The sequence below is a fragment of the Sciurus carolinensis genome, chromosome 7, assembly GCF_902686445.1.
Source record: "Sciurus carolinensis chromosome 7, mSciCar1.2, whole genome shotgun sequence".
Lineage (NCBI taxonomy): Eukaryota > Metazoa > Chordata > Mammalia > Rodentia > Sciuridae > Sciurus > Sciurus carolinensis.
In genome coordinates this window covers 34,174,386-34,318,564 of record NC_062219.1, presented here as the reverse complement: position 1 = coordinate 34,318,564, position 144,179 = coordinate 34,174,386, and positions in this window count along the sequence as shown.

The window sequence follows — 144,179 nt, the reverse complement described above, 5'->3', positions numbered from 1 at the left end:
ACATACCTTAGAGAAAAGACAGTCTGTTTAACAAATGGTGCTAGAGAAACTGGTTATTCTTATGTAGAACAATACTAGACTCTTTCCTCTTACCCTGTACAAAAGTCAACTCAAAATGGATTTAAGACCTAGGAATTATACCAGAAACTATACAACTCCTAGAAGACAACATAGGGTTAACACTCCAACATATAGGCTCAGGCAATGCCTTTCCAATAGGACCCCAAAAGCTTAGAAAATAATACTGAGAGTAAATAAATGGTATGGCATCAAATTAAAAAGCTCTGCACAGCAAAGGAGAACTTGAAGATATAACCTATAGAATGGGAGAAAATCTTTGCCAGCTACTTTTCTAACACAGGATGAATATCCAGAATATATAAAGAATTCAAAAGAACTGTCACCAAAAAAAAAAAAAAAAAAAAAAAAAAGACCTATTAATAGATGGGCAAATGAATTAAATGGACACATCTCAAAAGAATAAATACAAATGGATAACAAAAGTACAGAAAAAGTGTTCAACACCCTTAGCAATTAGGGAAATGCAAGTCAAAACTGCATTGAGATTTCATCTCACTCCAGTTACAATGGTAACCATCAAGAATACAAATAATAATAAAGGCCAGAGAGGATGTGAAAAAGAACACTTTTACACTGTTGGTGGGATTGTAAATTAGTATGACCACTATGAAAATAAGTATGGAGTTTCCTCAAAACACTAGGAATGGAAACACCATATGACCCAGCTATACTACTCCTTGGTATTTAGCCTCAAGAATTTCAGTCATCATGCTACAGTGATACATGCATACCCATGTTTACAGGAGCACAATTTACAATAACCAAACTATGGAATGAGCCCAGGTGTCTGTCAATGGATGAATGGATAAAGAAAATGTGGCACATATACACAGTGGAGTTTTATTCAGTCATAAAGAAGAATGAAATTTGCAGGAAAACAAATGGAAATTGAGAATACTATGTCAAACTTATAAAATCAAGGGTTTTATGTTTTCTCTCATATGTGGAAGCTGGATAGGAGAAAGGAAAAGAAGGGGGAGGGATCTCATGAAAATCAAAGGGAGATTAGTAGAGAAGAGGAAAGGGACCAGAAGTAGGGAGGAAAGGAGAAAAATGTATTGTGTGCATGTACAAAATAAATTTATTTATAACAACAAATCCTCCCACTGTATACAAATATAATACACCAACAAAAATATGGGAAAAAAAGAAATATTTGTGAGTTAGGTTTGGGAATTGAACTGCTAGGATTCAGCCTTGTGGCCTTATACAAACTAAGTTAAGCAAAGTAATTTCCTCACTTGGAAAATAGGGAAAACAGAAAATACCTTATAGGGATGGCACTGAGATCTGAGTATATGCAAAGTGTTTAACCTGGGCCTATAGCAATGCTCAGTAAACATTAAGAGTAATTCTGATGAGTTGGTGTAATTTCATGCAAGTCATTTGAAGTTTTAAAGAACTTTATCGAAATGCCACCTTTACACATATTAGTTTGGATGATACTGGGGCCAGGAAGACCTTCCTTGGCCTGCCATATCAGTCAGTCAGTCTATAGCCATGTGCTAAGTGTCTTCCATGCACTCTGTGATGCAGTAAGCCATGGGGTTGGGAGAGAGTCAAGGGGACAAGTGGGAACAGATAAATAATTCCCTCTAGAATTTCATGGTGCACAGTCCCTCTGGGCTTCTTCCCTCAGGGTCAGCCTACCCAGAGAGACCATCCAGTGTCCCAGGTGGGGTTGTATATGTGCTAGAGTGGTGGTGGGAGGGTAATGACACCTTGGGCCACAGCATGGCTCTTAGGGAACATACCTTGCTGCATGTGGGGACCAGACAGTAGAAATGGAAATGACCTTTTTTGAGCAAGCCAACTTTATCATCTTCCTACTCTGGGATCACAAAAGGACACCTCAGATGCTCATAAGTAACTACTTCTTAGCAAAGGAGATGCTGTTCTGAAATCAGTGGTATAATTAACCATGTTCTTAGTCTATGGTGATTTTCCAAGACTAAATGTCTTAGAGTTCAGTCCAACCATTTTAAGTGGTCATAGGAGGTAGTTTGGGGGTGTAAGTCAAATGTAGGAACTTTTCCACTGTATCAAACAGCAGTGACAAACAGGTAATTAAGGCTCACATGTTTCTAATTAAAACTCTAATCCCGTCAAGCTTTTCTGACCCAAATAGCAAGTCACAATTCCTACTGCTTAATGAAAGCAAAATTCTTACCAATCGATGCTCCACTCTAATGCTCATTCATTTATATAAAGGTCAATTGCCACATAACATCCACTGCTGATTGCCACCCACAGAAAAAGTGGTGGGAGGAAAAATTCATGTGATGCTAGTTACTCTTGCCTCGTTTTCCAGCTTTTTTAAATGCCTGAGTCTGTGGGATGACTATGGCAGGAGGTCTTGATTGCAGCCTGTTTTTACGCCACGGATTAGAAAAGATGTTGCTTCTTAAGTGTGATGTTATAATATTGGCGTGTACCTACAGGACAGCAAGTCCTTTTGTTTGCTCTCATTATCATCACAGTCAGTCATCCAGAGAGAAGAAGGAAGCGCATCCAGCTCCATTTCTCAAAATGCCCCTATTACTCATTGGAAAAGCACTGTCAAACACGATTCATGTTCCCACCTGTCAAATATTCAATCCTATTTTCAAACACTTATGGAACAAGATAACATACCATACACCTAATCAGAAAAAGTAAGATCTCAGAGGAACTGGCCGTCAAATCATGAAGCAAAATGCTCTCTTCCAGCTGTTACCTGATTTTCATGCTAGAAATCTTACCTACTGTGGTTATTAGCTGACCATGAGCAGAAAAGCAACATCCCATGACCCAGGAGAGGACAGACAGGAAAATCATAAGGAACATGATGTAATGAGCCTTTATTTTTATTTTGTTTTGTTTAATAAGAGAAAATCAATGTCGTTGGTGGGACAAGTTTAGGAATGATATGGCATACTTGTGTTTTAAGGCAAGTTCCAAACATCAGAAGAAAATATATTTGAGAGTGCTCTTCTGAAAAGCAGAAGGGAAACTGCAAGTAGGCATATGTGTTCCTGCGAACAACTATGAAGCAATATTCTGGGATGGAGGAAGGTATCAGAGGTTTCTCTAAGACACTGTAAAGTCAGTCACTGACATGGTAGTCACATGGTAGTCACGTGGTATGTCAACCTGTAGATTCCCAGCTGGTGGACAGATTGCGTGTCATGCTTTTCATCCAGAATGAACCCCTTTGGCCTAAAGTATTCATGGTCCTCGATGACCTCACTGTGTTGTATGTGACACCCCAACCTCATCCCCATTACCACTAGGTGATAAATGTGAATTTAAAAAGGAACTTTTTCAAAATAGCATCTGTACCTGGGGTATAGATTGTCCTGTGAGCAAGCACTGTCCCTCCAGAGCTGGTGCCAGTCTCATGGGGCTGCTGGAATGCCTGCTAACCCACAGACAGCAGGAGGACTCTGTGGCTGGGGTGGTCACAGCCAACCTCTGTGGATATTGCTTGGCAGCAAATGGACTGAGGTTGGGGAACTGGACTGGGCCGGCACTCATGGTTGTGGGTGGACAAAGCTTTCAAATCCCTGCGTAGATGTCTCAGTCTCTTGTGGTGCGGATTTGCATGTGTATAAGTAAGTTTAATTTTCTTTTATATTCTTTTAGATATTGTAAAGAACTTTTAAGATGGCCTTGTTGCTCTGTTAAAAGCCAGAAGGATCTTTCAAAAATGCAAATCCCATCTTGTCATGTCGCTGTGTGGCTTAAAACTCTTCAATGCCTTTCCATTCTCTTTTAACAGAACCAAACTCTTTCATGTGGCCTAGGAGCCCCTGTCTGATCTGGCCCCATCTGCCTCTGCCAACTTCTGTTCCCTCTGCTTCCTCCTCCTGCACTGTCCTACTCCCTGCTCTGGTTAAAACTGTAAAGGCTTCATTCAGGACTTTTGCAATAGATGTCAAGACTATCACTCTAGGATTGAGAGGTTGAGCTTAGCCTTGAATACAATAAAGACAAGCAGAGCGAGTGATGGTCAGTGATGGAAAATCACTAAGAGGAAGCACCAAGGGTAAGGGGATTCTTGCTGAAGGCAGGACAGGCAGTTCAGATACCAAGGATGAGAGATTCTTTCAAGAGACTTAGCGGGACCCTTGCTAAAGCTTGGCTAGGCCAGCAGAAGAGAGGAGGAGCCTAAGTTGAGGCCTAGTCAGGAAGAGGCTCAGAACCTGACCCCGCCCCTTAAAAGCCTTCCCCGATGCTGCAGACCCAATACCAGGTTTTCTAAGATCACCAGGAACCATCAAGGCGTCCATATTCGCAGAGCAGAACGGAAGCTCTCTATCACACACTCAGCCCGTTTTCACAAGAGGCTAAGGGGCAGAGCACAAAAAGAAAACCCATGGAGAGGTGCCTGGCAGCCCGCTTGGTTGTTTGTTAAAAAGTCATAATTTCTTAATAAAAATATTTACTATATTATTTTGCAATTTAAATACTTAGGAGTAAAAAATTGATGTAGAGGAGTAAAAAAAAATGATGTAGAGAATGACTCAAATTTTTGATAAAATTCAACACCAAGTTAATGTGTAGCATTGAACTCCTAGTTCTTTACCTGGCTCCTAACTATACCAACTCTGCATAAATTAAATAATTTTTACAGGTTTTCCTCATTTGATGTGGAAAACACGGTTTTATCTTTTAAAAAAGAATAAATAATGAAATTGATTTTTAAGGACATTGTAATGTTTTCTGGGATGTTTGACAGTATTTCATCAGCATTGAATAATATATTCTAATGTCATCATGCTTTTCTGGATTATGTTTTTCTAAACAGTCTGACAAGAAAACACTCTTCGTTTTTCTTAAACAGAGGTGATTCAGTTTCATTCCCAAATTAATTTTTTTGATGTTGACTCAATTTCTGAACCTTTTAGATTTAAATTATAACTAAATACTTCAGGGGGAAAAAAACCTATTTGAGGTGATTTTAGAATGATAAATATTTTACCATAGGAGATTTTGTATTAAGTTAAAGAGGGTATTCGATCTCATTAATTTGTCCTTTTGTTATAGAGCACTCATTTAAAATCATTGCTTTGGGAACCTTATTATTTTCTCTTGTATGGGTTCAAAAGGTTGTTTGAGTCATATGACATTTCCCATCCAAACCCTGAGATGAGACATTTGTAATTATGCTCAAACAATTTAAAGTTCTGAAATGGTTATTTGTCTGATTTGTTGAACTATGATTAAAGGATCTTACATATCTTTTTCATTGTGAAAAGTACTCTGAACCCACAGTGATACCTAGGAAAGTTGAGTCAGCTTAACCAGGCTTTTGGTCTCAGAAAACAATACCCTAAAGTGTTTTTTTTGTTTTGTTTTGTTTTGTTTTTAACATACCGTAAGTCTTTGTATTAAAGTCAATTGGAAGTCCTTAGCAGTTGTTTCATAACTAAGAACTTTTTAACCTTCTGTTGCCCATCCCCCAAGTACAAAGACGGTGTTCTGGTTTGGGTTGAGATGTCTCCCAAAAGCTCTGTGTTAATGTAGGAATGTTAGGAGGTGGTAAAATGATTGGATTGTCAAAGTGTAACCTAATCAGTTCAACCTAGGTGGTAATGTAGGCAGGTGGGCATGGCTGGAGGAGGTGGGTCACTGGGGATGTGCCGGGTAAGGGTTCATCTTCCCTATGGCCCCTCCCTTTCATTTTTCTCACTGCTTCCCAGTCACCATGAGGTGAGCCACTTTCCTCCACGTGCCCTTTCCCCATGATGTTCTGCCTCACCTTGGGCACAGAGCAATGGAGTTGGCCAAGTATGAACTGAACCTCTGAAACCATGAGCCAAAATAAACTTTTCTTCCTCTAAGTTGTTTTCGTCAAGTATTTTGGTCACAGTGACAAAAAACTGACTAACAGAGAGGAAATCACTTATTTGACTGAGGAAGCTTTCATGCCCTCTCCTAGGAATCTCTTTAAATTACCAGGAAAGATTAATGGCCAGAGAAGAAACATGTTACCCATACCCAGACTGATGTGGCATTCATTTTCCCATGGACAGTTCCAGAGCTTACCTGAGAAACTATGTGTAGTCACTGTGAGACCACTTGTTACCCTCCCACAACTTGTCCATATGCTATTGACATTTTTGCCCTATTCAGTTTTAAAGAGAATCCTTTACGGACTATTGCTTGTACATTAGGCCTGTTGGATTCCTCTACTATCCCTCAAGATTGACTGCATTTCTTCATCTCCTTCTCTATTTCCCTATGAAGAAGGGTATGTGAGCATTAGAACCTCACAGGGTGTTGGTTATCACCTTTCTGTGATAACCTGGTGTTCATGTGCCTTTTCTCCTGTTAGTCTGCCTATTGTCAGTTCATGTTGATGAACCTTCTTTAGTGAAGGGAAAACCCCCTTGCTTCTACACCACACAGCATTAACTTACATTATTCTCTCTCAGTCATTATTTTATTTTATTCTTCAAGTCTATAAGATATGTTATTAAAAAAGTAGAGCACATGATTACTATTGATTATCATTATTGAGAAGACATGATCTTAAATTTACCATGAAGTAAAAATTATATCATTTAATGGAGCAATCAGTTGTGAATATTGCAACAAGCAGTTGACAGTCCTACTCTCAGGGAACTAATTATAATCATAAAAATAACTAACATTTATTAAGAACTAACCATGTGACAGGTTCTGTACTAAGCATTTATATATGCATTTCAGTGTAGTCTACTAGGGTAATGATCACATGGTGGGGAGATTCTCAGTAGGGCCATTGTAATTTTTAAAAGCATAATTAATACAGTAATTATTTTGATTTCTTTATTAGTCAGGATAATTTACTTTTCTTGGAATCTCATAAAGACATGAAGATGAGAGTATTGGATTTTTTTTCCCCAAAAAAGGAAAGGGAATCAAATAAATATACAAATAGCCATAATGTAAGCCAAATCGGAGAACTGCCACAAATGGTGTCTGAAGAGAAGGTCTCAGTTGACTTCAGAAGAGCAGAATGGTGGTCAGAAAAATGTTAATGAGGGAGGTCACAGTTGGAAGAAACTGTGTGGTGGGTGGCTCTCTTTTTTTACGGGCAAACACTGGCACGAGTCAAGATGGGAGCAAGATTGACAGCACGGCTATGGAGGCAAGAAAAGAACGGGAGACAGTGAACAGGAGGAAGACAGACCGGTGATATAGAGAAAAGATAAAGGAGAGAAAGAGCACACTCTGGGCGGGTAGGATGGGTGGACCCCCACAGCAGCTGATTGAGGAGCTGGGGCTTTGTTTGATAAGCACTGGGGACACCTTAAAGCTTTTGAGTGGAGACGTCGTAGGATCAGCATGGCTCTTAAGGAAAATGAGCAATGCAGTGAGATTTCGAAGTCCCAGGTTCCAAAGGACTGATTTGAAGGAAACCTGTTAGAAGGCTATTAGGATGGTCTAGGTGAGAGATAATGAGTGCCAGAGCAAGGGTGCTGGCAGTATAATGAGAAGTCCAGGTAGAATAAGCTGCCCACGGCTGAAGACCCTGATCTCTGCAGCATATTCTCAGCCCTTCAATTAATGAGTAACAACATGGAATGCTCCCCCAAGCTATGAAAACTCCCCATGATTTTATGTTTAATTCAGCAGACCACTTCCCATTTTCAGTCTAGGGTAAAGCTCTTGTTGTGCCTTATTTTTCATGGAAGTAATGGGAATTCTTCCAAGAGCAATAATAGTAATAATAATAATAAAGGAATTTGACTTTGAAGAGACACAAAGGAATTTTTAGTTTATTTTTCCGAGGATTTATAGAATGGGCCAAGTGTGTGAAGTCTGAGTTTAAATGAATGCTGGGGGCACAAAGGACTTTTGTATGGTCCACGCTTATGACTTTGTGTGGCATGTACAACAGAGAGCTGTGCTATATTTAACCCTCTGAGAAAAATACATTTAAGAAGAGACAATTCTAACAAGATTGCCCCTTTGTTGAAATATTACAATTGACTCTGGGTTATCAAAATGCACAAAAGAAGAAAATTGAAGTTTCTGACCATGTCTATAACAGCAAGAAAGTCTGGTACCTGTGACACGATTAACTCATATTGTAATTATGTTTTTAATTAAGTTACACTCATTTTCTATTTTAATTCCCGAAAGTACATTAAACACTTCATGCTTTATAGGACCAATTATCAACAGTGATAACCTTCTGGTTGAAAAAAGTTGAATTTGACCACAGCCATTCATTCTTTACTTCAAAGAAACCTCCAATGGGTAATGGCAGCAGGATTTTATAGTTGATTTTTGTTTTTCTAATTCTCCTTTGAGTGTTTCATGCTGTGTAGCATGAGTCTCAATCTTACTGCCCACTTTCTCTTTTTCTTTATAAGTATTATCTCAGATGCCAAAAGAGAAAAAAATAAGATGCGGAGTATAGGAAGGAGGCATGGCCCCAATTTCCTATCTGCTCAATAACTCACTTTCCTCTTTTCCCCTGGCCTCCACTATGTACATTTTTAAGTTGTGAGCACACAAACCTGCTCTGAGTGTCAGAAGGCTAAAGACAGCAGGATATTAAGACCTGATGGAATTCATATCAAAAATCTCTAAAATTTACCAACCAAGTAACAAAGTCCCTAAGGACCAGTTACTAATCTGTGGGAGATTTATACCTATAAGTTTCAGGGAGTATTATTTTTCTGTTTGTTTATTTCCAAGTAACTCTAGTTTATAAATGGTATAATGAATATCATCCCTTGACTTTCTAAACTGTTATCCCACCACCAGGAAAAAAAAAAAAACACAATGAAACAACCCTCCCCCCACCACCTCATGCACACACAGATCTACATTTCCTCTCACAAATCTTAAGTACATTAGTAGGCCCTTTGTCCAAAATGGAAGCCCTCCTTCCACCTGCCCTCTCCAAGACCTGCTCACTTGCGTCTGTCTCCTGTCTCCCTACCACCACCGTGCTCCTAGCTACCTTCCTTCAGCAAGAAACTTAGAAAATAACTCCAAAACTTCCTTTCTTTCTCCTCAACCCTCAGCAGCCGAGTCCTCGTTACTTTGCTGTTTTGGTATTTCTGGAACACATAACTTTTTGTCAATTTCTACCACCACTCTCAGAGTTTGGGCTCATCTTATCCTTGACCTAGCACGAGTACCTTTTTGTTTCCAGTCAGAAGTCCCAACTAAATCAGAATAATAATCTGGGTACTGCTGTGCAGGGACTCTGCAGATGTAATTAAGGTATGAATCAGATGACTTGATGATAAAGGGACTATTGTAAATGAGTCAGAAGTGCCCACTGTAATCCTGTGAGTCCCTCCAGCTGGAGGCGAGGCGGATGAAACAGACACTTGAAGCCTCAGAAGGATTTGACACATCGTTTTTGGCTTTGAAGATAAAGGGAACCATGAAGCAGGGAACAGAGGCTGAGAACTACCCCAGCCAATAACCAGGAAGGAACCAGGGACCACAGGCTGAACTGAAATTTGCCAACAACTCAGAGGAGAACTAGATCTTCTCCCAAGTCTTCAGATGAGAACCAAACTGCCCTACTTCCTGATTTCAGCCTTGTGAGGACTGGAGCAGAGAAATCAGCCAAACCCATCAGACTTCTGAATTCTAGGACTGTGGGATAGTAAACTTATATTGTTTCAAATTGTTCAGAACATTCATGCAGACCATCTTTTTGGCTTATTCAGTTTCTTGTCTGTGTGTGTTAGTTGTCACTGTGACAAAATACCTGAAAAAAAAAACAAACAGAGGAAATATTTATTTTGGTTCATGGTGTCAGGGATTTCACACCATGGTCATCTGCCTGCGATGTTTCTGGGCCTGTGATGAGGCAGGTGAACATCAGGCAGGGAGGGATGGTAGAGCAGAACTGCTCATCTCATGTCAGCCAGGAAGCAGAGGGAGCGGGAGCACACACAAAGGGTCAGGGTCAAATATATACCCGCAAAGGAACAACCCCATGAGCTGCCTCCTCCAATGAGGCCCCACCCCCTCAAGTTTACACCACCTTCTCACAGACCACCAGCTAGGGTGGTCAACACATGAGCCTTGGGAGATATTCAAGGCCCAAACTCATAGTGTTTGTTACAGAATGTCAAGGGTGAGTGTAACTTGGCTAGAAGACAAATGCACATCATCTAAAAATGGACAAATGAATTCTATCTTCTTTGAAGTAGAGGGTCACTCTGCTTTTAGTTATGTGGCATCTTAGTGCATTATGTTAAAAGTACATCTTATTTTTATTTGTAAGTTAAACATGGTCAAAGGAGGTGGACGTAGATGGAAGCTTGACAATTGGTGGAATGTAGAGGATTAATATATGACAATCTAGCTAAGCTGAAACTGCATCTCCCAGAATTCCTTTTCTAGCACAGTTCCCTATTAGCATGGGTCACAAGAGCTATTCTGAGCAAGATCTGGAAGGCAGAGAGGCAATGATATTTCTCTAATGCTCAGAAAGTAGGTGCAGAGACACCATGTGCTGCCACGACTCACACACAGTGATGTTTCTCACCTCCAGCCAGCAGGAGGCCAGCACTGGGCATGTGGCTACTCCAGCTTCCACTGGATCCCCTTCAGCTTCTCTGACTCCTAGGCCAAGTGTGTGTTCAGCTTTGTCGTAAATGAATTGCTAAATGAGCCAGGCATGCTGGCGCATGCCTAGAAACCCAGCAGCTTAGGAGGCTGAGGCAGGAGGATTGAGAGTTCAAAACCAGCCTCAGCAAAAGGGAGGTGCTAAGCAATTCAGTGAGACCCTGTATCTAAAGAAAATACAAAATAGGGCTGTGGATGGGGCTTGGTGGTCAAGTGCCCCTGAGTTCAATCACCAGTACCCAAAAAAAAAAAAAAAAAATTGCTAAATGAGAGAGTTGAGCAGGGTAAGTAGGCACTATGGGCTCCAGTCTATTGCGAACTCTAATTTATGCTTCTAGATTCATTTGTCTCCTCTCTTCCCTTCAAGTGGTCTATTCTTTTTCACTTTCTGTTTGCCCTAACGACTTCAAGCTTCAGTACAGATGAGGTAAAAGAATTTTGCTTAGACTATTTATCCATAATTATGTAAAGTCAAATATATGTATGATGCACACACACACACACACACACACACACACACACACACACCATCTAGCATAACACTTAGCAAGTAATAGGAACTCACAACATTTATGTCGAACTCAGTATTACAGTCTAGATCTGTGATGTTCCCTGAAGACTCACATGAAGACTGAGTCCCCAACTGGCAGTGCTAAAGGAAAGTGGTGTAAACTTTAGGAGGTGGGCCTACTTGGAAGAGTGGGTCATTTGCATTGTACCTTTGAAAGTATATTTTGTCCCTGGTTCCTTGTGGGCGCTCCCTCTCTCTCTAATTCCTAGCTGCCATGATGTGAGGGGCATCATGTTCTGCTTCATCAAGGGACCAAAAACAATGAGCCAACTGACCATGGATTGAAACTTCTGGAACTATGAATACAAATCTTTCCTCCTTTAAGTTGTTTTAATCAGATATGTTGTCACAGCCATGGAAAGCTGACTAACACAAATGCTGAGATACAAAGTTAGCCACTAATAACATATGTTATATGGCAGAAGAATGAAACATGAAGAGAAATGCATATTTTATATCAAAATAAGAAAGAAGTGCTTAACTTGTATCTTATCATGTGATACTAATTGGTAAACAAATCTACCATCTTCCACTAATCACTCCCTGTTCCCTTTGTCCTTAGCAAGTACTTCAGATGGTGCTGTGGCTTGGATAAGTGTACCATAAAGGACCATCTGGTAAAGGCGTGGTCTCCAGACAGTGGCTCTATTGGGAGGTGGTGTAACCTCTAAGAAGTGGGGACTATTTAAAATCTCCCAGTCAGATGGAGGCATGTCCTTCAAGGAGATCTTGTGACTCTGGCTCTTTCTCTCTTTGCTTCCCAGGTGCTGTGAGATGAGTACTTTCAGCTACCAAGATATATTATGATGCAACATGCCCAAAAGCAATGCAGCCAATTGACCATGAATTGAAACCTCCAAAACAATGAAGCAAAAATAAACCTTTTCTCTTTTTAAGTTGATTATCTCAGGTATTTAATATAGTAAAGTAACTAATAGAGATGGTTATGGTTCCTTATGTGAATCACTTAAACCTGCATTTCTTTTGTTGTTGTTGTTGTTCTTTTTAGATATACATGACAATAGAGTGTATTTTGACATATTGTACATACATGAAGTGTAACTTTCCATTCTTGTGGTTGTACATGATGTGAAGTTACACTGGTCATGTATTCATAATGAACATAGGAAAGTTATGTCTGATTCATTCTACTGGCTTTCCTATTCCCACCCCCTTTCCTTCATTCCCCTGTGTCTAATTCAATGAACTTCTATTATTCCCTTTCCCTTCCCTTATTGTGTGATAGCACCTGCGTATGAAAGAGAACATTCGACCTTTGATTTTGGGGGATTGACTTTTTTCCACTTAGTCTCAGGTTCCATCCATTTACTAGCAAATGCCATAATTTGATTCTTCTTCATGACTGAATAATAGTCCATTGTGTATATATGACATATTTTCCTTATCTATTCATCTATTGAATGGCACCTAGGTTGGTTCCATAGCTTAGCTATTGTGCATTGAGCTGCATTAATGTGACTGTGTCACTAATATGCTGATTTTAAGTCCTTTGGGTATATACTGAGGAGTGGGAAAACTGTGTCAAATGAAACATTTCAAGTTAAACCTGTATTTCTGCAGACTTTGGGCCATTAGCAGTTCTCCCTGAATTGGTTTGATGTAGTTTTCCACTGATGTAGTCACAGAACACGGGGGAAACTAAGAAGTACTTTAGGGATCCCCTACATCACAGATGTATTCCTCCTTACTCCCATTGTTTAGTAGCTGTCCCATTTCACCTTGATAATCAGGAGCAATCATCTCAGACAATGTAGCAGCTCCTTCTTTACCTGATGATTTGTAATCGTGAGTTAACTCAAGAGCTCCACTTTAGGTGTTGTGGAACCACTGCTGAGTCTTCCACGGAAACTTTCTTCAGTTGGTAACTAAAATGCCCAAGGTCACCAGAGGCATAAGTGAGTGCAGGGAGTAAAAATTTCACTATCTGATCTTTAAGGAGAATAAATTCCCTTTATCTAACCCTTTGGTTCCTAGATCTGTAAATTCTAGCAATCATACATAGCACTACTGATTGATCACTGATTTAGAAAATATACTTTGAAGGGTATTACTCCATTCTAGTGTTAGCATCCACAACTGAGTCTTCAGAAAACCTTTCTACCATTTGTTTCAGATCAGCTGCTTTAGGATGGTGAAAAGTATAATCATACCAGTGACTTCCATGAGCTTGAGGTTACTATTGCATGTCATTAACTGTTATCACTGTGAACTGTATCATTAATGACTCTCAACGTAATCACATCAAAGAATAAATTCCAGATAACATAAAACTAACTCAGTAAGATTTATTGTCCTATGTATCCACTTCCAACCCTAAAATCTGTATCATTCAGGGATTGAACAGAGAAACAAAACTATTGGTATTTATTAAAAGAATTTGACCTTACAGATTTGTGGAAACTTGCTAAACAGTCCATGTTATATTACAGTTGTAATATTCATATCTGGTACTAAAATTTGAGGTCACTGAGAAGAGAAAATGAACATGAAGAGGGAAGAGAGAAGAAAATCTCCAGAAAATCTGGAGAGAAGAAAATCCTAGTGCAGGATGAACTAGAAACTGTGTTGGTTTCTTCTTGCTCCAAGCCTCCAGTTCTGATGACTTGAGTGTCCTACAAGAGTGGAACATACACCTGGCCCAGAAATTCCAGAAGCTGAAGGAGCTGGCATGCCAGGAATTTTCTGCTTCACACCAAGACAAGTCAGCAAATATCAAGAGCTGTAGCAATGTTTGCTTCACTAACTGCCAAGTGTAAAAGAGTACTACTCTGGCTATTCTTCTGCCATCCAAATCTCATGCAAAATCTCTCTTATGGCCCATGCTAACATGGAACTATCAGCAAAGGGATTGTGGGAACCGCTGTTGCGTCTTAGCTAAGCTGGAATAATGGCAAACCCACCAGCACATACAAACTTTATAGCTGAACTGAAACAGGCCCCTCTAATGAGACAGCAGGCTTTCTGATTAGTTTGAGATAGCAGTGGTATGCTGGTTTCAATCTTTTATGTAGTGTTTTAAACACTTTTTCTGTCCTATAGATATTCAGTTAGGTACACCAGTTATCCTGATTATTTTTAGAATTGTTGCTAGCAGGCAAAACCCACATTAAATAACCCAACATCTACTGCTCATGTTATATTATGTTGAACAGAGAGAGTATGCTCTGTTCTAAACAGAACCTGGAGGTGTCATTGAATTGTAGCCAGATGGTTTTCTATGTAAATATAGTTCAATACAGATAGGATCTGTTTCTCATTCAAAGGTTTTACATCCGTCCTTTTAGAGACTTTTTCCTCTCATTTCATTTTCAAACGGAATGTGGTGGTAAATTTGCCTTTCTGAGTTCATTTTTCCATTTTGAAGAGTTAACATCAGCAAAAGGATAGAAGAGATAACTGTTTGAGAATTGGGCTGATCCCATGTTGTAGGTACTGTTACAAGTTGAGGGGTGTAGTCGGGGGTGAGACATCCCTGTTTCTTTCCAGATTCTAACAAAGTAGAGAATAGGCTCACAAATGTTCACCTTCATTAGTTGCTAATTACCCCTAGACCTCAAGGGTTCTGTGAACCACAGTGGTCATGCAGTGTAGAATAATGGCTCCTTCTTCCCCTGGAGTCTTGAAGGCTGATTGTGAAGCCAGCTGAACTTGTAGGGCAGATATCAAATACACTTGTCTATTCTAACTTGATGCAAGAGTAGCAAGCTGGCCTCATGTACCCAGTCACAGGACAGAGAGAATGACCACAACAAGCCTGTCCATGCAGGCCGAACAGATGAGCATATGGTAGATAACAGGGCAGGAAAAGGTAAGGGGAGGGTGAATGAATGAATGTGCACCTTGTGTGGTTTCATGGAGGTTCAGGATGACGAAAGGACCTTTCCTGCATAAGCCATGTGTCCCCACTCACCAAAAAACAGGGCCATTCTGCTTCCTCTGAGGAGAAAGAATAATAGGCCAGAAAAGAACTCCCTCCCCTTCCCCCTGTGGGGAGGGGAGCTGAGGTCCCTAGTTACTCCAATGTGATATGGAAAAGACAAGGGCTGTACCCAATAGATACCCATCTGTATAACCCTACAGTTAGAGCTTCCTTCATTTAAATACCCAGCCAGTCCTTGCAATTGTCTTGTGAAGAGCATTGTTTCTAACAGAAGTAAGTGCGTTTTATTCACATTTACTAAAACAAAAGCCAACATTTGAGGAGGTTACACGGCTCTCCAAGGTCTCACAGATACCACTGTTAAAACTGGGTCATAAAACTAAGTCTTCTGACTGCAAGTTCACTGTCTTTACACCAAAATGTGATTTTTTTTTTTAAAGTGTCAAGGAATCTTAGAGATCATACTGCACAACCCCCAGAAAGCAAGCCTCAAGCCAGGGAGCATCTTATATGACTTTATCAGGGACTGCAATCCCAGGAAAGCAAGAGAGAAGGAGTGAGGGCCAAAAGCCGGCACTTCGGAGCACACAAACATGTATTGAGTGTATATTCCTTGTCAGGCACTAGTCTGGGATTTAACGTGTAATAACCCCCTTACCCTAAGATGTGCACTATCGTTATCATCATTTTATACAAAAAGAGAAACTGCGTAAGAGGCTAGTGCCTGCTCATGATGCCTCCGCGAGGCAGTGCCGTGCTGGATTTAAAGCAGGCAGTCTGGGTGCACATAGTGCCTGCTCCCAGACTCTGCTTCCCTGGGGTCTAGTAATGGTGATGTCACACGGATGCTTGGTGGAAGAGGCAGGATTTGGCCTGTCCTCCCAAGCGGTCTGAAGCATTGATTAGTATGTGTATAAATTATGTGCCACTGCGCTTTGAATGAAAACTGCTTTAGGGCAGAAACTGTTGGATTTAAGTCCACTGTATGAAATCTACCTAAAAACTACTAGAAATAGGGGACTTCTCTTGTATTGAAGATTTTTTAAATTTTTTTTATTTTTAGATGTTGATAGACCTTTATTTTATTCATTTATTTACACATAGTGCTGAGGATCGAACCCAGTGTCTCACACATGCCAGGCAAGCACTCCACCCCTGGACCATGACCCCAGCCCTGAAGATTGGTTTTTTATTTATTTATTTATTTATTTATTTATTTATTTATTTATTTATTTATTTATTTTAAGATTGGTTTTTAAATGTTATTTTGGCAGGGATTGGGATCAGAGGGCAAGGGCTGGCATTATGTTTAGGATAAATTGTTTTATAAGCGGCATTTTGATCACAATTCTCAGATAATCATGAGAGTTTCAATTTTCACCCTTCAGTCCACTTATTTCTCTGCTTATTTTATGCAAGAAAGTCTTAGAATAAAAAGTGAGCAATACAGAACCAGGATCCTGGAGTCCTCTTAGTGGCAGGACAGAGCCACAGAAGTCCTCAGCACTGGTATGAATTCATGGAAGTGCTTTTGAAGTCATTCTGTGGAGTAGGTATATTTTCACTGACATTAACCACTGTGAAGTCATTGCTTCAGAAAGGTATAATCATAAAAGTTTGTTGAGAAACCAATTTAGAGTCTTCTAGGAATAGATAGCACTCAAAATGAATGGCATTTGTTGTGAAGTACAATAAATGCAGCCATGATTTCTTGCTTACAGGACTCCTTCAGAGATTTAGTAAATCGTTAAAGAATCCAGCAGCCTCTGCTTTTAAGAGGAGTTGCAGAGACTCAGGGATGTCACAAGATCAACAGTCCTTGAACATTATTGGCTCTTACAGGCATTCTTAGTTTTTCAAACACTGATTTACCTTACATACATGACACATGGGGATGACAGCAAGCTATCCCCAGATTTTAGAAATATGGTGATTTAAAGAGAATAGTACAATATAAAATATATTAATAATATGAACTCAATTTATAAAAACAACTCTATTTGCATATCTAAAGTTGTAGCTAAGTCAGTGTTTTAATTTCCTTGGTTCTGATAGTTTTTAAAAAAATACTTCCTCTATCAAAAACAGGGGAATTATTTTTATTTGCTATTATATTCTCAGTACCTAGAATAGTCCAACTAGTAGAAAATATACTGGTTATTAAATATATTATATTAAATATACATATAATATTAAATATATTCAACATAAGTGATTCTGAAAGAGAAGCATTTCCATGTGATGCAGACATGTAATATGGCAGCAGTAGTATACACTTGGTATTGTCCATTTGAAAGCAAGCCCTGACCAAGGGGCATCAGCAATAGCAGCCCATCCACAAGTATGGAAGACAACCTCAATCTTTCTCTCTCTTTTTTTTCCCCTTGATCTTTCATGGTTTTTTTTTTTTTTAATTTGTTCTAATTAGTTGTGCATGACATTAGAATGCATTTATACATTTTGATAGATCTTACATAAATGGAGTGTAATTTCTCATTTTTCTGATTGTACATATTGTAGGATCACATCAGTCACACAGTCATATATGTACATGAGGTAATAATGTCTGTTTCACTGTACTATCCTTCCTACCCCATACCCCTTCCACTCCCTTCACTCCCCTCTACCTAATCTAAAGTAACTCTATTCTTACCTAATCACCTCACCCCACTGCCTTATTGTGAATTAGCATCAGTATATCAGAGAAAACATTTGGTCTTTGGTGTTTTGGGTTTGGCTTATTTCACTTAGCATGATATTCTCCAACTCCATCCATTTACCAACAAATGCTATAATTTCATTCTTCTTTAAAGCTGAGAATATATATATATATATATATATAATGTCACATTTTTTTATCCATTCATCTGTTGAAGGGCAACTACATTGGTTCCATAGTTTAACTATTGTGAGTTGAGCTGCTGTAAACATTAATGTGGCTGTGTCACTGTAGTATGATGATTTTAAGTCCTTTGGGTATAGACTGAGGAATGGGATAACTGGGTCAAATGGCGGTTTTATTCCAAGTTTTCTGAGGAATCTTCATACTGCTTTCCATAATGGTTGCACCATTTTGCATTCCCACCAGCAATGTATATGTGTACCTTTTTCCCCACATCCTTGCTAACATTTATTATTGTTTATATTCTTGATAATTGAGATAATTGCAATTCTGATTGTAGTGAGATGAAATCTTAGAGTAGTTTTTATTTGTGTTTCTCTAATTGCTAGAGATGTTGAACATTTTTTCACATATTTGTTGATCAATTGTACATCTTCTGTGTGTTCAGTTCGTCAATCTCTCTTCATAGAGGCACAATATACTAAAGATCACACTAGTCTGTTTCTGATTTATCAACCAACCTGATTTATAATTGAACTTTCCAGGTAACTCTTGGATTTAGTGACAGAATGCACTAAATTGTTGACTCAATTCATCTAGTTTTTCTTGTCAGTTTTATTTCTCATTGTATATTTATAAATTAGAACTCTTAATGATTCAGTCTCCTGTGAATTGATTAGAATGAATCCACCTGGAAAGGTCTATCAATTTTTTTTTGATGTATTGACAAAAATTACCTTCTAACCTTGCAAAGATGAAGAAATAACTGAATTTATGGAGAGAGATCTGACGTTCACTCTTAACTCTAATAACTTAAAGTGTGAGCTCAAGCAGATAATTTTTCTGAGCTTCAGTTTCAAGGTTTCCAATTATGAAAATATGGACAATATGTGGGGAGAAGATGGGATATCACAAACAAAGAGGCTCATAGTAAATGCAGAAAATGTTCACTTCACTTCCTCTTTCTCAATAAAGGAGAAAGACAAGACAGATGAGTACTTGCTCCCCCCAAAGAGATGCTGCCTGTCAGTATGCTCCCAGAGAAATCTGCAAGTGTTCTCTGCTCTTCTATGCCTTCCAAACTGGAATGGTGTAGATGTCACAGCAGAGCTTGTATGACTTCAGGTGTCAACCCATTTACTCTTTCAGAAACCAAAACTTCCTGTTCAACCTACAGTCAGTCCTTTCTTGCTTCTGTCAACCAGTTCTATTCCTAGAAGCAGGTGGATCTGTAAATAGTTTCTTTGCCCTAAAACTATTGTGGACCTTAGGGTGCTGCATGAACATCAAGCTACAACATCCGAGATTACCACTGTAGTGCGGGTGAGCTCTACAGTGCAGGCATCTAATATTAACCCAACCATAACCCCACTCATTCCTCACTTATTACCCTTTCTCTAACTTGAAGTCTCAGATTACCCAAAAGTTGATGCCATAAAAGTTATATTACTATTTGAACAAATATATTTCACTTTACTCTTTGGTGAATCTGATAGCACAAAAAGTCTTTTATTTTCATGATATAGCAACTTTGGTTCTTCAGATTTATTTGAGTAGGAGAGAAAACAGATGGTTTGTATACACTGAGAGATACAAACATAGAGGAGAGTAACTTTAAAAACTCTGAAGTCATAATGCTGAATATTTGTCAAATGCAAAATTATAAAGGATTTAGGAGTCTAAATTCAGTCTGAGTCCTATAATTTGTATAATTCACCTACCATAAGGAAAAAAGGTGTATATCATTGATTATGGTTCCAGTCAACACAAACTTCTTATTTGTTGTACTGATCTTAACGATAATTACATGCAATCTCTAAACCCTGTGCCCAACTTATGCAATACTAATATGGACAAATATTAGATAAAAATCTATGCCAAACACATATGCACATGGAAGATGAATTCTTTTTAGTCATATGTGATCAAAAGGTAGGTGCGTTTCTGATTGGAACTATATCGCCAACCAATTCACAAGGCATTCTAGCAGTTATCAAAACTGAACTTTCAAAAATCAAGTTAATTAAGATACAATTTACATGAAATAAAATTTACCTATTTTAATCATATAGCACTATGAGATTTGCAAATTTATATAGCTCTGAAGCCAATACCACATCACAATATTAAGACTTTCTGCCTCCCACCCAATTTTCTCCCTTGCCCTCAGGTTGTAAAGTAGTCCCACCTTCCACAATTTTTGCCCCAAGTAACCACTTCTTTCTGTTACTATAAATTAGGTTTGTCTTTTCTAGATGTTCATACTAATAATGTGTATACAGTGCGTCCCTATTGCTGATGCTTGGCTTTTGTTGCTCAGAATAACATTTTGGGAACTCATTCATGTCACTATAGATGCCAGGAATTAAATCTTTTTATTGTTAAATAATATTCCATTGTATGGATTTAGCATGTTTGTTCCTCCATTCACCATGTTAAATAGACATTTAGGTTGTTAAGAGTTTGGGCCTATTATGTATAAAACTGTTATTCATGCACGTTCTTTTTGTACACATAAATTTCACTCTTTTTTGCGTAAATACCTAGGAGTGCAATTGCTGGGTCATGCAGTGAGTGTACATTTAATTTTATAAGAAATGTTAAGCAGTATTTCAAAGTGTTTATATTCTTTTACATTCCATCACATGTATGTATAAGAGTTCTAGTTGTACTATATCCTTGACACAATTTGATTTTAGATATTCTGCTGACTATATAGAGGTACCTCATTGTGGTTTTACTTTGTGTTTTTCAATGTTGTTGCGCCTCTTTTCCTGAGCTTAGGGTCATTCGCCTCTCTTCTTCTGAGAAGTGTCTGTTTATGGTTTTTATGTCCACTGTTTGCTATTTTTGCTTTTCTTTTTTTTTGTCAGAAATAGGAATTGCAACTATTTTCCCCCAGTTCATGGGTTATCTTTTTATTTTCTTAGTGCTGCCTTTCATAGAGCAGTAGTTTTTAATTTTGGTAAAGTCTAATTTATCAATTTTGTTATGTTTTGTGACTTTGGGGTCCTGTTTAAGAAATATTTGTTAAACCCAAGGTTGTAAATATTTTCTCCTGTTTTCCTCTAGAGGTTTTATAGTTTTATTTGTTTAGGTCTATGGTTCATTAGAAGTAATTTTGTATATGATGTGTAATTTGCCACCATGTAGATATCCAGTTAAAGCAACACCATTTGTTGAAACAACCATCTTTTCCCCATTGAGCTATCTTGGCACTTCTGTTGAAAAGTAATTGACTACATATATGTGAATCTATTTCTTGTGGCAGTTTTCCTTTCTACTGGTCTGAATTTTTATCCTTCTAACAATACCACACTGTCTTGATTATGGTACTTTACAGTAAATCTTGAAATCAGTGAGGTTTGGAATTTTGTTCTTCATTTTCAAAGTTGTTTTGGCTATTTAATGCCTTTTGTTTTTCCAACTGAATTTTGAATCTTTTTCCAGTTTCCACAGAGAGAGAGAGAGAGAACTGCAAATTCTGATGATTGAGGTTATTTTGAATAAATAGATCAATTAGGAGAGCATTGACATCTAGTTCTACAGAGTCTTTTACCCATAGACATGATATCCATATCACAATTTAGGTCTTATCTAATCTTCTCAGCAATATTCATAGTTTTTATTTTACATATTACATGTATTACTTAAAATTATTTCCAATGACTTCATGTTTTAACAATATATTTTTATATATTGTTAAATATATTTAACAGGATATTTTTAACAATTTTTGTTAGTACATAGAAATGCAGATTTTTGCATATTTACCATATGTTCTGTACTCTTGCTGAACACCCTCTCCATTTCTGATTTTGTCTCATAGATTTATTAGGATTTTCTTCCATAAGACAATCTCATCTGTGTAACAGTGGGCGTACTTGCCTTATTCCCAGTCTAATGGGGAAAACTCAGTTTTTCATCATCTTGTAAATTTTCCATATGTTATTTGTCAAACTGAAGTTTATCTTCTATTCCTAGTTTGATAAAAGAGGTTTTTATCTAGAATGAGTCTTGAATTTTGTCAATGCTTTTTCTATATCTATTAAGATAACATGAGTTTTCTCCTTTATTTTGTTGGTAAGTTGACAGTGATTGATTTAAATGTTAAACTAACCTTACGTCTGAGGAAAAACTCACTTCATCCTGCTGTTTATCATTCTTGTATATTTCTGAATTCTATTTGCTAATGTTTCGCTAGAGATTTTTGAATGATGTTAATAACTATTTTGGGATTGTCATTTTCTTTTGTTGTAATGCCTTTATTCTTTATTTTCTGAAAAGAAGTTGTGTCGCATTTGTATTATTTCTTCCTTAAGTACTTGGTAGAATTCACCTCAGAAATCATCTGACCTTGGAGTTTTCTTTGTGGGTAGCTTCTAAATCATGAATTCAATTTCGTATCTCTTGAATAGGTGTTGGTAATTTGGGTCTGTGGAGGAATTTATCCAATTTTTTTAATTTTTGAAAGTATTGGCATAAATTTCTTTATACCATCCCCTACTAACCTTTTAAAGTGTGTAAGATTGATATCTTTTCTTTCTTTCCTACAATTGCTAATTTATGTCTCATATTTACCTATGGATTTGTCAGTTTTATTAGTTTCATTTATATTTTTCTGTTGTCTATGTTTTCTACCATTGATAGTTGCTTTTATTTCTATTATTTCTTTACTTCTACATATCTCAGTATAATTGGTTTTTCTCCATTTTTATTTTTATTTTGGTACTGGGGATTGAACCCAGGGGTGCTTAACCACTGAGCAAAATCCCCAGCCCGTTTTTATATTATTTTGTATTTTGTATTTTGAGACAGGATCTCACTAAGTTGTTTAGAGCCTCGCTAAAGTGCTGAGGTTGACTTTGAACTTGTGATCCTCCTGGCTAATCTTCCTGAATTACTGGGAGTACAAGTGCACCACCATGTCTGGAAGTGTAATGTTTTTAGGGTTGTTTTCTCCAGCTTTTCAGTGGAAGTTTAGTTCAGGGATCATCAAACTATAGATCATGAGGCAAATTCAATCCATGCCCCATTCCTGCATGATAAGAATAACTTTTACTTTCTTAAAGTGTAAAAAAGGAGGAGGAGGAAGAGGAAGAGATTGAGAGTTCAACATGCATATCTTTAATTAAGCATGGTTTACCTTCAAATATTATACTTCTTTGTGTTAGTTGTCCTCCGTCCTTTGTCGAGGATTATCCATATACATATGTTACTATACATATGTGTTGTAAGTCACAAATGCTATACACCTGCTGTAAACCACACAATAAATTGTTATTAATTTTTTTAATGCTCATTTATCTTTTGAGATAACTTTTTAAATGAAAAAATCTGTCTATGATATATATCCAAATATTTACCATTTATGGAACTCTTCCTTCCTTTGTATAAAACTAAGCATCCATCTACATCAGTTTCTTTTTCCCTGAAGAATTTCCTTTAATATTTCTTGAAGTGCAAGTCTGCTGTCAGAGAGAGGTACCTGAGCCCCTGGCTTCACACAAGCCTCTTTCCAGCCCCTCATTTATATATTTCAGTTATATAAACATAATTGATATTTAAATATAGCTATTTATACAAATACAAATTTATTTTTTCCATATTTATAAGAAATTCTGGTTCCTTTTACCTGGCAGAAATGGAACCCCAGTCTCTGCTGCTTCCTTCTGGAACTAGATCCCAGAAATCCAATGACTTCAACCCCATTCATTTGTTCATTTCTGTGCAATTTCTGATCCATAAAGATGCTTGTATAGTTTTTTGAGTCTGGACTTTTATTTTTACTTTTCTATCTTATCAATCATTGCTATCAGTTTGGTACAAAAGTTAAATTTATAAGCTTAACTATGTTTTCTTGACCTAAAACACAACTGTATGCATTTACTTTTCACATGAATTAATACTAATATTGAAGCTGAAGTTTGAGACCAAACTCAATTCTCTGCTTCTGTTGACAGGTGTGGCCTGTAACTCTGCAACCAAGAAAGCCTGTTTAGTGTTAGCAGCTAATCACAGCAGAGAATGCCCACCTGCTCAGCTCCCATGGTGGCAGCTGGCAAAGTCTGATTCCTCTCCACTACCTTTGTGTGGCTGTTGTAGCTCTCAGTGTTGTGTTGCAACTCTAAATTGCATGTTGTGCCCCCTAGTATTGCAACAGATCCCAGCAGCCCATGGCCAACATCTTTCAAGGTTCTTGTCTCACAAATCCCAAGAATGAAATTCACAGGACAATGGAAGTCAAGAGAGAAGGAGTAGGATTTATTCAAGTGTGAAGAACAGAAACAGAATTCTAGCAGTGGGGAGAGGGGACTCCACCTGATAGGAGTTGCCATCTGAGGGTGCTAGTCTAGGGGTTTACATAGCAATTGAGTCAAGGCAATTGGTCCAAATTTATGCTACTCAAGGTTTGGAAAATTACCAACCTTATTTGTGAGCCCTGCATCCCATTCAGGTCTGCTCCACTTTCGTTTTCCCACTGCTCATGGGGAAGTGGAAGGTTAAGGTCCTTGGATGGTGGATGCTTGGGCATTTAGGCTACAGTGCTATCAGGTAGCCTCAGGCCCACAGTGGCATGATAGGATCCACCGGGTGTCCCCACTCACCTGCACTGCAGCCTGCCTGGCTCCAGTTTGACAGCTCTGGGACAAATACTTGACTTCAGTGAGTTCATGAATGGATGCTACTGAATGAAAGAAAAATAGCTGTCAGTAAGGAGACAATGCACATCAAATCCTAACGATATAGATACTATGTCAAATTTTTAAATTTAATTTTAATCAAGTAATTATATATCCTTATAAGTATAAATTATTTTTAAATTAATTTTAATACTTACTAGAACTGCCTGTCTAACTAGGTTTTCTAACACTTAAGTGTATAGGGGTATTCATTTTTAACATGTTAAATAAGTTATAAATTGTAAAATATCCATAAGTAATGTATTTTACCAAAAGTATTTGCAGCTATCTGCCTGGTTTACAAAATATTTCGTTTTCCTACTACTGTCAACTCATAAATTAACACTAACCTATGTCAATAAATACACAAATAAATGAAAGCATCAATGAAAAGAAACGCATCCTTGACCATGTAAACAGGGTCCCAAAGATCATCAGGCAGCAGTAGCAAAGGAATGTTGTACTTAAATTTTCCACACGTCTCTAATCCCTGTTCCACATTTTTAAAGGAATTGTGCTGAAACTGTGCAGGAGGAAATTAATTGCCAGTTTTGCAGGATATCTTGTGTAAGCACACAAAAATGATAAATGGAGCATTCTCTCATCTTTCCCTCCTCATCTGTATAGGCCTTATTTGAAGTTTTAGTCTTAGCTAGGAATAATAACCGTCTCTAGTTAATTATCTCTCCTGCTTACTCCCTGATACATGGCATTACCCAATTCATGTCTGCGTTGCATAGAGAGATTGGGCTCCCTTTCAGTTCCCTTAATAAAAGTGGACAGTCAACCCAGATAATTCAGGACAAATGTTCCACTGGGGCCCTGAAGCATCTGCTTGTTATTCATATTAATCACATTAACTACATAATGGCCAAATTCTATTTTGTCCTGTGTGGAATTGAGGCAATCCTAATGGTTTATAATTATTGTTTGTAAACTCAATTTTAACTAGCTAGTTTGCCACAGAAGAAGGTAAGCACCATCCACTTAAAGTATTGGCAGGTCAGTCACTGAGCATTTTTTTTTTTTAGGTTATGGGTTCTACATTTTAGGGATTAGTAAACATGTAAAACAAATGTGATAAGCAGCAATCACATTTTCCTATTGGTTTTATCCCTCTGACCAAATCAATGAAAGCAAGAGGACTGAGACAAATTGTACATCTTCCCAGTTTTAAAAAATACTTCCTCAGCTCAGAGTTTCTTAATCTCAGTACTCTTGACATATCAAGCTACATAATTCTTAGTTTGGGGGCACTTTAAGATTCTCAGCAGTATTCCTGGTCTCTGCCCATTAGATACCCAGATGTTACCAAATTCCTCTTGGGGAGAGAGGTTAAATAACTCCCTCCTAAGAAGCATTATTTGAGTTTTATGTTTTTGATGATATTGGTATGTCTTTTACCTTCCAATCCTTTCAATTCACTGTTAAAGATACTACTAACAATTTGTCCATGCAAACCCAGCCTTTATCACTACTCTTTCTATTCTATGCATAAATAGTAAATGTAATGAATTAATCATCTAAGATATGAACCAGCTTCTCTAGTCCATTTTCTTACCTCACCAACTACTATCCTCAATAATGTGACAGCTACCATGTGCCCAGAAATTGTGAGGGGAATTTTCAACATCATCAAAGATACCAAATTCCATGCTTCTTAGATTTTAAATCTATCTGTGCAGACCCCAAAATCACTTTTTGACTGGTGCCTAAATCTCCTTAATGATAGCTCTTCATTGATAATGTATTTGAAATGAGCAATATGAATCTTACAACCAAGTTACTTAAGACATTTATTTTTCAAGAACCTCTTGATAAATACAAAATTTCAATGTTTTTAACAATTTGATGTACAAGTGATTCATATAGAATTCTATGCTAATTCTTTATAAATCAAACATTACATAGATGCTTTAGATCTGAAATGAATAATTCAAATACACAGTGTTTTTCTTGACCCTTTAATAGAAATTGAATTAGTTTCCAAAAGCAAGTTGATTGCTGTCGTTTTCACATAAATCCAAATGCTGCTCTTCTGTATCTATTTTTTTAAACTTCTTTCACAAAATCCTGATATATGATTTAATTTAATATAATTTTAGATTGGCTCTGTAACTCTTGACTCCATGCTTTGACATAATTTTCTGCTGTGTGTAGGGATAATCTATTAGCACAGTCTGTAAGCACTGACTCTGTGAGGGCTGTCTCTCAGCACTGTGTGTTATCCACAGAGCAAGACAGAAACACTAGCAGGAAGAGTTAAAAATAAGTCCAAAGGAATATAGACCTGTGTAATGGTGTTCCTACCAAAAATACGTCAAGAGAATTTTATAAGGCTCACTAAGGAAGAAGATCTGTGAGAGAAGAATAAAGGAACTTAGATTATATAGAAGGAAATGAGAGGGAGCGGGGTATGAAAAATGGTGGAATGAGACAGACATCATTACTCTATGTACATGTATGATTACACGAATGGTGTGAATTTACATCATGCACAACCATAGAAACAAAATGATGCACCCCATTTGAGTACAATGAATCAAAATGCAGTCTGTAAAAAATATAAAAATAAATAATTTTTTAAAAAGAATCAATACTTAGAACTGTATGTGAAAAAGATAGTCACATCCTTTTATAAGTGTAGACACATATAAGCATGAGGATAGAAATGGAATAATTATAACAAATACATGAATAGCTATTCTTATTTATTAATTGTCTTCTTAATTATTTTCCCAGGATTTGAAGGAAGATAAGTAGGTTAAGGAGAGAAAAAATGTATTTATAAATTAAGAAATGCAATTAATTAACAAATTGTAAAAGACACATGCATGTGAATATTAAACCAAGGTGCCATTTTTTGTTCTCTATGTATTAAATTAGAAAGAATATTTTCAACTTGTAATATTAAAATAATGATGATGGTTTCTCACCAACCTGCATATATTGTTAAGGCTTTATTAATTCTTTGGGAAAACAGATGGGGAATTGTTTAGAGAGCAATACATAATATCCATTCTGTTTTCAAATGTACACATAATCTGCCAGTTTTGTAATACTAAAATTTATCTTAGAGAATACATTCCTAAAACTAGGATTTCTGAGTCAGAGGTATATTTTAATTTTTAAAATAGATTATAGCAGTTTATTTATTAAGAATCACACCCAACCACGGGGAAGCAGAGAGAGGACAGAAGCATGAATGAACATGATCACTGCCTGATGTATGCAAGCATGGAGATATCACAGTGAATGCTCTCACATTTTACAATTAGCATGTTAACAAGTATAATAATTTAAAAAACTATACCTAGAAATCTATATTAAGTAAATAAAATCTAAAATACCAGAAAACTATATGCATGGCCATGGAAAACACTATTGTTTATTTTAAAAAATCTAAATAAAACCATATTTCCTACAATAGTGAAATGTTTATGTAAATCGTGGAACACCCACTTAATGGAATATAATAGAGCCATAAAATATGTTTTTAAAATATATATCAAGTGCATATGATATATGAAATATGAAATTTTAATTAAAGAATAAAGAAGAATATTTAGGAGAAATAAATAGAAGTCCTATCACAGCAAAGATACATGTTTTCCGGCACAGATGTGGACACAAATGGAGCACAGGGAGAGATTTTAACTATTTACCATCTGAAAGAACCATTCTGCTTACAGCTTAGCTGAGGATTTCAAGAGTAAGGAAGAAACAAGAGTGACTCATTCCCAAGTAGCATATAACAATACAGTAAGTGCCTTACATTTTACAGTGCAGGCTCCTTCATGTTCAATGTTTCATATCAATTTGACCAATCTCAGTAGTGAAGAAATGTTTAGGATTTGCAAGTGATAATCATCTTGGGAGTAAATAACAATATCAATGTAGGAGATAAGTTAGTCAAGAAGCAAAAGTCTGGGTATAAAACCATGTTTTGCTAGACTTTATAAAAATGGATTTCTAAAAGCTCAGTGTGAACCAGCAGGTGAGAGAACATGGTTAGAGGGGGAAATAAGATGGCTCAGCAAATGTGGGGGGGTTCCACCAAGCTACTTTCGACAATGCAACTCTCAGACGTTCATTTAAAACACCAGCATGACTGCTCGCTGTGGCCGACGCTTCCAGAATTTTTAAGCATGCTGACAAGTGGCAAAGGCAAGGATGAGAAGCAAAGGAGGAACCACTGAAAATTAAGTTAGTAAAAGTTAATCCTAAAATGATCTGAGGTCTGCTATAATACTAAAGATTAAAAAATACTTAGGAATAAGGAGAGGATCACTTTTTGAGTCATACAGTTTAACTTTAATATATGGTGGCCATAAAGCAGCATTTCTCACTCGGAATGGAACCACCATTTGACCCAGCTATCCCACTCCTTGGCCTATACCCAAAGGACTTAAAATCAGCATATTACAGAGATACAGCCACATCAATGTTCATAGTTGCTCAGTTCACAATAGCCAGATTGTGGAACCAACCTAGATGTCCTTCAATTGATGAATGGATAAAGAAACTGTGGTATATATATATATATATATATATATATATATATATATATATATATATATATATATATGTGTGTGTGTGTGTGTATATATATATACATATGTGTATATATATATATATATATATATATATATATATACACAATGGAATATTACTCATCCATAAAGAATGATAAAATTATGGCATTTGCAGGCAAATGGATGAAATTGGAGAATATCATGCTAAGTGAGATAAGCCAATCTCAAAAAACCAAAGGACGAATGATATCGTTAATAAGTGGATGATGACACATAATGGGGGGTGGGAGGGGTTAGTGTTAGGGTTAGAGTTAGGGTTAGGGAAGGGAACAAGAATGGGGGAAGGAAGGACTGTATAGAGGGAAAAGAGGGGTGGGAGGGGTGGGGGGAAGGGAAAAAATAAGAGTATGAATCAAACAGCATTACCCTATGTAAATTTATGATTACACAAATGGTATGCCTTTACGCCATGTACAAACAGAGAAACAACATGTATCCCATTTGTTTACAATAAAAAAAAAAAAAGCAGCATTTCTCAATTCTTTCTGTTTTGTTTTTGTGCTTGGATCTTCTCCAGCAAAAAGCAAAAGGTAAGGTAAGCCTGACAGTTGATAAGAAAGTGACAGGGCATCCGAATATTTTTTTGAGAACCACATCAGGAACTCCTGAATTAGGCTCTGCAGTGTAGCAAGTTCACCAGGTACTCACGTTTTTAGATGCAGTGGGTTAAATAAACTATTGAGGTCTTCAGACTGATAAAACAAAACAACTTACAGCTATGATGGCTTAAATGTTGCAGAATATGTTAAGAACACAGCAGAGAAGCCTAGATATGGGTAAATATTCCTAATTACCAGGAAATACACATTCTAAAAAATGCAGATCATGATATTTTATGAACCTCTATAAAGGAAAACATGGTCATAAAAATGATATGATCTGTCTGGAAATCAATTTGGCAATACATGTATTTTATTTAGAATAATACCAGGGGTTCATTTCTAGGAATCACACTGTGAATATGAATTGAAAATAAACTAACAAAACTCCTCTATATTCAAAGATATTCATTGCACATTAATCAAAATCATGAAAATTTAAAAGAACCTAGATGTTTAGCAGTACCTTATCAAATTATTAAGTAAAATACAGCACATGTCAGTGTGATGTTTATGAAGAGTTTCTTCTTAATGTAGAAAAATAGAATTTCAAATTAATAAATAAAAACAGGAATAAAATTATGTACACTGAGAAATTTAGAATGATTTTTCTTTATACTTCATAGTATTTTCTACAAAGAAAATGTCTTACTGTCATAATCAGAGAAAAATAATATTATTTTTAAAAGTTTATAACATGTATGTAAGTCTAAAAATATACCAAAATATTATCAGAAGTTCTTTCATCCTCTGTGTAGCAAAATTGTGGTTTTAATTTTTTCACATTTATATATATTTCACATATACTTATAAACTATCTGTTTTAGTCAGCTTTTTCGCTGTTGTGACTGAAAGATCTGACCAGAACAATTGAAGAGGAGGAACAGTTTATTTGGGGGTTCACAGGTTTGGAGATCTCAGTCCATAGGCAGCTGGCTCCATTCCTTAGGGCTCAAGAAAAGGCAGAACATCATGGTGGAAGACTGTGGTGGAGGGAAGTGGCTCACATGATGATCAGGAAGCAGACAGACTCCACTCTCCATTTACCAAATATATACCTCAAAGGCACGCTCCCAGGGACCCACCTCCTCCAGCCGTACCCTACCTGCCTTCAGTTACCACTCAGTTAATCCTGTCAGGGGATTAATTCGATGATTGGGTTAAGGCTCTTACAACCCAATCATTTCCCCTCTGAAATTTCTTGCATTGTCTCACACATGAGCTTTTAGACGACACTTCACATCCAAACCATAACACTAATAAATATTAAAAATTAATGTTCATTTTATAGACAAAATATTTACTTTAAATGGAGTCATAATATAGCATACAAATTATCTCAAATACCTAAAAGTCATGTAAAATTTTCAGTGTGTTATTTGAGGGATATTTGAGTCTGTTTTGAACTGCAACAAAATATCAAGGTTGGATACTTATAAAGAAAAGAGGTTTATTTAGCTCACAGCTTTGGAGGCAGGGAACAGCATGGCAGTAGCTCTGCTCATCTCTCATTAAGGCCTTATGGTGGGTAGCATCGTGATGGGAGCATGCAGGAGAGAGAGACCAAGTGGACAGAGGAAGCCAGAATGAGGAGAGGAGCCAATAAAGATCTCACACTAGGCTCCACCTCTTAAAGTTTCCAATACCTCTTAGCATTGCCACACTAGGGACCAAACTTACAATACATGAACCCTTGGCTGACAAACCATTTCAGACCATTGCAAGGGGAACTCATGACTTACAGAGTGCTTTTATTTTGGCACAGTCTCTGTCTCAGTAAATACTTGTACAGAAATGGATGTTTAATCAAAACAGTTATAATCAGAGAAGCATGCAAAGCAAAGGAATTTTTAGATTAAAGGAACTTATCCAAAAAGAATTGATAAGTGGATTCATGTCAAACCGAGAGGAGGTTTCTACTGTTGTGCCACAAGGCTATGTCCTGTTAGAAGTTTTACTTGGATCATGACAGAAGGCTCATTGAGCTATTACAGCTGTGAAGCAGCACCAGGAGAGCCAGTAGCAGACAGAATCAAGATACAAAAGACTTCAGGTTCTCGGAACGGAACTGGCCCGCTAGTGAGAGCCTGTCTGAACAGAGCACGCTCCGAGTCCCGGAGCCCCTGCAGTGCAGTGTACTCCTGCAAAGAACCTGCGGAGAGCCTCGATCTGCAGTCAGCCTCAGGGATAAGGGCAGGGCAGCCGGAGACCTCTTCAGGCGGCTCTGCCCACTCCGGCTGCGGGCTCTCTTCACGGGGCGATCCAAGATGGCGGCCTAGAGGGAGACTGCACCCCCGGTCGCTCCAGAACCCAGGAGTTAAGAAGGGGAGGCATTGAGAGACTCGGACTGAAGTGGAGCCACGGGTGAGTCTGCCCACTGGGTAAAGCTCGGCCCGGGTGGCAGGCCCAGATAGAGGTGGCTTAGCGGAGCCGGGCAGGGCAGCTTGAGTCTTCCCAAGGTAGTCTTCCACACTCCGGCAGTGGGCTCTTCCCACACGGCCAGCTGCACGGTGCAGGCCCACAGTGAGAGCATTTCCGCACAGAGCCAGTTCCAAAACGTGGAACCAGTAGGGGGCTAGGGGCAGTATTCTTCGAATGAGCTGCTTTATCAGATTCCTCCAAGACATCAGGCTACTGAAGGCTGGGAGGTGATACACTGGAAATCTACTGGGACACTATAAGCCAATAGTGGAAAACTGCAATATCTCAGGGTCCCACTGACAACTGACCATTATGAGAAAACAAGGGAAGAAAATGTCCCAAACAAACCTAGATACTACATCAATAAAACCCAATGACAGCACAGCAGAAGAAATGTCAGAAAGGGAGTTCAGAATGTACGTAATTAAAATGATCAGGGAAGCAAATGAGGAGATGAAAGAGCAAATGCAGGCATTGAAGGAGGAGATGAAAGAGCAAATGCAGGCATTAAATGATCGCACCAATCAACAGTTAAAAGACCAAATACGGGAAGCAAGAGATCATTTCAATAAAGAGTTAGAGATACTGAAAAAAAACCAAACTGAAATCCTTGAAATGAAGGAAACAATAAACCAAGTTAAAAACTCCATAGAAAGCATAACCAATAGGATAGAACACCTGGAAGACAGAACCTCAGACATTGAAGACAAAATATTTAACCTTGAAAACAAAGTGGAACAAACAGAGAAGATGGTAAGAAATCATGAACAGAATCTCCAAGAACTATGGGATATCATGAAAAGGCCAAATTTGAGAATTATTGGGATTGAGGAAGGCTTAGAGAAACAAACCAAAGGAATGAACAATCTATTCAATGAAATAATAACAGAAAATTTCCCAAATCTGAAGAACGAAATGGAAAACCAAGTACAAGAGGCTTATAGAACTCCAAACATACAAAATTACAACAGACCCACACCAAGGCACATTATTATGAAAATACCTAACATACAAAATAAAGACAGAATTTTAAAGGCCGCGAGAGAAAAGAATCAAATTACATTCAGAGGGAAACCAATAAGAATATCAGCAGATTTTTCAATCCAGACCCTAAAAGCTAGAAGGGCCTGGAACAACATATACCAAGCCCTGAAAGAAAATGGATGCCAACCAAGAATCTTATACCCAGCAAAACTTACCTTCAAATTTGACGATGAAATAAGATCCTTCCATGATAAACAAAAGCTAAAGGAATTTACAAAAAGAAAGCCAGCATTACAGAACATTCTCAGCAAAATATTCCATGAGGAAGAGATGAAAAACAACGATGCAAATCAGCAACAGGAGGCGCTAGCCTAAAGGAATAGCCAAATAAAGGAGAAACCAAATCATGTCAAAAACAAATATGAGTCAATTGACTGGGAATACAAATCATATCACAATAATAACCCTGAATGTTAATGGCCTGAATTCATCAATCAAAAGACACAGACTGGCAGATTGGATTAAAAAGAAAAATCCAACAATATGCTGCCTGCAAGAGACACATCTCATAGAAAGAGACACCCATAAACTAAAGGTGAAAGGATGGGGAAAAACATACCATGCACACGGACACAGCAAAAAAGCTGGAGTATCCATCCTCATCTCAGATAATGTGGACTTCAAACCAAAACTAGTCAGAAGGGATAAAGAAGGACATTACATGCTGCTTAAGGGAAGCATAAATCAGCAAGACATAACAATCATAAATATCTATGCCCCGAACATTGGCTCATCCACGTACGTCAAACAAATCCTTCTCAATTCCAGAAATCAAATAGACCACAACACAATAATACTAGGCGATTTTAACACACCTCTCTCACCACTGGATAGATCGTCCAAACAAAAATTGAATAAAGAAACTATAGATCTCAACAACACAATCAGCAATTTAGACTTAACGGACATATATAGAATATACCATCCAACAAAGAATGAATACACTTTCTTCTCAGCAGCACATGGATCCTTCTCTAAAATAGACCATATTTTATGCCACAAAGCTACTGTTAGTAAATACAAGAAGATAGAGATACTACCTTGTACTCTATCAGATCATAATGGATTGAAATTAGAAATAAATGACAGAATAAAAAACAGAAACTTCTCCAATACCTGGAGACTAAATAATACACTATTACATGATGAATGGATAACAGAAGACATCAGGAGGGAAATAAAAAAATTCTTAGAAGTAAACGAGAACAAAGACACATCATATCAAAATCTCTGGGACACTATGAAAGCAGTACTTAGAGGAAGATTTATTTCATGGGGTGCATTCCAAAAAAGAAGTAGAAATCAACAAATAAACGAGTTAACACTACAGCTCAAAGCACTAGAAAAAGAAGAGCAGACCAATACCAAAAGTAGTAGAAGACAGGAAATAGTTAAAATCAGAGCCGAAATCAACGAAATCGAAACAAAAGAAACAATCGGAAAAATTAATAAAATAAATAGTTGGTTCTTTGAAAAAATAAATAAAATTGATAAACCCTTAGCCACACTAACAAAGAGAAAGAGGGAGAAAACTCAAATTACTAAAATTCGGAATGAACAAGGAAACATCACAACAGACACGAGTGAAATACAAAACATAATTAGAAGCTATTTCGAAAATCTATACTCCAACAAAACAGAAAACCTTGAAGACATCAACAAATTTCTAGAGACATATGAACTACCTAAACTGAACGAGGAGGACATACACAACTTAAATAAACCAATTTCAAGCAATGAAATAGAAGAGGTCATCAAAAGCCTACCAACAAAGAAAAGTCCAGGACCAGATGGGTTCTCAGCCGAGTTCTATAAAACCTTTAAAGAAGAGCTCATTCCAATACTCCTCAAACTATTCCATGAAATAGAAGAGGAGGGAACCCTACCAAACTCGTTCTATGAAGCCAATATTACCCTGATTCCTAAACCAGACAGAGACACATCAAGGAAAGAAAATTTCAGACCAATATCCTTAATGAACATCGATGCAAAAATTCTCAACAAAATTTTAGCAAATCGCATACAAATATATATTAAAAAGATAGTGCACCACGATCAAGTGGGTTTTATCCCAGGGATGCAAGGTTGGTTCAACATTCGGAAATCAATAAATGTCATTCACCATATCAACAGACTTAAAGTTAAGAATCACATGATTATTTCAATAGATGCAGAAAAAGCATTTGATAAAATACAGCATCCCTTCATGCTCAAAACACTAGAAAAAATTGGGGTAATGGGAACATTCCTAAACATTATAAAGGCCATCTACGCTAAGCCCATGGCTAATATCATTCTAAATGGTGAAAAACTGAAAGCGTTCCCCCTAAAAACTGGAACAAGGCAGGGATGCCCTCTTTCACCGCTTCTATTCAACATAGTCCTTGAGACTCTAGCCAGAGCAATCAGACAAACCAAAGAAATTAAAGGGATACGAATAGGAAAAGAAGAACTCAAACTATCCCTGTTCGCTGATGACATGATTATATATTTAGAGGAACCTGGAAATTCCACCAGAAAACTTTTAGAACTCATAAGTGAATTCAGTAAAGTAGCAGGTTACAAGATCAATGCTCATAAATCCAATGCATTTTTATACATAAGTGATGAATCTTCAGAAAGAGAAATTAGGAAAACTACTCCATTCACAATAGCATCGAAAAAAATAAAATACTTGGGAATCAATCTCACAAAAGAGGTGAAAGACCTCTACAATGAGAACTACAGAACACTAAAGAAAGAAATTCAAGAAAACCTTAGAAGATGGAAAGATCTCCCATGTTCCTGGATAGGCAGAATTAATATCGTCAAAATGGCTATACTACCTAAAGTTCTATACAGATTCAATGCAATTCCAATTAAAATCCCAATGATGTACCTCGCAGAAATAGAGCAAGCAATTATGAAATTCATCTGGAAGAATAAAAAACCTAGAATAGCTAAAGCAATCCTCAGTAGCAAGAGCGAAGCAGGGGGTATTGCAATACCAGATCTTCAACTCTACTACAAAGCAATAGTAACAAAAACGGCATGGTATTGGTACCAAAATAGACAGGTAGATCAATGGTACAGAATAGAGGACATGGACACAAACCCAAATAAATACAATTTTCTCATACTAGACAAAGGTTCCAACAATATGCAATGGAGAAAAGATAGCCTCTTCAACAAATGGTGCTGGGAAAACTGGAAAACTATATGCAATAGAATGAAACTAAACCCCTATCTCTCACCCTACACAAAACTCAACTCAAAATGGATCAAGGACCTCGGAATCAGACCAGAGACCCTGCATCTTATAGAAGAAAAAGTAGGTCCAAATCTTCAACTTGTTGGCTCAGGATCAGAATTCCTTAACAGGACTCCCATAGCACAAGAAATAAAAGCAAGAATAAACAACTGGGATAGATTCAAACTAAAAAGCTTTCTCTCAGCAAAGGAAACTATCAGTAATGTGAAGAGAGAGCCTACAGAGTGGGAGAATATCTTTGCCAACCATACCTCAGATAGAGCGCTAATTTCCAGAATCTATAAAGAACTCAAAAAACTCTACACGAAGAATACAAATAATCCAATCAACAAATGGGCTAAGGAAATGAACAGACACTTCACAGAAGAAGATGTACAAGTAATCACCAGATATATGAAAAAATGTTCAACATCCCTAGTAATAAGGGAAATGCAAATCAAAACCACCCTAAGATTTCATCTCACCCCAATTAGAATGGCGATTATCAAGAATACAAGCAACAATAGGTGTTGGCGAGGATGTGGTGAAAAAGGAACACTCATACATTGCTGGTGGGGTTGCAAATTAGTGCAACCACTCTGGAAAGCAGTGTGGAGATTCCTCAGAAAGCTTGGAATGGAAACACCATTTGACCCAGCTATCCCACTCCTTGGCCTATACCCAAAGGACTTAAAATCAGCATACTACAGAGATACAGCCACATCAATGTTCATTGCTGCTCAATTCACCATAGCCAGATTGTGGAACCAACCTAGATGCCCTTCAGTTGATGAATGGATAAAGAAACTGTGGCATATTTATACAATGGAATATTACTCCGCAATGAAGAATGATAAAATTATGGCATTTGTAGGCAAATGGTCGAAATTGGAGAATATCATGCTAAGTGAGATAAGCCAATCTCAAAAAACTAAAGGACAAATGATCTCGCTGATAAGCGGATGAGGACATATAATGGGGGGTGGGAGGGGCTAGCATTAGGTTTAGGGTTAGGTTTAGAGTTAGGCTAAGGAGAGCAGTAAGAATGAAGGAAAGAAGGACTGTGTAGAGGGAAAAGAGGGGTGGGAGGGGTGGGAGGGGTGGGAGGGGTGGGGGGGAGGGGAAAAATATAATAAACATCATTACCCTATGTAAACGTAAAAAAAATAAATAAATTACAAAAAAAAAAAAAAGACTTCAAATCAAGAAGTACAATAAACAAAATGGAAAATTAATAAAACAATAAAATAAATGCTTCAAAATGTTTTAAACACAAAGAGAACGTCTATAGATTTATCTTCTTAGAAGTTAAAAACCTTGATGTCAAAAATCTATCAGACACTTACAAGACAAAAAAGTGGGGGGAAAGGGGAAATATGGCCCCCAATACAACATGGGCTAACATTCTTATTGTACAAAGAATTCTAAGGTAAACACTAAGCTCCTGAGTAGCAAATTAGCCACAGATACAAACATGAAATTTATATAAGTAAGCATGACTAAAAAAAAAAAAAAAAAAACTCAAACTCACTAAAAAATAAAATAAAAGTTTAAAAATGCAAATTAAAATGAGTTGCTATGATTTTTTCATACTTGAAAAAAAGGAAGAGTAAAAATATGGTTAATTCTTCATTCTGGGAAAGGTAGGGTCAGATAAAGTACAAATGACAGCATAGATCTCTCATGAAATTTGGCTGTAAAAATTGACAGTGGTTCAAACTTTCTATAAACAATGAATCATCTTTAAAAATAGTGACTATCTGTGGTCCAGCAATTCCACTTGGAGCAACTTTACCCAAGGAAATAAGTGGAGATCCAAGCAATACACAGAAATGCTCTCACTTAAAGAAATGATGATGAAAAAGTAAAAATCGTACCATAATTTCTACCGATAGAGTAACAAAATAGATTATGATACATAATATCATTATATTTTATAAATTTTTTAATAAATACATGAATATGCTTATTATATGTTCAATATATAAGAATGAAAACATGGTCAGAAAATGACCATGTTTAATGTATTTTGTTATATGTTATATATGTGTGTGTGTGTGTGTGTGTGTACATATATATATAAAACTATATGATATAACTCTATGCAATAATGTTATGTGCCCCCTCAACCCCCAAATTCATGTGTTGAAACCCCAATCCCCAATGTGAGGGTTTCTAGAAGTAAGGCCTTTGGGAGGTATTTAGGGTTAGATGAGGCTATGACAGTGAAACCCATGATAGCATCCTTACAAGAAGAAGAAGGGACCAGAGTCTCTTTCCTCCATGTGAAGACCCAGTGAGAGGGTGGCTGTTTACAAACCAGGAAGTTTCCTCGCCAGGAACTGAATGGCTGCCAATACTTTGATCTTCTACTTTCAGTTTCCAGAATGATGAGCAATAAATGCCTGTTTTTAAAGCCACCTAATCAACGGTATTTTGTTACAGTAGCTCAGGCTGAGACAAATATACTTATATGTACAAAAGAAAGAGAGAAAGAACATCCCTGAATTGTAGGGCTTTATTTTCTTCTTTAAATATTTTTTTCAGTGGAAATTTCTTTTATAATCAGAAGAAAAAATACCAGACTAGTAAAACACAAATTATAGTAAACATAGCAACCAATATTTATTTAGCATCTACTGTATTCCAGGGGCTGTGATGCTTTCAATGAATTTCATTTTACCCCTTCAACAACTATTTTAAGTAGTTAGTATTATAATTCCCATTTTATAGACTCCTAACCACTCTGCTACTAAAAGTTCAGAAAACAAAACTCATATAATAAAATACATATTTTATTGCTAATACCTAGACTAGTGCTCAATAAAAGTGTGCTGAATTAATATATTTAAATTGACTATGTGGAATTCAGTAGAGTCACACATCAAATTTCATAGGCACAAAAAAATTAAAGAAGAAAGTCAGGAGAAGGGAGACCTAACTCCGTACTGCTTATGTTCTCAATTAGCCTCAGATTCCTGGGAAGGAGTGAGGTTCCCAACATTTGGACATGTTCTTTGATCACCTGACAGAAAAGCTGAGAAGATGAATTTTCCTTGGAGTGGAAAATATGATTAGTTTTCCTCTGTGGTTCCTTCTATCTTTGAAACGACTTTAAAAACTATTTAAAAACTGAAATAGAGAGCTCATTTATTATCTGTAGTTTCACATTACAAAATCACGGTCAACTTCAGAGCCAAATGTGCTTTTTTCCCTCTTTGAATTTTCCATTAAAGGAAGGTTTTCTTAGATGCAGACTGAGAACTCTAATTCTTTTCCAGGGACAGGAGAGACAAAAGACACTCCCTGGCGGAATTTCACATCCAGTCCTGCAGCTTTATCTGTCGAAAGAAGGGGGGATACTTTTCTTTGAATATCAAAAAAAGGAAGGAAATTCTCTTGAGCATTCCCTTCCACCTAGAGAGGAGACATAATAAGTATGGTGCTATAAATTGCAAGCGTAGGTATGTGAAACATATCACTTTACTTTCTCCATTTTCCATAAATCAATTCATATGTGACTCTGAGGCCCCATATATCTGGCAGGACACAGTATTCTTTGTGAGGCATTTTTGTAGTTTTCATTTCACTTCTTCCCCAATCCTGAGTGTGTGTGTGTGAAGTTCCAGACTCTTGTCATGCAGAGGAGTACCAAGGAGTGGGGGTTTTGCATCCTGTCCACATGCCCTCTCTAGGGAACATGTGCTATGCTTCTCATGAGGTCATCTTGTTGGGGGTGCTGATAACCCGGATGCTAGACCTTAAAGTCCCTGAAGATCTGCTCATGCCAGATGGGCCATGCAGCTGCCCACCTGTGCCGGCCTCTGTTACTCAGGCTCTTCCCTCTGCTGGGTGAACTTAATTCTCTGCTTTGAGGTGGGCTTTAAGGGAAATCCTTTCCTCCCTCCTGTTCCAAGCCACTTGGCTCATGCAGACCCTCTCTCTTCAAAGGATTTCCACACAAGTCCAGGAGTTTTACAGACCACATTTCTTTCCTGCCCTGTTACAAAGTTTCACACAAGAAAAATTCAGGGGCCCAACTGTGTCGATCAGAAGGAAGAAGTCAAAACTGAAAATGCAGGAGGAAATATTATCCAGCCACTTGGGTGACCAGCACAGATATTTAGGACTTGGAAATCTGGGTGAAAGATTCTAAGTCCCATCTGTGTATGGCATGGTTGGCAGGATGTTAACTTTGCAAAACTCCCTGGGCTGGAGGGTTAGCAAGATGGTATGGAGGCCCCAGCAAGCTAGAGTACAGTAGAGGTTACACCTAAAGATGTGGCATGCATCCACATTTTAAAATAACAGTTAAAAACATAAAGGTAATACAGTTTCATGTTTGTCATAACAGTTTAACTACGTAATGGTTTCTACTTATTCCTGTCCCAGGTTACAAAGTAAGCTGGTAACTTAAGCTACAAGGTAACTTACTCTAACATATCTTCCAGTGCTCAGTTTTAGATTTACTTCATTTTTTAAATTGCAGCAGTGTTACAGAATATAAATGCCTTGATTGATTTACTTATGACCTATAGATGGGTATTCAGTTTGTTTCTAATTTTTGCTATAGCAAGCAATGAATCAATATTCTTATATGTATATTATTTCATATTTATGTTTTATTTTCCATCATAATATTCCTAGAATGGATTAGAAATTATTAACATTTCAATTTTAATAAAATCTGTAAGAAACGCTTTCTAATATGCTATGCATAAATTGACAGTTTCCCTAAGAGTTCATGAGAGTATTTATTTTCCCAACATCTTTGCCAGTATTAGATGTCATCAATCTTTTAAATTTTTTGTCAGTCTGATGGATCAAAAATGATATCGCAGTTTTAAACATGTTTCCCAATTTTTAGTGTAACCAACACCTTTTAATATATTTATTTTCCATTTACAATTACTTTCCTATGAATTGTTTTGTTTATATTCTTTACCTAGTTTTATTTTTGCTATCTTTTCATTAATTTCTAGGAATTCTTTAAAGAGGGATTTAAAAAATATGCATTTTCTAAGTCTACCTGAATTGAATTTTTAATAAATTTTTACCACATGGAAATTTTAAATTTCTATGAAAATTTCATTGTGATGTGTAAATTCCTATGTAGACAAATCTATCAATTTGTTTCCCTTTTGCTCAGTAGGTTTACTATCTCACTTAGGAAAGTCATGCCTGATCTGGGGTGGTTAGGTATTTTCTTCTATATTTTTTAATACTGTAAAGAGGTATTTTAATTTAGTCTTTAGTTCACTTGGAAATTCCTTTATATATGGCATGAGGTAGGGGGCTCTCACCTTATGTTCTTCCTGATTATTTCAACAGTATTTATTGAGAATACCACTGAACTCTCTTTTGGCTTGTTTTTATTTTCCACTTGATTCTATTAGCACAGGTATCATAAACTGACCAACCACAAATATATTTTGTTTAATTCATGTTTACTTTTCTCTTCTCTTGCTCTCCCTTCCCCCTTCCTTGCTCTCTTTCTTTCCTCTTATTGTTTTTCTTTTTACTATTCTCTAGGAATTTATAACAATACATTTCATATCTTTATCTTTCTGCTTGGTCCTTAAAGGCATTTGAGTTTTTCACTTTGACACTTTATTTTTTTTGTAAAAACATTTTATCCTTTTAGTTGCTATTGTTATTTTGGTCTTTGTTTCTTCCTTTTTCTTCTGGAAGTTAATAATAAAAATATATTTTTTAAATTTTCATGTTTTTACTTTTCTTATATTTTATCAGAGAATATTCTTATGAAATTTCCAATTTAAGGGACTCATTAAGGTTTTCTGTTTGGGTTAGCATGTAACAGATTTTTGTGAGTGCTTCATGAACATAAGAGTACAATGCATATTTTTGTTCATAGGATATAAAATTTTATAAATATATTTATAATGGATTACATTTATTTTAGCATATATATTCAAATTCTTTATAACCGTACATATTTTTTGCTACATGATTCTTGTAGATTCTGCAAGAGATTACAAAGTTCTGTGCTATTATTTCAATTGTATAAGAATTTTGAATTTCAGAGAGTTTACACCATGTGTTTCATAGCTTTATTGTTTGACATATGAAGTTTCAAAATGGTTGTAGCTTCTTTGTGCATTGTATGTTTTTTCATTATGTAGAATACTATGACTTATTTAAGTTTGTGTTCTTACATTATAATTGACATAAAAATCACCCTTTCTCTTGGTTTTGCTTGTTCTCATGTATCTAATTTTGCTGCAAAACCTCTTTATTTTATAATATTATTTGTTATTTCATTTTAGATTATAGTCATTGATTTTTTAAATTAATATGAAGGCTTTCTTCATGCTGTTGAAATATTTTGATGAGATACAATAGAAGGCAGAAGTGCTTCTCATTGTGCAAAGGAAATCAATGTTCAGTGAATGATAATTTCCTTATTCTTCATTTCTGTTTTCAGAGGTTCAAGGGAATAATGTATTTTCGAGAAAACCAGATTGGACTGAAATTTTGCAATGAAACTATATCATTAAATTATGTTGCAATTGGCCTACTTGGGGTGATATGTTAATAGACGTTTCTGTGAAGTACTGGAAATCTAAAAGAAGAAGAGTTACTGAGTAAGAATTTGTCAGTACTTTTCCCTTGGTATCCAGGACACGTGTGTTTTGTTTCTAGACAGTCAGATTCTACCAATAGACAGATGTGCCCCTGGTAGATATTTCTGTAGAACTACACATTCATACACCTCACAACTGTGTCACAAATTTTCCTACTAATAAAAGGAATTTATTAAATGGAAAGATGCAACAAGAAATTACTGCAGGGAGAAACTTGGCTGTTTTTTAAGGTCATTATAAGGAGATTGCTTACTTTGTGGTGATGGGGGTCATATTAGTAGAACCCTTTTCAATTCCATTTCTATTTAAAATAAATAGGGTAACTATTGTGGCCAATTCTCAAAGAATAGTGCCAATTAATTTAGTTTTACTATGCAATAATACAGTGCAGTAAAAAGAATCTGACTCAACAAAACCTGCCTAATGAGAACTTGGGTCAATTCATGTAGGAATGGATTTTCTACTCTAGATTCAAGAAAGGTCTTTTTATGTATTTTACAATTGTACTTCATCAGATTACACCTTCAATCTAATGCTTATGCCTGTCGCTGATAGCTCCAAGTTACTACTGCCTTCTGAAAGTTTCCTATAAATAATTTCTTCTTTGGTTTAAGCTTTGAAAGAAAGCATTTCTGAGAGATAATACAATTGTTAAGAGGAATGACCTTGCTCACAAAACAGTCATAGAAGGGGTCTATATATATATTTAATCCAACCCTCTCACTTTATAAATGAAAAAGCAGAGAACTAAAGAGTTTATATAACTCCTCCAAGGTCACAGAGCAGTCTATGTCAGGAGATGTACTGGAAGCTGTGACTCTGGTTGCCAGGTACACTGATATCTTATTCTAACACTGGCAATGTGGAATATATTTCAGAATGTAAAATTTTTGTGAACCATGAGGTTGTGAGAGAATTTGCTATAAAAATTAAAGAAAATAATATATGTAAAAACAGGTAGTACATTATCTAGTACTTACAGTGTATTCAGTAAAAAGTTGCTCATGCTCATGTCTTCCTTCTAATTACAAAAGTTATTATAATGTATTCCAGACAAACTCATAATTCCATTTAAAAAATGAAATAAAGTACTATCAACATTGTCAATACCGCCTGCCACACTCTGAGAGTCCATTCCATTTCCCAACAAATTTCAATTTGAATATTTAACATTTCAGTATTTGTCTTTATAATTTTATGATTTCTTAATGATTCCATATGTACATATCACAAACACTATATTGTTCTAATTTTATATGTTTTAAATTCTTATGTAATGCTATATTTCATAAATATTTTGCAAACTGCTTTTTTTCACTCAATGTTATGTTTATGGTTTATCTTTGAAAAGTCTCTAGTGTCTTTAGTTGTGAATAAGTTTTAAATTCTAATATTTGAATTTATTTTCTTTACATTTGGATTTTACGAACACTTTTTCAGTGTAAAAATCATAGAGATATTCTTCACCTCTAAATTAAAAGATTTTACTTTTCACAGTTGTTCATAATCCATTTGGAATTCATTTGTTTGTATTATTTTGAGTAGGAATTCAAGTTTATATTATATTCTGATGGAACCCAACATTCCCAGAACTGTATCACCACTACTTTATAATGCCATATCTATATGATTCTCTACCTTGACTTAACCAATTCCATCAGCTTATTTATTCCTGAACTAATTCCATGCCACCATGATTTCTGGTAGAGTTGATGACCCTTTACGTTTGGTTTTAGTATGAATTTTGACATATTATTCTTTCTAGAATGAATAATTAACACAAGTATCTCAGAAAAGTTTTAGATCTCATGAGAGATGACAGAACTAGTCAGTATGGGGTGGTAGAGGGTGGGGTGCCCAGTGGAACTGTGGGAGATCCTGTGATGTTCACAGATTCCTTGAGATTCAGGTTCCTTGTCTGCAAAGTGAATGTTGCCTTTGGTTTGTAAAAGTTGCTATTCTGAGATAGTAAAGGCATCAAGGAAGATGAAAAAGAGAGAGCTATTTACTGAAAAGGGAAGTCCTCTGTTTGGGGGTATATCTGTTTGAAGGTGCTGTAGCTAAAGAGGACATGGATGGGACTCTGGAAAGGACAGGCACAGCAGATGATGTTCACACCATCTGCAGAGAAACACTTCCCAACTGGGATTCGGGTGTCTTACCTGGAGTGCATTCCTTAGACTTGATAGGAAACAGAAGTATGACTGTAAAACCTCATGGTTTTGAAGGCCATGTCAAGTTGGATTAAATGTCTATACATCCCTATGTTCATACAGTTGGTCCTTGAGATTTTCTTTCTCTAGAAAAATAATCATGGAACCTCACACAGCAGACAGAATATGTGTCATCTAAGATCTGTCAGTAGGAAGGCCACCTACACAGTCCAGAAAGGAAGTACTCTGACCTGTATGATGTGGTGGTGGGGATGAGTAATGGCAAATGTGATCCTGTTTGGAGCTACCATAATAAATTTTTCTTTGTTCACCAACTCTTGGTCATACAACCCAGGGAGCGGTCTAGTTACCTTTCTCAGTTTAGAAGTACAGACCCCAGATCATGTGGATATTGTTAACACCCCTACTTAGCAGCCAGCCTTGTCAATTCAGGGTTCCTATTGGTGAGAAGAGAGAAATGAGATCGAATTCAAGACACCAAAATTAAAAAGCGAGTCATTTTGTCCTCCTTCAAAGGACAAAGCCAACAAGAACATATTGGAATCTTACAAATAAAGAGAGTAAACACAGTATATAAATATCCTATAAAACATCTAGCCTCCATGGCCTCATCTAATACTTTCTGCAAGCCTATAGCTGTGAAAACAAGGTGCAGAAGCACTTGCCGGAATGAATGACTAAGTTAATGAGACTGAGAGAAGATTTAAAGCCAGGTGGTGGTCTTTCTTGAAAGAATATGTTCTTTACCAGTAGTCTTTGTTGACTGTGTGAATTCATCATATTAATCTAAGTGATTTTTATTCCTTCCAATACGTCCACTGTATCTGTTTTTGTTTCATGACAGTGACGTTGGGTTGTGAAGTCAGCAAAGAAGACCTAAGGAAGACATTGGGTGTGTGGTAGACACGGGACCCCATGTGTCCCAGATCTGGCCTCAGTGCTCTTTGACCAGGAAGAACTGAACTCTATGAATGTGAGTAGGAGGAAGAAAGAACTGCCTAGAGAGAGAAAATACGCTGTAACCTAGCGACATCATGAGAACATTTCACTTCAGTCTCATGTCTCATAAAAACAGAAGATGACATTGTTAACATCTGACTCACGTAAGTGCTGGGAATGACCAGTGTCTTAGTGTTACAGAGCAGGGGCCTTCCAAGAAACTGAGGCAGTGCAGAGACCCACCCTTTAAATCCCTATTCTTGCAATCAAGTCAGAAAGATTTCAGACATGTCACTCGGAGTAACAGGAATGAGTTTATTGAAGGGATAGGAAAAGGGAAAGGGGACACTCTCAAGGGGGAGAGTGGGTCCTCTCAGAGTGGAAAATGCACTTCTCCTACATTTCAGTTTTACTGGGGATCCCAGAGAAGTCTCCAGAGAGTCCTGCCCAGGTTCATCTCTTGACTTGACTGATAGCAGGGCGACATCAGACTTTCAAGTTCCCACTGCCATGACAACTCTGTCATCTTGGCCCATGATGAGCAGTTTTTTTGTTTTGTTTTGTTTTGTTTTTTTTATTATTGTAAACAAATGGGATACATGTTGTTTCTCTGTCTGTACATGGCGTAAAGGCATACCATTTGTGTAATCATAAATTTACATAGGGTAATGTTGTTTGATTCATTCTGCCATTTTTTCCCTTCCCTGGCACCCCTCCCACCCCTCTTTTCCATCTATACAGTCCTTCCTTCCTCCATTCTTGCCCCCCTCCCTAACCCTAACTCTAACCCTAACACTAACCCCTCCCACCACCCATTTTGTGTCATCATCCACTTATCAGCGAGATCATTCTTCCTTTGGTTTTTTGAGATTGGCTTATCTCACTTAGCATGATATTCTCCAGTTTCATCCATTAGCCTGCAAATGCCATAATTTTATCATTCTTTATGGCTGAGTAATATTCCATTGTATATATATACCACAGTTTCTTTATCCATTCATCAATTGAAGGACATCTAGGTTGGTTCCACAATCTGGCTATTGTGAACTGAGCAGCTATGAACATTGATTTGGCTGTATCTCTGTAATATGCTGATTTTAAGTCCTTTGGGTATAGGCCAAGGAGTGGGATAGCTGGGTCAAATGGTGGTTCCATTCCAAGTTTTCTAAGGAGTCTCCACACTGCTTTCCAGAGTGGCTGCACTAATTTGCAGCCCCACCAGCAATGTAAGAGTGTACCTTTCTCCCCATATCCTCGCCAACACCTGTTGTTGCTTGTATTCTTCATAATCGCCATTCTAATTGGGGTGAGATGGAATCTTAGGGTGGTTTTGATTTGCATTTCTCTTATTACTAGAGATGTTGAACATTTTTCCATATGTTTGTTGATTGCTTGTAGATCTTCTTCTGTGAAGTGTCTATTCATTTCCTTAGCCCATTTGTCGATTGGATTATTTGCATTCTTGGTGTAGAGTTTTTTGAGTTCTTTATAGATTCTGGAGATTAGCGCTCTATCTGAAGTATGATTGGCAAAGATTTTCTCCCACTCTGTAGGCTCTTTCTTCGCATTGCTGATAGTTTCCTTTGCTGAGAGAAAGCTTTTTAGTTTGAATCTATCCCAGTTATTAATTCTTGCTTTTATTTCTTGTGCTATGGGAGTCCTGTTGAGGAAGTCTGGTCCTAAGCTGACATGTTGAAACCCTGGACCTACTTTTTCTTCTATAAGATGCAAGGTCTCTGGTCTGATTCTGAGGTCCTTGATCCATTTTGAGTTTAGTTTCGTGCATGGTGAGAGATATGGGTTTAGTTTCATCCTGTTGCATATGGATTTCCAATTCTCCCAGCACCATTTGTTGAAGAGGCTATCTTTTCTCCATTGCATATTTTTGGCCCCTTTGTCTAGTATGAGAAAATTGTATTTATTTGGGTTTGTGTCCATGTCCTCTATTCTGTACCATTGATCCACCTTTCTATTTTGGTACCAATACCATGCCGTTTTTGTTACTATTGCTTTGTAGTAGAGTTGAAGATCTGGTATTGCGATACCCCCTGCTTCACTCTTTCTGCCAAGGATTGCTTTAGCTCTTCTGGGTTTTTTATTCTTCCAGATGAATTTCATAATTTCTTGCTCTATTTCTGTAAGGTACATCATTGGGATTTTAATTGGAATTGCATTGAATCTGTATAACACTTTTGGTAGTATGGCCATTTTGACAATATTAATTCTTCCTATCCAAGAACATGGGAGATCTTTCCATCTTCTAAGGTTTTCTTTAATTTCTTTCTTTAGTGTTCTGTAGTTCTCATTGTGGAGGTCTTTCACCTCTTTTGTGAGATTGATTCCCAAGTATTTTATTTTTTTCGAAGCTATTGTGAATGGGGTAGTTTTCCTGATTTCTCTTTCTGAAGATTCATCACTTATGTATAAAAATGCCTTAGATTTATGTGCATTGATCTTATATCCTGCTACTTTACTGAATTCACTTATGAGATCTAAAAGTTTTCTGGTGGAATTTCCTGGTTCCTCTAAGTATACAATCATATCATCAGCAAATAGGGATAATTTGAGTTCTTCTTTTCCTATTCGTATCCCTTTAATTTCTTTGGTCTGTCTAATTGCTCTGGCTAGAGTTTCAAGGACAATATTGAATAGAAGTGGTGAAAGAGGGCATCCCTGCCTTGTTCCAGTTTTTAGAGGGAATGCTTTCAGTTTTTCACCATTTAGAATGATATTAGCCATGGGTTTAGCGTAGATGGCCTTTACAATATTAAGGAATGTTCCCACTATCCCTATTTTTTCTAGTGTTTTGAGCATGAAGGGGTGCTGTATTTTATCAAATGCTTTTTCTGCATCTATCGAAATAATCATGTGATTCTTGACTTTAAGTCTATTGATATGGTGAATGACATTTATTGATTTCCTGATGTTGAACCAACTTTGCATCCCTGGGATGAAACCCACTTGATCATGGTGCACTATCTTTTTAATATGTTTTTGTATGCGATTTGCTAAAATTTTGTTGAGAATTTTTGCGTCGATGTTCATTAAGGATATTGGTCTGAAATTTTCTTTCCTCGATGTGTCTCTGTCTGGTTTAGGTATCAGGGTAATATGATGAGCAGTTTTAATCGAATTCTTAATTATTATAACAGGTTTTATGGTTAGGAAGAATTACCCCTATCTTCCAGAATCTGGTCTGTGAAAAGGGTCACAAAAATCTCTCCCTTCAAAGTAACTTGGGTTCCTCTTATCAACATTATTTCCTGCCTGCATAACTGCCTGCATTATATCCTTACAGATAACAAGTCATTTGCTGAGGAATGTGATATATCCTGTCCATTTAGGTCAGGTGGGGTTGCAGGTAAATTGCTTTTTGGTAAAGAAAGTATGTGGAGTCAGTGCAGTGAGCCCATTTTACAGGATTATTCTCCTAACCTTGTGTTCCCACCTTCCTCAACTGTCCCCAATATCAGCACCTGGATGAAGAGGCAACAACAGGTAAGTGCTCCAATTTTAAAACAACTAATGAGGCAATTTGTTAAACCAGCATTGTGTTGTAAACCAAAATCAGACAAACAAACCTGGTACATTTGAAAACTTAGGGGGAAAACCCCCAGTAGAAATAGAAACGAGTCCACACCAAGTATTTGTGAAATATTACCATGATTTGTCATCAGGTAGAAGACCCAGGATATCCTGCTGTCCTGCTGGAAAATGGTTGTTAAGAGTATCCACAGGAAGATGGCTGGGTTTGGGGGGACTCTCCCTTTCCTCTGACCTGTTAAGATGTGACCAGCAATGTTTACTAAGGAGCTGTGAGGACACTTCACTGATGCTTATGTTCTAGGAAAGTGAAGCAGTGGGTGATATTGTTTCCTTAACCTGACATTCAAGTTCCTGTGACCTAATGACCATGACACATCTATCCCCCATGTGCTCATTGTATTGAGACACACATCTCCATTTCTTTTTAGGACACATCTCCATGTCCTTTTTAGTTTGCCTGAATGACCTCCTCCCACGCCTTCACTTATAACCTCTTACTCTCGGAAATACTGAGCCTGGTGCCCTCATTCTAGATTTAATACTAACCCAGAGCCTGGCTGCTTAAGTCAACTTTTTTATTGCTATGACATTACAAGAACAATTTTAGGAGGAAGAGTTTATTTGGGAGCTCATGGTTTCAGAAGTCTCAGTCAGTAGACAGCTGGCTCTGTTCCTCAGGGTTCAAGGTGAGGCAGAACATCATGGCAGAAGAATGTGGTGGAGGAAAGTGATTCACATGATGATCAGGAAGCAGAGAGAGACTCGACTCACCAGTTACCAAATACATACCCCAAAGGCACGCCCCCAGGGACCCACCTCCTCCAGCCATACCCTACCTGCCTTCAGTTACCACTCAGTTAATCCCCCCAGGGGATTAATTCACAGATTGGGTTAAGGCTCTCACAACCCAAACATTTCACCTCTGAACCTTCTAGCATAGTCTCACACATGAACTTTTGGGGGACCTAATATCCAAACCATAAACTGACTTCCAACTGCTCTAGTGACAACATGGGATCCAATGCAATGAGCCATTCATGGTCCTATGCCTGAGTAGGGAAGGTAGAGACAAATATGTGTCCTCTCAGCTTCCCAAATCCTTCAAGTACCTACAAAGTGTGGTGATGCTGTGACCCAGAAAGGATCAGATACAAGTGTCCTGCTGCACATTCCTTTTCACTTGCCTAATATTCTAATTTGGAAGATCATGCAGAAATCACTCTGTAGTCCAGCCCCTGCTGACTCTGTCATAGGAGAGCTGCTTGGTCTCCTCAAGGGACAGAAGACAGCCAGCCGCAAGAGCACCATCCTGTTTCCTCTAGGTACTGCAGGTCCCAGAGCAGACAATTCCTCACACCCAAAAAAGCAGACAGTTATATCCCCCACTTTCTCTTTTTATTATCCTGTTCTTAGGAAATTGTTTGAAAGGATATGCTAGCAAAGATCTGCTAGCTCCTGCAAACAAGTGACATTGAAAGAAAAACACGGCACTGAGAGGTGGAAGATCCAGTCTCCAAATCTTGGCTTAGACTCCCATTGAGGTGGTACAACTGTAACTTATGGAAAGCTCTTTTTTGCCTCCCCTTTTGTAAAACAAACAAAATACACCCTATCAAGTGGGCGGACTGGGGATACAATCAATAACATATGTGAAGTGATTTGGGGTTTACAAGAAACCCAGTGGATCAGGACATATTGGGATAACAATGATGTTGCAGAAAAATGAGAAAACCCTTATTTTCTTATGAGCCAAAATGCCTGATGAAACGTAACAGAATGATTGCAATCCTTAACATTTATAAGAACTTTACAGAGCACTTTTGTGTAAATTATGCCACTTAATCCTCACACTGCCATTAAAATATGCATGATTATTTTTTTTCATTTTAAAAGCCAAGGAAACTGAGTTCCAGAGAGACTAATCTGCTTAAGGCAGCTCGGCTAGTTACAAGACACTAACTGAAGTCTTTTGACTCTCATTTGCTTTTTTACAACATTACTGTCTCAAGAAAGGTATTACAGAAAAGGTTGCATTAAAAGCATTACATTTAATACTTTGCTATTTGTGCAAGACAAAAATGCCCTATGGGCATATAATGTTCTCAGATTTCTTTCACAAAATCAAATTATCCTTGAAAATTATTAAAAGATTTTATTCAGATTCATGTATGCATTATGCTGATTAATATTTCCTGCAGAGGTTATTAACTACTATAAAAAACATTTTCATCTTTCTACTGGTAAACTAGGTTTCTTCATTATAGAAACAAAAACAATATATGGAATTAGATGACAACCTTACAAATTATAACCAAAACCAAACGTGAAGACATAGATGAAATATTTCTAAGTGGGATCATTTTTCATACAGGTGGTATGACACATGCACAGCTTTTTAGAAATAATGGCTTGTTTAATGATGATTTTCAGTTGCAGACTCTTTAAGTATCTTATTATTGATGAGAAAGAATATTGTACAAATCTTAGAATGTTTATATTATAAAAGTATCTTGTAAAGTTATTTTAAAAATAAGCACAATTTTTAATTAACAAAGCAAATTTGGTTTGTGAATCAATAATAACACAGCTGAGAGATTTGTTTTGCTCACCATGTTAAAAAATGAATTACTCATCTACTCCATGCCCCAAGAGAAGGTGGAATATGTGTGAAAATTACCTGGCAGATGGACATTTCTAAAGTCTGGTAGAAATGGCAGAATAAATGTTTACAGAACCCCCTACTATGCCACAGAAAATTGTTCTAATAGGATCATTCTGACAGCATCAGCGTCTCAATTCTCTTTGTACTCCTCAGTAGTTACAAATCAGATTATGGAATCAGCAGTTGGTAAATCTTAGCCTCCTTCCTTTCCCAGACTAGCAACTCCTCTCTCAGTTCAGAAAATGATACAGGAAGGACATAAGGCAAAACCCCTCTTTGCCATTTTTGCTGAAACTAGATGAAGAAAACAGCACGTGTCATTGTATTGATCGTGTTTGCTATTTGCTGTGTTTGTGATGCTTTGACTTCTTGGAGGGTCTTGCTAATCTGGAGACCCTGCCCCTCCCTGGAGACAGTAAAGGACTCCCTCAGAACACATCTTTCATATGAAAACCAACAGATATAGATAGCTAGCTCCACAACTGCCTTGTCCCCCTCACACACCAACAAAGCCAATATTTCCCTGCCCTGAAATATCAGATCAGATACTGGATACCTCCATGACCCACAGGTCACCAAAATTATGTAAACCATTCTCCCTGCCCCACCTGATTCTCTGTATAAACCACAATAAAGGCTTCTGGTCATGTTTATTCTCTGCCTTCTGGCTCTTGACTGAATTTGATATTTCTCCATGTGGTCCCATGAGGTGTGATGCAGCAAGGCCTGCCCCTTCTCCTAGGAACTATTAGTGACAAAGCTCTGTCATTGGCAGCTGTTTTGTGACTGTCACCTGACCTTATGTTACTGAAATAAGTCCTAGGTACAATTCTCAAAACACTCAATAGATATTTTGGTGATAGTATAGGAAAATGGAAAGAGAAGTTGTATTAGTCAGCTTTGCATTAATGTGACAAAATGCCTGAAATGACCAACCTAAAAAGAAGAAAGATTTATTTTTGCTCACAGTTTCAGATCATGGTTGCTTGGCCCCAGTGCTTTGGGCCTGTGACAGCATAGTACATCATGGTAAGAGTGTCTTACAGAGAAGGCTTCTTACCTAATCAGAAAGGGACTCGTATCCCTTCAAGGGCACACCCCAATGACTTAACTTCTTTCCAGTGGACTCACCTCCTAAAGTTTCCATCACCTCCCATAGTACCACAGGCTGGGAGCCATGCCTTGAACACATGGGCATTTGGAGGATATTTGAGATCCAAACCATAGCACACCAATTTTCTCATTCCAGCTCTTTTATGAAATGCCTAGCCTTTAAAATTCTCCAAGGTCCAGAAACATCAAGAGATTTGGAAAGCAAGTAATTGACTAAAAAAAAAAAAAAAAAAAAAAAAAAAAAAAAGAATCAAATTAGATAATGTCTGTCACATGCCTGAGTCAGTATCTCTACGTATATATAAAAACAGACATCATTACCCTATGTACATGTATGATTATATGAATGGTGTGAATCTACATCATGTGCAATCACAGAAATGAAAAGTTTGTACCCCATTTGTGTACAATGAATCAAAATGCAGTCTGTAAAAAGACAAACAAAACAAACTTTATCTAAAATGCTTGTCATCTTGAATTTCTTTTTTAATTTTAAGAAGTTATGGATGAATCCAAACTCACCAGTGACTTACCAGGCCTTGTTGTACAGTGATTCTCAAGCCTAGGTGAACTTCAGCATCATCTGAGGCATTTTAGGAAATCACAGCCTCCAGGCCTCTCCCACAGCCCACTCAGCAGGGATCCGTGGTAGTGGGCCCCAAGCTGGTTTACATACAAGCTCCACCTGTGGTTGTAATGATTGACCAGGTTGCCCACAACTGCTTCAAAAGTGACTCTAGCACCATCCCATTTTACAGCCACAACTCTATCAAGAATTTGGAATTCACACTGAGAGAGACAAGAAACTCATTTTCCCAAAAAGACAATTTAGATTTTATAGTCAAAAGTAATAATAGCCATAATCCTAGATCTCTGATTATTGAATGATTCTTAAAAAGGTCAGGGAGAACAGGGAAGTTACAGAGACTAGGCTTCAACCAAGTTCTTCATATTTCAAATCCAATGCCATATCTACTATATCACCAAACTTCACATCATTTAAATTAGCACCTTGGGTATTTAATCAAGCATCTACCATGTAAAAGACCCCTTTCAGTCATGTATGCTATTTACCTAATAAGTTTTCAAGTTTTGACTATGTGATAGGCACCATTGTAGACTCATTTTATCTGTTGAGGTACATACTAATGCTCCCTCAATTTTATGTATGAAATAACTAAGGCACAGAAAGGAGAAACAACTGGCCAAGGACACCCAGGTAGTAAATGATAGTATTAAGAGTAGAAAACAGATGGGTAACTACAAAATCCAAGCTCTTCAAATAGTAGGCAATACTGTGCAAACAATTAACATTTGTTGAATACCTTGAAATTGAGGATGCTATATGTATTAACTCATTCAATCTTCCTGAGGAGACAGGCTCAGGAGATGGAGTCATTTACATAATGTCACATGGAATAGTAAATAGATTCTTTGAACAGTGTATAACTTAAGGCTGTTTTAAGTGCAAGTGACAGAAAATTCAACAGTAGTGGGTTTAAACAAAAACAGAAAATATTGACTCAAAGAACTGGAAAGGGATAGGATTAGCATCAATTAAGGCTTGATTCAAGTGTCCAAAATGATGTCACTAGGGTCTTTCTTTGTCTACTTCAGCTTCCTCTGTGTTAATTCCATTCTCTATCCTCATGCAGAAAGTTATGGGAACACCCTCTCAATCAGAAAACAAGCCACTTCCCAATGGTTAAAAAGCAAAAGTGTTTGCACTGAGCCTGTGTGCCTACTACTGAAGCAATCACACAGGATTTGTTAAATATTCACTGGCTTGGCCTAGATGTAGAGCCAAGAGCCAAAAATAACAAATGCCCACTGCAAAACAAGCCCCAGCTTAGCTGGTCTCCCTGTAAAGAACATTATTGTGAATACATTGATGTGTTCTCAATTGGAGAGCCCTGTAGTGCTTCCTTCATACAATCTCCAGTTGAAAAGGTTTTAAAAACCAAGGAGAAAAACAGGAGGTTAAGTTTTTGCTTGTGTTACTAATGAGGCCTCTTGTCCCTCCACCCGCCTCTTCAGGACTACATGCCTACTGGCTCTTGGGAACATCCATGAGTAGTCAGTCATTCATCAGGAAGACACGTCCTCTCTCCCTGAGTGCTACCATCTCCCTGACACGCTACTCAGGAAGCACAGGGCACATTTCCTTCCCCTCTCAGATCCCAGACTTTGGAGTCTTCTCAGGCTCAGATTGGAAGCAATTTACAGATCTTTTCAACTAGCATCCACTAGAGCCAAGGTGGTTATTGCTTCTTCTCCAATCTCTTCTCCTGAATCTTTGCTGAGGAATCCTTACCAAGCATCAGAGTTGGAGGGTTGGGGAGACAGAAGGAATCCCTACCCTCTTCAAACCCTTGCCTTTTATACCTTTTGCCTAGTTATTTCCACATCACAAAGACCTAAATTTTTGGAAAGCAAATGCCAGGAAGAGATTCAAGACCACTTCTCCTGCCTCATCATTTCCCTGAGGTATAAAGAGAGAAGAGAAATGACCATATGAAAACCAATGGTTAATATTTCAAAAATATTTTCCCATCATTCCACCATCTATCAAATACCTGAAGTGTGCCAGGATGTAGACTGAGCACTTTGCACATCAGTTTTATTTGTTACAACTGTATACTGTATCACCACTGCACAGACAAGAAAACTGAATGTCAGAGAGGTGGAGTAACTTATCATATCATTGGGCTGGGCTGGTCCTTAGCTCTTAGATTCCAATCTTTAGCCATTCTCTGTTCTGTGCCATGTACAGCAAGGGAGGCTGCCTTTCCCAGGCTCCCACATCATCTGACTGCTAGCTGGTTTGGCCAATAGGAGGCACAGATGGGAGCCTGGAGGGCAGGTATGAGGAAGAAGCCAGGATATCTCACCCTCAACTTCTTCTGAGACAGTTTCCGCGGCTCCAGCTCTGGCAAGATGCTGGCACCACTTCTGGGCACTGTGCCAGGCTGTGGTAATGACGGTCAGCCATGGAGGTTTGCCTGAGAACAAGGGATTTCTTGGGAGGCAGGATATTCAGTGTTAAACTGGAGAAAGTTCTGGACATTTGCCTCCCCCCTCCCCATAGTGGTAACAGCACTCCTTGCCCCCTTCACCCTTCTTGCTCTCCCCTCTGGGACTCTCAGCTGCCATTGCTTATTCAACCCATTCCCCTCATTAGATTCCTTCCTTTGTAAATATTTGAAATTGTTCCTGTTTGTGTGGTTAAATGGGTTTTAGAGTGGTATTTGCTGTCTCTTCTTTGCTCTTCCTCAGAGGAGGGATGAGGTAGGGAAACCAGTCCCTCAGTCTGATGCTGCTACCGGCTAGTAGGTGGCAAAGGCGATATTTTTCCCAAAGACTGTGCTCTGTAACTGCAGTGTATTCATTCAGAGGAACCATGCACCATGGCACTGGGAAAGGTCTCCCCCCAACTGCTGCCCCCGCCTAGATTATTCCACCATCTGCAAGTATAATTTCATTTTACCTTTGCTTTGAAGGAGTAACTCATGGGAACACAACTTACAAATGAGTTATTTTTAGTGGGAGCAAGGAAAACACAGCCTGTCTGTGCTTCTCAAGTAAGAGTGGGAAGGAAAGAGGGGGAGGTCGATGTTCGCTGCCATGTGGAGTTCTGTTGAGAGACCGGAAGCTTCTGTTTCACAAGGAAACATGGGTTGCCCATGTGGAAATGGAACAGGCCACCCAGGCCAGGCTGGGAGCTCTGGTTACTGGTTATGAGTACAGGCTTCTCCATATCTCCCTTCTGACCAGCAAAATGTCCCCCACAGTGGAGTATGTCTGTGTAATTTACCTTATGTGTGTAGCTATTGCTATAGTAACAAGCAACTGGGACCTTTTCTTTTTTTAAGTTACTTTTTTTGAGGGCAAATATGCGTTCTATATGTGAAAGAAAACAATCCATAAGTAAGAAATGTGATCTTAGACATTCAGATAGGCTGGTCTTAAATATATTACTAATTAGCGATTTTGGATGTGTGTCAATTAGCTTTAATTAGAATCTGCTGGTTGGGAACTATACATATTTCAAAGCAAAAGAATGTTTTAAAGAAGCATGTTTCAGATCAATCTGCTTCTCATTTATATTTAATTTTCTTGCGAATGTTAAAACAGAACAGTTCATGTTGAGCGCTAAGCACCCAAGTTGAATCTAACAGTTGCTAAAAGCAAGAGGTCTGAGGTGTCCAAGTTCACAAAAGCCTGCCTCCAGATTTTATTTCACTTATACATGAGTGATGAAATAGCCAGAACTCAGGAGAATATGGCAAGAAATTGCTTTATCTATTTTCTTCCATCTTCTATCATGTCCCCAAAGGATCTGTAGGATGGCCCTCTTTCTTGCCGCTTAAAGACATCTCAGGCAAGAACCACAGCTTCTCTGCCATTTTCAGAAATAAAAACTCCAAACTGGTTTGGCCAGTTTGAAACTTCAATCCAGCTTAATGTTCAGCTCCTTTTGCCCCCAGGGCCAGCCAGTTCTCTTCCTCAGGACCCTGGAGTGGAGAGGACTTGTGGTTACTTCCCTCATGGGACTGGGCCAGAGGAAGCAGAAGAGTGGACCATGACTCTACTGGCCCAGTTGATTCTGGTTCTCCCTTAGCCGTTGACCCTCTAATGCAATGTCTGGTTTGAGCATCTGCTCTTGCCCCTGAGCCCTGGCAGCTCACCGGTGGAGCTCCTGTTGTAGGGATTTCTTCACTTGGCTCTCCTGAACTTGCATGGGCTGTTAGCAACATGGCCCAGTCCTGCTGCTTTTTGAAATACAGGCTGAGTATCCTTACCCAAAATGCTTGGTAAATGTTTTGAATTTTTCAGATTTGGAAATATTTGCATATATATCATGCTATATCTTGAGGATGAGAGAAAACTCTAAACATGAAATTTGTTTATGTTTCATAAATACCTTAGATGCATAATCTGAAGGTAATTTTATATAATATTTGTAATGATTTTGTGCATGAAGCAAATTTTGTGTACATTGAACCATTGGAAAGAATCATGTGAGTGCTCAAAATTTTTCAGGTTTTGGAGCATTTCAGATTTCAGAGGATTAAGGATGCTCAACCTGGGTTCTCTCAACACTTCCTTTCATGCCAAACCATGGGAAGATTGTGGTCCTGGGTGGCCAACACTCCTAAATTTTCCTCCTGCTCCAAAGCACATAGGATAGATGAACACAGAGTGAATTGTTCTCTGAGCCCAGCACCCAATCCTAGAAGCACTTTTCTTCAAGCCCACTTTCCTATGACTTGTAGGTAGAAGGCAGAAGGCTTCCTTCCACATACCCCAATGGCAGGGGTTGGGGAGATGCTACGTCCCCCTCCCTAGGTCAATGACTCTAATCTATGACTCTTCACAAATATGTCCAGATTTCTGTTTAAATACAAGGCTGGACTGGTGGTGGGGGACCTAGCTCTGCTGCTGTGTAAGGGGTTGTGTCCTATTGCTCCTGGGTACTTGCTCTTTTCACTTTTAGGGCTTTAAATGCAATCAAGCATAATATAAAAAATTTCATGCAATCCAATTCAACATTATATTATACAAATCATGAACCTCTGCAATGAAAATTTCACTAAAAACAATTGTTCTTAAAATAATTCAAATAAATTTGTAAATGTTGATACAGTAGAAAATCTGAAAATATATTGTTCATCAAAACTAACCATAGAAAACAGAACAATTTAAACAAGCTGATTTTTATTAGAGAGACAGAGAGGTTTATGAGAGAGCCACTACCTCAATATGTGCCAGGCCTCAGTTGGCCTCACCAGGAATTCTTCTTGACCTTTCTTATTTTGTGTGTTCCATACCTTCTCTCTTCTTTTTTTTTTTTTTTTTTTTTTTTTTTTTTTTTTTTTTTTTTTTTTTGTTCAGTTCAGCCAGTGGTTTATGTAATTTATTATTTTCTTCTTTCCTCCCAAAGAAGCAGTTTTGGAGTTGCTTACTGATCCTACTTTTTTGTTTTCTACCTCATATATTTTTACTTGTATCGTTTTTTACTTCTGTTTTACTTTTATTTATCTTAGTTTGCCTTTCTTTTTCTATCTTTTGGTCAAGTGCTTGGTTGCTTTCTTTCTATTCTTTCACTGGTATTAAGATAAATATGCAAGGCAAGAAATTTTCCTCTACTCACTTGTCTAAATATATCCATAAGGTCTAATGCACCATTTTCTTTCTTGTGTTTTATAGGTACTCTGCTACTCTTTGACTTCTAAAATGGAAAGACCTTTTTACTGATTTTGATGTTAAATTGATTTGATTGCATTGTACTAAAAAATGCTTTTTCTACTTTTTGAAACTTATCTATTTTGTATAAAATATCTTATATGTCTTAATTTCTGAATCACTACCAAGGGTGTTTGAGAAAGAAGTACAGTTTTAATATATCAGCCAGCTCTACCTATTAATTTTAGCATGTGGTTATTAATCATTAAATATCAGTAGTTAATAAATAAATGTTAATTATCTTTCCTGTACTTCATTTTGTTTTCTTGATCTGTCACAGACTAAGAGAAGTGAATTGGAGTCTGCCGACACTACAGCCCTTCTGTTCATGTCTCCTTGGAGTTCTGCAAATTCTGCCTTGTGAATGTTCCTGCTATGTTATTTGTATCTTCACCGTGAATTGCACTGTTTAGCATTGAATCACTGAATGCTCTTTGACCTGAATTTCACACCATCTGATACTAGAATTGTGACCTGGTGCGTCTTCTCCCTCCTCACATCCCTCTCCTCCTCTACCTGATTCAGTCACATTATTATCTTAGTATTTATCTTTGTACTGTTAAATACTTCATACTTCCATTCCTTGAGTTGAGATGTATTGGGTCTGGACTTTCCCGGCATGTATTTGTCCATTTAAAAACCTTCCGTCTTTCTGAATCAATTTGTTTCAAGTGTCTCTTGTATCAAGCAAAAAGTTAGATATGGCTTTGTAGTTCACTCTGAAAATCCCTTTCTTTCAATAGATAAAGTCTTTCTTTTTTAACATAGATAATTATGTATCACCTTAATTCTTTTTTGTTTATATGGTTTTATAAAAACCTTACACAATGTGATCTGTTTGCTTAGGTTACATTTTATTTTTTAAACAATAGTTCTGGTTTATAGAAAATCTTATTTTGCTTCTAATGGTTCCATTTATAAATGTAATTTTGTATGTTGTATACAGGTTCTTTTCTGGTTAGTTTCTGTTAGTTTCCTACTATAAGCATATTTTCTTTTTCTCCTCTCCAATCCTTCTTTTCCTCCACTGTATTTTAGTCAATTTATTTTTTTTTAATTTTTAAATTTATACAATTAAATATGCTCATTCTTCTATTATTTGATTTGACCACTTTAAAAAATATGCTTTGGTAAAGAACTGGTTATTTGCATACCTTAAATTGTCTTCCTTACTCACTGCTTATTAGATGTAAGGGGGAATAAACAAAACAAAGTAATGGCTGTTCAGTGGAGAAATCAGACACTGTCTTCACTGGGTAATAAAAATTAACATCACCTGTGAGGGCCTAATGAGCCTCATACACCCCAGGTATGATTTCCTGAGGACACAATATTACTCATTGCAATATTCTGGTCAGGAATACAAAATCTGGATCCAATCATGAGGAAACTTAAACACAAATAAGGAATGTTCTACTAAAAATCAATGTTGGGGAGGGGGACTATAGTTTTCCAGACTGTCAATATCATAAAAGGCAAAGGCTGAGGGAATGTTCCAGATTAAAGGAGGCTAAAGAAAACGACCCTTGACATTAACCTTTACCAGAGGGAATCTATGCTATAAGTGGTATATTGTTAGATCCACTGACAAAGCTTGAACATAGATAGCAGATAAGACAATAAGTAGTTTATTAATATATATCTATGGAGTTGACAATTATGCTACAATTATGGAAGAGAATATTCCTATTCTTTGAAAATACACATTGATAAATTTAAGGGTAAAGGATCATGATGTATATATCTTACTTTCAAATGACTTAGAAAAAATTACATTTGTATATGTGTAAATATAGATATGTTTACACATTTGTGTGTGCATAGAAAGAAAAAAAATCTAATGATAAAGCAAGTAGGTAAAATATTACCAACAGATGAATCTGTTTAAGAGGATTCTGGGTGTTTTTATTTTTGCAACTTTGTATGAAGTGGAAATTAATTCCAAGTGAATTTTTTTGAAAGAGATACATTTTGAATCTTTGCCATAGATAGGCAACCAGCTTCTTGCCTTTCCTCTACCCTTCCATTTTATGCCTGAATTGTCACTAATATTTATACTCTAACATCCTGATTCTCACATTTGCTCCAGACTTAAATACACTCAGTGCTCACTACCAGTCCTTTAGCTATGGTTTTCCTAGTCATCTGATTGGTTGGAGGTTCCTCTAAGTAGATTCCTTAAGAAGCACTCATGAGAACAATAACCCTGAGCTCTTACATTAAAAGGCTATTTTTCTGTAGCCTTTATGCTTGAAGGACAGCCTGCTAGCATACAAAATCATTGATGCACACTTAGTAGAAATGGCTCCATTGTCCTCTGGCAGTAAATGTAACTCTGGAGAAAACTATAGTCAGATGATTTTATTTTACCCCTAAAGAAAAGACTTGGTCTGTTTTCCATTGACTGACCAAAACCTTTTTTGTTGCTGCTGTTATTATAAAGTCCAGTTACTTTACATCTTTATATTGACTGATCTGGGCCACTTTCCCAAGAATGCAGCATATCATTTCAATGTATAGATTTAAGTGTCTAACTCCAGAAAAATTCTCTGGAAATAGATCTTTGAATATTTATTCATTTCATTCTTTTGTCTTGGGTTTTCTTTAAAAACAGCAAATATGTGGATGTCTTTTTCCTTTTTTTTTTCTATAGCTACCGTGAAAGAGATTGGTGAGACTTTTCCCTGGCTAGGCTGCCATTGGCTCCATACACCTGTTTAGGCAGAAGTTAATTGAGTCAGGTTCTATCTGATTATCAGATCACACACCACACTATCTGACCAAAATTGGGCCTCAATTCTCCAATAATGTGTTTCCCTCTTGGCCTGTCATCAGAATGAGCAGGGGTCCCTCACCGTTCTATCACTAGAAGGGGAACTGCATGAGAAATAGGCAACTCCCTTTCATTGATTTAAACATCCTAAGACTCATTGTTTCCCAGGGTCTCATACAACAAACTGATCCAATGAGAGTTTCAAGCACAATTTTGTGCTGGTATTTGTTGATGAGTACCTTGTTCTTTTTGTGTGGCACTTACACTTATTGCAGTGCAAAACCAGAAGCCTGGACACTTGTTACCCTTTTAAACTCTCAGAACTGCAGTTTTATCATCTATAAAACGAGCTCAATAAGGTGTGCCTTGCAGTATTCTTGTAAGAATTACCAATAGGATGTATAGCCTTCCATTATGGTTCATGCATAAAATCTGGTCTTGACAGCTCACAAACTATGGATCTTTATATTATCTGTTTCACTCTTTTATGTGGCAATCTCAATGGAAAGCAAAACTGAATTTTGAAAATTTATCCTATTCCACTTTGAAAAATTATAGAAATCCAGTCTAAAACAAATTCTGTCATTTGACTTTATTTCAATTTAGAAAATCAAAATTTTGGTGCACTATCCCTTCCAATTTTAAACAATATTTATATGACAGAGTAGCACGAAGATTTTTTTGTTTATTACTGGAATAATAAAACAGTAAATTAAGGACTGGGGTTGTGGCTCAGTGGTAGAGCACTTGGTTAGCCTGTGTGAGGCACTGGGTTTGATTCTCAGTATCGCATAAAAATAAATTAATTAAATAAAGGTATTGTGTCCATCTACAACTAAAAAAAGTTTTTTTTTTAATGACATCAATTAGTCTGTTGAAGAAAGATGATTTGAAAGAGTTTTGGGGGGAAAAATCACTTAAATGTTGAGCAATAAGATCCAACAAGACATAGTGAAAATTCTATAGGTTTTGAAGTCAAAATGCCAAGCCTTGCAACTTGAGATTAAGCTATGCAACTCTTGAACTTCAGTTGTCTCATCTGTGAAATGGGATGTTTATTTATTTTTTAGGACATTAGGATACATGAAGTAAGAGATAGGAAGAAACTATGCAATTTTAATGATCTACTATGTGTCCCAAAGTATTAGTAGCATAAAAATAACTCTGTGATTCATTATTCATGTTTGTGAGTCTGTCTTCCTGTAGTTCCCATATTTACTGGAGGTCAGAGTGAGAACTACATAGAGTAGCAATGATTACCAGTGCAGCATACCTTTCCATAATTTATTTGGATTCTATTAATCTTCCTTTTGCATGAAGTTTCAGCATCTGACTGGACAAAGTGGACATTTTCAGATCAGTCCAGCAGACCCTCAGACCTCATAAGGAAATGAGAACAAGAGTGCTGGGAACAAGACACTTCATAGCCATTTCTAGGGCAACAGTCAATTAAATCTTTACTGTTACAGTTGGGGAAAGATCTTTACAAAATTTTTAGTTGCCAAGTTTTCTAATAGTTATTCATTTTTGGTTCCAGCATTCAACCAATTGTTTGTCATTCTGAAATGCTCTGAGGAAATGTTTTTCTTCTACCATTACTATGTAAAATTCTTAAAAGCTTTGTGAAATCCTGTCTTAGGATTCTAGGTGTGATACCTTATTGTTGTTATCTCAGAATAATGCAATTTTCAAAAGATATATTCATAAAAAAGACTTCAGGAACCAGTTTGTGCCTTCCACACACCACACTCAGAGGACTTATGAAATCAACAGTGGCCCCCGTGTTTGCTGTCTCACTATGACTTCTAGGCCCAGCCCCTGGCTATTCCTCTGTGAGCTCACTCCCTCCAAGACAAGCCACATGTCATCCATGATGAAGTTACTCGTAGACTAAAGTGATCACTTTGTTCTTCTTGGGGCTATTCAACATCTGCCAGGTTTACTTTATTTTATTAACATTTTTTAAAGGCAATCTTTTTGAGTATCTACAACTCACACTAGACAGGAAAATCAATGGAACTGAAATCACTTTACTGAGGACAATATCTAGAATGTCAAGTATTTTCTGACTTTCAAGTCTGGGCTGGTTTGCTATGACAACTATATGCTTACCATGATAAGCTCTTGCTTCCTATCACTTAGGCATCAATTTATAGCACTGGAACACTGCTTAGCAATGATTTATCTAATGGATCTAAGATATAACTTGCTAACAGCACAAGAAAATTCCTCTACATAATGGAAATACACTTAAACCAAAAAAGGCACTCTATTATTCAGGGATTAAGGAGGTATCTCCTCACAAATCCCTTCCTTACCATAATTCTTTGCCTGGTATAGTCATAGTTTGAACTAATCAAGTGGTTTCTAGCATTTGGTTTGCATGATTATAAAAGAACTGTGAGATAAAAGCATTTGGGTTGAGTAAAAGTAAAGAATATAAAAAGTAGTGACGATTTATTAGTGAATGGATTTATTGTCTATATCTCCAATTGATCTCCTTAGAAAGATTTTTCTGATAAGAGACCAGAAGATTGTATACATGTTTGACAGATAATCCAAGTGGTGACTTTGGAAACAAAAGAAGTCGACTTAACAAATGTGCTTTCACAATGAATAACCAGAGCATCCATCAAAACAAAGGTCAATGCCTAGAATAATGTGTGCACAGCCATTGTATTAGCTTATGCAGACAGATGGTATAGATTTGTGAAAGACCAGATATAGGCACCCCCAGGACCCATCAAACAGAGTTCTTATCAGACCACCAAGAAGTAAGCATAGCCAGGATACACAACAGTAGGAACACCGTGAATGAGTGCCCAGGCTGTGCACTGCTCAATGCTAGACACTGTCCAATAGCAGTGCACTGTGGCTATAATCTTTCTCAACTTGGCACCCCCCCTCAGCAGAGGAAGCTGCATTGTCTCAGTCAGATTCAGTGCCCAGACTAACCCCAAACATCTCACTTTGTTTTCAGAGTAGCAGATGAAATGTTTGAGGAGTGACTTTCCAGCAGTACAAGTGACTTTCTGCAGGCTCAGATTTATATGGATCATCCAGGCATATTTTTGCACACAGATTGACAAGGATACATTTCAAAGAACACCACGTGCAGATCAGGTATATCTCATCAACCTCCATGTTATATAACGCAATAAACAGTTTGCTCAGACATAAACAGAAGCCTCATTCTCACCCTCACTCCCTCCAGGCTGGTACGTCCTGACCTGGGAACATTTAGTGCAGCACATTGGTTTCCTAGTCTCTGAGAGTCATGCTAAGAAACTCTTTGACTAATTTGGGATTATCCTGAATGCTGAAACGCCAGGAGCAAATGAGGCCATGTGTTCCCACACTGGTTTTGTAACATAATGTCCCAGAGAGAGACACAACTTCATGAAAACTCATACTAAAATGATGCTATCCTCATCTTTGTGTTTGCCAATGAGAGCTGCCAATGTAAGTTGATCTATGACACAAAGAGAGCTTTGGGAAGTGGAAATCGTGTGGGCCTTGGAACCTCACAGAAATGGGTTTGAATCCTGGTTCAATCTCCACCCATGATACTATAATAAAATTTATCACCCAGGATTAATAAGATGTGCATAAAGTTCCTGGTATAGTTCTTAGGATGTGGTAAGTGACCATTAGTAGTACCTATTAATTTTATTGTAAGAATGAACTATAAATCTTGAGGACAATTGTATGGCATTAAGTGGAAGTGTGTGTGTGTGTGTGTGTGTGTGTGTGTGTGTGTGTGTACAGTTGTAAGATTACATTTTATAGCAATTTGAAAATTAATCTTAACTCTACAAGTTAATAGAAGAATGAATTCTCCTTTTTTTAAAAAAAGAACATTATTAATGAAGTTAAAAATTTACTTTGATCACTCTCTACTTCTTCCCATTAATTTCGTTTTCTTCTCTACCTCATAGAGGCAATTAGTGCCATGAGATTTTATATTTAAACATTATGTTCATCAGCTTTCCATCATGGTGACAAAATACCTGAGATAAATCAACTTAAAAGGAGGAAAGATTGATTTTGGTTCATAGATTCAGAGATTTTATTTAGTCCATGGTTGGATTTGATGCTATTAGGCCTGTGGTGAGGCAGAACACCTTAGTAGGCAGCATGAGGCCTGCTTGCCTCAAGGCAGCCAGGAAGCAAAGCCAGTGTGCCAATATCCCCCTTCAAGAGCACACCCCAGTGACCTACTTCTACCACTAGGCCCCAACTGTTAAATGTTCCACCACCTCCCAGTAGCACCACTGGCTGCTGACCAAGCCTTTAGCATGTTGGCCCCTGGAGGGGACCTTAAGACAAAACCCCCACAAGCATAATATGTGCAAAAATGCATAGTTTTTAAAAATTGTTTATCAGTCCTTAAATACTATAATACCATGTGTCACACTTGTGCTGTTTTTGTAGGTTTACTCAGCATTTTTTTAAATGTAGTCACGTTGTCATACATAAATCTACCACATTCCTCTTATTATATCAAGCAACTTCAATTTGTGAATATACCACATTTGGTTTATCCATCCCTGATAAATTCAATCTGTATTTCACTTGCAAAGGCATTTTAAAATTGTTTCTAATGTTTCACTACTATAAATAAGGTCATGAAAATCCTTTGCACAGGTGCAAAATTTTGCCAAGGATATATGCCAAAAGTAGAACTCCTAGGTATAAATATTTTACATCTTACTGACTATTGGAAAATTCCTTTCTAAAGTGATTGTATCAGTTTACATTTTCACCAGTAGTTTATAACTATTCCTCTTTCCTCAAGTTCTTGTCAATGTTCAAATTTTTGCCAACCTGGTTAATGAAAAATGTTATGTGGTGTTACTTAACTTTTCCCTCTATGTTCTAGATATGAATCCTTTGCTCTATAGTCTAAAAATAAATCCTTCCAGTGTGTCTCTTATCTTTAAACTCTATAGCAAAGTCTTTGTGGTATAGAAGAGCTTATAATCTGAGGGAGCACATTTACCAATGTTTCTTAATTGTTTTTGGTTTTTGTCTTAAGAAATACTTTTGTATAGTTATAATGAAGCAATAAAAATACAAAGCAAAAAACTAGAAATGAGAATTTAAAATTAAAAAAGAATACTTTCCTTGTAAACACATTCTCTACATTCTTTGAATTAAAGTTTTAATTTTGCTTTGCATGTTGGTCTTTAATATAGTTGGATGTTTATTGTAATGATCTACTTGGTTTTTTCCACGTATTGAACTAGTTTTATGAAGCTACCGATTGAGTAGAATTTGTCTTTCTTCCCTCCCATCCTTATATATCAAAAATCCACATGTATGTGAATCACTTTCTGGGTTCTCTGTTTTAGTTCATTAATCTGTTTCTACTCCTGCACCAAATTTGTGTACAATGAATCAAAATGCAGTCTGTAAAAAATAAAAATAAATTTTTAAAAACCTACTTTACCTACCCTATCTTTTTAATAAATTTTGATATCTGTTAGGGCAAGTCCAACTCAATTATTTTTCAGAATTGTTTTCCCTATCCTTTGATATTCAGTATTCCATGCAAATTTTAGATTGTTTTTCAACTTCTATGAAAAGTCCAATGGGGATATTGACTGCAACTGCATTTACTTTATGTATTTATGTGTCAAAGTGCAAGATCTTTATGATAATGTGTCTTCCTTTCAATGGCATGATAGTTCACTTTATTTATGGGGATCTTGCATTAATCTTTCAGAGACATTCCTTATTTTTTCTGCACTTGCATTTTTCTCCTTAAATATATTTCTTGTTACTTAGTTGTCTTGTGGCTACTGAAAATGGAGCATGCTAAATGGTAATTGCCTGGAAGCCCAAAAGCCTTTGATTTTGTGTGTTGATATATCAGACTAACTCCTATCCTTCCACTAGCTCTCTATTATGTGTTTTCCTGATAAACAATTATATTACTTAGAAATAATCAGTTTTAAATTTCTTTTTCTCATTATACATTTTGCTTCTTTTTGACTTACCTTACTCCATTTCAATGGGACTATTAGCCACAATGGCCAATATCCTTGTCTTTGTCCTGGATTGGCTTGCTGTTTCTAATATCTCACCTTCAAGAATGTTCTTTGCTAAATACTTCTGGGAAGAAACTTTCATCAGACTAAGGAAGGTTTTTGCCTATTCTCTTTGTGTGTGTATGTGTGTGTGTTAATCATGTATAAATATTGAATTTTGACATTCTAATTAGTCTTTCTTTTAACTGCTTGTAATTTGTTTCCTGGGTGCAATATTTTCCCTAGTCTTTCTAATGATAGAACTAGATTCATTTTAAGCATCTCATTCTTAGTGTTTTATTAGTTCCTCTTTTTCTGACTAGGCTCTGAGTTCTTTCTTTCATTAGGTGGCTTTCCTCAGTCTCTGGTTCTTGACTTTGAATTTATCTTTCTGCTGCAATTTCCACAGATGGACAGCTGTCCCTGTATATGAAGCCTCCAAAGAGGGAAAAGTCAGGAATTGTGGGACTTCCACAATCTTGAAATGAGTGTGGCAGGGAGGCAGGATGCCTCTGTGGGAAGTATTGGCAACTGGTCTTCTGGGCTTAATGGTTCTTGTTCCTTCACCTGTCACCAAGGGCTTAGCCCTCTGTTCCAAGAATGGCGTCTCTTGGAAATAGATATTCCTGTCACAACTTGTTACTGAGAGAGAGAGAGAGAGAGAGAGAGAGAGAGATTGAGATTGGAGAGACTGTGTAAGAGACAAAGTTCCTAAGGGACTCACCAGTAAAGTAGATTTTCCTCAATAACCCAATTAAGCATCCTCCTGTCTGCCTCTGATTTCCTTAGCTTGAAGCCCAGCTGATACTGTTCTCATTCTTCTTTGTGTTGCTTTCCCCTGGGTTTCCACACATATTTGTGGTTACTATTTATCTCTTAAAGTATGATCTCATTTATTTTAAGTAATTTAGGAATTCATCATAATTTTTAAAATTTCTTCTTTTCTTGAGGGGAAATATGACTACATATTTGAATATAGTTGCACACACATAGACATACACAAATAAATTTTCATTTTTAGGGTTTCTTGTAGCACATCAGTGTTCAATATGTGCTCACCTTACTATTTTGAAACCAGAGCATCTTCTCCGTAAATCAGAAGTTACTTGTCCACCAGAAACACTTGCTAACTTGAACCTGATGTCTCCCATTACAGCACACATCAACTATGTATGCTAGAGGAAGAACAGCATCAAATGACCTGGTTAAATATGAGTTGATCTCAGAGTTGCCTCTCTCTTAATCTAAATACAGCAGGTAGGAGTTGACAATTTGAAAACTATCTGCAAATTGTTTGGGTCTCACTGATTCCATTTGTTAGTTCTGTGATCTTGAATAAGTTATCTTTGAGCCTCTGGTGGGTTGTTGTGAGGGTAAAGCAAAAAAAAAAAAAAAAAAAAAAAAAAAAAACGCACATAAAGATAATTCATAATCAGCTAACCATCGTGAAATGGTTATAGAAATGGTTATATAAATGGTTATAGAAATAGAAATGGCTATTAATGGCATTACCTCTGTTATGATTTTCAAGTTGTTCACATGTTGTCAAACACATATTGCCTACTATATTAGTAAGCTTTCTGTCACTGCAAGGAAATACCTGAAGCAATTAACTTATAAAGAGAATAGGTTTATTTTGGATCATGGTTTTGGAGATTCCAATTCAAGAGTCAATGGCCTCATTAAATTGGGCCTCCGGTCTGAATGGTATGTCATGACAAAGCAAAGTCACTCACCACATGAGCCAGGAAACAAATGAGGAAGAGAAGGAGAAAGGGGTTGTGGTCTCATAATCCCCCTAATTACCTGAGTACCTCCCAATAGGCCCCACCTGCTAATGGAGCCACTCTGGAGTCCAAGTCTTTAACACATGGTTTTTGGGGGATGCTTATCCAAATTACAGCACTAATTATGTTGAAATTTTCTTGATGGAAACATTTCCATGTTATTACAGAAAGCCACCAACACTTTATTTTGAATATACCAATCACGTTGACTAAGGGAAAGTGTAGTGTTCTGGCTTATGGAAGGGATGGTAGAGTCAGGCAGATGTGGGCTCTAATCTTCACTTGCTTACTTCCTAAATCTCTTCTTGAGACAATCAGAGCTCCTTGGCAGTTAGATGTAACATGTGGATTCTCTGTTGCTCTTATTCCTGTAATAACTGCAGCCTACTTGCAGGATTAAGAAACCATCTCTATGTCTCATTAGAAATCTGTGTTGGGAAGGATGGTGCAACTGATTAAGAATGTCTTAAAGAAGATTACTGGAATGCTCTAATCAAAGACTTTTCTGGATTCTCTTTGCTCTGCATGTCAATCTTTAATTAAATCTATCATTTGATTTTGCTAAATTGCTAGTGCATCTTCCCATCTCCCATGAAGACTTACTGAGGATTTACCAGACAGAAAAAGAATGTAGCAGGGAACCCTGCTCTGGGTGCACCAATTCCTTTTTCAGAGTTACTTTTGGAAACTGTGGAACTGAGTCCTCACCTTCAGTGAGGTCAGAAGGCCCACATGGAATGAGGTTCGTGTGGCAACATCACATTCATCAAACACAAAGTTTCCTCCAGAGCAGGAGATCTCAGACTCATCACTTTCTAGTTGCTAGGCATTGTGGGGTTTTGTTTGCTTGCTTCTTGTGTTTTGTTTTGAATGTTTTTTTTTTTTTTTTTTTTTTAATTTGGTTACACTTCCTAGACATTTCCATGAAACAAAGATTTACTTTTTGCAAACAATGAAATTGCTAGGACATCCTGTTATAAGCTTGAGATACATGAGGGGACTAGATGATCTTTCAGGTTTGTTCCAGCACTGAAAAATCTATAATTCTGTGCTGAATTACCATAAATCTTACACAATGACCTCCCTTGACTGTTTCAACAGTAACACCAGTTAGGAGGGAAAGGCTGTTGGGTAGACAGTAGTTCCCTTTGCTACTCTTTGTAGTTTGCAGACAACAAAAGTTAGAAGACAATTTGGTGCAGAATAATTTTGAATAACAAAAAAAGGGAAGAAAATAAACTATTTGATTTTCTTTTTTATTCTTTCCCTTTCCATACATTGAGGAATTGATAACAATCTTCTTTTTAACTTTGCTGCTGAACAGATGATTATTTTCTGATGATTATAGCTTCTAAGACATGTCCTCTGACTTTAGTTATAGGATATATTCAATATTAGCTCAGTAACACTTTATATCTGTATACTGTCATGTGGCTATCACCCAAATCAAAATATAGAGCATGTCCATCATCCCAAGAATTACTGAAAAACCTACCATTCTGTCATTTTTACTGCTCTTCTGCCTGTGAATAAAAAAAAAAATTAAAGGCATTGTGTCTTGTTGCCTTCCTTTCATAATAAGGTCATTTTTATGAATATTAATAGTCTTCATATTTGTTAAAGGTCATTGACTCTAAATAGTCTTTACCACCCAGAAACTTAGAGCATCAAATGGCCCCTGCATTTACTGTGTGTTACTCATGAAAAACTCATGACATTCTGACTCTGGTAATGGAACTGTCAGTCAAATAGAAACAAATATCTACTATTAACTGTCAGGCATCTAGTATCCTGAAATCTAGATAATTGAATTTCATTAATTCATATTAAGATATACACTAAATAAATCAATAAATCTGGGCCCTAAATGGTCTCCACTGCTTACCAGAAAACATACTACTCACTAACTACAACCTCACTGAAAGAGACTCATCTGAATGTGTAAACTGAAGACACCACTTCTTTAAAGTGCTTCTAGTATCTGTTGAGAAATAGATGTGAAGTCACTTTGCAAATGACTGTTAAAATTGCCATGTATTTATCTCATTATGAGTTTTCAGAGCAATTTAGACAGCACATCCCTCTCCAATACCAGAGCACGTTGAAAGCACCCTATAAATCTCAGCGTGAACTGAGATGCTTGGAATGCTAAATTACCTCCTTTCAACAAAGACTCTTGAAATAATGTATTTCTGTTACCAGAAATAGATTTGGTAGGAAATCTATCTCCACACTTTCCTTCTATATATTACTCTCACTTTCATAGATTGTTCATTAAACATTCATTTATCCTGTTATTTATAACCATGCATTTCTTAAAATCTTCTGTATTCTAAATATTAACTCATATAAAGGGTGACAATTGAGTTTTATTGTGACGTTTCCATAAATACATATATTGTGTTTTAATTATATCCACCCTCCTTTCTACCCTCTCTTGACCTCCCTCCATCCTGTCTCCTTCCCCATTCCTAATAGCTCCTCTTCTAACAGTACTTTTTTTGTTTGTTTCCACATATGAAATAAAATGTGCAATACTCATCTTTCTAGCTTATTTTGCTTAATATGATGACCTTTGGTTCCACCAATTTCCCTAAAAATCACATGATTTCATTCTTCCTTATGGCTGAATAATATTCCATTGTGTTATATACCACATCTTCTTTATCTGCTCATCTGTTGATGGGCATCTAGGCTAATTCCCGAACTTGGCATTCAGGAATCTCTTTTTGGATACTGACTTTGTTTCCCTCAGATATTCATCCAGGAGTGGTATAGCTGAATCTATGGAAAACAGTATAGAGGTTCCTTAGAAAACTGAATTCTACTTCTTATCAGGCACTCTTGAATGCTGGAGAAACAAAATCTCACAGAACGGACCCTGTGCACGCAGAGTTCTTGGTGAAGTGTTCATGAGGCTGTTTTGTTTCACATTTCCTAAGAAACAAACACATTTGGCATTGAGTACAACTGAACAGGCAGGATTCCTTGAGATGTTGCTTCAATGAGAATATTTTCTAGGAACTGGAAGAATCCAGTATAGTTCTCAGATATGCCTGTCCTGCAGCAAAACATATCGTTGCTCTTCTATCTCTATGGCAACAGGTCCTTTCCCATCTTGTTTGTACTGTAACTTCCACTCTGATCAAGTGCCCCAGCCTCTTTTCTCCAGCTCTTCAATTCTATTACTCCTAGATTCCTCTTACTCAGAAATGTATCCAAACATGGCCCTACCCCATGTATCTTTTCACTACCAACTAAACAACTGTTTCTTAGTGTACAATCAAATAACCAAAAAATGGAATGTGCTTAAACTGCAGAAAACCATTTTTTGAATGTAATATTCAGTAGGCCACTAGCCTCTGACATGCATGAAAGCAGAAAATTCATCTTTCAGTGTCTATATAATGTTGCATTATTTCCTTACCTACCTTTAGTCAAAATTGCTTATAAATTTATTGTGGAAGACATCTAACACTTAGGGAAGCAACCATTCAACATTTTGTCTTTACATTTCTGAGCCCTTTGACATTTCTCAAACATAGGAGCAACTGCAAAGTGCTGCCTTCAAAGGGAACATGTGTTTGAATTACTACTGAAAACCATGGGTTTTGGGCATCCAAAGTGAGATTTGAGATTTGTGCTGCAGTCCTGGAGCTTCCCATTCACTGTATGTCCACAACCAAATAACCAAATGCCATACATTCTGCATTCCCAAGTGGTTGTTATGTGAAATCCAAGGTCCTGGTTTTCTGGATGCAAGAAGTGTAGGATCATTAACGTTTTTAGTTAATAAGAGCATGTAGTAATTGACACATGGTAATAGAAGAAAGAAGAATAAAATTATGGCATTTGCAGGCAAATGGATGAAGTCGAAGAATATCATGCTAAGTGAGATAAGCCAATCCCCAAAAACCAAAGACCAAATGATCTCTCTGATAAGCGGATGATGATACATAATGTGGAGTGGGAGGGAGAGAAGAATGGAAGAAGGATGGATTATATAGAAGAAAAAGAGGGGTGGACGGGTGGGGGAAGGAAAAATAACAGAATGAGACAAACGCCATTACCCTATGTAAATGTATGATTACACAAATGGTATGACTCTACTTCATGCACAACCAGAGAAACAAGTTGTACCCCATTTGTTGACAATGAATCGAAATAAATAAATTTTTAAAAAAAGAAGATGACAGGACTCAGAACTCCACTGTAGGCCCCACAGAAATGGACCTTAAAGTCTATTCAGCTAATTTCCCCTTTAGTCTAATTTTTTAGACAAGTAAACACTTCCTAGAACACCACCAACAGAGATCCTTTTGCATTCCACTTGCCAAAACAGCCATCTAGACTTTCCTAAGCAAACCTTGACTACCATGACTGCTGTTGACAAATTACCTGGGAAATAGATCTTGGGGGAACCAATCACCATCACCACAGTAGTTTGGGGGAAAAGGGAAGAAAGAAGTGGAGGGGTATGAAGTTTGAGGGAAGAAAGGGTCAGAAAATGAGTCTTTGACACCATGCTACAGAGTGTGAACATTACCACAAAGGTTAGTGGTAAACAACGATGATTTTAAAGCAAGGAAATAAATGTATATGTAAACGAGTTAAAAGGCACTGTGTGCATGAAAGCTAGAATCAGTGTCACAGTGTATAAAGGTCACTAAATAGCATTATGGAAAATAAATTGGAGGGAGGAAGACCAAAGAGCAGTTAGAACCATTGCAGTAATACAAGTGAGAAACATAGAGTTTGCACTAAGACAAAAGTTTTGAGGATGGATTTGGAAAACTTGAGGAGGTACTAGAATGTTGGACTCTTTCATCAGACTTTGATAATTAAAAAGACACAGGGGTTGAAGATGAGTTAAGATTTCTGACTTGCACAAATAGATGGAGGTGGAATAATAAACAGGATCGGGAAGTAAAGGCGAAGGAGGGTCTATGGGACTCAATGATTATTGGGTTTGATGTTCTCAGGAAGAAATATGTGAAAAGTAGATGGAGGTAAGCATTTGGATTTCAGGAGAGAACAGTCCCTTATTTCCTGATCATGGGCCTGGTGACTGAGTGCTGGGTGTGTGAATGATTTAAGATGCAGCCAGAGTGGTCCCACCCCTCAAGGAGTTTACAACATTATTGGCTCTTTTAGGAAGTAATCATATAAGTTCCACAGGAGTGTGTAGAGGAAGAAGAAATCTCTGAGTTGTTGCAACTAGCTAACTTATGTGGGTCTTTAACAATGGGTGGAGTTTCGATCAGGGAAAAAGAGAAAGGGCCTAGTAAGCAAGGAGAACTGTAGTAGCCCAGAAACAAATTAATACGGAACTGATGCTAGGGGCATTAGAACCAGCAAGACAAAGACTGAGTAGATGCCATGATGTTTGGGTGAAAGAATCAATACTTGTTTCGTGTGACTAACTGGATATGAGGTGAAAAGCTGGACCTCAGGATACTGGTTTTATTTATTTATTTATGGATGACTGAAAAAAAAAACAAAAATAGGGTAAACAGTGAGAAAGGTTGATAAGTTGAGAAGAGTGAAAAAATGTTAATTTTAGACATGTTGATTTTGAGGCAGCAGGATATTCAATGGGCAGACTGGGAATATAGAAGGTTAGAGGCAGTTACAGGGGTCCTTGTGTACCTCAGGTTATGAGGTCAAAGTCACTTAGGCTACAGTGGTGCTCCCTGGAATCATCTCTGACAGGAAAGAAGTCTGAACCCTCCAGGTTTTTTGGTGCACTAACAACGCAATGCCTTGTTCAATTATGTGCTTAATAAAAGTTCTGACAACAATGCTAGTGGGCAGGTGTCGTGCCTCTTCAACACACTTAGCCTATGAGCAAATGGAATGCTTTAATGAAGAGGGAAGAAATGAGAAGACAAGAAAAAAGTGCAAGCTTCACATAATCAGGACTTAACTACTTGCTGCCTATTTGTAACCATCTAATCACATACACAAACCCACATGCACATGCATACACAACTATATACATAAACAAAAGTACCCTTAGATTTGGTTTAACAGCTGAATGTTCAGCTATGATTTATGAGGTCATAGTGATCATCCATAACCCCTCAGGGTAAATTTCTTTTATAATAAGCAAAAGAAAATAAATTTTATCATATAACCCATTATAATTAACAAGGACTGAAATCTACTGGGTTATATGAAGGCAGACTCCTAATCAATAATTCCTGTATTGATGATTCTAGCAAGCTATTAGAAAACTGGAAGAAGTGTGGCATGCTTCATTCTTTATTACTACACAAGTTTAATGTAAATAGCTATATATGTCACAAATGCAAACAAATACATATTAGTTCAAGGTATAATGAGTAAAAGGTTATAGAAGTTAGTTAAAAACCTCATTTATACAAACTGTGTGTTCTATGAGGTCAGGAACCATGCCTGTTTCTATACCACTCTATTATAATATAATGTATTTTACAAAAAAAAAGCATTCAACAAATACATAAATTAATTTAGTACTGATTGTTTAGGTTCTATGTTATTACCAAGCAAAATGTGGTTGGGAGGAGTTATTTTAAAACTCATACATGACAGCAAGATATACTGATAGGTCACATTGAAATTTTTTTCATTCATTTATTATTCACTCACTCATGCTTCATTCTGAAAATTAAAAAAGTTTTTAAAAATGCATAAAGCAGGAAAAGATGTATTCAGCAATTGGGTGAAAGGAAAAACTGAGCATAAGATATTGAAATAAATAGTAGAGGGCAGATTGAGTATACAAAGTACTGCTGGGCAGAACTTACCTGTGAGTTTCACATCTCTGCGTTCAACCATCCATGATTTGAAAATATTCAGGAAAAATTCTATCTGTATTTAGCATGTACAGACATTTTTTCTTGCAATCACTTTTTAGCAATACCAACTATTTACATAGCATTTACGTTGTATTAGGTATTATAAGTAATCTAGGGGGTTTCAAGATGGCAGACTAGAGGGCGGTTGCATTTCATGTTGCTCCAGGACTCAGGATTCAAAACAGGAGATATCGAGAGACTTGGGACCAACTCAAAGCAGCCGGGTGAGTCTCTCCCGTTGGGGAGGCATCCCGGATGGGGCAGTAGTCCCGGAATGCAGGGAACTTTGTGAAGTAGAGTTGCCCAGTGAGACACCCCTCCCCCCGATGGAGCAGTGAACTTGGACAACTGGGATCATCGTAGAGGAGGTCGCTCAGCACAGTGCTTGGAGCAACCACTGGGGCTCTGGGCGGCTGTTTGGACTCAGAGCGATCGCTTCTGAACACCAGGGGGCTGCCCGGAGGAGGAGGAGGAGCACGGCGGGTCGCTTGGACTCGGAGTGACTGCATGAGAGCTACAGGTGGTTGCCAGAGGAGGATGCGAGTGGTGAGTTGTTTGGACTCAAAGCGACTGCTCCTGAACACTGGGGGGCTACCTGGAGGAGGAGCGCAGTGGATTGCTTGGCCTTGGAGCACCAGAGCTCCGGGCGGCTGCCCGGAGGAGGCGTGCGGCGTGGACTCAGAGCGACCGCTCCTGAACACCCAGGGGGCTGCCCGGAGGAGGAGGAGGAACAGGGTGGGTCACTTGGACTCAGAGTGACTGCCCAGGGCAACTGGCGGATGGCAGGAGGAGGAGGCATGCAGTGAGTTGCTTGGACTCCTAGTGACCACACCGGAACAATGGGCAGCTATCCGGAAGAAGAGGCGTGCGGCGGGTCGCTGGGACTCACAGCGACTGTACGGGGCTCCAGGTGGCTGCTCAGGCGATTAGGTACAGAGCAGGGTCCCAGGACCTAGGAGGCTTCTTGGTGCAAGAGCCGCACAGAGACACGCTTAGGGGCGGAGCTAAGGTTCCAGGACTGCGGGCAGCTTCTCTGAGGAGAGGCAGCCTAAGGAGATTCGTCTGTGAAGGGTGAGGCTCCCAGGCCCAGGAGGTAGGTCCGGGCCCCTGGGAACGTTGCAGAGGAAGGCAGCCCAGCCCAGGTGGTAGTTGTAGATTGAGGGGAACCTCTAGGAGGGGAACTGGACCAGCGAGACCTCCCCACCGGGTGAGTCTTCCCTGCCGGGTGAGGTTTTCCCACAAGGACGGTAAAACCAGAGACACAGGCACAAACAGGCCTTGCCTCAGTCCGCAGCCTAGTTCTCCTTTGGATGACCATTGGTCAACAAGTGGAGGCACCTCTGCCCACTAGCAGGGAATATACCCCACCTGAAGGCCACCACTCCTAGAGAGGCAGGTTCCTTGTGGAGCACCACATTATCAACTTCCTCCAAGGCTTCACGCTACTGAAGGCTAAGAGGGGATAGACTAGAAATCTTCAGGGACATTATAAGTCAATAGAGGAAATCTGCAATATCTCAGCAGTCCACTGATACCTGAACAATATGAGAAAACAAGGGAAGAAATTGCCCCAAACAAATCTAGATGTTATACCAATAAAATCCAATAACAGCATGGCAGAAGAAATGACAGAAAGGGAGTTCAGAATGTACATAACTAAAATGATCAGGGAAGCAAAAATGAGATGAAAGAACAAATGCAGGCATTGAATGATCACACCAATCAACAGTTAAAAGATCAAATACAGGAAGCAAAAGATCATTTCAATAAACAGTTAGAGATATTGAAAAAAACAAAAAACAAACAGAAATCCTTGAAATGAAGGAAACAATAAACCAAATTAAGAACTCCATAGAAAGCATAACCAATAGGATAGAACACCTGGAAGACAGAACCTCAGATATTGAAGACAAAATATTTAACCTTGAAAACAAAGTTGAACAAACAGAGAAGATAGTAAGAAATCATGAACATAACCTCCAAGAACTATGGGATATCATGAAAAGACCAAATTTAAGAATTATTTGATTGAGGAAGGCTTAGAGAAAAACCAAAGGAATGAACAATCTATTCAATGAAATAATATCAGAAAATTTCCCAAATCTGAAGAATGAAATGGAAAATCAAGTTCAAGAGGCTTATAGGACTCCAAATACACAAAATTACAACAGACCCACACCAAGGCACATTATAATGAAAATACCTAACATACAAAATAAAGACAGAATTTTAAAGGCTGTGAGAGAAAAGAACCAAATTACATTCAGACATTCAGGGGGAAACCAATACAGGAATCAGCAGATTTTTCAATCCAGACCCTAAAAGCTAGAAGGGCCTGGAACAACATTTTTCAAGCCCTGAAAGAAAATGGATGCCAACCAAGAATCTTATACCCAGCAAAACTTACCTTCAGATTTGACGATGAAAGAAAATCCTTCCATGATAAACAAAAGCTAAAAGAATTTACAAAAAGAAAGCCAGCATTACAGAACATTCTCAGCAAAATATTCCCCGAGGAAGAGATGAAAAACAAAGAAGAAAATCAGCAAAGGGAGGAATTATCCTAAAGGAATTGTCAAATAAAGGAGGAACCAAGTCGTGTCAAAAAAATAAATAAATAAATAAAATTTAAAAAATGAACCAAATGACCGGGAATACAAATCATATCTCAATAATAACCCAGAATGTTAATGGCCTGAATTCATCAATAAAAAGACATAGACCGGAAGATTGGATTAAAAAGAAAGATCCAACAATATGTTGCCTGCAAGAGACTCATCTCATAGAAAGAGATACCCATAGACTAAAGGTGAAAGGATGGGGAAAAACATACCACGCACATGGACTCAGCAAAAAAGCTGGAGTATCCATCCTCATTTCAGATAATGTGGACTTCAAGTCAAAGTTAGTCAGAAGGGATAAAGAAGGACATTTCATACTGCTTAAGGGAAGCATAAATCAGCAAGACATAACAATCATAAACATCTATGCCCCAAACAGTGGCTCATCCATGTATGTCAAACAAATCCTTCTCAATTTCAGAAACCAAATAGACCATAACACAATAATACTATGTGATTTTAACATGCCTCTCTCACCACTGGACAGATCTTCCAAACAAAAATTGAACAAAGAAACCATAGATCTCAAAAACACAATCAATAATTTAGACTTAACAGACATTTATAGAGTATACCATCCAACCAAGAGCAAATACACTTTCTTCTCAGCAGCACATGGATCCTTCTCTAAAATAGACCATACATTATGCCACAAAGCTACTGTTAGCAAGTACAAGAAGATAGAGATACTATCTTGTATTCTATCAGATCATAATGGATTGAAGTTAGAAATAATGAAAGAGTAAAAAACAGAAACTACTCCAACACCTGGAGATAAAACAATATGCTAGTATATGATGAATGGATAACAGAAGATATTAGGAAGGAAATTTAAAAATTCTTAGGGTAAATGAGAACAAAGAAACATCATATCAAAGTCTCTGGGACACTATGAAAGCAGTCCTTAGAGGAAAAATTATTTCATGGAGTGCATTCAATAAAAGAAGTAAAACTCAACAAATAAATGACCTAACACTACAGCTCAAAGCCCTAGAAAAAGAAGAACAGACCAACACCAAAAGTAGTAGAAGACAGGAAATAGTTAAAATCAGAGCCGAAATCAACGAAATTGAAACAAAAGAAACAATTGGAAAAATTAACAAAATAAATAGTTAGTTCTTTGAAAAAATAAACAAAATTGATAAACCTTTAGCCACACTAACAAAGAGAAGACGAGAGAAAACCCAAATCACTAAAATTCGGAATGAACAAGGAAATATCACAACAGACACGACTGAAATACAAAACATAATTAGAAGCTATTTTGAAAATCTACACTCCAACAAAAAAGAAAATTTCAAAGACATCAACAGGTTTCTAGAGACATATGAATTGCCTAAACTGAACGAGGAGGACATACACAATTTAAATAGACCAATTTCAAGTAATGAAATAGAAGAAGTCATCAAAAGCCTTCCAACAAAGAAAAGTCCAGGACCAGATGGGTTCTCAGCCGAGTTCTACAAAACTTTTAAAGAAGAACTCATTCCAATACTTCTCAAAGTATTCCAGAAAATAGAAGAGGAGGGAACTCTCCCAAACTCATTCTATGAAGCCAATATTACCCTGATTCCTAAACCAGACAGAGACACATCGAGGAAAGAAAATTTCAGACCAATATCCTTAATGAACATCGACGCAAAAATTCTAAACAAAATTTTAGCAAATCACATACAAAAACATATTAAAAAGATAGTGCACCATGATCAAGTGGGTTTCATCCCAGGGATGCAAGGTTGGTTCAACATCAGGAAATCAATAAATGTCATTCACCATATCAATAGACTTAAAGTCAAGAATCACATGATTATTTCGATAGATGCAGAAAAAGCATTTGATAAAATACAGCACCCCTTCATGCTCAAAACACTAGAAAAAATAGGGATAGTGGGAACATTCCTTAACATTGTAAAGGCCATCTACGCTAAACCCATGGCTAATATCATTCTAAATGGTGAAAAACTGAAAGCATTCCCTCTAAAAACTGGAACAAGGCAGGGATGCCCTCTTTCACCACTTCTATTCAATATCGTCCTTGAAACTCTAGCCAGAGCAATTAGACAGACCAAAGAAATTAAAGGGATACGAATAGGAAAAGAAGAACTCAAACTATCCCTATTTGCTGATGATATGATGGTATACTTAGAGGAACCAGGAAATTCCACCAGAAAACTTTTAGATCTCATAAGTGAATTCAGTAAAGTAGCGGGATATAAGATCAATGCACATAAATCTAAGGCATTTTTATATATAAGCGATGAATCTTCAGAAAGAGAAATTAGGAAAACTACCCCATTCACAATAGCTTCAAAAAAAATAAAGTATTTGGGAATCAATCTCACAAAAGAGGTGAAAGACCTCTACAATGAGAACTACAGAACACTAAAGAAAGAAATTAAAGAAAACCTTAGAAGATGGAAAGATCTCCCATGTTCTTGGATAGGAAGAATTAATATTGTCAAAATGGCCATACTACCAAAAGTGCTATACAGATTCAATGCAATTCCAATTAAAATCCCAATGACATACCTTACAGAAATAGAGCAAGCAATTATGAAATTCATCTGGAAGAATAAAAAACCCAGAATAGCTAAAGCAATCCTTGGCAGAAAGAGTGAAGCAGGGGGTATCGCAATACCAGATCTTCAACTCTACTACAAAGCAATAGTAACAAAAACGGCATGGTATTGGTACCAAAATAGAAAGGTGGATCAATGGTACAGAATAGAGGACACGGACACAAACCCAAATAAATACAATTTTCTCATACTAGATAAAGGAGCCAAAAATATGCAATGGAGAAAAGATAGCCTCTTCAACAAATGGTGCTGGGAGAATTGGAAATCCATATGCAACAGAATGAAACTAAACCCATATCTCTCACCATGCACGAAACTAAACTCAAAATGGATCAAGGATCTCGGAATCAGACCAGAGACCTTGCATCTTATAGAAGAAAAAGTAGGTCCAGAGCTTCAACATGTCGGCTTAGGACCAGACTTCCTCAACAGGACTCCCATAGCACAAGAAATAAAAGCAAGAATTAATAACTGGGATAGATTCAAACTAAAAAGCTTTCTCTCAGCAAAGGAAACTATCAGCAATGCGAAGAGCGAGCCTACAGAGTGGGAGAAAATCTTTGCCAATCATACTTCAGATAGAGCGCTAATCTCCAGAATCTATAAAGAACTCAAAAAACTCTACACCAAGAATGTAAATAATCCAATTGACAAATGGGCTAAGGAAATGAATAGACACTTCACAGAAGAAGATATACAAGCAATCAACAAACATATGGAAAAATGTTCAACATCTCTAGTAATAAGAGAAATGCAAATCAAAACCACCCTAAGATTCCATCTCACCCCAATTAGAATGGCAATTATCAAGAATACAAGCAACAACAGGTGTTGGCGAGGATGTGGGGAGAAAGGTACACTCTTACATTGCTGGTGGGGCTGCAAATTAGTGCAGCCACTCTGGAAAGCAGTGTGGAGATTCCTTAGAAAACTTGGAATTGAAACACCATTTGACCCAGCTATCCCACTCCTTGACCTATACCCAAAGGACTTAAAATCAGCATATTACAGAGATACAGCCACATCAATGTTCATAGCTGCTCAGTTCACAATAGCCAGATTGTGGAACCAACCTTGATGTCCTTCAATTGATGAATGGATAAAGAAACTGTGGTATACATATACAATGGAATATTACTCAGCCATAAAGAATGATAAAATTATGGCATTTGCAGGCAAATGGATAAAATTGGAGATTATCATGCTAAGTGAGATAAGCCAATCTCAAAAAACCAAAGGACGAATGATACGCTAATAAGTGGATGATGACACATAGTGGGGGGTGGTAGGTGTTAGTGTTAGGGTTAGAGTTAGGGTTAGGGAGGGGGACGAGAATGGAGGAAGGAAGGACTGTATAGAGGGAAAAGAGGGGTGGGAGGGGTGTGGGGGAAGGGAAAAAATAACAGAATGAATCAAACAACATTACCCTATGTAAATTTATGATTACACAAATGGTATGCCTTTACGCCATGTAGAAACAGAGAAACAACATGTATCCCATTTGTTTACAGTAAAAAAAAAATGATAATTCTAATGAAAATGGTTTGTAAAGAACTGTAATCATGTACCACATAATGATGTTTTGGTCAATGATAGACCACATGTATGATGGTGGTCCCATAAGATTACAATGGAGCTGGTAAATTCCTGTTGCCTTGTGACATTAAGGTAACACTGTCCAGTACAACACATCACTCCTGTGCCCATGGTGATGCTGATGTAAACAAAGCTACTGTGCTGCCAATTACATATAGGAAGTAAAACTTGATAATGATAATCAACACCCCTATTTTCAGTTTATATATTTGCTACACTATACTTTTTATCAGTATTTTAGAATGAACACCTTCTACAGATGAAAAAATAGTTTACTATAAAACAGTGTACCATGTTACGTGGACAGCAACCTCCTACATTTGGTCATAGCCTTGCCTCTTGATTGTATCAGAAGTGTCACATGATTGAGCTATACCATGTGGTTTTGCTGAAGTGTGCACCATGATATCTGCGCAATGACAAATTGTCTAAGGGTGCAAATCTCAGACCACATCCCCATCATTAAGTGATACATGACTGTACTCAGAAAAAGCAGGGAGGAGGAAGGAAGGATTTTGTGTTCAACTTTGAGTAAAGGGGAGGGGGGAAGTTTTCTCTTAATTTGGGAGAGAAATTCAAGTGGGTCATCAGGGGAAGGAAATGACTTCATTAAGATTCAAATGCAAACCAAAATGACATACTTTTTTTATTTATTAAAATTCTTTTATTTATTAAAAAAATAAGTAATCTACAGATGGTAAAAGTATCTGTGCATAAGTGTAAATACTATGCTACTGTACTTATGAAACTTGACCATCCACAGATTTTGGTATTCATAACAGGATCCTAGAACCAATTTTCATGGGTATCAAGCAATGACTATTTATGCCATTGAAGCCTGAACGCTTTTTAAAGGTGCCAATGGTGTTTTGAGTGTCTCAAAAGACAATGCCAAGAAAAAAGGACCCACAGACCTACATGCGTATTTTGTAAAACATGGTAGGTCACCATCCAGCTTCTATTCTGATTCCTTAGGCAAAAGCATTATTTCAAATTTGTTTCCTGGAAAAAAGTACACTTACAAAAATTCACTACAAAGATTACTAAGTTATTTTCTTTCAAAGCAAAGGGATAAAATAAAATCCTAATGCTTTTATATTAATCCCTGTTTGAGTCTCCAAATGAGAAGTAAGTGAATTTTTAAAATGATGCTCGACTTTTTATATTTTTGAGGTTTATAATGAAGGAAAACATTAAGGGAGCAGTTTAGACAGCTATGTGTTTACTTGTAAATAGATTCATGCAATAGAAAGGAGAGTCGTTAGCATAATTAACTTGTGAATTTCCTTTGACCATTGTGTACTCATATCCTATATTGAAAATGCATGTACAGGTTTTGGAACAGTCAAGGTGAAAAGAACTAAAATGAGCGAGGACTGTGGCTGGAGAGTTATTACTTACACTGCAATTTAGACCATGCCATGTACACCAGTAGCCCACACAGGGGATAAGGGCATGAGACACTGAATCACTTGAGCCTGGCAGAGGAAATGAAAACATGTCAGAGAGGTGACGGACAATGTGGAAAAGTTCTCTCCCCAGAGCAGCTTCCAGACTGCATTCCATAATCCAGAGCTGGCTCAAATGACATATGACTCATCTACCAAACTCCAATAAGGGACAAAGGTGGGGAAATGCAAAATCTGTCACTGGTTTTTATTGGGTCTGTAGAAAGCCTGGATTCATACATCTTGCCACACGTCTGTGTTCTGAAGGGCAGTGAAACAGATTTTCAGGGTCTAGTGTAAAACTTTGGGAGATGGGAGGTTAGCCCCTCAAGATCTTAAAAAGGAAAACGATAAATGGAATTCTCCTTCACCTTCCTTTTCCTCTTTCAAATTTTAATTTATTGTGTTCCTTTACATGTCGTTGCAAATTTGCTCTGAGCTTGACTCCAAGAAGCAGCTTTGTGTTTTAAATAAACAAACATTCGAAGGATTTTCACGCATTTTTCAGAGTTGTTACTTTCAACTCTGAATTTCATTTTTAAGCTCAAGTTTTAAGAACTTATGTGAACATAAGGAATATTTCTGCCATTTAACTGAACTTATGCAAAAAATACTTGAGGGAAAAATACTTATTTTTTCCTGGATAAAACTTCTTTTATTTATCATCTGTTTAAATAATGCAAAAGACTGTAAGAACTACACTATATTGATTAGTTTTAGCTCCACAAAATACCTATGAGTTTGTTACTATTTGATCCATTTACAGATGGGGAAACAGAAGTTTATGTCAATAATTTTTCTCACATTAAGTTCTATAGTCAGCATCTGGACTTTGTCATTCTAATTTTTAACCCACATTCTTAAACACCAACTTAGTTTAATTTCAACTTTTCTTTAATAAATAAAATGAAAGAAGTTTATTTAATGCATTTATACAGTAAGGATGAATCAACTTTAAGAGTCAAGATACATAGGTGTATTTGTGTCACTAGTCATGCGATTTTCATCAAGTTAGCTCACCTCTTTTTTTCCTCAATGGAACAGTGTCAGGGACTCAAAACTGCTAGTTGAATGGACTTTGAGGTCTTTAAGGATTAAACATTCTACATTTTCTAACAACATACCCACGGTTACCTGTGTAAGACAGGTTGCTGTGGCTCTGCACCATGGGCAAGGAATACTATTAATTATAAGTGGGAGCTAGTAAAAGAGAAGTGGAGGAAGAAATGCCTGCACTAGTCCAAACTTGGAATATGACCTTGTGCATTTTTTAACATAGCCTAATGCTATATGCTAATGAAAGGTTTATTTATGTTCATTCATTGCCTGGTTCATGATGAAGGGAGGGTCTGCTATGCAAAATGAAGGGGGAAATGACATGATGGGGGAAATCCACTTGATTCAAATGTCCATTAGGAAAAATGAGGCTGATTGTGGAGTGAAGCACCCTCCTCGTGTTGATCAGTCAGCTCATCAGGAGAGTTCTCACTTGTTACTTCCCAGCAAACAGCAGAGCTTCATTCCTCTTCCCCTGGAGATTGTCTTTGCCCTTGTGCTAATGTCGTGGAACACACTGGCAATGAGCTTTCTTTTCTTGCTCTGCAGTACAGAGAGAATTTACACATAAAATAATTCCTCCCTTTCTATTATGTTGCTATGTGAATGACATATCTAATTGGACAAAAATTCAAACCATGTCATTTCTGTACTTTAAACCCATGAATTCAGCATCATGAGTAATAATAATATTGGGGACAATTATCACAGTGCCTCACAGGATTATCTTAACATGCCATTTGGCAGACCCTCTCTCCTCATGTTGCTTTGTGACATCTCATTTTTACTGTGACATACAAAGAATCCACTATAGAACTGAGTCATAAAAATCAAGATTTTTACTGTTAAAATATTTGGTTTTCCTATATTGAGCAGTATTTTGCTACCCTTTGTAAAAAATTCTTTCCAGAGGGTAAACCGTAGCACAGGGGAGGACACTGAGGCACACAGGGGTTAAAAGATTGAGGTCACATATTAAGTTGGTGAAAAGGCAAAAATAGAAACCAGGGTTTTCTGAGTCATAGCCCAGTTTTCCAGCCAACGGCAGGCCCTGTGCTGATGCAGAAGCTCATATTAGTTCACAAAATAACCACGGGCACATTTCTCCTGAATTCAGGCCATGCACTCAGTGCATAGCCTGATGCATGTGCAAATTAATTTTTGGCAGCAGGAGGCCCTGGTACAATTCAACTCCAGTGTATAAGTGATTAAAACCAACAGAGACATATCACATTATTTTTTCCAGGTGAGAGCCAGAGTTCTAGGTCAAGCCCCAAAAATTTGTTGGGTTTTATAATAACTTATAATGAGAAAAAATACATAAAACCATTTTATTTGCAGTACCAGAGAGTTTTTTTTAAATAATAAATCACTCCCCTTCCAGAACCTTCTTTTCTGTACATAGTCCAGGCTTGGATGAATATACTCAGACAGTACTGGAAATCTTTAACATATTCAGCCTATTTAGAAGTATATCCTATACAATGTCATTTCTTAATATATGCAGAAGAATCACAAGAAGTCTTAAAGTACTTTTTAAGATAGAAGAAGGATTCATTGCCTAAGTAAAGGTGTTATGGAAAATTAGGCTTACCCTTATAAGGAAGAATGTCAGATGGTTATGTAGAAATTCTTAGTGCTTTATTTTTGTGGGCTGCTTTGTATTCCTTCCCACAGAACCAACCATAGTGCCAGGTAGCCTAATAAACATTATTTGCACTGAATTAAAAGATGTGATTATTTTCTGGATGGGTCAATTGATAGAAATATTTTAATAATGGGGCTATCAATAAACTGCAGTAATTCTAGAGCCCAGTGACATACTTCACAACCCACCATGTTCAATTACACTAGATTTTAGCAATAGCAATGTTACTAATTCATTCATACATTCATTCATTCATTTAACAAACACACACAGAGTTCCTATTCCATGATAAGAAAAGCAGGAGTAACATATCTACACTCTGCCTTCAAGAAGCCCTGTCTTTAGATGGGGCAGGCAACAGGTAGATAGACTGTAATCTTGAACAATAAGAGCTCTACACAGGAGGAGTTCAGCATGGTATGAGGACAAAGCCATGGCCATGGTGAGGCTTAGCCAAGTGGGAAATGGGATTGTGAAGGAAGAAGATAAACAGCCAGCCTTGCTGTGAATGAAGAGTGGAATTGTACAGACTGAGAAACAGGAAGTACCCTTTTCAAGGCTGATTGGAGATGCTGCAAGCACAGTGAGCAGGGAGAGAGCACAGCTTATTGGAAGTTTAGTCCATCTCTTATTACAGCTAAATAATATGCACCACAGTATTTTTTATGTATCTTAATTTTTTATTTTTGTTTTATTTAGAAAGCGCAGAAAGGTGAGGGAGTCTGTCCCATGAAGTAGGAGGAGAGGCCATCTGTTGGGAATGAGTTGGAGAGGAAGGTGACAGTTTGGTGACATTCTACCACAGCCAGTGGGAGGATGGAAACCACAGCTCTGCTTTGGTTCCAGTTCTATCCATGGCTGCAGGGGCAGGAGCTGCAGGTGCGTATGGAGTTTCATGGTTATGGTTTCCTGGTGGAGATAAGAGGGAGACAAGGAAGTCAGGACTTTGGCAGATCATGTACCAACTTCCTCAGCACTTTAGTCATTAAGAGTATGGTTTGTTCATCAATCTCTCTTTTTAAAAAATTTAACTTTTAGAGTGGAAATTTTCAAACATAAAGTACAGCAAATAGTATAATGATCTCCTTTGTATTTATCACCCAGCTTCAATAATTAGGAACATTTCAGTCCTGTTGACTCTAATATTCCTAATGTCTTCACTTTTTCCTGAATGTTTTTAAAGAAAATCACAGACATCATATCATTTTTACCTGTAAATGTTTCCATTCCTACACACGAGACTTTAAAAGCCGTATCTATTTCTCTCGTAACTTACAAAATTAATACAATTTCCTTAATTTAACCCAGTTTTAATTAAGTATTTAAATGTCTCTAAATGCTCAAAAAATTTTAGATAGACTTTTTCAAAATCAGAATTGAAAACTCAGAATTGAAACATTTCCTTTGGTTAATTCTCAAGTCTCTTTTTGAAAATTGTGATTTTTAAGATATAATTTACATATAATAGAATTCACCCTTATTAATTTTGCACTCCAATGACTTTTTACAAATGAGAGTGTAGGAGGAATGTGTTAACATACAAGAACAACTCAATAATAGAATCTTATACAGAGTCAAGGATGGAATTCAAAAGATATTTTAAATTTTACATGAGGGATGGGATGACTAGAGTAGTTTCAAAAAATGTGTGGATCTTTTGCCCCAGGAGTAGAAGAGCAAGGAGGACTCCAGGTAGACAGAACACCATATGCAAGTCACCCCAGCGGGAAATGATGTGGTATAGTATGCAATAGTAGTAGATTGAGACTGTTGGAAATTAAAGGAAGATAGGGTAGGTGGAGGGAGAAAGTGAACACCCAACTAGATGGGTTCACTGACTAGCGCAAGCTGCCAAAGGAGACCCAAAGGTACAGGAGTGACAGACAGGAAGTGAACTAAGGACTGAAGATGGTTTCCAGCTAATAGACAAGACTTAGTGTCTAGAAGAGGAAGACACAATAAGATTCTTAAATTAGTGAATAATCTAGGAGGATTCCTAATTTTCAGGCTCAGGCATCTCCCAAAGACTGTCCCAAGGATGGTGAGCCTATGTTTTGCCTTTGGAATCAGATGAACCTGGGTTCAAACCTCAGGTGTGATACTTATTTGTAAGATGTATGATTTGGGTCAACTTGAATCTATTAAGTCTCAGCCTCCTAGCTAAAATGAAGATAAACTACTTCACAAGATATATATATGAAGATCACATGAGGTCACATGCAATGCCAATCCAGTATTTATATATGGGAAGTAGTCAATGAATATTATTTATTAGAATCATTCAGTTCAAAAGTCCCTAGTTGTAATATGAATGCTCAAATATGATAAAAACAGAAGTATAAACTCATTGGTTATAGGCCTTATAAAATGGAGAATCAAGAAATTGGTATGAGAATAGAAAATGGATATCAGAATATTGCCTAAAATATGACCAACAACTGAAATCATAGCAAGACTAATACATACCAAGAGAGAGACAATGACTGGCATGTGTCAATCACATTGTGCTTCTATAGCAATATTCTCATTAGTCTTTATAATGATCTTAAGAAACCATCATTTAGTATTACTTCCATTTCATGAATAAAGAAATCTCAACCAAGTTAAATACCAATAAGCCAGGTTTTAAAATTCTGTGACTCTTTAACTATATTGTCATCATGTTAATAGCTATTTCCACATGGCAGGTCCTAATGATAAATGTTTTATATACATTTTCTTATGTACTGCTCATAACCAATCTAAGATAAATCCTATTATTAACACATTTTACAGTTTCAGAGACAATGGAAGACATGGAGAATGATTGATTTGTTCAAGCTCATATATCTGATAAGTGATAAAGCCAGGATTTAAACCCAAGAGGGCTGACAGGTTCTAAAGGTCAAGCTTTTAACCACACTGCTGAAGTTCTGAAAATCTTTGAAACACACTAGTGGAAGTTCTGAGCTTATGCTAGAGGTCAAGAATTCAATGCAGAATTTGGACCCATAAGTTGTTCTAAATTACACCATTTCATATTTGAAACAAAATTAACCTGATTGTGAGAATATAATCAAAACATCCATAACAAAGAGGGTAGGGGAGTCTGAAGTTTCAAAGCTAAATTAGATTTATTAAGAAACCAGAATCAACCCTTCAGTTCGAATTTATATCTGCCTTTATTAAATTGTTAGTTTCTGTTCATTGTTCTGTCTGGCTGAGATCCTGATTTCAGTTATTCATTGAATTAGCAGTCCTACTGAGTTTTGTGTTATCCTCAAATCTGATAAGTCACCATTGTCTATTATATCCCAGTCTGTGATAAAACCAAAAACCAAAGTAAAACCCAGTGACTCACCTCTGGGCCTCTCTCCAGCTTAGCATTTACCCCCAATCAAGTCTCTTTGGACACAATTATTTTGGCAGATAAGCCTACTAGTGTCCTGAGCTGAAATATTTGCACCATATAAAAGACTGTAGGGTTAGGTTCCAGGAAATACACTAAAAATTCAGCTGTACAAACACAGTCTGAAATAGTCTCAAACATAAAATGACTTTTCCTAAACATCACCATTAAAAGTAATTTTTAAATGATGTGCTTATCTTGGGAAGCTGTGTGGAACCAGATAAGGAGACCCAGTCACAGACAGCCCTGGATGGGAAACGCTTTTGTCCCTGTGGACCTGAGACATGCTTCCCTTAGCCAAAGACACCAGGGTGGGAAGACAACAGTCCCACCAAAGGTAGCAGCCTGGCAGCCTGGGCCAAGATGTTTCCTGCCCCATCAGGTCTGAGACGCTCCATGCCCCTACCCTTCAGAGCTGTCAGGGCAGTGAGGGGTATCTTAGCACCTCCACTGAGAGACATCCTGTGGCCTGACCTGGGGAAATCCTTTTCATTCCCTTAAACATCACCAGCAAGGACCATTGAGAGCCAACGTAGCATCCCATACACAAAACAGACCAAAATAATACCATAAAGGCCACGAAGAACAGCCCATGAAAGTAGGCCAAGACCTACATGCTGAACCTAAACAGGACAACTACTGCTAAAATACAAGAATTAACCAGGCCCCCGAGTTCCCGAACAAAGTGCCCAGATACAATAGGAAGTCACCTGTTATATCAAGAACCCAGAAAATCACAACGTAAATAAGAAAAGCAACCAGCTGATGCTGTGAGACCTTGGTGGATCAGATGCTAGAATTCTGAGAAGGATTTTAAAGCAATCATCATAAAAATGTCTCAACAATCAATTGAAATTTTTCTCAAAAAGTGAGAAAAAAAAATCAGGAAAGGAGTAGAAGTTATAACAGAGGATCACATGGAAATTATAGAACTGAAAAATACAATAATATAATTTAAAACAACAACAGCAGTAAATGTGCTGGATGAACTGGCATCTGTACATCTGCAAATAGAAGGAATGAATTAGCCCAGCCCAAAAGAGACAAAGTAGAGTCAAAAGGAAGGAAGGAAAGAAGGAAGGAAGGAAGAGAGGGAGGGAGGGAGGGAGGAAGGAAGGAAGGAAGGAACAAAGCAAGGAACAAAGCAAGGTCTGTTATCTCACCAGCATTCCAGAAAGGCAGGGAGACAGAAGGAGTACTTGAAGAAACAAGGCTGTAAATTTCCCAAATTTGGCAAAAGTCTCAAATCCACACATACAAGAAGTTGAAGGAAACATGAAGAGGAGAAATACAAAGAAATTCACACCAAGATACATGATAGCTAATAATGAAAATGTGAGACAAAATTCTTAAGCACCACAGGAAGGGAAAATGTAGGACCTGTAGAGAAACACTTGCTTGAGTGAGAGCAGATAGCTCATCTGCAACCACGGAAATCGTAAGGAAGTGGCACCATATTACCAGGTCCTGGAAGAGGAGAGTTGTCAGCAGCAAATTGTGTTTGGCAAAATCCTTCAGGAATGAGAGGAAGTAAAAACGTTCTCAGCTGAAGGAAAACTAAAAGGATTTGCTTCTAGCAGACATACCTGTAAGAATTCACCAACTGAAGTTCTTCAGGCAGACCATGAAAAAACAAAAAAAATGAAACAACATAGAAGGCAAAGTATGAGTACATACAACAACCTGTCCTTCTCCTTCTGAGTTTTATAAATCATACTTGATGATTAAAACAAAAATTTGTAACACCCTCAGATGGGATTTGCACACTTCATTCAAAGTAATGTTCTCTACTTACATTGTTGGTATCCAGAGCAATTATGATGCAAACTACACAAATTGAAATCACTACTTTGAAATTATTAACTTAAAATTACTGTTAACCAAGATAAAATTATAAAAAGAAATGTTCAGGTAACAGGTAGGAGGCATGAAACAAGAAACAGGAATAAGAACCAGATGAAACAAACAGAAAAGAAACCAAAGGAGTAGACTTTGCCACAAATATCATTAAAATATCATTAAATATCATTAGTTATTTAATTAATTAGTATTAATTAGTTATTAATTAATTAGTATTAATATACTAAAATATCATTAGTTATTTTATTTATTTTTATTTATTTTTTAAATATTATTTTTAGCTGTAGGTGGACATGATACCTCTATTTTATTCTTATGTGATGCTGAGGATCTAACCCAGTACCTTACGTGTGCTAGGTGAGCGCTCTATCACTGAGCCACAACCTCAGCTCTCATTAGTTATTTTAAATGCAAACAGTCTGAATAACCAATCAAAAGATGGAGGGGAGGGGAGGGGAAGAGTGAGTGGGTGGAGATGGCTGCCTTTGTAAAAGGACAATCCAAAACATCCATATGGTGTTGGAACTATGCAGCACCTGAACCCACACAGGTAGTAAAGCTGGATAGAATATAACCACATAAACACACAGGTACAAGCAAGTCTGGGGATATCTGAATGATAAAAGTAGATGGTAAATATCAACATCCTCTTTAGTAACCACAGAAATGAACATGTAAATCACAATGCAAACAAGATACAAGATGTTACACATTGGAGCCCACGGTGAAGGTCTTATCACAAATAAAGGTTCAGAAGAATAAAGATATAAATAAATTAAAAAACTAGATGGTATTAATGTCAGTACAATATTTCAAGTATGATATTATAGCTTTCCAAAGTGTTTTCACTGAAGGAAACTGGGTAAAATATATAGTGTCCCTTTATTATGTCTTACACCTGCAGGAAAATCTATATGTATCTCAATAAGAATGTCAATTAAAAAGATACCTTTATTTTGTTTTATAATTTCACTTATGTTGTAATGCATTGTGAAACATCTTTGTATTTGTTCATGTTCCATGAACCTAAGTCATTTTATCAAATAATAAAAACAAAAATAAACTTGTGTTTCCTGCCACATACATGAATAAACCTTTGGCATTTGGTGAACTGGTTTTATAAATATTTTTCCATAATGATCATTGTGGGCTGGTGAATTGAGAACAATTGTTAGATCTTTCATCATAAGTTGTATACTATTTTTTCAATACACAAATGAGGAAGAGCCACCCAAGAGACAGGCCCAGGGAAGAAACATTCTTGTAAATCCACAACAAAGTATTTTTGAAGTGTTGTTCTGCTATCAAAAATCCCCCTTGAATAAACAGCATGAGGAAAGGAAAGATACTTTGAGTGTTATTCTGCTGAGACTACATATTGCTATTTACCTTGGAAATCTGAACTTTGCACTTTAGTCTGTCTTTCTTAACAAGTTTTCCCTTAATCTCCCCAGAACTTGTCCCCAGCCCCCCATTTCTGGGCCTTGTGCATGCCAGGTCTACCACTGAGCTACATCTGTACCCCAAATCTCCCGTTCTTCACTATAATTCGTTTTTTAAAAATATTTTTTAGTTGTTGATGGACCTTTATTTTATTTATTTATATGTGGTACTGAGAATCAAACTCAGTGCCTCACACATGCTAGGCAGGTGCTCTACCACTGAGCCACAACCCCAGCTCCTCTTCATACTGATTAAAGTGAATAGAGGTAGTGCTGGTTATTGGGTATTAGAAGCCCACATCAGAGAACACCTTCACCACAGGGTACTGTGTATAAGCAGATAAAAACTCTTCTGATACTTGCTTCATCAAATCAAAAACTGGTTTTGCACAGTAACTCAAACCCACACAAGCACATTGCAATCATAGTTTTTTATGCCCAGAGTATGCCATTGAATGTGTAGGAAAAGGTCTTCCATCTTTGAATTCATCAAAGAATTAAGCCTTTGTTTATCTACATTTTCTCTCACCTTTAAAACATTAGAGGAGTTCACAGTAGCATTCTCCTGGTCTAGAATACATGAACTGCATATTCTGTCTCGGAGTTGGAGCAACACTCAGGTTGCCCAGTTCAGCCTTCTATTCAGTCCTCAGTGATTTTGTGTTTGCAGCATGCTTTCAAATCCTGGACATTTTAAGTTCACTTAAAGAGGCTGAAAGACTTTAAAGAGCACTAAGCAAAAATAATAATAATAATTGTAGTGCAATCACTGTCTCATGTAAACAGGGCTTCCTAGACTGTAATAGCCTCCATAGTGTTCATGCTTGGTTGCCCTATGTCTTGGGAATGTGTAACTTTCTCTTCTGTTTTTTTCCCCTCTCCCCCTCCCTCTCTCCTCCTCCTCCTCTTCCTCCTCCTCCTTATCCTCCTCTTCCTCTCTTATGCTAACAGCAGACTGGACCTTTAGACTATAGTACCACTAAACCATTAACTTCTACCTTTCTACCAGTTCAGATCAATATTCTTATAGCACAAGATTTATGCTCATTTATAGTTTAGTTACATGTGATTTTTTAAACAAATACTTATCATTGTGGGGTGGCACAACTGGGTAGGAGTCAGGGGTCACACTTCTGAGCCATCGTGCAGCAATGGCAAGCTGTCCAAGCCTTCCTCACCCAGGACCACTGATGGTGAGTCCTCAGCCTCCTATTGAATAGCCATCAACATGGAAAAGTCACCCTCAGTGGTCACATTCTGAAAACACGACTTACCTCTGAGCTCCTGTCTGTCATGTGCTCTATTTCTGCACCCAGCACAATACAGAATAAATCTAGACAGACTGCAACCTTGAATGTCAGAGAGTGATGGTATCTAGAAGAAAAATGTTAATAGAGATGTGAAAAAAATATCACTCTTCCATTTAAAAAGTATGTTAAGAAAAAAGTGAAAGTTTGCAATAAATACACCACAGTTTGTAAGAGAGACGTTGAGGGTAACAGTGATACAAAAGAGGGCTCATGCCCCGGACAACTGCTTGCTGCCATAGAGGGGGACAGAATTTCTGATTATCCAAAAAAAGTCGTAAATCAGGCTTTTTAATGAAAAATCATGATTTGAAAAGTTGGTTGCTAATGGAAAACATTTAAATTTTATTTGGGTCAACAATGAGATGGCGAAGTGCACTGACAGACTAGCATCGTGCCACCTCCAGGCTGAAGGCTGTTCCACGTCAGAGCCTTTGAGCCTTTGTAGACTAGCATTGGGTCCCCAGGGACGTTTTTCCTCCTGGATCAAATGACACCATCCTCATTAGCCATTCTCAGGTAAGGATTCCAAATTCTTGTCTATCCTTCTCCTGCTTGTTCTAATTTGCCGAATACCTTCCTGGTGCAGCATTGAGAGAGGCACAGAGAACTGCACAGACTCTGATCCCAGGACAGGGTGGCCGTTCCAGAGCTCTACAGCATCTTAACAGATGGGCCTCTCTTCCACCACCGTCTGTGCATTTTTAAAAATCTATGGCTACTGGACCCACCTTTTGACCCAGTTATTCCACTTCTCAAATTATATACCCAAAGGGCTTAAAATCAGCATACTACAGTAACGCAGCCACATCAATGTGGATTCACAAAAGCTGGATTGTGGAACCAACCTAGATGCCCTTCAATAGATGAATGGATAAAGAAACTGTGGTATATATACACAAATGGAATATTATTCAGCCATAAAGAAGAATAAAATTATGGCATTTGCAGGTAAATGGATGGAGTTGGAGAATCACATGCTAAGTGAAATAAGTCAATCCCAAAAAACTAAAGGCCAAATGTTTTCTCTGATAAGTGAATGATGATACACAATGGGGGTGGGAGGGGTGGAGGGTAGTAGAAGAATGGAGGAACTTTGGATTACGTAGAGGAAAATGAGAGGGGTGAGGGGGCAGGGGTAGGAAAAATAGTGGACTGAGACAGACGTCATTACCCTATGTGCATGTACGATTACATGAATGGTGTGAATCTACATCATGTACAACCATAGAAACAAAAATTTGTGCCCCATTTGTGTACAATGAATCAAAATGCAGTCTGTAAAATTGTTTTTAAATCACATTACTGGGAGCCACTATTCTTAATCCTAATCTTATACATCATTCAATTGTATAATTGTATAACACTTTACATCTTGTGTCCTCTACTACAGACCATGATCACTAAGTATTACAAAAGGTTCTTTCTGGCTCATCTTGTCCCCATTGCTTCACCCCATTTTACATAGTATAGCTTAAGGCAGTTTTGGAAAAATGATTGTAACTGCATCATTGCCTTGGGAGCTCCAAAATCTCCCTTTGTTCTCAGATTAAAGTTTATATCTCTTAAAAAAAAATCTATGGCTATTGACTGGGATGCACTCTGAGTGATGTTTGTTTTATTCTGGAAACAGCAATGTTATAGTCAAAATTCTACTTATTGCCTACTGACCTCCTCAAATCTTCTCCCCCTTTCAAATCTCTGCCAATAAATTCATAACTATTTTTTCTTATAAAATTTTGAAATCTATATTCCAAAATCAGAAATGACATCATTTTTATGCCCCCAAAACTCATTTGTATTTCAGGGATCTGTCTATACCTGAATTCCCTTCCTTAAGGTTTATTAACATTAAAAAAGATCACTTCTCCCTAAATATTCTGATTTCTCCCAATTTAAAAAAGATATCTCTTTCAGATTAAAAAAATAAATTTATGTATTAGCTACTTTATCATACGTAATTATTTCAACAGTTCTATAGATAAAAAAAATTGAGATTTGGAGAGATTGAGAAAATAGCTTGTATTATCAATTAGGGTTCTCCAGAGAAACAGAACCAATTTATATATATATATATATATATATATATATATATATATATATATATATACACACACATATATAGTTGTATATATAGTTTATATATATATATATAAGACATATATAGTTGTATACAGTTGATGTGTGTATATGTGTGTATGCATGCAGTGTGAAAACAGGCCACACAATCAGAGGTTGAGAAGTTTCATCATGGCCATCTGCAAGCTAGAGAGCCAGAAAAGCTTGAAGCATGGCATAGTCAAAAAAGCCCAAAACCTCAGATCAGTGAGGCCCATGGTGTGACCCGGCCTCCCTTTGCTGAAGTCCCGGAATCCCAAAAGCTGGAAAACCTAGAGTCTGAGGTCCAAGAGCATCAGTAGGAGAAAACATGCCCAGCTCAGGAAAGAAGAACCAGAGAGAGAGAGAGAGAGAGAGAGAGAGAGAGAAATAGAGAGAGAGAGAGAGAAATATTAGTGCCCCCTTCTTTTGCTTTCCTGTTGCATCCAGGCAATAGCTGACTGGATGGCGCCCACCCATACTGAAAGTGGGTCTTCCCACACAGTCTGCTGATACACACATCAGTCGTCTCTGGAAACAATCTCAGACACACCCAGAAGGAACACTTTCCCACTTCTCTAGGCATCACTCATTCCATTTGAGGTTGATGCCCCAAGTTAACCAACGCCCTATCAACTTGGCATCCATAGAAATCTCCTTAATCCAAACTTAATCTCCAAATAAAAACAATAACAAGGTCAAAATTCCACCTCATGTGATACAACTATCCTGCCTACAACTGGAAAGGCAATAGTTCTACCCCCAGAAGAGGAAGTAAAGTTCTTCTCAATGAGGCTCACCCTTCTTCTGAGATCTCATAGCTGCAATAATATGATGTAAATTTAATAATATTTAAATACTGATAAATCAATAATCCTTACCTTACATGATAAAGTAATGAGAGGAAAGATATTTGCTTAATATATGCGTATTTCACACACAAGTGTATTCTCAACAAAAATGGAAGGAAATACTCATGACAATTACAGTCCTCATTTCTGCAATAATAACTTGCTTGTATTTATGACTACCTTTCTTCTACTACCCATTTTATATTCCCTTTCCTTCAATAAGAACCAGCTGGTTGTACTTCTTTTTTTTTAATTATTATTATTTTTTTATTTAGCTTTTATTTTTTTACAGACTGCATACAATGAAAACTACAGAACATTAAAGAAAGAAATTGAAGAAAACCTTGGAAGATGGAAAGATTTCCCATGTTCTTGGATAGGTAGAATTAACATTGTCAAAATGGCCATTCTACCAAAGGCACTATACAGATTCAATGCAATTTCAATTAAAATCCCAATGACATTCCCCATAGAAATAGAGAAAGCAATCATGAACTTCATCTGGAAGAATAAGAGACCTCGAATAGCCAAAAAAATCCTGAAAAGAAAAAGTGAAACAGGAGGTATCACAATACCAGACATTAAACTATACTACAGAGTAATAGTAACAAAAACAGCATTGTATTGACACCAAAATAGACAGGCAGACCAATGGTACAGAATAGAAGACACAGGAGACAAAACCACATAAATACAGTCCCCTCATACTAGACAAAGGAGCCAAAAACATACAATGGAGAAAAGATAGCCTGTTCAACAAATGGTGCTAGCAAAACTGGAAATCCATATGCAGTAAAATGAAATTAAACCTCTATCGCTCATCCTGCACAAAACTCAATTCAAAATGGATCAAAGACATAGGAATTAGACCAGAGACCCTGCACCTTAATAGAAGACAAAGTAGGCCCGAATCTTCATCATGTTGGCTTAGGATCAGACTTCCTCAACAAGACTCCCAAAGCACAAGAAATCAAAGCAAGAATCAATAAATGGCTGTACTTCTTTACCTGGTGGATAAGACCTTCATTTCTGAAGGGTCTGGGCCATTTGTAGTCCTGCCTGGATCAGATTGTTGTAACATCCCGCTGAGCTTTATCACACAGCATAGTAATATTGAGAGACACCCTAAAAGACCTCCTACATTGCAGACATACTCCTTACTTCCATTGTGGAGTAGTAATCCAATTTCCCTTGGGAGAACAAGTCAGTCACCTTAGCCGAGGCTTATCTTATTAACTCAGAAGCATGAGGAGCCCAACATAGTCGGGGTGAAGTCACCATTTCTAGCTCAATGTCTCAAGCCCGTGCATAATTTGCTCTGCCACCATGGTTGCTTTGTTCATGAACCCACAGGGCAATGACAGTGGTACCTGGCGGAAAAGACTGACTGATATTCACAAAAGGGGTCATTCTAGCCACTTATTAAAGTCCTTCTCTGTTCAGGTGATATTTTGGTGAGCATTCAGATGAAACATAAATGTCTTAATGTCCTTTACCCACTCAGAGAGGTCTATTCACATACCTCTTCCCCAAATACCTTTGTCATCAATTTTCCAATCATGCTCCTTGCAAGTCCCTAACCCTGCCATCAAACATTGGCTAGAGCTCATGAATCACTATGTAAGCACACATGTAACCTTTTGTCTTCCCAAGTAAAGTGCACAACCAGTTGTACTATCCAAAGTTCTGTCCATGGAGAGGTCTCCCCCTCACCACTGTTCTTCAGGAAAGGCCCAGTGGAGCTATAGTGCTACATATGTCCACAGTGACTATAGACTACTCCCCATAAATCCACAGGTGCAAGCTGGAAGAGAGAAGGCAGTGTAATAGTAAGAACTATGGACATTTGGGTTACTTCTTCATAATAATTTAACTTGCTTATGGCTTTGGGACCTACTTGGAATTGATCACATGAATACCACCACAATCTGATGATAGAGTACTGCTGCATATGCCCAACACCTAGTTCATGATGGACAGCTCAAGTTTCATAGTAACTTGGTAGCCCATGGTCAATTGTTCAGTTTCCATTAAGTCCTAGAAGCAGGTCAACAGCTATCTTTTGAAAGGAGAGTAATTATCTATGGATGATGGTAAGGCCTTGCTCCAAAATTCTAAGGGCCTCCATTGCCATCAACTGTAAGGACTTGCCAAAGAATCCAGCCGGTATCCTTATCTGTTACAGACACCTCAGATACCACTGGATCTGCTACATCATTTGACCCAGTGGCCAAACAACCTGCAAAGCAGCTTGAACCTCTTGTAGTACCTCCTCCTGCTGTGGGTCTCATTCAAAACTAGCAGGAAAAGTGGGCCCAAGTAACACATTCAAAAGAGGAATATGTTGTCTCCAAAGTCCAAATAGACCCACTAGACATTGTGCTTCTTTCTTTGTTATAGGAGGGGCCAGATGCAACATCTTACCATTTCACCTTAGAAGGGACATTCGACATGCCCCATACCACCAAAACCTTAGCGATTTCACTGAGGTAGAAGACCCCTGGATTTTAGTTGGACTTATTTCCCATCCTTTAACACAAAATTGTTTTATCAATAAGCCCAGAGTAATTGCTACTTCTCACTCACTCAATGTCATCGAAGTAATGGACTGATGCAATATCTCGTGGAAGGGAATGGCCATCAAATCCTGTGAACTAAGTTATGGCACAGGACTGGAGAGTCGGTACACCACTGATGTAGGACAATGAAGGTGTATTGCTGGCCATGCCAGCTGAAAGCAAACTGCTTCCACTGGGCCTCGTGAACAGGAACGTGGAAAAAGGCAGTCGCATACCAGGTAGCAAGAGATGTACTAATTTACTCAAGCAAGGAAATTACATCTGGTAGAGCAGCTGCAATTGGAGTCACCATTTGGTTAAGTTTGTGAGAATCTACTATCAAGCTCCAAGATCCATCTGTTTTTTGCTTGGTGACAAATAGGAGAGATGAATGGGGAGTGTGGTTTGACTCACAACCCCTGCAATTTTCAATATTTGGTGGCACTAATATTTGCAGTCTCTCCAGGGATGCAATATTGTTTCTTATTTGCCATTTTCCAAGACAAAGGCAGCTCTAGCAGCTTCCATTTGGCCTTTCCCACCATAAATGGTCCTCATGTCACAAGTTAGAGGACCAGTGTGGGGATTCTTCCAGTTCTAAGTATGTCTATTTCAATTACAAATTCTAGAACTGGGGAAATAGTCACAGGATGTTTTCAGGGACCCACCCAATGCACTGTCATTTGGACCTTGGCTGAAACTCCATTAATCGCCTAACCTCCTTTGACTGGGGTAACCCCTCATGGGTTACACTGTATACCTCCCCTTAAAGACCTGCTAGAATTTAAGTCCAGTGATAGGTCTAGAAACAAAGAGGACTGGTTGAGGGGGTGGGTCCTGAGGAGAATCAGCACTGTCTTGTTTGGCCAGTGCTCAAGGGAGGTCATTAATGTTTCCCAGTTAAAGAAGGATTCGTCTCCTAAGAAAGAGGTCGATACCGATGATGGGGTAAGAAGGCTACTTCCTCTGGAAAAAAAGAAAAAGAAGAAGAAGGAGAAGGAGAAAGAGGAGGAGGAGGAAGAATGATTATAATTATGATTGTGATTACAATTATGACTATTATTTAGGAGTTCAGTGTACTCAGCCTCAGCAGGGTTCTCCCACATAAACCCATCCCAATTTACCAGATACCATTCTTTCAGAATCAATATCCCCACTTTAAAAGCAGCTACCTTGGGAGGCTGAGAGTTAAATTTTTCCTATTTCCCTGTCTATGACATAACGCAGGTCTGTGTTTGATTTTCAGTAACTTCAACCCTGTGGCTACAGGAGAAAAGATTTCTCCTTCAGGGGACACTTAGAAGATTTTAGGCTACTGATGCACATCTGGAGCTGGGAATTTGAACCCCCAAGCTCATTCTTTTCTTTTACGGCTTTGTCCAGTTACACTAGGCACAACCCACTAATATCCATTAGATTCTTTGATATTCCATAAGCATTCAAAAGTATCATGTACAAAGTCGCCAAATTCCTTGCCTCTTTTAAGTGGTGAAGAGAATATCAAATGTGTTTATTTTGCATATCTCTATAAACAATTCATGCCACAAATGATGGGTACAGTTCATACTATTAGAAGTAGAGTTCTTATCATTTTTAGGTTTATTCAGATTAGAGAGAACATTACAGAAATGCCAAAACCAATTAAGAAAATTTATCCTTAAAATTCTAGTCCTCTAGAATGAGTCTTGGTACCAAAATCTGGATACATCAGGGTTCTCTAGAGAAGTAGAATATGTGTGCATATACACACATTTATGTGCACATATATAGTGATTCACTAAGAAATTGGCTCACACAATCACAGAAGTGGGTAAGTTCTACAATGTGTGTCTGTCAGTCCAAGAAGCCAAAATTTTCAGAACCAGGGAGGCTGAGGATATAACTCCCAGCACAAGAGTAAAGAAACAAGAGAATTTGCAGAGCTACTAGTGCAAATCCCAGCGTACAAGGGACAAAGAACCCAGAGTCTGATGTCCAAGGGCTGCTGCAGGAGAAAAAGAAGGAAGAACCAGAGAGAGATGACCGTCCCCTTCTTCCATTTCCTATTCCATCTGAGCTCCTGGTGAATTGGATGGTGACTGCCTACATCGAGGGTGGGTCTTCTGCCACTCAGCTCACTGACTCCCATTCCACTGTTCTCTGCAACTGCTCTCGCAGACCCACCCAGCAGACTGCATTACCAGTTCTCCAGGTATCCCTCACTCCAGCCAAGCTGACGCTCCAAACTAACCGTTACATAGCCTGAGTCCCACAGCCAGTACATGTTAAAGCCAGGAATTTAAACCTGGCCTATCTGATTTTAAAGCCTGGCTCTTTCCTCTATACCAATTGTTTAATTCTTTCTTATTGCTTAAAAATAAGTTCCAGTCATTGTTTTCTTTATCTTTTGAGACCTTTGATACTTATCAGATGTTTAGCCTTTTACCAAACAGAAAAAGGCTTCTACCACTTTCAGGAGAGAGAAGATCCTCCAAAACGTTTGGAGTTCGTGTAATATGATTCCTAGGTGTTCTGTATTGCCTGGACCACACTGGGAACAAATGAGCTCTCAGAACCCATTTTGTGATTTCAGCCTGAGTTAGTGCAACCTGTTACAAAAAATATAAAAATAATTGTATAAATGAATATTTTTTAGAACTTCAATCAATCCAGTTAGGAATTGCCTACATTATAAGGAATCTGGCCTCCCAACCACCTGTCAATCTGTGTTCCGCCCACCTCTCCCGTTACAGGAATTTCCGGCTTACATTGCCCGTAATCTTCCTGCCTCCCACATTACATTCTAATATGTCATTGGTCCATCAGTCAGTCTGTAATAATTCTCCTCCGTGATTGGTTCCTCCCAGCCCGCGAAATTCCGATATCTGAGGAGAAACCCTGCGCCATCTTTCTTCTTTTCCTTCTTCCCTTTTCCCCGAGCGGATGTGAATTGTCTGCATAAAATAAAGTTCCTCGTGTGAGACCTGTGTCTGCGGAGCGTTTTTCTGGGAGTTATCGATGAACCCAAACTGCCCCTAACATGCATAATATGTACAAACAAAAGAATAGAAATGATTGGCAATGATGGTTTAGCTATACAACAGATCACTGGCTATGAATATCTATTTTTTCCCTTTTTTGACAAACAGAAACTCAATTTTATTCACGGTAATAGTAGGTGCCCAGATTAAGACACATATATTTTTCAGCCTGCCTTATAGTCATGGTATGGTCTTGTGTGAGGTCTAAATAAAACTTCAGGGAACTCTTAGAGGGGCAGACTTTCTCAGCCTCTATCTTTTTGCTCTTTGCTCTTCTTCTGTCTGGGATGCAGCCTCATGCTGAGGTGAAGCAGCCACTTTGCCAGCATGAGGCAACAATTTTGAAAATAAAAGCCACAAGTTAAGCATGACTGAAAGCCCAAAAGCCTGAATCCCTCATGACATGGACAATGGACTGCTTAAGCTAGACCCTTCTTGGAATATAAAAAGCACTAAACCCTTGTAAATTGGGTTTTCAGTTACGCACACCCAAAATCATTCCTAATTTTTATCCTGAACAATGCCTTCCAAGTAGTCAATGTGGTTTTTCTGTATTACCAGAGTGATAAAATCCCATACATGAAACTATTCCTGTCTCTCCATGACACATCTGGCAACTTGGTGAACCCTCAACACCAGGCCAGTGTTCAATCCCAAGGCTGCAAGTGCCCCAGTGTCCTGTTTGCCAATCCCCAACACAGAACCTACAGGACCCAGTGGAGAGGGTTTTAGATATTTTATAACTCATGTGCTCCCTGGTAGTGGCAGGCCCAGATGCACGGGAGGGTGGCACCATGCCTACAAGCAGGGACATACACAGGACACGCCACATGTCCACCGCGCAGGTGACTCTCTTCCCGTGTTTTGTGAATACATTCCTCTACTTTACAACCAGCATGACTCTACTTTGATCCTCATCTAAAGAGCAGAGTCGGGGGGAAGTGGCGGGTTTCCCCTCTTCATTTCCTTGGTAATCACTGTCTTTTGAGCCCTTCTTATTACCTAACTGCCTAGAAAACAAGCTGTCCCTGGCACTGACCAGCATCCTCCCCAACAGGAAAAAGGACTCCCTGACCTCGCCCTCGGCTGGACGTCTGTGAGAGTAGGGATTATTGCCGTCCGTTCACTGTTCACGCCAGGGCCTGTGGGTGACTTGCAGGGAGAGTTCAAGCCCCGTCCAACAGATGAACGACTTGAGAACACACGAGTTTGAGGTCTCGTCAGACAGGCTGGCAAGTAAACAGATGATTTCAAGGGGATGGACTCCTGGTTTACCTGACTCTGTAGGGCTTCCTGGAGGAGGTTATTTTCAAACCAGGGCGTGAAAGTAAGAACGGCTGGCAAGATAAGAGGTCCAGGAGAACTTTCTCAGGTGAGAAGTGGGACAAAACCGTGTATGGTTCTGTAGGACTTTAGTGTAGAACCTGAGACTTTTCATGGACCAGGGGCTGGAGAGATGGAGAAGGGCCCGGATGCCCCAGTCCTGATCTGGTTCAGGCAGGTCTAGTCAGCTGTACCTGATAGACTGACTTCAGAGTGTTCGTTTCTCCATGTGGGACCTCAGGTTTGGGGCTTGCATTTCACAGGTTTTGTGGTTCATGACACAAATATCTCCAACCACATTCTTAGGACTCCCACTATTTTTCACTCCCGTTTCACAAACCTGCAGAATGTATCGTGAAAGCGTCTCCCACTGGTTTTCCGACAATCTCTTCCATGGTTGATGTGGGATTATTTGAAAGGTCTTCCATCTTAAAACTTGAGGGGTTGCCAGGGAGCTTCCTCCCCTTCAGGTAGAAAACTTTTTAGCCATCGCTGTGGCAGCTGTTCTGCGACTTCTGGCTGCGGCTGTAAACGTGTCCTTGGCTTTCCTCCTCGACAGGACTTTGTGGTGCGCTGGGCTGAGTCGGTGCACACAGGCGTCTGCCTTGCCCTGTTAGAGCTGGCAAAAGTGAATCGGAAAGAGCAGGGGACATTTGCCATAGATGGGGCGAAGGTCAAATGAGCAAGTCAACTTCATTTTCCATCTTTGTCTACCTGTCTTCCCGTTCCCCAAACTCGTTCAGGTTTCCAGTTTCTCTCTTCTACCTCTGGCACTCTTCCTAGGGGTTGGGGGTTGCTGACTGTTGAATATGAAGTACCTTCAACCTCAGGAAGAAATCTAGGCTGCCAGGTGTTGCTGTGCCCCTCTTCACCTGGCCACAGAGATGATCCGGCCCTAAAGCAAAGGCGCCCGGCGTCTGAACTCGTTCCTCCTGACTCTTCTAAATACACGTCCCGGTGCTGTGTTAGCACACACTGTAGGGCATAAGTCCTGGTCCCTTTCATAAAGGCACCTGTCTTAGAAGATAAGACAGAGGTGAGGGTTTCCCACATCAGTTTGCTTACCCACTGCCCATCAAGTAACTTTAAGTTCATTTGTATTTCTGTAAAAGGGAATCATCATCACAAAGACCCCGAAGTTAATAAATATTTCTCTTCTTGGTAAGTTTTCCATTTCATTTTAGAAGTACAACCTGGAAAGGATCATTACATGCATAAGTGCAGAGTTAACCATTTCTAGGATTAATCCCCCTCTTTTCCATCTCATCAACAGCAATCATAATCAATAAATTTATCTAAAAATCAGCAGTGTCAGAGATGGGGTACGCCTTACTTTGTTTTTGTAATAGTGGGTCTTGATTTTCAATCCTGATGACAAATTTGTATTTGACCCTGCCTCCTGGCCTCTAGTTCAATGTACAAATTCAATTACATTTACTTCAACAGTTTTCTGTCACATATATTTTTTTTATTTTTCTTAATCTGAAAATTTAAGGGCGTGGAACAAATGCTTCGCAAGCCACCTCTCCTCTAGTTATTTATGGGTTACTCCGCTTCTGAAATCAGGCACTGGTCTGCTTTTCTTCTCCTAAGCAACGGTTTTAACAATTCTCGTGAAGGCTTCTCTCTATTTTTTGTTGCCAACATGTACAGAGCATTGCGTACTTTGTTTCATGCTGTTAATATGCATTATTCAGAAGCAGTGATCAGATTGATGTGGGTCCTCTCATACAGAAAGTGGCATTTATGTATAATCCATGTGCCACTTTTTAAAAATGTAAAATGATGAACTGCAAAACAAATGAAAGTCAAGTCTATTCTCTCAATTGATGCTTTAGTTTTTTTTTTTGTCATCAAAAATAATAAATGGTAAAAAAAAGAAAAAAAAAAACAAAAATAATAATAATAATAAATAAATAGGGGCTGGGGTTGTGGTTCTGTGTAGATGCTTGCTTCCCCATGTGTGAGGCACTGGGTTCGATTCTCAGCACCACATATAAATAATAAAATAAAGGCCCATCAACAACTAAAAATATCTTTAAAAATAGTAAATGGTTTCTTGTTTTATTAGCTAAATAACAGTTGGGAAATATCGCAATAGTACACTAGGGCCTTCTTGAGAGGGTCACCTTCAGTTCCTCTTGCTGGCTTCAGTTCTGACACACAGTGTCACTCTGGTGATACATACCCATGCTGCCCTGCCCAGCCGTCCTCTGGGCACTGGTCTCTCTGGCTTGATCCTCTTCTGCACCTGCCCTCCAGAGAAGCCCTCCACAGCCCAGCCAGCCACCAGTGGAGAAGTCATTTCAAGACCAGCTTGGAGTCTATGTCTGCCATGAATCAGACCTTACAGAGACTCCAGCGTGTGTCTCAGACACCTGAGTCACACATAAACTCATTCCTACAACACGGTTACCAGAGACAAATGTTAAATGCTTTCATTTAATAGCTTCTTTCTATTTCCCTAAACCACTTTTGAAGGTTGATCATGCCCCTTCATCCCTCCAAGAATGTTTTCTTCATTTTTTCCTTCTTTTCATTAGAAAAACCACATCTGAGCCTCATTTCCTTTGCTCTCTGTGGCTAAGTAGGGAATTAAGTGTCTTTGGAAACTAGCAAATCCTTGCCCTCAAGCTTCCCAAGTCCTCCTGAGTATGTTGATATTTATATTGAGACTTTCTCGTCTGTTCAGCATTTTGGAGTTAAAGAGATCACTGTCCAGATATGTGCCTGGCACAGAGTGGTCAACCAGTATTCCCAATTCTCTAAAAGACAAATTTGCCATTGTTAAATTGCCACTGAAATATAAAGCAAAGTTTTAAATTAAATAATAACATTTTTAAAACATGTATTCTAAAAAAAATCTTATAGAAAGCAGGAGTTGAATTTCAATTTGACAATGTTTGTTCTCTTGAGTAGTTTTTGTATATTCTTTAGTAAAAACTATCAAGTAACCTATATGACATAATAATGAAATAGTTATTTATCAGCCTTAGAACTCATTGACAGATATGGATCGAGCTTTCTAATTCCAAGAACAAAAACCTGTCAGTGTCATTGTGACTAAATTAAGTGACTATCTTCTAATGTGGATTGAATGAGCGTATCTAAGAATGAGGCTCAAGTCTGCCTGTATTTATGTAAGTTTGGAGGAGAAAACAGACTGAAGAGAGAAAGTGTTGTATACCTTAGCATAATTTAAAAGTCAAGCAATTTGTGTATGTGCAATCATGGTAAATAACCTCTTTGCTTCTTTAAAGCTAATGCAATTACATGACAAATTTTCAGAGTATATAAAGGTATTTTATGGAAAAAAGCATCACATCCCTGTGTTGCAGTCTTCCAGATACCCTTCTCGAAAACATCATCGTCAGCAGTGTTTTTCTGTATCATAAGCTTCACTTCTCTCACTTCACTTCTCTCTTCCACAGAGAAAGCAAGTGTGTGAGAACTGTAATACTGTGTATTTTGCCCATATATTATATATGCTTAAATCAGGTATTTCATTCAGTAAGTACTTAATTAGTTAAATGAACAACTGACTGAATATATCCAGAAAATGATAAATGCTACTAAAAATTATATACCAATCACGTATATGTATATGCATTTCCCGTACCCCTTAATCTCTTTTTATCCAAAAGGTAATATAGACACACAATACGGTAAATTTTACTATCTTTTATAAGTAAAACTTCCCAAGATTTTTCCTAATTAGTGTATGTAGACCTATCTTGCTCTTTTTTAACAGCTGTATAGGAATTCGTTGGATCTAACAAAATCTATTTTATCACTTCATCCTTGATGGACAGGTTGATTAAAATAATTTCCTACTACAAACAATGCTATAATACCCTAATGCAAGTCATTATTTATATATAACATTATAGCTATATATTTTCTCCCTAAAAAGATAAGTGCATTTTAAATTTTGACAAATGCTATCAAATTTCTCTACGAAAAAGTTTTCCAATTAACAAAGGATTATCAATGTGCCATTTTTTCAATCTTTAGCCAAAGTGGTGTGTTATAAAAATCTGATTGGTAAAGATAATGCATAAGGCCAGTTATAATTTGGATTTCCATGTTATAAATGATGCATATCATCTTTTCATAAGATGTATTCAGCATTATAGATCTTTTTTTTCGAAACATAATAACTCTTCACTTATTAAGAGAACTAGTATTTTTCTGGTCTTTTGTGAAGAACAGTGACTTGAATTATGGCCTCTGACTTCCTCATGGCTGTTTTGCATGGGGAACTTTTGGTATATATTGAAAATTTTTTTTAAAATGTTCTCTAAATCAAAAGCACCAGAGATGAATTTTTTTCTATTATAGGTTTTGACCAAGCTTTACATGGTTAGACTTCACAAAAATATTTATTTTAAAACTTCCATACTTCTTTACAAATATTTTTAGTTATAGATGGACACGATACCTTTATTTTTTATTTATTTTTATGTGGTGCTGAGGATCAAACCCAATACTTCATACATGCAAGGCAAGTACTCTCCCACTGAGCTACAACCTCAGCCCCCAAAATTTCCATGTTAATTCTAGTACTCATAGGTTTTGCCATAATCTTTTATTTTCATTATATTTATCTTATTCTTTCTAGGTTTGTTGAAGTATAACTGACAAATTAAAATCGTACATATTTAAGTATGGAACAGGATGTTTTGATATGTATACATGCACACACATGCTGTGAAATGATTACCACAATCAAGCTAATTAACATGCATATTACTTTACGTAGTTATCATTTTTGTGGTGAGACTATTTAACATCTACTCTCTTAGCTGTTTCCAAGTATATGATACATTAACTTTCACTTTAGTTACCATGCTGTACAAATCTCCTTATTCATGCTATTTAATTACTTTGAGCAATTTTATGCCCTAGTTCATGTTCCTTTGGGTAGAAATTCTTAACTTGAAATACATTCCTTTCTGTGACTTACAAAAGTTAACAGTTTTCAGGATATACTTATATAACTAAGGATGAACTTTAAAAACAAATTGAAGGTTTTACCAGCTAAGAAAGTGGTTATGAATTAAAGAACTCAAAATGAAAGTATTTTCATTATGTGTATCATTTCATTTATGTGTATCATTCCTACAGTTCTATGTCTGGGAAGATAATTCACCCTTACTTCACAATGAATGCTTCTGTAGAAGGAAATATGAGTGAATGCTTCAAGACATGAAAATTTAACAAAGGTGCAAACCCTAGTTTGCATAGTTTGTCTTATACTAAAAAAATTGTTTATCTTAAAATGAAATTGAAAAGGTGTTTTTGTTTTGTTTTTTTGCGGTGCTGGGGATCAAACCCAGGGCCTTGTGCTTGCAAGGCAAGCACTCTATCGACTGAGCTGTATCCCCAGCCCTGAAAAGGTGTTTTAAGAAAAAATTAAGAGGGAGATCCAAGATGGCGGACTAGAGGGAGGCTGCATTCCTTGTCGCTCCATAAATCCGGTTTTAAGCAGAGGATATCTGTTTCTTGGTGAGACAGTTTTTGCTGCTTATCGATCCCCTGCTGTTTACCCCATTTGTCTGCTGTGATCACCTGCAGTCTGCCAGCATATTGACACCCTTTTTGAGTGCAGATTGCTCACTGTCCGGTGCCTATCATCCGCCATTTGCCTGTCTCTCGCCTGTCCATCACCTGCCTTACACCTATCCATCACCCAACACACGAGGTTCACCTCCCAATCGTCCGACAACAGTCAGCAAACTGATCGCCAACCGCCAGCGGAGCACCAGCTGCCTGCTGTTGCCTGGAAGTTCACTGTCACAGTACCTGCAGGTTTGGTTACACATGGCTGCCGCCATTTTGAGACAACAGCCAGGCCCCCTAGGACCCTTGGCCGGACTGATTGAGCCCCATCTCCAGGATCCCCCAGGTTGACCGATCACTCCCTGCCTCTGGGGCCCTCACATTGACTGACCGCTCCCTGCCTCCAGGTCTGACTGCACCCTATCACCGGGACCGCAGACCAACTGATTGCACCCGGCCTCCAGGATGCCACAACCACACCAAACACACCCAAACTCCAGGACCCCTACCTGACCAACCCCACCCCGCCTCCAAGTCCTCTAGCTAACCACGTCCACACCCCAAGCTGCAGCTCCCCATTTGTCAACACATTTTGAAGCCAGAGCAGCCATCTTGGATGATCCTGGAAGCCGTAGCTTCGATCTTTAGGTGGGGCAAATCCCATCCTGAGACGCCTGCTGGAGGCTTGAAGTTCATTGTCAGGTACCTCTCATGCATCAGGCTACTGAACACTGGGAGGTTTCATTACTATATGACTGTTATACTGTAGATTTTCTTTTTTCTCCTTATTGAAAAAATTTAAGTTTTTATTTCTTTACTTTTCTTGCTCTCTTTTCCTTTTGTTTACCTGTTCCCTCAGAGTCTCTTTATCCCTTTTTTGCATGCTAACATCCGATTTCTTTTGATTACACTCTCGCCCTTTCTATTATCTAGAACTTCTGTATATTCTTTTCTTATCCTATTAACAGCCACATTCTATATCCCTCTGCATCCTCTTTGTCCTCCATTTGAAACTGCAGACCTATTGCAAATCTCTTTGTTTTACTGAAGATAATATTTGAACTCATTCTGTTTATTATGACAATTTTGCTATTGTCCTCATAGGGGTTATTTGGTCTAGGATTGCATAGTGTCTGAATTGGGCACTGCTAATATTGATCTCCCCTTAAAGAAAGGGTTTTGGAAACCTATAGGGCCACTATAAGTCTATAGAGGGAAATCTGCAATATCCCAGATGTGCACTGCTAAAGGGGAAGATACATAAACAACATGAAAAAACAAGGGAAGAAAATGATCCAAACAAATCTAGATTCTATATTAATAGAATCCAATGACAGTATGGTAGAAGAAATGTCAGAAAAGGACTTCAGATTATACATGATTAAGATGATTCGCAAAGCAAAGGATGAGATAAGGGAGCAAATGCAGGCAATGAATAATAATACCAATAAGCTGAAAGAGCAACTACAGGAAGCAAAAGATCATTTCAACAAAGAGATAGAGATTCTCAAAAAAAAAAAAAAACCAAATGGAAATCCTAGAAATAAAGGAAACAATAAACCAAATTAAAAAACTCAATGGAAAACATTACCAAAAGACTAGACCACTTGGAAGACAGAACCTCAGGCAATGAAGATAAAATATTTAATCTTGAAAATAAAGTTGCCCAAACAGAGAAGATGGTAAGAAATCATGAGTAGAATCTCCAAGAACTATGGGACATCATGAAAAGACCAAATTTAAGAATTATTGGGATTGAGGAAGGCACAGAGATACAAACCAAAAGAATGAACAACCTATTCAATGATATAATATCAGAAAATTTCCCAAACCTGAAGAATGAAATGGAAAATCAAATACAAGAGGTTTACAGAACACCAAATGCACAAAATCACAACAGATCCACACTATGGCACATTATAATGAAAATGCCTAATATTCAAAATAAAGACAGGATTTTGAAGGCCACAAGAGAAAAGCATCAGATTACATATAGGGGGAGACCAATACGGATAGCAGTCAACTTCTCAACCCAGACTCTAAAAGCTAGAAGGGCCTGGAACAACATATTTCAAGCTCTGAAAGAACATGGTTGCCAACCAAGAATCCTATACCCAGCAAAACTAACCTTCAGATTTGAAGTTGAAATAAAATCCTTCCATGATAAACAAAAGTTAAAAGAATTTACAAATAGAAAGCCTGTGCTACAGAATGTTCTCAACAAAATATTCCATGAGGAGGAAATGAAAAACAACAATGTAGGGCAGCAAAGGGAGGAACTACCTTAGAGAAAAACAACTCAAAGGAGAAACCAAGCCAACATAAAAACCAAAAATAAGCCAAATGCCTGGGAGTGCAAATCATATCTCAATAATAACCCTGAACGTTAATGGCCTAACTCATCAATCAAAAGACATAGACTGGCAGAATGGATTAAAAAGAAAGATCCAACAATATGCTGCCTGCAAGAGACTCATCTCATAGAAAAAGACATCCACAGACTAAAGGTGCAAGGATGGGAAAAAACCTACCACACACACGGACTCAGTAAAAAAGTGGGGGTTTCCATACTTATATCAGATAAAGTGGACTTCAAGCCAAAGTTAGTCAGAATAGATAAAGGACATTTCATACTGCTTAAGGGAACCATAAATCAGGTGCATCCCTGTACATCAAACAAATCCTTCTCAATTTCAGGAATCACATAGACCACAACACAATAATTCTGGGTGACTTTAACACACCGCTGTCACCACTAGATAGATCTTCCAAACAAAAACCAACCAAAGAAACAATAGAACTCAATAACACAATCAATAACCTTAATAGACATATAGAGAATATTCCATCCATCAACGAGCGGATTCACTTTCTTCTCAGCAGTACATGAAACCTTCTCCAAAATAGACCATATGTTATGCCACAAAGCTGCCCTTAGGAAATGCAAAAAAATAGAGATACTGCCTTGTGTTCTATCAGATCATAATGGACTGAGAGTAGAAATCAATGACAAAATAAAAAACAGAAATTACTCCAACACCTGGAGACTAAATAATATGCTATTGAATGAAACATGGATAACAGAAAACATCAGGGAGATTAAAAAATTCTTAGAGGTTAATGAGAATGATGGTACAACATATCAAAATCTCTGGGACACTATGAAAGCAGTACTAAGAGGAAAATTCATTGCATGGAGCACATTCCAGAAAAGAATGAAAAGTCAACAACTAAATGACCTAACATTACAGCTCAAAGCCCTAGAAAAAGAAGAACAGAATAACAGCAAGTGTAGTAGAAGACAGGAAATAATTAAAATCATAGCTGAAATCAATGAAATTGAAACCAAAGAAACAATTCAAAAAATTGAGAAAACCAAAAGTTGGTTCTTTGAGAAAGTAAACAAAATAGACAAACCCTTAGCCACACTAACAAAGAGAAAGAGAGAGAAAACTCAAATTATTAAAATTCATGATGAAAAAGGAAATATCACAACAGACACCACTGAGATACATAAAATAATGAGAAGCTACTTCGAAAATCTGTATTCCAACAAAATAGAAACTACCGAAGACATTGACAAATTTCTAGAGACATATGCTCCTCCCAAACTGAACCAGGAGGACATACACAATTTAAACAGATCAATATCAAGCAATGAAATAGAAGAAGTCATTAAAAATCTACCATCGAAGAAAAGCCCAGGACCAGAAGGATTCTCAGCCGAGTTCTACAAGACCTTCAAAGAAGAACTCATTCCAATACTTCTCAAAGTATTCCAGGAAATAGAAAAGGAGGGTACCCTACCAAACTCATTCTATAAAGCTAATATCACCCTCATACCCAAACCAGGCAAAGACACATCAAGGAAAGAAAATTTTAGACCAATATCCTTGATGAATATAGATGCGAAGATCCTTAACAAAATATTGGCAAACCGTATCCAAAAACATATTTAGAAAATTGTGCACCACGATCAAGTGGGGTTCATCCCTGGAATGTAAGGATGGTTTAACATCCATAAATCAATAAACGTAATCCATCATGTCAATAGACTTAAGGATAAGAATCGAATGGTTATTTCAATTGATGCAGAAAAAGCGTTCAACAAAATACAACACCGCTTCATGCTCAAAACACTAGAAAAAATAGGGATAGTAGGATCATACCTGAATATTGTAAAGGCTATTTATGCTAAGCCCATGGCCAACATCATTCTTAATGGAGAAAAATCGAAACCATTCCCTTTAAAAACGGGAACAAGACAGGGATGTCGTCTTTCACCACTTCTATTCAACATCGTTCTTGAAATACTAGCCAATTAGACAGACTAAAGAAATTTAAGGGATACGAATAGGAAAAGAGGAACTTAACCTGTCACTCTTTGCTGACGTGATTCTATATCTAGAGGATCCGAAAACCTCCTCCAGAAAACTGCTAGACCTCATCAATGAATTCCAAAATAGCAAGCTATAAAATCAATATACATAAATCTAAAGCATTTTTATATGCAAGCAATGAAACAGCTGAAAGGGAAATGAGGAAAACAACTCCATTTGCAATAGCCTCAAAAGAAATAAAATACTTGAGAATCAATCTAACCAAAGAGGTAAAAGATCTCTACAATGAAAACTTCAAAACATTGAAGAAAGAAATTGAGGAAGACCTTAGAAGATGGAAAGATTTCCCATGTTCTTGGATAGGCAGAATTAATATTGTCAAAATGGCCATACTACCAAAAGTGCTATACAGATTCAATGCAATTCCAATTAAAATCCCAATGATGTACCTTACAGAAATAGAGCAAGCAATCATGAAATTCATCTGGAAGAATAAGAAATCCAGAATAGCTAAAGCAATGCTTAGCAGGAAGAATGAAACAGGGGGTATCACAATACCAGAACTTCAACAATACTACAAAGCAACAATAACAAAAACGGCATGGTACTAACACCAAAATAGACAGGTAGATCAATGGTACAGAATAGAGGACATGGACACAAACCCAAATAAATACAATTTTCTCATACTAGACAAAGGGGCCAAAAATATGCAATGGAGAAAAGATAGCCTCTTTAACAAATGGTCCTGGGAACACTGGAAATCCATATGCAACAGAATGAAACTAAACCCCTATCTCTCAACCTGCACAAAAATCAACTCACAATGGATCAAGGACCTTGAAATCAGACCAGAGACCCTGCATCTTATAGAAGAAAAAGTAGGTCCAAATCTTCACCTTGTTGGCTTAGGATCAGACTTCCTTAACAGGACTCCCATAGCATAAGAAATAAAAGCAAGAATCAATAAGTGGAATAGATTCAAACTAAATAGTTTTCTCTCAGCAAAGGAAACTATCAGCAATGCGAAGAGAGCCTACAGAGTGGGAGAATATCTTTGCCACTCATACTTCAGATAGAGCACTAATTTCCAGAATCTATAAAGAACTCAAAAAACTCTACACCAAGAATACAAATAATCCAATCAACAAATGGGCTAAGGATATGAACAGACACTTCACAGAAGAAGATCTACAAGCAATCAACAAACATATGAAAAAATGTTCAACATCCTTAGTAATAAGAGAAATGCAAATCAAAACTACCCTAAGATTCCATCTCACCCCAATTAGAATGGCAATTATCAAGAATACAAGCAATAATAGGTGTTGGAGAGGATGTGGGGAGAAAGGTACACTCATACATTGCTGGTGGGGCTGCAAATTAGTGCAGCCACTCTAGAAAGCAGTATGGAGATTCCTTAGAAAACTTGGAATGGAACCACCATTTGACCCAGCTATCCCACTCCTTGGCCTATACCCAAAGGACTTAAAATCAGCATACTACAGAGATACAGTCACATCAATGTTCATAGCTGCCCAATTCACAATAGCCAGACTGTGGAACCAACCTAGATGTCCTTCAATTGATGAATGGATAAAGAAACCGTGGTATATATATACAATGGAATATTACTCCGCCATAAAGAATAATAAAATTATGGCATTTGCAGGCAAATGGATGAAATTGGAGAATATCATGCTAAGTGAGATAAGCCAATCTCAAAAAACCAAAGGAAGAATGATCTCACTGATAAGTGGATGATGACACATAATGGAGGGTGGGAGGGGGGCAAGAATGGAGGAAGGAGGGACTGTATAGAGGGAAAAGAGGGGTGGGAGTGGTGGGGGGAGAAGGAAAAAATAACAAAATGAATCAAACATCATTACCCTATGTAAATATATGATTATGCAAATGGTATGCTGTTTCTCCATGTACAAACAGAAACATCATGTATCCCATTTGTTTACAATAAAATAAATTAAAATTTAAAAAATGAAAGAAAGAAAAAATTAAGACAATAAACTACAATTGCTTCTAAAGCTCATCTTAATGTATATTCAGTTTTGTTTAATGGCATTAATGGAAAAATAATGCAAGATACAAGTAACTAAAGTATGTTCGCTTCTATGCTCTTTTAGTGATGTGCATTGTATAATCAACAGTGTTATTGTGGTTTGGTTCTTTCAGCCTCAAAAGGAAACCATAGGGTTCTCTTCCTTATCTTATAGGATTATAGGTAAAAGCAAGATGGAAAAAATGTTAAACAAATAATTTAAGATAAACATAAAATATTCAGGGTAGTTTGCACCCTCCCAACCAGAGTCCTAAGATTTCTTCTTGGGAGAGTTTCTGGACTAAGAAATACCAGACTCAGTTGAGGAGGTGCTACCACAGGGAAATAAGAGGGTTAGGTGAGGGTTGGGTAGGGAAGGGAGCGGTGTTGAGACATTCAGCAGGAGACCAGTGGAGAATTCCAAGGGTTATATGATTATTTGATCCAAGTTCTCACAAGAAAGTCTCCCAGCTTCTCCTGCACTAAAGCCCAGAGCTCATAAGCCCTACACCCTTCAAACTGCAATAGAGTTGGAGGATGGCTTCAAATGTGGAAAATAATGGCCAAACCAACAGGCAGCAAAGCAGTTTGGAGAAAATAGTCAACAAAGGGTGAAAAGCAAGCCAAACGAAACAACACAACCCATGCAGTTTTTTAGGACAAACAAAATGGCTGCAAGAAAGGAATAGCCACCCTGGTACAGTGCAGAGCTTCCTCAGCAGCCTCCTGTACAGGTTTACAATACTCTAAACGCTGCATGTGACTGTAACCACATCCACACATCCACACTGGCAGGTGTGTGTGATAGAAGCAAGAGAAGTGATCTTCCATGAAAAGGCAGTTTCTGCATGATCCCTGAAATATTGTTTTAATCATAATTTTCAGGGTTGAGATTTGAAGGTAAATGTCCACTTAACTTTTGTGGAGAGTCTCAGAAGCAGAGCAGGAGCTGGAGCTGAAGGGCTGCTGGGTTTACTTAATTAGACTTGTCGGACAACTTGACTCTTTAAGCTCGTTAGCACTTAGGAGTTGGGAGAGAGTTTTAAGGCAAAAATTTGCAAAATAAATGAAATTTTTCTGTAGCAGAAAATAAAAAGAACAAGAATGCTTTTAGATAGGAGAACTATCTTATTGCATCTACTCCTGGCACAGATTGGATTTGCCTTTGGGATTAAAATGTAATGGAGATGTGGTTTATAAAGCTAGTGCTTGGTTGTGAGCATCATGTCTTTGACATGTAAATATCCACAGAAAAATCTTGGAAGTGGGGGCAGGGGGTGACAACACACGTCTTTGTATTTTCTTTGTTTCAATCAGGCTAGGAGTCCTTAGCTTATAACCAACCAATAGTATCTGCAAACCAGAGTGAGTTGAGTTCTATTTAAGGAATTGATAATCCTTATAAATTGGATACTGCTGACATTTCCTAAATCATTTGAAAATTATGCCTGTATGATTTTTCCAGACTTCAATACCTTAAATAATGATCTAGCAATGAAGTTGACCATTCAATAAAGTCAGGACAAGGGAAGGAGGTAATATTTTCAAGCACAAGACACCATGCTAAGGGCTTTACATATTTTATCTCATTTAATCCCGTAGTAACACTAGTGAGTAGATATTAACCTTGTGTTTAAAATGAAGAAGTTGAGAAGTTAATTAAAGTAATGCAGAAAAAAAGTTAAGCTGGGATTGGAGCTCTGCATTCCTGATTCTTTGTTTAGAGTTTCATTTGTTCTTTTACTAACCATGCATTTGGGCTTCATGGAAAACTAAATGCAATGAACATTGACAAAGATGAAATGCTTCTTAAGGTGATGTTCAGAGTATTAAAAGTGAATTTCAGTGCACATCAGAGCCTATATTGGTTCATTTTCCATTGCTCTAACAAACACTTGAGGTTGAGTACCTTGTAAAAAGAAGAGTTTATTTCATTCATTTTGGGAGATTGAAAATCCAAGGTTGGGCAGAATGATTATTTGACCTCTGGTGAGGATCCCCTTGACTGTGTTACATCATGGCAGATGATATCATGTCAGGAGTAAGCGCAAGAGAAGGTGACTACATGCTGAGACAGGAAGTGAGAGAAGGCAGCCGTGCTCTTGTTTGAACAACCTTCTGGCGAGAATTAACCAGGTTTTCACAGAAACTACTTTAATCCCCTCTGAGGGCACATACCCCTACCACATGAGTTAAGGACCTCCCAGAAGGTCTCATCTATTAAAGCTCAACATTTCAACACCACCACAGTGAGGCCCAAGCCTTCAACATGAATACTTGGTTGCTAAATCAACCCATCTCTAAACCATAGCAGATCCAGTTACAGAAGTGTTGATGCACTTCTCCAAAAGTGGGAATAGGTAGGTACTTTCAGATATTTGATTCATGCCTTGATCATCTAAAACACATCTAATTGTAAATAGAGATAACTCCTACCACAAAAACCTTCCCATAAACTCCAAAATAAATTTTCAAATCCCACAGAGATCAGGGATTTGTGTGATAAGTAAAAAGGCTTTGCTAAAAGTAATTTCTCACTGAATTAATTGGGGTCAATCTCCTGTTCTGACAGACTCAGAGGCCCTTTAGGTTGAGAGGAAACAACAGAGAATTATTTCTGATGTTAACAAAGGCTTTTCATCCCAGTCCATTACCACCCCTGTGGGAAAGCAAGCTGGTGCTGTCCGTGTTGGTGAATAAAAAAAAGCAAGGTAGTAATCTTCACATGTCATTCCTGTGAAGTACAAGCTTGATTCTAAAATAGCTAACTAGGGAGAAAACATGACCTTGAGCAGTTGGTGAGAGTGAGATTGGAGTTGGTGCCAGAGCTTTGGGAAACTAGGAATCAAAGGTTCTCGAGGTTGTAAGGATCACTGGCCCTCAGAAATAGAGATAGGTTATACTGTCATTGGGAGGTGCTCATAGAAAAGAGACATGAACATCTCAGGATCTCTAAGCTTCCTTTTGGATGAAGATGCACAGGTACAGCAGCCTGCCTCCCGCTACCCCACTCTGACCGGCTTCACATACCCTTAGCTCTACCATGTCTGAGACCAAGTGTCGTATCATTCCCTGTTCCACACATCCCTGCAAGTCTCCACGTAGCCTCCCCGCTTGGTGTCAACAACTAAAATGCTTGGGTACCAGTTCATTCTCTGTCCAGACAACTCTAAGTGCTAGCTACCCCAAGTCAAAAATCATCCTGTAATATACACTTATTTGTGCCATTTCTCCAGTCTCAGTGGTCTCCCACATGCCATTCATATTGCAAGTATTTGAATATACCAAGTAATTTTCTATCTGCTTTGTATTATATTCACATATAGATGAGATTAGTAAGATGTCAATTTAGGTTGGTTCTGGAATGAGTTAGTTGCATCATGACCTAAAATACAGGCCATGTGTCTCTGTCTAAAATTCAAAATAAACATCTTGCACTAAAAGTTGGAATGTTTACATGAAACCCTGACCCTTGAAAGTGTACCATTTCAGGACTGTGATTCACTTGACATTGATGTTTGCTTGACTACTAGTATGTTTACACTTTCAGCAAAGTTTTGGACTCCTCCCATATAGTGCAATCTAATTTTCTGACAACGGTAACTCCTTATCATTCTAAGCCTCTTCATCCTCATCTTAGGTCTTTTCAACCATTTCTATCTTTTTCTTTTCAGATACTTGATAATTCTGATTGATCATCTGAAGTATGTTTTAGGTCACTGTGGGTAAACGTAAATGCAGGCTACTTAGCATAGGGGATAAGAAGTGGATTAAATAGGGACTTCAGTTCTCCTATACCAGTAATCCTAACCAGAGGCTTCCTTCAGAATTTTTAGCAACCTTTGTAAAACACACAGCAAGACCACTTACTTCCCTGAGGAGTTTGATGAGTAGATGTCCTGTTCACTCAGAAGAGCTGCCCAGGTGATTATGGTTTGTACCCCTCATTGAGAACCATTTTATAATGTTGTGGTCTCGTTTCTCATTCTCCTTAGTCAAGGAGACATGACAACTTTGACCCCACCATCTGATAGTGAGTGAGACTTCTAAAGAAGATAATGTAGTAAGAGAAGAGTAGAAAGCTGAGGACCACGCCATGAAGCTCACCAGACTTAGAGTGGGAAAATAGTTCCTGTTAAGAAACATTTGTATGGAGTGGTTGGGGAGGAAGTGAGATCCAAGGAGTTTACAAGTGGACAACAGAGACAGTACAAAATCCCTCCTGATATTTTCCTGAGACTTCTTATGAAAGTATGGCAACAAAACCAGGGCAAACAAACAAAAGTTCTAGAAGGAGCAGCAGAGTCCCAGAAAAGGTCTTTGGAAGAAGGACCTAGGAAAAATTGGAAGTCAGAGGAAGGGTCAATAGGAGGTTGTCTACTGGACTGTTTCTTTGTTGATTCTTCTCCCCTCCTAGATGGAAAGTTTTCTAGAGGATCTCCCAGAACACCTTGTACTTTTAAAAAACTAAATACATGTCTTTTGATGGATGGAGTTCTCATAATATTAAATTGTGATCATTGTAGGGCCCATAGCCAAAAGAACATGGGACCCCTAGGGTTAAATATAATGGAAGAGACATAAGCACAGGAGAGCTACTTTAGCAGGGTACCATAGTCAGTTAGAGAAAGGAGCGGGCAGCAAGTCTGCACCTGGATCAGAGACCTTGAGTTGTAATCTCAAAAGCACTGAGCAACAAGTTCCAGCTACAGAAACTGCAGGAGATGCTGTACCAAGGCAGACCGAAGAGGAAACAAGGACAAAATAAAACGCTCAAGAAAAGTTCAAGGCACTGTAGTTTGACCCCGATGTCAAATCCAGATATTTCAGTATCTCTTTGCTCTTATGAATACCTAGTGTTGACCAAAACCCCAACACAAATTCCTGAGACCTATGTGTTCTAAAAACCTTTAAACAAAGTTCAACACAACTTAAAATCTCTCAGTGCACCGGGCACGGTCTCCTGTTCCTTTTCTGGTTCCCTGCTGTCTTCCTTGGATCACACACCCCTTCTGGGGATTCGTTCAGTGGTTTCCATTGGCCCTACCTCTCAGGTAGAACATTCTTAATATTTCATCAAATATCATGTCATACACAAAATTCTCTACCCTTCCATATCTTGGTTTCATAACCTGCCTGCACATTTTTTTTTTAAGTCAGAAATAATTAGTGTGGAGTCATGAGAAAATGAGTATTTCAAGGGCTCTCTCAAGCTGATTGACTCACTTCTCATAAGATAGGAACATCTGCACAGTCCCTCAAGATGCAATGTGCTCTCCTCTCTGGAGATTCTCCTTTTACACAGTGAAATTTGTTGATGTTTTCTTTGTGACAATACCCTTGTTTTAATAAAGAGAAAGTATGCATTCATTGGCAATGGAGACTTTTATCCACAATAACCACTACTGAACTTACATAGAAGGGACACTGATTCAGCAGCAGTCTGAATTCAACTAAAAAAATAATTAATTAAATCAAATCCTGTTCCAGCTAACTTCTGCAGAATGATTAACTAACTCCTTGTACTTGATTCTTGACTTCCAGATAAAGAGGACCAGAGTGTGTTTTAAAGAAAGGGGTCCCAACCTCAGTCTTGGTATTTTGAGACTATCCTTCAGAGTCGTGCTTTCTGTATATGGAAGGGCTAATCCAGTCCTGAGTCCCTTCTCAGCGTGCCAGCTGCCACAATCTCACTTACACATGGGGCTTAGTGCTAATCCTTGCACCCAGTCTATGAAAATAGGCCCATATTCTCCAAAACTGCAGAGGCTTATCTTACATTGTTTCTTCCTTCCTAACACCTGCTTAAAGAGGGGAAGCCTAATTATCATACCAACTGCTTTATTTTGAATGGAGAGAGACTATGCATAATTCTGAGAACTAGAACATTCTCACAGCCAGTTCTTTTCCATCAGCACAGATTTGCCAATGATTCATTTCAAAGAAAGGTATTCTAGAATAAAACAACTTTATAAAATTCTTACTTAAAAGAAACAGTAATAATACCATGAGGGAGATTTTTATGTAATTCTAACGAAGGTATTTATGAATAGGCACTGACCAAGGTAGAAGGACAGAGGGGAATTTCATGCAGAGTTAAAGAGGAGTTAAAACTTGCCTTCATAAGAAGCTGTAAGAAGTTTGAAATGGATGATGAAGTAGCATAAAACACACACCTAAGAGTTGTGAGAAAGGAACAGACAAATAAGGTGAAGGTTAAAATTTAAGTATTTTTTCTGTATAAGGAGTTTGAATCTTATTCTAAAAGTTTACCAAAAGATTGACTCTATGGACAACATGGTCACTTTGAATTTAGAAAGATTAATGTGGCAACTGAGAGAAGGGTGGACTGGAGAACATCATATGGAGACAAAGACAACTATGACCTTAGGAAAGTTAACTAATCTCTCTGAGCCTCAGTTTGTACATCTCTGAAGTGGAGAGTAATTGGACCTAATTAGTGGCATAAATGAAATGACATCCGTAAAGTATGATGTGCTTGAAATTTGGAAAGCAGTCAATAAAAGATTATTGTTATTATAAGTTATCTGGGCAGGGTCAAGGGCAGAGGGTTGGGCTATAGCACAAAAGAAAGGAATTTATTTATTTATTTTAGGAATATTTCTTGAGCATCTACTGTGCCAGACACAATGTTGAATGATGTGGTACAATCAGGGTCTAGCAGATTTATCTCTACTTGTTAGACATGCCTTGTCTTATATATTAGCCAAAGATACCGTTGGCAAAAGAACACCAATATTGAAAATACCATATGATTAATGTTTTACAATTTTTCCATTCTATGACTAGAAATGAAGAAAATGTTCTTTAAAAAATATTCCTTCATTAATAGACAAATTCCTTAGTCTCATATTCTTTGTCAACTTCTTCTTTCTGACAATAGCTGTCCACATTATCTTGCTCTCCCATGAGTGAAAATCGAAGACAAGCCCATGCACAATGGGTGGAAACTTTGAGAGGCACAACATCAGTTACTTCCCACACTGATCTGGCAGTTAAACAATAAAAGTGGAACATGCTTTTTAGATAAAAATTAGCTCTATGCTTTATGTAAATAGTTTAAAATCATGCTCTGATTTTTTTTTTTTAGATTCACAAAGTAAGCAGATCCTTTTTCTACCATAGACTCCATAGACTTTAGAATAAAGCTAAGCTAAAGAACTAAGATTCAGAACTGAAGAAAAGGACTTTGCATCGCTATATGTTGTACAACAATCTGAAGAAACCCAATATTGTATGAGATCAAATGAAATAAACTACCAGGTTATCATAAATTTATGTATGAACTTTCCTGAGGATATTTATAAATTCATAACAGAACAAAACAGGTGTGTTACCCTAAGTTTTTTAAGTTAGTTTTAAAATTAGTGTAATTTTTCTTGGTACTTGAAATATCCTAAGAATGTTTATTTATTTATTTATTTAGGTATGCTGAGACTTTTCATGGAATTAAGTTTTAAGAATAAGCCTATTAGCCCAACAACTACCTAATGAATTTCCTAGTCCAGTTCTTTAAAGCACAATCAATGCTACTGAATTGAGTCTATATAACCTCATGGTTTTCATCCTTCAAATCATTCCCCTCTTGTTCCTCTTTTTCTAATAACAGAACTCTCCCCAAACTATCATTATTTCATTGGTCAAAAACAATAATGCAGAATAGAATAATTTGCTAAAGAAAAGTCACATGGCATCAAAACAGAGGTTAGCACTAGACCAAGTATAAGAGAACTATTCTTGAGTAATAGTTCATATCACATAACAATCTGGGATGCTTTAGTCAGTTTTTGCATTGCTGTGATTGAAAGACCTGACAAGAGCAATGTAGAGGTGGAAACTTTTATTTCGGCTCATGGTTTCAGAGGTCTCAGTCCATAGACAGTTGACTCCATAGCTCTGTGCCCAAGGAGAGGTAGCACATCATGAATGAGGGATGTGGCAGAGGAAAGCAGCTCAGGACACAGCAACCAGGAAGCAGAGAGAAAGAACTCTGCTCTGGGGACAAAATATAAACCCCAAAGGCATGTCCCCAGTGATCTGCCTCCTCCAGTCACACCCTACCTGTCTACAGTTACCATCCAGTTAATTCATTTCAGTGGATTAATCCACTGATTAGGTCACACCTTAAACTCTAATCATTTCACTGCTGAAAATTCTTGTATTTCCTCACACAGGAGCTAATTTAGGAAGACACCTCATATCCAAACCATAACCTGAAATTTCAAATGATTACTTAGTGGATATTGTTATTTATTGTTAACAAAGAGGAACAACAACTATTGATGCACATAAGCTAACAATAAATATGCATTTTTGAGTGGCTTTAATAAAAACTTTAGACAAACTTTTAAAAATAAGTAATTTTGCAGAAAAAGTGTGCAATCACTTTGAATCATCATGAACAAGGTGGAAAGATTAAGAGCATTTAAGGATAATCTATATTATGATATAATATAATTAATCTATAAGATATATTAAGGATATAATCTATGACATAGACTCATCTTAATTAGTCCCCTCTATTTCAGCACTCCTATTCAGAAACATTAAAAAGTTTGCTTTCTGTTTAAAAACATATTTTAAGAGAAACAGATTTCAGATTTTCAGAAACCTCTTGTTTGTTCCTCATATCCTTTAAAAAATTAATTTAGGAACACAAATCCACAAGGTGAAGGACTAGGTTGTTATTTTGAGTTGTAAAATTCACTAGTTCTTTCTATAACTTGGGTTTTGCTCCCCCTCCAAATGAAATGGAATTGAGACTGACTCAGAGAAAGCTGGTCATAAACATGCCATAATTCTAAGAGTTAGCATTCCTATATAAGTATGCAGACAGATTTTTCTTTGGAAATGTCTGTATAAGGTTTCCAAAAATATTTGTTGGTGACCACTATTAAAAATAGAGATAACAACTCATCAGATACTTATTAGCAGGCTGTGATCATCTTAATCAGCACACATTTTTACAAGTAAATTTTTAAAAAATGTTTTCAAATAGGACCCAATTGAAATCCTGGGCTGGTTTTAATTTTCAGATTGATAATTTTTAACAAAAGTTCATACAAGAAAAATAAGACTTGTAAATGCATATCCTGTTTGGGAACATTTCTTCCCAGCTTCATGGTGTAAGAACAGTTTTATATGCAAAAATGTCTAGCCAAATTTGAATTATAGAATGGTAAGACTATAAGAAGAAAACAAGAAGCATGGAAATGTCTACAGAGATACAAAAATAATCCTACTTAGTCATAAATACCTGCAGTGTAGCACCAGTTGTGCCCTAGCTAATTCCTTCCTTCCTTTTTAGAAAATGAGAAGGAACAAATATTTTAGTAGACAAAATAGCACACATACTGAAAGGAGCCTAAATTTATGTAGCAATCTGCTTGATTCCCTAGACCTTTATCTGGAAGACATGGAATTCTTTTTTAATAACTCTAGAACAGTACTGCTTACAAGGCTTAGTTTGAAGACTAACAAAGAAAAGGAACTGTGATCTTTTTTGTTATTTTCCTCTAAAGACTCTCTCTCTCTCTCTCTCTCTCTCTCTCTCTCTCTCTCTCTCTCTCTCTCTCACACACACACACACACACACACACACACACACACACTTTTAAGGTTAGTATAAGGCAGAGCATGCAGAGAATGAAGGATTTAAGTTTTCCAAGAAAAAATAAATATGTTGTGTCTTTAAATTACACCAGGATAATATACATATAATGGATTGAATGGTGCCTTCCAAAGGGATAGGTCCAAGTTCTCATCCCTGGAACCTCTGACTGTGACTTTACTTGAAAAGAAAAGGGGGAAATCGATCTTTTTCCCTTCCTTCTGTCTGTCCTACTCACTTTTCTCTATCCTCCTGGCTTTCCACCCTCTCTAGCGTGCGCCCTTTCTTTTCCTTTCTATTTTCCTCTCACTTTCTCTCTTACCCTGCAGGGAAACCAACCCCAGTCACTTAGGCAGGAAGGAGAGAGGCTTCAAAAAGAACTGGAGAGCAAAAGATTTTCTTATAAAAAAAGAAATGGGGGAATGTAATGTATAAAGCTGCTCCCCCGCCCATCAGGTACAGCCATTTTGTCCGCCTCCCAATCACTTGTCAATCTGTGAACATCCTAGCTAGCTATTGGTTCATCAGTCAGCTTGCAAGTATCCTTCTCCGATATTGGTCCCCTGTTAGCCCCGGGGGAATTCAACTGTTTTACTGTAGCTTCCCCGCCATCTTTTTCATTCTTCTGTCTGTCCTACTCACTTTTCTCTATCCTCCTGACTTTCCACTCTCTCTAGCGCGCGCCCTTTCTTTTCCTTTCTGTTTTCCTCTCATTTTCTCTCTTACCCTGCAGGGAGATACTCTGTTTGCTTAATAAATTCCCTTATGTGAAAAAAAAAAAAAAAAGAAAAGGGGGAAATCTTTGAAGATATAATTAATGATTTTTTAAGAGGAAGAGACCATCTTGGATTATTATTTAAAGTAGGCTCTAAATCTAGTGATAAATGTCTTTATAAGAGACAGACAAAAGGGAAGAAATACATAGAGAAGAATCCCAGGTGAAATTAATGGCAGAGATTGGAGTGATGTGGCCATAAACCAAGGAGAGTTGACAGCCACCAGAAGTTGAAGAGTAAAGGAATAAAATGTCCCCCAGAACCTTGGAGGAGCACAGTTCTACCAACTGGATTTCTGGCCTCCAGAGCTATGACAGAATAAATGTCTATTGTTTTAAGCCACACAGTTTTTGGTAATCTGTTACAACAATCACAGGAAACTAATACAGTATGTACATCTATGTGCGTACACATACATAATATATATGTACATACATACACATATATATGCACATGTGTAAGTATATCCACATTCATGTACTAAGACACTACTACCACCCCTACACACACACCATGCCAAGGACATTTCATTAAATAGAAATTGAATTTATCTGTGAAATATTATGTATTAAAGTCTAGTTCCCGTTCTTTGTTGAATATAATTAATGTGTCAAATTTTGTGTTAGACCATTTGGAAACAACAGTAAGTCAGACACCATCTTTATTCATCCCAGGGAGATTTAAACAAACAAACAAACATTAAGTACATTAAGATGACTCTGGCTAAGTCTGAATGCAAGGAAGCTTGAAGAGGAACATGAAGCTCAGGGTAGGATGAGCAGGAATGAAGATCTAAGAGTTTTCAAAAAAAAATACGTACCTAAGTTTGGAAAATGAAAGTTGAGTTGGCATGGTGATGCATGGGGTGAGAGTGCGGAGGGTGATAGGGGAAGGACAGAGGTGGTTTAGGCTGAGGAAACAAAATACACATGAAAGAAGTTCTGTAAGACTGCAATGGGTATGAAAGAGACAAGAGGTGAGAGTGGGGACGTGAAGCACAGACCAGGCTATGAGGAGTCTGATAAGTTATTCTAATGACTGAGACTCTCATGAGGGCATTAGGAGCCCTTGAAGGTTTTTAAGCAAAAGAAGGGCATAGAATATTTAGAAAAATAACTATCTAAGATGCAGACTAATGTCAGGGGGAAAAAATGGAAACAAAAGCACTTTTTATGAGACTACAGTGGTAATCCAAGTAAGAAATAATGATGTTCTCATCTAGAAGACTGATGCAGGGGAAGAACAGTTATGACATTTTCATGGAGTTATAAATAAGATATCATTGAAAGTGATCAGGATTCCCATAAACACTGGTAAGAATAATAAACAGAGAGACCTGATGTTATGATTTGAATGTGAGGTGTCCCCCAAAAGCTCACATGTGAGACAATGCACAAGTATTTAGAGGGAAAATGATTGGGTTATAAGAGTCTTAACCCAATCAGTGAATTAATCCCCTGATAGGGCCCAGCTGAGTGGTAATTGAAGTGATAGGGTGTGGCTGGAGGAGGCAGGAATTGGAGTGTGTCTTTGGATTATATATTTGTTTCTGGCAAGTGGAGACTTCTCTCTCTGCCCTCTGATCATGATGTGAGCTAGCTCCCTCTGCTATACTCTTCTGCAATGATGTCCTCCCTCACCTTGAGCCCCAAGGAATGGAGTTGGCTGTCCATGGACTAAGATTTCTGAAACTGTGAGCTCTCAAATAAACATTTCCTCCCCCCAAAAATTGTTCTGGTCAGATCCTTCAGTCACAGCAGTGAAAAAGCTAATATACCTGGGTTTCTTTCTTGAGCAACTGGGAGGATAGTGGTATCACTCCTGAAATCTGGGATATAACCAAGGGCGGATCATTGAGGAGAGGATGATGGGCTCTGAGACAGTGAGTAGGAGGGACTTCATAGCGGGGGTACCAAGACAGTGGGATGTGCGGATCTGGAGCTCATGCCAGAGATTTCCAGATCAGGGACTCAAGTCATTAGCACATAGATGACCACTGAAGTCATAGGAGTAACTGAAAAGAGCAGGATGTAACTCCCAGGAATACCATGTTGTAGAGGTAGACGGAGGAAGAAGAATGCTGAAGGTGATTGAGAAGGAAATAGAAGAAAAGAAATACAAGGAAAATGAGGAAGTCTAGAGTCACAGAGGCCAGAAGAAATAGTACTTTATAAAATGGAAGTTCACCAGTACTGATAGATGCACCAGATACTGTCATCATGACTCAGAAGATTCCAGTGCATGTATCAACAAGGGGGTGATTGATTAGAGCAGAGGAAACAAAAGCCAGACTTCAGCAGGTTGAGTCATGGTTTGGATGAAAAGTTTAAAGTGTGGAGGTAGCAGTAATGTGTTTGACTCTGACAAGTGATTTCAAGTGATTTGGCTGTGAAGGAAAGAAAAGAGAAAAATAGGGAATCTGAACATTTAATACTTGCTTTTATAAAGTGGATGAGATTTGGGGTACTGATGATCATAGCCATCTTTAAAAAAAAACCTGCATAGAGTCTATATGTGTGAGTGGATACGGTCTTTTAGACTCAAGAATTTTAGGATAATCATAGAATTGAAAGGAATCTTAAAGGTAAATTCCTGTCTACTGCAAACATCCTGCAAAGTCCCTTTTAGAGAATCATCTAGGTTCTGCTTAAATACTATCTGTGAAGGGATTTACTACTTCAAGAGGAGTTGGTTGCATTGCTGGGTAGTCTGTCATCTGAAAAGTGCCTTCTTAAATTGACACGAGTATGTTTTGCTATGATGTGAAGGATCTGCGCTCCAATTCTGTCCTCTGGGACCATGAGCAGAACCATTGTGTGTTCTCAGTTGTTCTAATCTGCAGAACCTTGCCCACTATCAGCACACTCTGATCCAGGGCATCCTAGATTATGAATTTCCATTTTAAAGCTTAGTACACCCAGAGCTAGGGCTCAGTGGTAGAATGCTTGCCTAGCACATGTGAGACACTGGGTTGGATCCTCAGCACCACACAAAAAATTAATTAATTAATTAATTAAAGGTATAGAATCCAACTACAATATATATATGCATATGTGTATATATATATATTTAAAGTAGTACATCCAACTATATAATTGAAAGCTACTCTCCAAATGAAACGTTGTCAATGTTGAATACAGCAGGAACTATTATCACCTATGATCTGAATTTCTGTTAACACAGCATAAGTTTGCTGTCAAATAAAACAGTTCTAAAAAAAGAAAAAAATGAAGCTATACTTGCCTCTGATCCTGTCAGGTGTGACACTGGGTCCGCTGATTCTACTGCAAAGGACACTCAGATGACCTAATGCAGACAGATGCCTCTTAAGAGAGTTGCTTGACATCCTCACAGTGACCTGGTTCTTGTTGATTCACAAATTCAGTATCCACTCTGGCTTTTTATAGCACCCACATCATGTTAATAAAAGGTCAGGTATGCACCCAACTCTTGCTTTCAAAGGAAGCAGCCTCTGTTAGTCAGCTTTTCATCATTGTGACCAAAATACTGACAAAAATAACTTAGGAGGAGGAAACACTTTATTTGGGGTTCACAGTTTCAGAGGTCTCAGTCCATGGTTGGCTAGCTCCATTGCTCTGGGCCCAAGGTGGGGCAGAACATCATGGAAGAAGGATGAGATAGAGGAAAGCTCTCCAGTTTGTAACATCCAGAAAGGAGAAGGACAGTGCAAGGAGCCAGGGACAAAATATGTAATCCCCATGGCATGCCCCCAGAGACCTGTTTCTTTTAGCCGTGCCCCACCTTCCTATAGTAACCATCCAGTAATCCATTTGGTTATTAATTCATCAATTGATTAGCCACTAATTAAGTTGTAACTCTCATAATCTGATCTTTTCACCTCCTGCATCAACACAGGTGCTTTTGTGGGACACCTCACTTCCAAACCATAACATAGCCTAATCTTATCTTTGCCATTCATACCTACAGTCTTTGGGTAGAAGGTCAAGGGGTCATCTATCCTGTCAGAAGATACAACACATAGGAATTAAATGTGTTTTTGATGTGCTTTTTATCAATCATTTTCTCACCTTTTTATAGAAGTAAAATATAGCTTTTGGTACATGGGCTTTCTAGGGATTTAAATGTTAAGGCCTTTTAGATGCCATTTATACAGTTAAGTATTATGATGTGCAACCATAAGTGTCTCTAGTAAATGCTGCAAAAATTGAATGTTTTTCCTAAAGTCCATATCTTTGGTACTATTCATTTTTCTTCCCTTTTTTCATTCATCAAATATGAAATGAATGCCTCCATTCATGGGACACTGTGTCAGATATGTGTGACAGGGTAGTCAAAAACCCTCAAGATTCCTGTCTTCACAGGGTATGCAACCTATGGAGAGATGGATGTTGCCATACGACATTGTGTTTAGGAGTTGGGATGAATTCTGTGACAGATGGAAACAAGGCATTTTGAAAAGTTAAGCTGGGGCAGGGTGATGCCAAAATTAGTTTGGAGAGTCAGAAAAATGACATTAAGCTGAGTTCTAAAGGACAAGAAGGTTTTTTACATTTTTTTACTTTTGTTTTGTTGGTTGTTTGTTTTTCCAGAGAAAAAAATGGGAGAAGCCTATTTCAGGCAGAAAGAACATAAGAACAGTTTATCTGAAGTTTCTTCAGAAACTTAATTTCCCCCTAAGGTATAAGACCTCTGAGATCTCTTCACTTGATCTCTGCAAATGTAAGACATATCTATAAATCAGAGAGTAAATAAAACTTTCAGGTGTTAAAAATGGCTTCTTTGGCAGGCAAATAAACCCAGGCTCCTCAATCCCATGTATAAAAAGATGATAAAAATACAATATCAATATTTTTTCATCTGTTGAAAACTGGCATTTTTTTATTTTTATTTTTTTACCTAAGATTAATTTGTCAAATAATTTGAAATGCTCTGTCATAGGTTCCCTCTGGGTTAGAGTATCTGAGATCTTTAAAAATGCCCTAGAACTTGTGAGCAGTCAAAAATTGAGAGAATACATTTCCCACCTGGAGTAATTATTAATGTCATCTAAAAGCACCATTCTATTTTTAAAACTTAATGGCTAATCCTGCAGAAAGGAATAGAAGTCCTCTCCTTAAGAAAGATTCACTGAACAGACACACACAGCCAAAATTCTGTTTATCTTGAGATCTGTCTTCAAGATCCACCAAAAGAGAAGTGGTATCATGGTTCTAGGTGACCATTTATCTAGCTTGCCAATCAAGGTTACTTCAGGAACAACTCATGCATCAGGGGCTACCTTGTTCTTAGAAGGGCCTCATGCTTGGTTTAATGCTTTGCTTTCACTGTTCTGAAATTTGTACATGTTTGAATGAGGGAATAGCACATTTTTTTTCTTTAGGCAGTTTTGTGGGGTATTTTTTTAAGCACAAGCAAAACTTGCACATCCATCTATTAATTTTCTTCTCTGTGAAGCCTGGAATTGGGACTGGTACTGGAGTTACTCTTTCCATGGTGGCTTTGCAGTTTTTGGAGGAAACACTGTGAGAAATTCAATACAGTAAGATTGGTTCCACATCAACAGCACTTCCAGTCTCTTGATGTTGTGGACCAAGAACTTTCAAAAGCCAATGGAGAGCATGTACTTTGTTTTCTTGTATCTCTGATGAAACATTTTTGGCATCAGGATCTGGTCCTTGAATCTCCTCTGCATCCTGTTGTCAAGACCTCTGGGTTTCCACCATTACACTTAATTTTGACATATCAGCCTGACTGGTGCTGGATGAACTTCTTGGTTCTCTCTCTGAAATCCTGGGGTTCAGGAGAGGACAACCCTGATGCTGAGTAAGAGATGACTGCCTCCGCCAAAGGCAGCACCAACGGAAGAAGCCCACATTTTCATTTTTCACTGGATCCCACAAATTTTCTACCTGACCTTATCTGGACCTAATACTTACAGAGCCCTGTCTATGTGTTGGGCACTGAACTAAGGCCTTCCATTACTTCACCTAATACTTTAAACAACCCTGGAAGTGAACTATTAATATCCCAATTTGACAGATAAAGAAACTAGTTTGAAGAGGTTAATAAGATAGTTAACTAGCAGGAGCAGAAATTTGAATTAATGACTGCCTGGGGCCAAGTCCTGTATGCTGAGGCTTAAATAGTAACAGAGGTCAGGATAAAGATTGCTAGGTTCTATTTTATGAAATAAATGATTTTGTTGATCCCAAATGACCAAGTACTGGCAACTTCTTCCTAGAGTTCAACCTAATGTAGAATTATGTTAAGAAATGATACAGCATTCCACATGAGCAAATCTTCTTTATCATTACCTTAGCCTTTGGACAATTTAACCTGAAACCAATGTTGCTTTTATTATTTTATTTCTTCCTTTAGAATTCCCTTGAAATGAAGGTGATGTGTATTTGGAGGTGGTGGATTGGAATTCATAATCTAAATTTAAAAAACAGGCAAATGACTCATAGTTAGGAAATTATTTGAGAGGAAATATCTATACTCCGGCCATAAAGTTAGGCAGGCAAATGTCTCCTTTGACTTCTCCCTTAGTCTTGTGTGTTCTGTTCAATCTTGTCCCTAGTAACTGTTTGGAAGCAGAATTTGAATTTTTCCATGGGATTTAATCTTGACATTCATTAGAAACATTGTTCTTTTCCTCTCGTACTGTCTTCATGACAGCAAGCAAAACTGAACTTTCCTGAAGCTGAGTTCCTGAACTTTTCAGAAGCTGAGGCAATAAGATTTCCAACTTTATTTTCATTTTAGTTTCATTTACAAGCATCAGTAAGTTTTCAGCTGCTCTGGATGACTAACCCTGCAGTAATGTGAGTACCACATCCCTAGTTATGTCATTGTATCTCCTTCAGACCCAAGAAACCACCAAGCCCATGTGTGTTCATGTTAGACTCAAACATCGAGGTTTTAGATTCTCTGAAGCACTTTAAGAGTTCACAGAGATCATAAATAATGCACCCTCCAAGGATTTCTTCCACTTGCATTATCATAGGTATTCTTCAGGACCTCAACCTGTGAGCCTCAGGACCACGCTGGAGATTTTGGTGCAATGGCAATGAGGTCCAGAATACAGAGCACAAGGCCTAGAGTGGTGGGCTCAAGGAAGTATGAGAAACACAGCTGAAGCCTTGCCTGAGTTGTCAGATTTTCAACTTTTTTACGTTAATGAAAATAAGAAACTCCTTTCTACCATTTTGGTGAAATAACTGGAAAAATGCTAAATTATATATCATATCCTTCATACAGAGTAATTAAAAGTAACTAGAGACATGTTAACATTGGTGGGATGGAGGGAAGGTTAATTAAAAGACAAGTTTTCAAGAGAAAAGATTTATATAAAAATGGCGTTCATAGGTCACAAAAACCCCAGAATTGTGTGAAGTCGCGCGCACACACACACACACACACACACCTACCCAATTATTGATGCGAGCAATTATGTTGCCTCTCTCCTAAATACCGCATGGCTTCTCCTGGTGACAGTGTCAGTAAGTTAGAAACTTTTCAACAAGGAAATATTAGCTGAGACTTTTGGCCCAAACTGGGAGGTAATACTTAAACTTTTTACTTCTTTGTGTGAAAAAACAAAACTACTTTCCATATATCAGTTTTAGCTGAAAATGTTAAAATTCTTGTTGTACTTGAGGCAGCAACGCCCTCTGAACATGCCCACAGAATCTGATGCTGTTCGGTTTTATTCCCTGCCACTCCTAGGTTTGGGGGCCTTTTTTCAATATATCCGTATATTACTCTGACAAGAGACTACTGAACAGCTGCTTTCCTCCTACAGCCTATGGGAGCTGATTAGGCTCTAACTTGTATGTCAGGAACATTCTGGATGATACAGTCTGTTCCTCTAATGAAGTGGAAGGAGAGAGTGGACTCTGAGCTCAGGGGCTTTTCTGAGCACCTCCTGATGGAAGCCTCTGCAAAGGCTGCCATTTCCTTCAGCACCATTTTAACAAAACCTGATGGCGAGTCCAACCGACTTGTCTGCACCAAGAGGCGATTGTAGAAAGACAAGTGCTTAATATGAAACATCTGCTAAAATGAAACATTTTAATTGGCTCACTAAGCTTCAGCGATGGGTTCAAGTAGGTCTCTTTCCTTTATGGACAAATGTATATGACACGAAATCTGGGCATCGCCGTTTCAAGAGGGCGGTCACCCCTGAGTCTCCATAATCAGCACAACCCCAGACTTGATCTTCTCTCTGACTTCCCCATGCACATATTTTGGTTTATTTGCATATGGGTTGAGCAAGAGAATTTAGGAGCCAAGATTCTAGATGTGACACAACTAGTCAAACAAAGGACAGGCACCAGCCCATGAAAGCATGTTGGATGGGTTGAGAGACAGGTTAACAGGACATGAGTTCATAAGTAGGTCCCAAACTTAAAGGTGCATCTGTAGGGAATCAAGGTAAAGGAGCTATAATACATGGACAGGGTATGTAATTTATGGATTCTTAAGCAAGAAGCAATAAACGAAGGAGTTAGTAGGCAGGTATTCGGCATTGGAACCAAGGCACAAGGAATTCGGCATTCGCTGCATGAATCTAGATAAACACAGTCACTAGGCAACAAGGTTGGAACTCTATCTCAAATTGCAAGGCAAGAGATCAGTTACTAGGAAACTGGGGTAGCTAAGTCCAAGAAGGATCAGTCAGTTCTACCAAAACAGCCTAAATGACAGACTATCCTCATTTTTACACAGTATGACTTAGGAAGATATTCAAACCAAATCCTGGACATGCAAAAATTTATCCACCCATTTAGGGCCTACACACACACACACACACACACACACACACACACACACATCGTTGAAAACACAGAACAATTTATTTCCCTGGTTTGCTAATTATATGAATCAAATATTTAACTGGTATACAATGTGGACTTTAAAAAGCGTTAAGAAATACCACCCTTTATTTCTGTGTGGTACCTATTCATTATAAAAATGTCCTCTAATCTAATAGGTTGTCATACATTATCTGCAAAAGATACATCACCCAACACCACACAGTTTTGATATGGAATCTATGTAATCAGTCCTCCTGGCTGTCAAAGCAAAATCTCTAGAGATTTATTCCAGCAAGCAAGGAAGAAATATGAAAATTTTGTGGCACATAATTGAATATTTTAAAATTCTTTTGGATTTTTTTCACATGTGCTTGCTAATCAGCTAAAATCCATTTTCAGATTATAAGTACAACACTAAGAGCAAAAAGCAATAGCAGAATAAAGGAAAGGAGTCCGTCATGAATCAATAGAAGTTATCAATTATAAAGATACCTTATAAAATCAAGAAAAATCAATTCTCACCTTGCACTTTTTTTTAATTAGGGTGCAAAAGGTATTTGAAGCACCTGTATTTATTGACACTCATTCTTGTGAGCACGTTTGATCATGTTACTCAAGGTTTTTAACTAATTCTAAAAATCTCCAACTCTAATTTTGGTTAGTCTATTAGTTACTATAATTAAATATCCAAGAGAATTAACTTATAGAAAGAAAAGATTTTTTTTGACTCATGGTTTTGGAGATTCCAGTCTAAGATCTGGTAAGACCGTTGCTTTGATCCTCTGGTGGTTGTGCCAGACGGCAATGACAGGGAATGTGTGGCAGAAAAAACGATTCACTTCATGGTCAGGAAGCAAAAGGAGGACAGGCCAGGGTCCTGCAACCCACTTCAAGGACACACCCTCAATGACCTAAGGACCTGCCACAAGGCCCCACCTCCTAAAGGTTCCACTGTCTCCCAACAGCAGCACCCTGGAGACAAAGACTTTAACTCATGGAACTTTTGGGGACATTCAACATCCAAACTGTAGCAGTCAGTAATTTTAAATTCTTTCATATTCTTTAATTGCTAAATATTGTAGCTTAACAGTATATATGTACAATTAAAGAGAACTACTATTTATGATGAATGTTATCACTTTTTTTCCTGTAAATTTCACCCTAAATCAGTCTTGAAGTGTGATCCTTGAACCCAAAGCATCAGCATTACCTAGGAATTTCTTAGATATACAATTTTAGGGCCTAGTCACAAACCTACAGAACCAGAAACCCTGGGGTTAGGGTCCCTCCAAGTGATTCTGATAAATTTTTAAACTTGTGAACCACCATTCTATACCAGGTGAATGACATTCAAATCTACCTCTGGCCTCAAGTGTCTGATGAACAGAGGTTTAGAGTTAGCACAACCCAAATATGTTTAAAAAAATCAAATTTGTCATTTCCTTAATAAAACTAGTTCTCCTTTCCTGTGTTTCCTATCTTAGTTAATTGGATCTGCCCATTATCCTGTATATTCTTGTTGTCTGTTGTTGCACAACAAATTCCCCAACCTTAGCAGCTTAAACAACAAACATTCTCCCACAGGATTTCTGAAGGAAATTTTCTGGACTCTGGATACAGTCTTGCTAAGTGGTTCAGGCTCAGGATCTCTCATGAGTTTATAGTCAAAATGTCAGCTAGGGCTATCATCATATAACAACTTCTTGGAGCTGCTGAATCAACTTCTAGACTGGCTCACATGGCTGAAGTTAGGCCTTGGTTCCTGACCATGTGTGAGCTTCCCCTACACTAGAAGGCCATTGCTTCCCCCTGAACAAACATTCAAGCGGGAGTCACCCAGACAAAAGGCACCATAACATTGTAATCTAATAGAAAGTCATAAGCCATCACTTCTGCCATATTCTATTGGAAGAAGAGACCAACCCTGGTACAATATGGGGCCCAACAACACAAGTGTGGGAAAGCAAAACCTGTGGGAAATCTCTGGGGCCATCTTCAAGCTGTCCACCGTGCCTGGACAAAATGCCAGGCTATTTCCAACTCTCTTTCTCTCACACCATACACAATCCATTGCCAAGACCGATCCATTATCACTGACTATTTCCCACACCTGTCCTTTTCTTTATGGTCCAACTAAAGCGTCCCTACTGACCCTTCTATCTCTCTCTTTCCTTCAATCCCTAGACTTTTCAGACATCCCTTCTCATAGATGAGTAACATTCCTAGGGTACAAGTCATATCCACTCAAAAAACCCTTCAGAATCTCTGTGTTAACAATAAAGTGAAGACTCCTTAACATGGCATTCAAAGCGCACTATGCCCCAAGTACAACCCATCTTTCTAGTTCCACTTCCCTCTCTGACTCTCTATCCTCTGTCCACTGCCAAGGATAGCACAGCTCCCCTGAATCTCCATTCCTGATAGAGCTCCTCTGTTGTTACTCTATTCATCAGGAATATCCTCTTTCTACCCCAAGACTGAGATCAAAGGCTATTTTTCCTAATCCCCAAAGAGAGTGACCTCTTCTCTCTATGTATTTCATTAATCCTCCAATACAGAATTAGCTGCCATTATAGTTAGTAGTTTAAGAGTCCCTGTCTCACAATTTGTGAAGAATTTTTAGTCTTATCCATACAATAAAATATCAGTGTTTGTCAAATTAAAATATATAATTTCAACAGGCTCTTTCATCACCAGAGCTGATTCACTCTATTCTCAACAATACAAAGGGAAGATATTTGAGTGTGAAATAATCATGACTATTCCTCTGAAGATTCATTCTTCCTGCCAAGCTTCCAGTTACAGAAACTGCCTGATGCAGCCAGGCTGTATTTTCATCTGAAAAACTTTTCCTAAGGACAGATGGAACAGCTTCCTCTACATAGCATTGAGCCTAGAGATGTCTATGGAGATGGAAGTGGTGAGGCCTCACAAGATCAAGTTCTACACAGGTTAACTAGGGTGATAGAATCCTCTAAAGGGCTTTTGCAAGAAGTGCACCTCTTCAGATTTTAACCTGGAGAATTAAATCTGAAACAACCAATCACAGGTTATCTGCCTAAGTGGGTGGGGTACACAAGACAAACCAAGTGGTAATGGTCTTAGACTTGCCTTTTGACAGCAGAAGAAAGGGAGAGAATGGAGTTGTTGAAGAAGCAGAACTGGACAGGTATGCTGACTCACCAACTGTGAGGGACAGAGGTGAAGGCCTCAGTGGATGCCCAGGTGAAGAGTCAGGATCTGTGTAGCTACACTAGGTGGGGAGAACACCTGGGAGCATCAACTTTACTTGGCACCAGCCTTGTCGTCAGGTGTGGAGGGCACCTCATTCTGTGGGGAGGCCAAGGGAGATCACAGGAAATTACATTGACCTTTCTTCACAAATGAATAGGCTCAAAATTAGATGCTTACGCCAACTGACTAAAGGGAAAGCTATTAAACTGTCAGGCAAGAGCTCACCATGGTTTTTATGAATTACCATGATTCATCTTTCCAGGGGAAGGATCTGAGCAAGAATCATTTCCGCTGCTTTTCAGGAGTTCCTGAAGGATAAAGCACTAAAACATTAGAGCAAGAAGAATGAGTCATAAGAACAGCATCAAAGTTCAGACTGAACATCTAAATACAAAATATACATTCTTGATATCTGATCTCAATTATCAAGCATGTCATGTGGCTTTACTAAATCAACTTGAGTTTTCTGGTTAGAATTATGAATATTCTTTCATTTGTGAGCTTAGGGATTATGGAGATAACAAATAAAGCCACATGTTAAACACATCTTTCTAAGTAAACATGAACAATTGACATTAATTATGAAGGCCTCACATAGTAACATGCTTTACGTTATTAAGGAAGTAAAATTCCTATATGTCCTATTACATTTGAGAACTAGTGGGGAAATAGCCACTAAAATATAACATGTTGTACACAGAGTTTTTTGTGAACATTTGCATTTGAATGCTCCTAAAGGGAGCAAGTGACTTGCAGTCACAGCCACATAGACATCCTTAATTCTCTCATTTGTATCATTGTCTGACTTCTGAGTTGGGAATTCTGAAAAAAAATAACTGGGAAACCTGGGAGCAGTGGCACATGCCTGTAATTCCAGTGGCTTGGGAGGCTGAGGCAGGAGGATTGAAAGTTCAAAGCCAGTCTCAGCAACTTAATGATATCCTGTCTCTAAATAAAATTTAAATATATATATATATATATATATAGTTATAGATATAGAAATATAGTTATAGATATAGATATAGATATAGATATAGATACAGATATACATACACAGACTGGGGACGTGTTTCAGTGGTTGAGTATCCCTCAACCCCTGGTACCAAAAAAAAAAAAAAAAAAAAACAGAATAACCAGGCATAGGATAACTCTCAGGTATCTTTGAGAGTAACTAAAACAGTTTACTGAGCCAATTTGAAGGGGAGCAGAGACATACAGGATGCTCACTCTGCAGCTTGGGGGTTTCTCCTCACCCAGTGTCTGCATTGTCGGACTGAAATCAGGGTAGCCCTTACCGTTCTTGAGCCCCTCAAAAGCTCTTAAGGTACAGTTAGAAATCCTGATCCCACGGCCAGCCAGTTGTCCTGCCAGTTATTCAATCTCCATGACCTCCAGCCTCACCCAGCCAATGAGCAGTGTCACCTGTTTTCTGGTCTAGGCCCAAAGCACTCACTTCCCAATGGCCAACTGTCAGCTGCTAGGCTCACAGCTGAGTCCCACTCCTCTGGGAACTGCCTTCAGCAGCTCTCCCAAGGTCATGCCCCCGCCTCCAGGACACAAACCTGGCCCGTGCAGGCATACAGAGGCCTCTATTGGAGGTATCTCAAAAGGACTATGCAGCTGCAAAACCTCTTTCACCTCCTTACAGATGTGTTTCCTGAATGCATTCAATAAATACATGACAGCAAATTATCTCAGTCTGGTTCAAGGGAACCCAAACCCTTCTCATGCCACCCCAAAGCCTTTGTCCCCATTCCTCCCTCTGTATAGAACATTCTTGAGTCATCCTTCCCTTCCTTTTCCTCTGAGGGTCTCATCTATCCCTCTTTCTTAGCTTCAGGATCACTTTACAAGAATGTCTACACAGAAACCCCATTTAATTCAGATCCCTTTCTTCCATGCTTTCATGGAAATCAATCCCGTTCATCCAAGGGACTTCTATTTGCAATTATACAGGCATTAATTTGCATGTTTGATTTATCAGTCTTATCTCCTTTATAGTAAACTGTAAAATAAGGAGCTCAGATCTTGCTTACATTGGCCTTCCAGCCTGTAGTCCCAAATTTGGCTTATGTTTGGAATTCAGTGAATATACACTGATTTAATTGATAGTTGGTTGGTTGGGGAATGAATGGCTTCTACCATCAAAGCTCTTTCTTTTACTGAAGCACCTTCCTGATTAAAAAAAAAAAAAAAAAGGCCCCATTTTTTTTGTGACCTTCCTCCTCACTGTGAGGTTAAAGCACAGCTAAGTTATAAGCTGTGATCACTATCTTTACTAAGGTCACCTTGAAGTTTGTAGTTTTTAATCTGTCAAAAGCTAATTTTATAAGGATGTTGAGGTGAAAAATAAGGGGAAATGCATACCACCTCAACACTGCTTTTGGGGTAGGAACTTTAAATGGTTAATGGACGATAAGAAGAAAATTGTTTAGGGTTAAAATCAACATCAGTATTTCATCAGGTCTTTTAAAGGTTTTGTAGTAAAATAGTGGGAGATTGATTTCTAAAATGAGAAGGAAATTAGTCCTCTTTGCTTCTATTTTCAGAAGCTTTTGTTCCAGAAATTATTTTTAGCATTGGTAAATTACGCTAATTGAGACAACTAAACTGAAAAGTTAGTATATTTGGAACCAAGAGAACATATTTTACTAATGAATAATGATTTCTAAAACAGATTTAAAATTAGACTTATTTTTTAAAGATGTGTGTGTGTGTGTCTGTGTGTGTGTGTGTGTGCGCGCGTGTTTATCTAGCCAAGGTTAAGCAGACCGGAAAGAAAATCAACCTCTAGTCAACGCTCACTAAACACACTCATTGAGCAAGGTGTACAAGGTCAGGATCACAGGGGTCAGGAGAGACCTACTTCAGTGTGAATGGCTCTAAAATCTGATTATGGATTCTTAGAGAAGAGAAAACCAAACCCTGATAGCGAGGAGCTGGTCTAGAACTACCATGAAGGCCTTGGTGCAGCTGGACTCCTGGCCTGGCACTCAGAGCTTGGTTGTGGTATTCTCCTGTTTAACATAAACAACTTCACAGAACACCCACATCAGTCAAGGACACGGAGATTTTGATGGGTCATGGCAAAGTCAAGACCACTTCCCTCAAGAAGTCTGAACTCAGATGGGAATAATACTGTCCAAGCCACAAAAATGACCACACAAACACTCACCTGGCTGATATGAGAGCTGCTTCTTTACCAGTTATATCTTTAGTTTCACTTCATTCATCCTGCCATCTAGATGACATTTATTAGATACCCAATCACAAAAGTGTCACTGCTGCCTGACAGCATTCAATCTAGAGCAAACCTCCACTTCCTGGAAGCTTCCTCCAAATCATCTAACACAAGCCCACATCCTGTAAGTCCTAACACTTTTTACTGGCCCATCCATAGTTCTACCTCATTGTTCTACCTTATTACAATGAGTCAGTAATCCCCATCTGTTAAACTACAGTTTTATTCCTGATGGGTTTTGACTGAAGTTCATTGACAACTCTCAATAGATAAAGAAGTAAAATTTAGAGAGCTACATAGTAATAGTTAAATTGCTTTTATAAATATTTAAGCTCAAAATGATACATGATACATGCATATGCATGTATGTCCACACTTTCACACTGACACCAAACCAATAATTTCAGAGTACAGTAATAATTGGGAAAAAACAACTCAGGAATAAAGTCCTCCCATTATCTCAGTTGATAAATGATAAAAGAAAGTC